A 144,179-nucleotide genomic window follows, 5' to 3' on the forward strand; every position below is an offset into this window, starting at 1 on the left:
GTAACAATTCTCTGGCACTCAGTAACAATTCTGTCTGTCCCTGAGTAAAAATTCTGTGGCCCTAATAACGTTTCTGTGGCCCTAAGTAACAATTCTCTGGCACTGAGTGAAAATTCTGTCTGTCCCTGAGTATGAATTCTGTGGCCCTAACTAGCGTTTCTTTGTCCCTAAATAACGATTCTGTGGCCCTCATTAACAAGACTGTGTCCCTGAGTAATGGTTCTCTGTCCCTAAGTAACTTCTCTCTGTCCCCAATTCTCGTTTCTGTGGCCCTAACTCTGTCCCTGTCCCTAGTACAGAGCGGTCTGCCTCTGTTCAATGACTGCAGGCAAATGAAGATTTCCAAAATGGCCGCTATATATACCTCGACCATTACACAGTGCTGGCTGGCTGGCTGCTGATTGGCTGATGCGATCACATGTCGTTGAGGAATGCATTATGGGGCCTTGTCTGCGCGCCTTGTCTGCGCGCCTTCCCCGACATCCCCGCTCCGTCGCCGCACATGTCAGCCGCCATTTTCGGAAAAATTTCGATTCGCGCGTCCGAATTAGGCTGTTTTTCGGATTCGGCACGAATCGAAATTTTTCCGATATTCGACTCGAATTCCACTTCGGATACTTCGATTCGCTCATCTCTATTCACTACCAAAATTATGCTCTTTGTTGTTCACCTCCATTTCCCTATATGACTGTTGGAGGGCAGGACTTCTCAGTAGTCTCAGTACAGTTTCCTGATTCAGGTCCTGCTGTGTAGAATTACACTTCATTTGCCTTCCCAGCTGCTTCACAGACAGACATGCAGGTAACTTCCCTTATCTTTCCTTTTCTCACAACAATGTTAACTATTTCTAAAGACCTATTTAATCAGATGATCATTTTCACAATTGCTAGATATTGTACTGATTGCATGTCAGCAATTGTTTTTTATCCAGCTTTGTAGAGATGAGTTTATTACTTAAAAAAAAAACTTAACATGCTGAGATTCTTAAAGGTGATGATACATTGTACAATCTGACTGTACTAACCCTTTTAAATCCCCCCCATCAACTACGTAGTACAAGAGCCTGCTTGATTGGATACACATTGAAAGTATTGTTTAGGTTTGTCGTCATAGTATAAAGTTTAGGTAAATCTTAAGAAGGTTGTATACAGATTGTATAGTGTATAGCCGGCCTTAGATTGCAGTTTATCCATCAGTGACACATTTTCCCTAACGGAACTTTGTTTTATACCTTCTTGTTAGCATTTTTCTGTATGGAAACCTTTCTGAATGTAATACGCTATATTTTATAATACATATTTATTACAAATGTAGAGACGATAAACACAAAGAGAGGGAGGAGTAAAAGAACAGCAATAAAACAAAATGATAAAATGCAGCAGCTAAAGGAATTTATTTAATAAACTCTTTCCTCTTTATTTGACAGGAAATGAAAAGGCAATATGTCACCTTCTCACTGTTAATTTTAAAACCAAAAAATGCTGAACTGCTGCCATTGTATACAGTTGCAGGGTGGTTGTAACACGGCCCCCTACATTTAAATGGGTTGCGTTCGGCAGAATTACTGCCCACAATTTGTGGTTTAATTTTTGCCATGGCCACTAACCAAATTATCATGACCGTGGCTTGTGTACAGCTCTGAGCGACTGCATACCCTTCTATAGTTGGAAGGTCAGGGAAAGCCACTGATGTGAATGAGCCGTTACTGCCTGCTTGTTCCAATTATTATATAGGATTTGTATAGCCCCAACAGTTTACACAATACAGTTACAATACAATCAAATACAGGAGGGCCAGGATGGATTTGACTTAAATTAAGTTGATTTAAATCACTAGTGAAAAGGTTCGATTTAAATCATAATTTTTAAAGAGCAACTGTCATCTCTGTTCCGCAGCGGCGCCTCCTCTGACCCACTGTTGACTCACCGACAGTACCATTCACTTTAATGGGACGGCTGGTGATGTGGCAGTGACACAAGGCGAGGGTCGTGGCGGCAGTAGGTGAGTGGATGCCCGCTAACAGGCGCTGCCAGGATGGATCTAAAATGACAGGGTGTCCTTTAAATGTAAGGAATCCGACTCATTCTTACTGGTAATCTTTAATATTTGAAAACCAAATGAAGGTTTCCTTTTTAGAATAATAAGCTGTCATGTTAGTAAAACGGTGATATCACAACCAGGGGCGGACTGACCATTTGGAGACTCGGGCACTGCCCGAGGGCCCGGGGTAAGTAGGGGGCCCCATGAGATGTCCCTGGTACCTTTTTCATAGGCTTTTTTGAGTTTGGGCAAGGACACAGGGGCCCCATGATCCCCTATTGCCCGGGGGCCCCAGGAGTTGTCAGTCCGCCCCTGATTACAACCGATTTTAGGTTAGTAGGTTAATCACACATAGCTGGAGAACTACTCAAATTTTTTTTATTCCATGTTTTTTCTCATGGTTACTGTGAAATTGTGTGAATGTATCAATGCAGTGCATGTTATCTCCGCTTGCAGAACTTGGATTCAGCGAATGACTTTACCAAAAATGTAAATATTGCAGAATATACAGTCTCATGCTACGTAACTAAGCTCCATTTCATGCTGAATAAACTAAATTATTAATGTATCTTAAATAGAAAACTATATTTAGATAGATGTTTACTCCAAAAGCATTTTATTAAAATAATTTGGTAAAAATAAAAAGAATGAGATTTAAATTTAAAAAATCAGATTTAAATAAAAAAATCAGATTATTTTTTTTTTTTAAAAATTAATTGATTTTTATCCACCATGAGGAGTGCTTATAGAGAGCCCTGATCATGAGATCTTACAATCTAGAGCTCATTTACACCATATAACTTTTGCCATAACACCTGTTGTAACGTGCATTAAGATAACGCACAGCAACGCCCTTTAGATGTGCATTGTGGTGTGTTGCCATTTAAAGTAATTTCTCCCCAACACACATCTACAGCGTTCTGCAATGCATCCGTATTATTTCACAACGCAACCCACAGGCACATCTACAGTGAAAAAAATTGTACAGGATCTACTGTTTTTTGGGTGGGTTGAGGTAGACTGAGAGGCCAATCGAGATAAATTGACTGCCTAATTCAATTCGCCTGAAGTACAAAAAAGTGAGCTTTGCCAGGCATTGGATTATGATGGGAATTCAGAATAAACTGAAGTAGGTGATTCAAACATTTTGATTGTGGTCAGTAATGTTAACCGTTGAGCACTGAGTTGTAAGATAGCAACCGGTGTTTATGGAATTTCGTATAGCTATCTTGTAGTGTAGCAAACATAAGCTACTTTGTTGATTAATGATAACACCGTCTATTTGTTGAAGTTACGAGGAGAACTAGAATTTCCAGTGGAATTAGTTGTTTGGTCAGCGACCCATAGTTCAGTCCTGGGCTTTTTTTCAGTGGGAACATGGGGGAACACAGCACCTCCAACACTGGATGTATTTAATGGCAGGGGGTGCTGGGGGGTGCTGGAGGGTCTATTGATGCTTGCTGCTAGAGGATCTATTTTTGATGGAGGAGATCTGTTTTTTGAGTGGGTGTCTATTGTTGCTGGTGGAGGATCTGTTGTTGCTAGGGGGGGCCTTATCTTTCTGGGGGGTCATTTTATGCTGAAAGAAATCTACTGTTGTGGGAGGGGGTCTATTATTGCTGGCAGCTGGAGAGTTTAGAAATTTGATGTTGCTGCCAGGGTCCATTGTTGTTTGGGGTCCTATTGTTGCTGGGGTAATCTATTGTTACTGCTCTATCTTTAACAAATTCCAGATTACTTAGCACAACAGTATGATACTTGGCTCTGTATTCTCTAAAAGGGACAGTACTGGGAAGTGGGTAGATTGTACATTCCAAGGAGCAGGGCCCTCCTAACCCTCTTGTATTGAACTGTATTGTTGCTGTATTGTCTCCCTTTATATTGTAAAGCGCTGAGCAAACTGTTGCCGCTATATAAATCCTGTATATTAATAATAAAGGTGGAACCAAGGGACAATGCTCGGAGGTGGGTAGAGGTCTCCGCAGACAGTGGTGACTCAGAAGAACGAAGTTCCTGCACCTATTCTCAGAGAAAAAAAAGATCTGGTTGAATCTAAGTCTGTTGCAGGGGCGGACTGACAACTCCTGGGGCCCCCGGGCAATAGGGGATCATGGGGCCCCTGTGTCCTTGCCCACACTCAAAATAGCCTATGAAAAAGGTACCAGGGGCATCTCATGGGGCCCTCTACTGACCTCGGGCAGTGCCCGAGTTTTCAAATGGTCAGTCCGCCCCTGGTCTGTTGTCTCAAGCTATACCTGAAGTCTGGACATACATTTAATTTTTGGTATGGACATACATTTTTTTTTCTGACTGCAAATGTCATGTGGACTGAGGAACTGAATAAAGTCTTTAGAGTTAATAGGAGTCCTATGGAGTTAGGCAGTGATTGCATATGACTTGTAGGAGAATGTGGGGGCAGCCCTGCACAGAGGATGGGGCATAACACATGGCTGGACTGTGTATGAAGGCAAGCCCATAACCATGTATACACTGGCTGGAAATCCAGGACTTGGACCAGTAAATGAAAGATATCAGAAAAGTGGTACACATTCATATTTTTCAAGTCTATTTGTTTAATTTTCTGATCCCATCATACCTATTGTGGATGGGTTATGGTGTACTGTGGTGTTTATAGTGACTTAAATTGATGAAAATGTCATGCACACTGTTGGCTTTCTTGTGTTCTACCTTCTGGCTGAATGAAAGAAATCTAACAAATTCCTCCATTCACGCTAAACAGTGCGGATGTATGAACTCTCCTGCTGGGCTATTGTATTCTGACAGCCCCCGGTAGTTGCCATCAGAATACCTGAACAGCAGCTGCATCTGATTGGATGCAGCCACTTCTTCAGCCAAAAATGTTCCAGCAGGCCCCTTCAACAAAAACTGATTGAGCAGAGTGGGGCTGGCAGGGCCTCCCATTGAGCAAATGTCAGCTGGTTTGATATGACCTGAAGTAAATTTGTGCAGTGTGTGACCAATTTAAAGTATAGATAGATAAAGTATAAAATAGAATGGAGAGGGATTACAATCCCTGTCAAATTGTTATTGCTGTCTGTGCCTTCTCCCTTTCTATTTGTCCTGTCTACCATTATCATTGAAAGTGAAAGTAATAGAAAAGAAAACCCCAAGTTTTGGGTTGTCCCCAGAAAAGTAATAGAGGGGAAATCTTCCATTAGGGGCACTAGTTCTGGTGACCTGGGTGTCCCCATGGAATTTACTTAATTTGCAGGGATTTCCTCTTGCTTCCTGTTTGGCTATGGGACAGGAAGCGAAGGGAAATCTTTCCAATGGGACACACAAAAAAAAAACTCTATTCAAAATGAAACAACGTTTTGCCTATATGTAGCTCTCTCTAGATGTGCTACTAGATTAGTGTAGGCAAATCTATTGTGTATGACATGGTAACTGTGAGTCTGTAGTTAGGTCTGGCTACTGCAGGTCAAGCTGGGTGACTTAACAGGTTGGGACTCTATCGCCTCCACCTGGAGGACCATGGGAACCTTCCAGAAGCTAGTAGGTGGAAGAGGTGGAGACCTAATCTGCATGTTTGTGGGAGTCTACCAAGGCCTCCAAACCTGGAATTGGTTAGAGTGGTGGACCAGCCCATAAACATGGAATAGTCAGGCCAGTTGGATAGTCGAAGATGGAGGAGACTGACAGTGGCCTGGGAAGGGTCCCCTAGGTCTGGGGGGGCAGCCTCCAGGGTGGGCTCAAGCTGGCTCAAGAGGGTCCATTAAGCAGTACTGCATGAACAGAATCAAGGCCTGGGAGCAATGGGTACAAGGAGGACAGAGTGAGTACATCAGCACACCCAGGGATCTACAAGGGGAGAGACTGCCACATGTAGCAGGAGGGCTAATCCTTTGTCCTGGGAGATCTTCAGAGCAGCCAGGAGGGCTAGTTGTGTCTGCAGGCTGTGGAGCTGGGAGCAGTTCTACAGGGGAGAGGAGACATCTCTGCATGTAGTTTGCAAGAAGCGAAGTTGATTTCAGAGGGGCTGTGGGTCCCTCACCCGTAAGGGGCTGTTGCTACTGATCTGCAAAGACTGATGGCGTTCAAAGGAAAGACCAGTCCAGGATCTGTTTCTGTAATTAGTAAGGAAGTTGTCCCTGTGCATTGATTCAATTAAGTTGGGCATCCCATAATCCCTATCCAAGTTATTTCCCCTAATAAAATAAAAAAAACCAAGTTCATGCACTGTTCACTGACTGTGGATGCAAGTGTGGAAAATGCATGTTGCCTGGCTGTGGACAGTTTAGGGGTACCAAGAAACACAGCGACCCTCACAGGGGTAGCTCTACGTTTAGTTCTACTTTAAGTTAAAACAGTGTAGCTGTTTGGGAGTAAATAATAATTATATTAAACCCCAAAACAAGCATTTATTATATTACAGTTTACCAGTTCTACATCTAAGAACTGATAAGCTGCAACATAATAAATGCTTGTTTTTGGCTGCATTATTTTTTTTTCTTTATGGTGATCCGACCAGTAAGTCTGTTGTTTTTCAAAAGAACAAGCTCTCCTGCAGATGCAGCAGTTAGATGGTTGGCAAACTATTTACCACTGACAGCGATGCTTACAATTATAACATTTTATTTATTTATCCCAAAAGGAAAACATATGTTGCCGTAACTGCTTTGAGCCCTGGTTCACACTGATGCGGTGCGGAATTTGCAGCGTTTTCAGTGCAAATTCTGCACTGCATTAGAATCACACCCTGTTCATGCGAACCGCTGCGGGTGTGTATGTTAACCTCTTGCCGTCCGCCTGCTGTTTATAAACGGCAGGGCGGTGGCAGTCCAGGGGTGGGTTGCCGTTCCGTTGCTTTTCTAGCTGTGCGCGCTCCCTGGGAGTGTGCACCACCACGATCCGGTGCCCGCTGTGTCCTCCGGACACAGTGAAACACCGATCGTTGGACGGGACCTCTGTATGAGGTCCCGATCATGATCTTTGCACGAATCAGTGATCACATGCAAAGTAGTAAGCAAGATGTCACTTGTGACATCATTGCTTACTACGTGTGAAATCTGTGAATGATCACAGAGGTCACATGGTACAAGGCTATTCACAACAGCCTTGTACTATGTGACAGGCTGTGACCAATCCCAGCTCACTCAGTACTTCTCAATGACTGCAAGAATGCAGACAGAGAGAAAGAGAAATGATTGCTTCATGATCTTCATCACCCCCCACAAGTAGTACAGTGTCACCATGGTGACACTGTACTGCTAGGGTGACAGTATGTAAAAAATAAAAATAAAAAATAATAACATAAAAAAAAATAAAATAAAAATGTTAAAAAAAATGTTTAAAAATTATAATTTTTGGTTATAAACTAATTTGGATTTTTTCTTTTTACTAAAAAATAACAGAATAAATTTTGGCCAAGATTTATGATGAAATATTATTTATTTGCAAAATTGTATTAAAAAAACCCACTTTTTTTCAAAATTTTTGGACATTTTCATTTACATAGTAAAAAAAATAAAAATCCCAGCGGTGAATAAATACCACCAAAATAAAGCTTTATCTGTCTCAAAAAAATGGTAAAAAATTCATATGGGTACAGTATTGCATGACCGCGCAATTGTCATTCAAAGTGTGATAGCGCTGAAAGCTGAAAATTGCCCTGGACAGGAAGGGGGTAAAAGTGTCCGGACAGGAAGTTTACAACACCATGAAAGCAGTCCACACAACACAGTGCGATGTGCAGAATCAGAATGCATAGGTGTGAATACCCATGCAAACCGATTCTAGTGCGGACCAAAAAAAGGGTCCTGCCTGTTTTTAATGGGGGTGCTGTACGATTAGAGCTATAGAATATGTATGGTTCCAATCACACCGCACACAAATCACATGTGATTTATACAGGAATGTGGTGCGGTTCCTGTGCGAATCACATGCGATATACCGCATCGCATATATGTGAACCCGGGCTGGAGTCTGGCTTCCATTTGTTAATCTAAATATGCTAGCACATATAACACTCCCCTCCCCCCAGAGTGACAATGCTGCTGTCCAAAGGGGTCTCTCTTGCTCCGTGGTCCAGAGTGGAGGTACTCCAATACAGGAAGTGTATTTTTGGCCAGATCACCAAGTGAAAGGGGGGGGGGGGAGCCTAAAAAAGAAAACGAATGCAGCCACTACATCTAATGATCACAAGATGCAATATATTACATTTTTGGTTTTGGGTTTATTATTTAATAGCTGATGTTTTTGGAAAAACTTGAAACATTGGCGCACAGCCTGTGTACTAGGAGCTGTCTTGGATAACCAGTTTCAATACATCCCAAAAGACTGTTTATTGACAAAGAAAATACATCCCGATAGAGCTTACCATTAACACTCTCCACACTAGTCTTTGTTTAGGATTGCAACTATCCAGCAGTCATAAATGTAGTTTAGGTGTGTGCCTTGTATATGTGCTTGTCTCGGGCAACATTGCTCAGAATTTTTTAATTCAATGGTGATGGTTCATATAGGATGAATTTTTTCGATATTAAAATTATTTTAATGATTTGAGGTACATTTTAGATTTAATTTTTTTTTAATATATTTCTGTGTAAACCAGTCCTTTCTTTATTATTAATAAAATATGAAAAGGCTTTAGTATTGCTTTGGATTTTTGTAGAATTCCTTAGAAGTTTTTTTTTCTCGTATTTTAAATAGTAGAAAATGATTTTCCTCTTATTCCAATGCTGCTTTTATATAATTAGATAGACCATAGTTACTTACCTTTAATAGGTTTGGCTTTAAGACAAGGCCAAAGTACAATGATGCCACAGGATTGATAATTTTTATGATGCAGTGGAGCAGTAAACCCAAAGTCAAAGTCCACTCTTTAGTCTAAGAAAATTGTTAATGTCACACTAAGGTGGAAAGAACCCATTTGTTAATATACGTCTCTTAGCTTTAAAAAGGGTGTGTGCAGACAGGAATCCCCGCGATGATGCAGTTTGCACGAGTTTGGGATGATGAAAATCTTGACACTGTTGTGCATGCTTGCTAATTTACATTTTTTTAAAGTACATTTTTATTACGTTTTGATAATAAAAGGAAAAAGGAATTACTGTATAGTAGAGGTCAGCAACTTGTCGATCGCAGGCAGGTGACAGTTAGATCACATCCCTTGGTTGCCGACCCAGGACCCTGGAGAATAGAGGCAGTGGGGGCAGCATTTAGTGGAACCGATTGCTGGTGTTTTCTTCCCTTCAGCAGTTGAATGCTGGCAATGCCCGCTTCTCCTCCTCACCCTCCCACTCAGGGGTGGACTGACAACTCATGGGGCCCCCGGGCAATAGGGGATCATGGGGCCCCTGTGTCTGTGCCCAAACTCAAAAAAGCCTATGAAAAAGGTACCAGGGGCATCTCATGGGGCCCCCTACTGACCCCAGTCCCTCGGGCAGTGCCCGAGTTTCCAAATGGTCAATCCGCCCCTGCTCCCACCGATAATCAGCTGCAGCAGAAAAGAAAATACAACCCATGAATTCCACTCAACACCGCCCCCGCCACCCCTCCTCTTCAGGTTCTTCTTTTTGATGTTGCCTGGCCTCTGTGTTCTCCATTGGACCCCCTGCAGCGCTGCTGGGTTCCCCTCCTCACTCCTTCTGCCAGCTGCTGCAGTGGATGTGTCAGGATGGAGAGCTAGGAAGGAGCCGCTAAATGTGTCATGCGGCCACTTCTTTTTCTGAATGAATACAGACAGTGATCAGTACTGATCACAAACTGTGTCCATTCATAACTGAAGCACAGTAAACTATGTTTACTATGCTTCAGTTTGTGAATGAAGAGGAAGCCACTCAGCACAGAGCACTTCCATTTATTCACTGTACAGGCTGAATCTGTAGAGAAAGACACTTGTAGATCTGTTTAGACCCCTGATTTCACCACAGCCTAGCAACAGGGCTCCTAAAAAATTGTAAAGAAAGTAATAAATAAAAATTGCAAAAATAATAAAAATGAAAAAAATAATAAAGAAATATAATAATACAAATAAAAAACTACTGACACCAACCTTTACTCTACTGATACCATCCACACTACTCTACTGACACCATCCTCTGCCCTACTGAAACCATCCACACACCATCTACTGCCCTACTTATACTGTACACTGCCCCACTGACACCATCCACTGCCCTGCTGACACTATCCACATACCATGCACTGCACTACTGACATTGTCTACTGCTCTAACACCGCCCATTGCCCTGCTAACACTGTTCACTGCTCTACTGACACTGTCCACACACCATCCACTGCCCTACTGACGCTGTCCGCACACCATCCACTGCTCTACTGATGCCGTCCACACACCATCCACTGCTCTACTGACGCCGTCCACACACCGTCCACTGCTCTACTGACGCCGTCCACACACCATCCACTGCTCTACTGATGCCGTCCACACACCATCCACTGCTCTACTGACCCCGTCCACACACCATCCACTGCTCTACTGACGCCGTCCACACACCATCCACTGCTCTAAGGACTCCGTCCACACACCATCCACTGCTCTACTGACACTGTCCACACACCATCCACTGCTCTACTGACACTGTCCACACACCATCCACTGCTCTACTGACGCCGTCCACTGCTCTAAGGACGCTGTCCACACACCATCCACTGCTCTACTGACCCCGTCCACACACCATCCACTGCTCTACTGACGCCGTCCACACACCATCCACTGCTCTAAGGACGCCGTCCACACACCATCCACTGCTCTAAGGACGCCGTCCACACACCATCCACTGCTCTAAGGACGCCGTCCACACACCATCCACTGCTCTAAGGACGCCGTCCACACACCATCCACTGCTCTAAGGACGCCGTCCACACACCATCCACTGCTCTAAGGACGCCGTCCACACACCATCCACTGCTCTAAGGACGCCGTCCACACACCATCCACTGCTCTACTGACGCCGTCCACACACCATCCACTGCTCTACTGACACTGTCCACACACCATCCACTGCTCTACTGACGCCGTCCACACACCATCCACTGCTCTAAGGACGCCGTCCACACACCATCCACTGCTCTACTGACGCCGTCCACACACCGTCCACTGCTCTACTGACGCCGTCCACACACCATCCACTGCTCTACTGACCCCGTCCACACACCATCCACTGCTCTACTGACGCCGTCCACACACCATCCACTGCTCTAAGGACGCCGTCCACACACCATCCACTGCTCTACTGACACTGTCCACACACCATCCACTGCTCTACTGACGCCGTCCACACACCATCCACTGCTCTAAGGACGCCGTCCACACACCATCCACTGCTCTACTGACGCCGTCCACACACCATCCACTGCTCTACATTACACTGTCCACACACCATCCACTGCCCTACTGACACTGTCCACACACCATCCACTGCCCTACTGACACTGTCCACACACCATCCACTGCCCTACTGACACTATCCACACACCATCCACTGCCCTACTGACACTGTCCACACACCATCCACTGCCCTACTGACACTGTCTACACACCATCCACTGCCCTACTGACACTGTCTACACACCATCCACTGCCCTACTGACACTGTCTACACACCATCCACTGCCCTACTGATGCTGTCTATTGCTCTGCTGACTGACACTGTCCACTTTCAAGGTAGGCTAAGTTTATATCTTTACAGTGACATTTGTTTTATTCTATTTTTATAAGTTTCCTTGTTAGTTATGCCTTGCTAGTTAATTAAAAAAAATGGTGAACTTTGATCTCTTTCCTGTTGTTCAGGTAAATCTCTACAGCTGGAAAGTGCAGAGTAAATATACATCACACAGCAACGCACATACTTAGATAACAAAAGCAATAAAAAGTATCGAAAACAGAACTGTATGGCTCAAGCAGATATATGGTAGAAGAAATCCCTCTATGATTTAGTAGTGAATCACCAGCTAGTGAAAGAATTTTATAATATAGTGGATAAAACAGTAATGTCAAACCGTCAAATACCAAATCCTATGTAAATACGTAGGAATACTTAGGCTCCATGCACATTGGGTGTTTTAATAACGCTGGTAACGTTAGCTGTGCAAAGTCACGTTAAAAACATGAGTTTTTCAGCGGTTTTTAGTGTTTTTGTATTAGTGTTTAGCCGTGTTTGCATTTTTTAGAGTTTATTTTTATAAAAAAATTTTTTTTAGTAAAAAATGTCCAAAAAAGCTGGTTTGCCATGATTTACTGCGTTTTTCAGTGTCAGAGCATTGTTACAGCTAAAAAAGTCCTCTAGAAACCCACTAGTCCTGTTGATTACAGTCTATGTGTGCATGGACGCATATGATAACATGATGGGGGGTTTACTGGCTGTAGAAAAAAAGTCAAAAGCCAAAAACAGCAGCTGTAAAAGCGTCCAGTGTGCATGAGGACTTCGTAAAGGAACTTAAACACTTCAATACCGGATACTTTCACCCCCTTCCAGTCCAGGCCAGTCACACTTGGAATTACAATTATGCGGTCATGCAACACTGTATCCAAATTACATTTTTATTTTTGTATTCACACAAATAGAGCTTTCTTTTGGTTATATTTCATGTGTTTTTATTTTTTGCTACATAATTGAAACAATACCGAAAATTTTGACAAATAAAACAACTTTTTGCTTAGTTTTTGTTATAAAATTTTGCATGTAAATAATCTTTCTTCATAAATTTAGGCCAAAGTGTATTCTACTACATTTTTTCAGTAAAAATAACCCCAAACAATGATTTGGGACACGGGCTGGTTGGCACTGCAGTCTGTGACTGTACAAGCAGCCTCACACACCTGTCAGAGTGAGAGCAGAGAGAACGGATCTTTACATTCACTTGGTATTGATTACTCTGTGACACAAATCGCTAGGCTCCCAGGTGAGGCGAGCAGGAGCCTCCGATGCGGGCTGATGTCCAGGTATGTTAGCTCACATCAGCGCTACTCCCCGCCCGCCGTCTATAGACAATGGGTGGATGAGAAGCAGTTAAAGTATAACTAAACCCAAAACCTTTTCTTTTTACATTTTGGATAGAGGGGAGAAGAATTAGAACATCTGTCAATGTTTATTGCTGTCGGTGTCCATTATGGAGATTCTCCCTCTCTATATGTCCTGTTTACCATTATCATTAAAAGTTAAGTAAAAGAAATCCTAAATTTTGGGTTGCCTCCAAATAAGTAATAGAGGGGAAATCTTCCAATAGGGACACTAGTTCTGGTGACCTTGGGGGGGGGGGGGGGGGGGCAAGAGATTCCCTTCATTTGCAGGGATTTGCTCTCACTTCCTGTTTTGGCTATTGGACAGGAAGTGAAAGTAAATCTCCCCAATGGGACACATATGGCAAAAGTAAACATTACAGGGGTTATACTCCTCCCTTACTCTCCCCACAATGAAAGTATGTTGCAGCTTACCAGTCAGTGTTACTGGCCAGATCACCTGGTGATCTGGCCAGTAACACTGCTAGTGAGACACCACTTTGGAAGAATGAGCACAGGACACAGCAGCAGCATTGCCAGTCTTGGGTGGGAAGGGGTGGTAAATGTATTAGCAGATTTGAATACATTAACAACTTGAAAGCTAAACTCCAGCTAACACTTTATAACCAGTTACAGCAGTTTTTTTCCCTTTTGGGATAAAGGTTCTACAAAAATAATTAAAAGCTGATCATTGTAAGCACCTCTGTCAGTGATAAATGGTTTGTTTCATCTCTGTAACTGAAACATTCTGGTGGGGAGCTTGTTCTTTTGAAAAACAACAGAATTACTGGCCAGATCACCAGATGAAAATAGGATAAAGAAAACTAATGCAGCCATCATATCTCAGAATTAGTAAGCTGCAATACAATAAATGTTTACTTTTGGGTTTATTAATGCTTTAAGAATAAAAAAAGAAAACGGGGATAGCATAAGGTAGAAAAAGAAGAAATGAAAAAAGAAAACAAAATGCCAGAGAGGGATTTGGGGATGATAATTTACATTCAAGCAATATTTTTCCATATAGAGAAGTGGTCTCCAAACTGTGGCCTGTTGTGGCCCTTTGCTTGCCTTTATCCGGCTCTTAGAGCACTATTCCTCCCACTGACACTAACACTATTCCTCCCACTTCCCCTAATACCAATGATGGGCCACTTTTCCTCACACTAATACCTATGATGGGGGCACTTTTTCTTCCACTAATACCAATGATGGGGCACTTTTCCTCCCACTAATGCCAATGATGGGGGAATAATCCTCCCACTAATATCAGTGATGGGGCACTTGTAATCCCACTAATAACAATAATGGGGCACTTTTCCTTCCCCTAATAACAATAATGGGGCACTTTTCCTTCCCCTAATACCAATGATGGGGCACTGTTCCTCCCACTGATACCAATGATGGGGCACTTTTCCTCCCACTGATACCAGTGATGGGCATTTTTCCTTCCACTAATACCAATGATGGAGCACTAATCCTCTCACTAATACCAATGATGGGGCACTAATCCTCCCACTAATGCCAGTGATGGGACACTTTTCCTCCCACTATTACCAATAATGGGGAACGTTTCCTCCCTCTGATACCTATGATAGGGGCACTTTTCCTCACACTAATACCAATGATGGTGGCACTTTTCCCCCCACTAATACCAATGATGGGGTAATAATCCTCCCACTAATACCAATAATGGGGCATTAATTCTCTCACTAATACCAATGACGGGGCACTGATTCTCCCACTAATACCAACAATGAGACACTATTCCTCCCACTGACACCAATGATAGAGATGATTCTTTCCACGAATACCAATACCTCCTACTGACCACATGCGTTGTTATTATTATACCCCCACTGACCACCAAGTCTTAAGCATTTTCTACTAGCACTGGCCTCAATCCAGCCCTCCAAAAGTCTATAAAAAAGTAAACTGGCCCTTTGCTTAGAAAGTTTGGAGACCCCTGATCTAGAACATCAAATGTTAAGTTTTTTTTAAGCTTTAACATATTTGTCCAAGATTCCCATCAGAGCTTACAGTGAGTAATGCAGATGTTTTTTAATATTAGATGTGTACAGAGGTGCACTAGGTACAAAAGTTCATCAAATTTGAGGGTATATTTAAGAAGTTTATAGAAGTTCACAGTTTACAGATATAAGGTAAAGCTAAGATATTAACTTCAGTAAAAAAATACACCCTTGAGTGTGGTGAACATTTGTCCTGAGCATGCCTCTATACCCATCTACAAATATCTTGTCCTTTTATTATTATTACTATTATTATTATTAGACAGGATGTATATAGCGCCAACAGTTTGCTCAGCACTTTACAATATAAAGGGAGACAATACAGCAACAATACAGTTCAATACAAGAGGGTTAGGAGGGCCCTGCTCCTTGGAGCTTACAATCTAAATCCTTTTTGTTGTATACAGATTGGCAGCAGCCTGAGAGCCCAACAGGGTCCACCAAAGTCACACATTGGGGAAAACCATCTGGAAGCATTACCTACTCTACAGCCCTTCCATCAATATCAAACCATCCACCGGTCCAGCACTGTCAAACACATCAAATGTTATGCAGTAGGATCAGCTTTAGGGTTACTTGCTGAACCCCTGTTGTCACGGACATCCAGTGATTTTCATTTCCAAATAATGCCGGACCTGAGGGCAGCTACTGGAAGCAGTACAGTTGTAACATGGAGCTGGGACAGAAACTTTAATATACTTTCATTATAAGCAGCTTATAATGAAATACACTAGTAATTGTAACATATGCTACTGTCAGTGTCATCCGTTGGTATAAACCCCAAACCTTTCAAGACCTGCATAGAGCTTCTGCAGACCAGAGCTGTTTTATCATGAAGCCAAAAGAAAAGTGCTGAAAGTGTATAGTATGTCAAGCCAAAAATGTTTCAGTTTTGAAAAGAGTGGGGAAAGCAAAGAACCCATGTTGGCTTTTTACTGCTGTCTGGACTCCATTAGTGAGATAGTATGTGTATGTACGAAAGCAAGTTAGGGACCTTAGATTGTACGCTCCTTGAGGGTTAGGGACTGATGTGAATGTATAATATATATACATATACAGTATTTTCTGGCGTATAAGACTACTTTTTATACTTAAAAATATATCTCAAAAATTGGGGGTCGTCTTATACGCAGGGTATAAAATGTGAACCTTGAGTTTGTTTGGGTCAAGCTGGCTGGATGTGTGGTAATACTGTACATACAGTATACCATGCTGAGCCAAGCTCGCTCAAAACAAATGTCCCTATGACAGACTAATCTGTCAGCCCGCTGGATGTGCGGTATATACAGTATACCGTGCTGAGCCAAGCTGGCTCAAAACAAATGTTCCTATGACAGATTAATCTGTCAGCCCGCTGGATGTGCGGTATATACAGTATACTGCGCTGAGCCAAGCGGTTTCAGAATGTACCGGTACGTCCCTACTATAATCAGCCTGCTGGATGCGTGTATGTACGGTAGCTGCGGCTACATACAGTATACACTGGGGCAATCACGGCGAGTGATGTATTCTACTAATGAATACAAAGCCTGCTCAGATTGGCTGAGTCAGAGAGGTGGGCTGATGATGTCACAACCTCAGCCAATCCGAGCAGGCATTGTATTCATTAGTAGAATACATCGCTTGCTGTGATTGGCCCAGCGTATACTATATGTGACGGGAGCGACTTTTGGGGGTGGGGGGACCCCTGTATCATCTCCCCAAATCATTATGTTTAACCCACCCTGTGCCTGTTTAAGGGTACAGGGTGTACATGTGAATGTCCCAGTATTGTGCATTTGTGTGTTGTCCTTTGTCTAGTCCACATGGCTGTCCATTGTTTGTTTGCCATGTGCTCCCCCCCATGGTGCTGTGTCTTCCTGTCCAGCAAACTATTATGGGATGTACTGTTTGTGTATTGGTGTGGGGGTTGGTCAATGTCCTTTGCCGCATGGCTGCATCCCATTGTTCTGTGTCTTGGTGGGATGGGGAGGGGTGATGAGGTGTTTCCTGCCTATACTGTAGCCCTTCCCACTGATAGGGTGGGCTGATGATGTGTTTCCTGTCCCTGGTTGTCTTTCCCCGCCCTCTGTATAAAACATGTTGTTTGTGTAAAATAAAGTTGAGTTGGCTTTCTGTCTTAAGAAGAGCTGGGTGTTGTCTTTTTCCTGAGGGATTTCAAGGGTGTGGTCCGTGGATGGTGTTCGGACAGGGGAAGCTGCAGTATAACGGAATATACCCAAGTGCGGTCGGGTACCGGTTCCGTTACACTGTATGTATCCGCAGCTACCGTACATACACACATCCAGCGGTCTGATTACCGTAGGGACGTACCGGTACGTTTTGAAACAGCTTGGCTCAGTATACTGTATATACCGCACATCCAGCGGGATGACAGATTAATCTGTCATAGGGACATTTGTTTTGAGCCAGCTTGGCTCAGCATGGTATACTGTATGTACATTACTGCACATCCAGCGGGCTGTATATATACTGTATACTGTATGTAGCCGAAGCTACCGTATTACCGCACATCCAGCGGGCTGTATATATACTGTATACTGTATGTAGCCGAAGCTACCGTATTACTGCACATCCAGCGGTAACCATCTGATTTGGAATTTGATCCATATGATGACTGTCTTACAAATGTATCACAAGATGTCATTCATGAACTTATGATGTCAGAGGATGAACATGAGGATTTTGAAGGATTTTAAGTACCGGTAAGTCATAACCATTTCAATTAAAAAATCTGATGTTTTTAAATGGTGTTGCCTTGGAAGGGGGGTAGTCTTATACGGCGAGTATAGCCCAAAACCTATGTTTTAACTGGAAAATTAGGGGGTTGTCTTATACACCCAGTCGCCTTATATGCCGGAAAATACGGTGTATATATATATATATATATATATATATATACTCACCGGCCATTTTATTAGATACACCTGTTCAATTGTTTGATAAAACAAATTGCTAATCAACCAATCACATGGCAGCAACTCAATGCGTTTAGGCATCTAGACATGGTGAAGACGACTTGCTGAAGTTCAAACTGAGCATGAGAATGGGGAAAAAAGGGGATTTAAGTGACTTTGAACGTGGCATGGTTTTTGGTGCCAGATGGGCTGGTCTGAGTATTTAAAAAACTGGTGATATACATGAATTTTCAGTCACAACCATCTCTAGGGTTTACAGAGAATGGTCCAAAAAATAGAAAATATCCAGTGAGCGGCAGTTGTGTGGATAAAAATGACTTGATGATGTCAGAGGTCAGAGGAGAATGGGCAGACTGGTTTGAGATGATAGAAAGGCAAAAGTAACTCATGTCAATATGGACTCAAATCCTGAGGAATGTTTCCAACACCTTGTTGAATCTATGCCACAAAGAATTAAAGGGTTGCTAAACCCACAACAGTAAAATCAGTCTGTATATTCAGTAAAGCATGCTTGTTATACTCACTGTGGAACCTAAGGGGTTAATCCCCTGCATTGTGTAAAAAAACCTGTTTGATGCTGACTTCTCTGATCCTCCCCTTCTTCCAGTGTCCCTCTCATCTACTGATAAGCTACATGGCGTGGACACACTCTGCACATGCTCAGGTTGGTGTGTATTGCTAGAGAGGTTTTTTTTTTTTCCTTGTGGGAGTGCCTGTGATCAGCACAGGGCCAATCAGAGGGTCGGAGTTATGCACTCTGCTCTGCTGGACACTGATGGAAGTCACAAGACTTCTCTAACTGTTGATGAGAAAAGGTATTTAGCAGTTTATATTTACTAAAATAATTGCACTTCCATGTTCTATGTAATGTGAGAGAGCAGATAGAGTAAATGCAGGGTCCAGGGTTTAGTAATACTTTAAAGCAGATCTGAAGGCAAAAGGAGGTCCAACCCAGTACTAGCAAGGTGTACCTAATAAAGTGGCTGGTGAGTGTATGTGTAAAGCGATGCATAAATTGATGGCGCTATATAAGAACCTGTAATAATTAAAAAAAAAAAATATTCCCACATTTCTGTGAACTGTTTACAAGGGATGAAGGAAGGGCACATATGCTACAGAAACAAAGACAGTAATAAATACCGTATTTGCCGGCGTATAAGACGACTGGGCGTATAAGACGACCCCCTACTTTTCCTGCTAAAATGTAGTGTTTGGGCTATACTCGCCGTATAAGACTACCCCTCTTCCAATGCACACCAGTGGGAGGAATAGTGCCCCATCATCGGTGTCAGTGGGAGGAATAGTGTCCCATCATTGGTATTAGTGGCAGGAATAGTGCCCCATCATTGGTATCAGTGGCAGGAATAGTGCTCCATCATTAGTATCAGTGGGGGGAATAGGTGCCCCATCATTGGTATCAGTGGCAGGAATAGTGCCCCATCATTAGTATCAGTGGGGGGAATAGGTGCCCCATCATTGGTATCAGTGGCAGGAATAGTGCCCCATCATTGGTATCAGTGGCAGGAATAGTGCCCCATCATTAGTATCAGTGGGGGGAATAGGTGCCCCATCATTAGTATCAGTGGGAGTAATAGTGCCCCATCATTGGTGTCAGTGGGAGGAATAGTGCCCCATCATTGGTATCAGTGGGAGGAATAGTGCCCCATCATTGGTATCAGTGGCAGGAATAGTGCCCCATCATTAGTATCAGTGGGGGAATAGTGCCCCATCATTGGTGTCAGTGGGAGGAATAGTGTCCCAACATTGGTGTCAGTGGGAGGAATGGTGTCCCATCATTGGTGTCAGTGGGGGGTGGAATAGTGCCCCATCATTGGTGTCAGTGGGGGGTGGAATAGTGCCCCATCATTGGTGTCAGTGGGGGGGGGAATAGTGCCCCATCGTTGGTGTCAGTGGGGGGGAGGAATAGTGCCCCATCGTTGGTGTCAGTGGGAGGAATAGTGCCCCATCATTGGTGTCAGTGGGAGGAATAGTGCTCCATCATTGGTATCAGTGACACCAATGATGGGGCACTATTCCTCCCACTGACACCAATTACACTTGCTGACCCTGTTCTAGTATGGTGCTGCTGCAGCCAGCATATGTGCTTGCAGCAGCACCTCTACACTGAACACTTACCTGCTGCTCCTGCACTCGATTTTCGCGGGGCCGCTCGGCTCCGCCCCCTCGCCGGTGATTGGCCGCCTGTGTGCCTTTCCTGAGCTACAGTTCTGGCGGCCAATCACCGGTGAGGACGCGGAGCCGAGCAGCCGCGCGAACATCCAGTGTCCGAACTGAAGGAGCAGCTGCGCTTCCTGGACCGGATCGTCGTGGGACCGGATCCAGGTAAGAAACAGCCCCTGCCCACCCCTGTACTTAGTGTCCCTTCCGTTGGAAGGGGGGGGGGCGGCGGCGGCACCGCGCCGCCCCCCTAAAAAGTGTCAGTATGCCGTATACCGGCATATAAGACGACCCCCAACTTTTGAGAAGATTTTCAAGGGGTAAAAAGTCGTCCTATACGCCGGCAAATATGGTACATATCCTACAGACAGAGTTTCTAGTCTGCTTCATAAGGATCTTGAGTGGTGGTGGAGGAGAAACAGAATTACAATCAACTTCGTAGTGAGTAGTTGTGTGTGTGTGCGTGGTGCACGGGGTTCATGTCAGGACAAGTCTGATCATTGGAGGAAAGGAGCAGGCAAAGCTAGTTAGTTTTAAAAAGGAAAGCAGATAGACTGGTAGGAACACCAGGGATTTCACACAAAGAAAGCAATACAAAGAGTACAAGGTACATTTTTCATACAAGTACACGGTACAACAGGCACATATCAGGAATATGAAATGTTGGGTTTACTGTTCTTTAATAGCTGCAAAAACTTGCGGCAGATTTTCAAAACTAAAACAAAGTTTTAGGACATACATTTTACTAGCATCAGCTAATGATGAAATAAACCACTTCCCTAAAACACACACACAGCAAAAACCATGACTGATAATCGACAGTTGTAGATCTGGTGAAATACTATTAATGCAACACTAATATAAAACCACCTCCAGATAATTAAAGCGTACAGTGAAGGAAATAAGTATTTGATCCCCTGCTGTTTTTGAATGTTTGCCCACTCACAAAGAAATGATCAGTCTAAAAATCGAATGGTAGATGTATTGTAACACTGAGACAGAATAGCAACACAAAATTAAAAAGAAATGCATGTTTAACAAATTATGCACTGATCTGCATGTTCATGAGGGAAATAAGTATTTGATCCCCTTCACAAAACATGACTTAGTACTTGGTGGCAAATCCCTTGTTGGCAATCACAGAGGTCAGACGTTTCCTGTAGTTGGCCACCAGGTTTGCACACATCTCAGGAGGGATTTTGGCCCACTCCTCTTGGCAGACCCTCTCCAAGTCATTAAGGTTTGGTGCTAACGTTTGGCAACTCGAACTTTCAGCTCCCTCCACAGATTTTCAATCGTATTAAGGTCTGTAGACTGGCTAGGCCACTCCAGGACCTTAATGTGCTTCTTCTTGAGCCACTCCTTTGTTGCCTTGGCCGTGTGTTTTGGGTCATTGTCATGCTGGAACACCCATCCACGACCCATTTTCAATGCCCTGGCTGAGGGAAGAAGGTTCTCACCCAAGATTTGACGGCACATTGCCCCGTCCATTGTCCCTTTGATGCTGTGAAGTTGTCCTGTCCCCTTAGCAGAAAAACACCCCCAAAGCAGAATGTTTCCACCACCATGTTTGACAGTCGGGATGGTGTTCTTGGGGTCATAGGCAGCATTCCTCTTCCAAACACGGCGAGTTGAGAAGATGCCAAAGAACTCGATTTTGGTCTCATCTGACCACAACACTTTCAATCAGTCCTCCTCTGCATCATTCAGATGTTCAGTGGCAAACTTCAGACGGGCCTCCACATGTGCTTTCTTGAGCAGAGGGACCTTGCGGGCACTGCAGGATTTCAATCCTTGTCGGCGTAGTGTGTTACCAATTGTTTTCTTGGTGACTGTGGTCCCAGCTGCCTGGAGATCATTGACAAGATCCTCACGTATCGTTTTGGGATGATTCCTCACTGTTCTCATGATCATTGACACTCCACGAGGTGTTATCTTGCATGGTGCACCAGACCTAGGGAGACTGACAGTTGTTTTGTGTTTCTTCCATTTGCGAATGATTGCACCAACTGTTGTCACCTTCTCACCAAGATGCTTTGCGATAGTTTGGTAGCCGAGTCCAGCCTTGTGTAGGTCTACAATCTTGTCCCTGACATCCTTGGACAGCTCTTTGGTCTTTGCTATGGTGGAGAGTTTGGAATCTGATTGTTTGATTGCTCCTGTGGACAGGTGTCTTTTATACAGGTAACAAATTGAGATTAGCAGCACTCCCTTTAAGAGACTGCTTCTAATCTCAGCTTGTTACCTGTATGAAAGACACCTGGTAGCCAGAAATCCTGCTGAATGATAGGGGATCAAATACTTATTTCCCTCACAAACATGCAAATCAGTGCATAATTTGTTAGACATGCATTTCTTTTCAATTTGTTGTTGCTATTCTGTCTCTCAGTGTTGCAATTCACCTACCATTAGACTGATCATTTCTTTGTGAGTGGGCAAACATTTAAAATCAGCAGGGGATCAAATACTTATTTCCTTTACTGTATCTATGGTTAAAATGTAAAACCATATATTCATTTCCACATTGTATTTCAATTATTTCTAGTCTACTCCTATTAATCTGAACAATCTGGACATTTTTAAACTTACTTTGTAAAGATCTCCATACATTTACTTCCTTGAATTCTGTGACACCTATTCACTATGCCTGTGAGTAGGTACTGATGTGTCACACATATCACAGAGCCTGCCTTATGAACTACAGAGGTGCTGAGAGGAGGAGTTTCATGGAGGCGGAGTCAGTACAAAAATCATTAATTGCAGGTAGCAAGGTACCATCGGATATGTAGTCCTGTGATGCAGAAGTTTATTACAGGTTTGTGAATTTCTACTGCAAAGTATTTTCATACTGCAAAAATCTTAAGTACTTGTAAAGGCATTCTATGAATGAGGGTAAGAAACCTTCTGCGTGCTGTTCCTTCCACATCCCCCCTAATATTTATCTGAGCCTGATCTCTACCCAGCACTGTGCATGGGAGCCTCAGCTCTCCCAGGTCTCTCTCTCCTCATTGGCTGAAACACAACAGCGAGAGTAATTGGCTCCCACTGCTGTCAATCATAGGCAGTGAGGAGTGAGTGGGGGGTGGGGCTGAGCCATTATAGACACACAGAGCGGGGCTCAGGAGTGAGCATGCAGGGGGATCCAAGAAGAAGAGGAACCATTGCACAGAGCAGGTGAGTATGATATGTTTGTTATTTAAAAACACCCAAAGGAGCCTTTATTATCAATTTAACTGTGCCCATCAGTAGTAGTAGTATCTGTGACTTACCAGACAGCAGTGCAATGTCTACTCTGGGTGCACTGAATGGTCAACAAGCATGGGCATTTAACTTGTTCATGTTGGATCCCGGATGAATGTGTGACTACTGTATGTGACATAAATTGTTGATTGTACCTGTAATCCTACGTATGTCTTGCCACAAAATATGACAGAACCTTCCAAAAAAGAAATACAATAGGTCTCTTTTCACCAGTATTTTGTAATAAAATCTTTGAAAAAACATTCTTATCATAGCACAGCTTTATAGCTACACTCAGAGTTAATCATTGACACATGTAGATAAAAGCAAGACAACACAAACTGATTAAACAAAATTGATAAGACAATTCTTTATAATTCATAAATTTGAGCCACCCTGGATGAACTTCTGATGTGCAGTGTCTCCTTGCAGTATGGGAATAGGAGCTGCTCAGCTAACAAATAACTAAATATACTTAGATGATCCTCCAGATGAAAGAATTAAAGTGGTTATAAAGGCTAAAGTTTTTCTATCTTAATGCATTCTCTGCATTACGGTCCTCCCTCTGGTGCTCCTGGCTCCTCCCCTCCTTCATGTCCCCCAATAGCAAGCCACTTGTGGGCTTGACCTCGAGCTGTGCTCTGTGTGTCCAATGGCACGCACAGAGCAGCTCAGTCCCACCCCCTGTCCTCTCTTCACAGGCTTTGAGGAGCCAATGGCTCCTACTGCTGCCTTCTTTTCCAGTGAAGAGAGAGAGAGGAAGAGAGCAGCTGCTCTCTGGAACAGCGCTGGGTATAGATCGGGTTCAGGTAAGTATTTGGGGGGGGGGTGGAACATAACACAGAAGGTTTTTTACCTTATTGCAGAGAATACATTACGGTAAAAACCTTCAGCCTTTACAAGCACTTTAACACTGTGACCGCTAAAGAATCGCAGAGGTGTAAATGGACCCTAAGGCTTCCTCCATTTGAGCCCTGCCCTACAATAAGAAGCTGACACCTCATCCAATTTAGGTTGTTACAAAACTTAATTTTCATGAAAATATTGATGTGTTCCAAAGTATAATTAAAGACAAAACCTTTTTCATTTTTGGATAGAGTAGAGCGGGATTAGAACACCTTTTGGGTTTTTATTGCTGTTTGTGCCTTCATTAGGGAGATTCGCCTTCTCTAATAGTCCTGTTCATCATTATCACTGAGAGAGAAAGTGAAAGAAAATCCCACATTTTGGGATGTCACCAGAACCGGAATAAAGGGGAAATCTTCCAATGAGGACACTAGTTCTGGTTACCCTGGTGACAGGGTATTTCCCTTAACTTCCCATTTTTGCTATGGGACAGGGAATGAAGTGAAATCTCCCCAATGGGACTTAGATCCAACAGGGGTTATAATTCTCGCTTACTTTCTTTAAAAAAAAAAAAATCACCTCTAGTTCTACTTTAATGAACAAAGAGCTGAAATAATTCACACTTTTTATATCTATCTGAAGGTCAACTTTATTTATCAATGACTTAGTGAAATCACAAAGCCATGACTCTGCTCTGGGTATTTTTCCTATTTAGTTTCCTCTATACACTAGATGTATCTTACTGGGTTCTGCTGATTTTTTGCAGGTATCAGCACTGTATTGAGCTTTGCTAATACATAGCCACATAGTACATCTGGCTTCCATGCCATGGACTGTGAACCATGACATCATGCCTTGCTGTTATCTGTTTTATTATAATGTATTTTTGATTAACCCCTTAATACCAGTGCCTCCCGGCCCTTTAAGGGGTTTCTGATGCTGGGAGTCAGCATTTATGATCTAAAGACCATCGTGGATGGCTGTCACAGTGGTCACATGATTAGGCGCCGGTAACTGATTTGGCAGCATGCAGGGCATGCGCTCTGGACACAGGTTTGTTTACATTTTGGTACGCATATACAGTATCTCCCAGAAGTGAGTACACCCCTCACAGTTTTGTAAATATTTTATTATATCTTTTCATATGACAACACTGAAGAAATTACACTTTGCTACAATGTAAAGTAGTGAGTGTACAGCTTGTATAACAGTGTAAATTTGCTGTCCCCTCAAAATAACTCCACACATAGCCATTAATGTCTAAACCACTAGCAACAAAAGTGAGTACACCCCTAAGTGAAAATGTCCAAATTGGGCTCAAAGTGTCAATATTGTGTGTGGCCACCATTATTTTGCAGCACTGCCTTAACCCTCTTGGGCATGGAGTTCACCGGAGCTTCACAGGTTGCCACTGGCGTCCTCTTCCACTCCTCCATGACAACATCACAGAGCTGGTGGATGTTAGAGACCTTGCGCTCCTCCACCTTCCGTTTAAGGATGCCCCACAGATGCTCAATAAGGTTTTGGTCCAGAGACATGCTTAGCCAGTCCATCACCTTTACCCTCAGTCTCTTTAGCAAGGCAGTGGTCGTCTTGGAGGAATGTTTGGGGTCGTTATCATGTTGGAATACTGCCCTGTGGCCTAGTCTCCAAAGGGAGGGGATCATGCTCTGCTTCAGTATGTCACAGTACATGTTGGCATTCATGGTTCCCTCGATGAACTGTAGCTCCCCAGTGCCGGCAGCACTCATGCAGCCCCAGACCATGACACTCCCACCACCATGCTTGACTGTAGGCAAGACACACTTGTCTTTGTACTCCTCACCTGGTTGCCACCACACACACTTGACACCATCTGAACCAAATAAGTTTATCTTGGTCTTATCAGACCGCAGGACATGGTTCCAGTAATCCATGTCCTTAGTCTGCTTGTCTTCAGCAAACTGTTTGCGGGCTTTCTTGTACATCATCTTTAGAAGAGGCTTCCTTCTGGGAAGACAGCCGTGCAGACCAATTTGATACAGTGTGTGGCATATGGTCTGAGCACTGACAGGCTGACCCCCCACCCCTTCAACCTCTGCAGCAATGCTGGCAGCACTCATATGTCTATTTCCCAAAGACAACCTCTGGATATGACGCTGAGCATGTGCACTCAACTTCTTTGATCGACCATGGCGAGGTCTGTTCTGAGTGGAACCTGTCCTGTTAAACCGCTGTATGGTCTTGGCCACCGTGCTGCAGCTCAGTTTCAGGGTCTTGGCAATCTTCTTATAGCCTAGGCCATCTTTATGTGGAGCAACAATTCTTTTTTTCAGATCCTTAGAGAGTTCTTTGCCATGAGGTGCCATGTTGAACTTCCAGTGACCAGTATGAGAGAGTGAGAGCGATGACACCAAATTTAACACACCTGCTCCCCATTCACACTTGAGACCTTGTAATACTAATGAGGTACATGACACCGGGGAGGGAAAATGGCTAATTGGGGCCAATTTGTACATTTTCACTTAGGGGTGTACTCACTTTTGTTCCCAGCGGTTTAGACATTAATGGCTGTGTGTTGAGTAATTTTGAGGGGACAGAAAATTTACACTGTTATACAAGCTGTACACTCACTACTTTACATTGTAGCAAAGTGTCATTTCTTCAGTGTTGTCACATGGAAAGATGTAATAAAATATTTACAACAATGTGAGGGGGGTATTCACTTCTGTGAGATACTGTATTTGCGTGAGGTCGGTGCTAAAAAAGTTCATCATTAGCCTCATAGTTTACCTTTTTTTTTATTTAGCTGCTCCAGATTAAAAAATATAGAGCTGCTTTGTGAACATAGACACATAGATGTTGGGTGAAATAGGATAGAACAGTAAGGCGCTTCTAAGTGCAGTATATCCAGAAGAATCTTCAATAATGATGGTTAGAAACACTTACAAACTTGTAGTTAAAACAGGCTCAATAAAATCGTCAGAGTTCAGAGGCTCAATCCACCATGTGAGAACCCGCTGTGACGGCCAGCAGTTGCAGAGGGAGCTGAGGATCAGTTGTCCAAGATGGCTGCTGCAAGTTCCGGGATCACTGGAACGCACACTGTCCAGAAGACCGCAACCGGAAGTGACGTGGGTTAGGAATGGGCAAGGAACGGTGACGCGTTTTGGAGCTTGCTCAGAGCTCCTTCTTCAAGACTGATGCCAACAAGTGATAGGAGCTGAATATATAGGAAGAAGAGGAGGGGAGGGGGTGGCCTGAGGAGATAGAAGTGCACGCCCCCCCCCGAAGACCAAACAATGGAGGCCAAGGGAGAAACAAACTATTAAAAGATGAAGAGGAGGACAAAAAATAAAAGATGTATTAAAAAATTTAATTATAAAAGATGGAAAATAAAAACAATGATTAGAAAAAAAACAGGGGAACGGCATGGATCTGTGCTAGGGGGAAAAGAATGTTATGAAAAATTTGCAAAGTGTGTAGGGCATGGAAGGAAAAAAAGAGAGGGGGAGAGGGGGGGGGGGGAGTCCGCAAGCAGATTGTCGCAGGGCAGCATTGAGGGTATCCCAGTGGGCTAAATAACAATAAGTAAAAAGAGTACAAGTATAGAATAAGATCCATGAGATTACATGGTATTCAATATACAGAATAAACTGGGAAAATTAATAAATATATCCATAACAAATAGATGACTAGACAAATGAATGAATAAACAGGTGAATAACTTACTGATTATTTGCACCATTATAAAAGTCATGGTGTACAACAATAAAGTATAGTCTTAAAAAAAAGGGGGGGTTGTATCTGGAGAAAACAAGAATAACAGATACAAGTAGCATTCGGGAAGGGGATAGAACCAGGAAAAAAGGGGGGTATAATTCTATAGAATAGTGTGAATCTCAAGGTCCTCGTTCAGACCGCCAGGTGATAATACGTTCAGAGTATAAATTCAATATCTCTCAGCTCTGGGGAGGTTGGTGGACATGGCCTCAATGACCCAAACTTTTAGTCCCATAGTGGATTTACCATGCTGTTCAAGAAAATGTTGATGGATGCTATGTTTATCAATACTGTCTTCAATGAGGTGGCTATGCTCCCCGAAGCGTTTGTGGATGGTCCTACCTACATAATATAGGCCACAGGGGTATGCCAGACAGTAGACTACAAATTCTGAAGAGCATGTGTTGAATGCAGCAATCTTGTATATTTTACCTTTTAAATGAAATTCTTTTTGGCCATGTTGGACAAATGGGCATGTTAGACAGAGAGGTTTATTACATCGATACATTACATCGGGGGCGGTGTCTGACTTAATAGGCTTAAGTTTATTGGGCTCCAATTTGCTTTTGATGTTACGAGCTTACCGATAGGAAAACCTGGGTTTAGTAGGTATGCTATTGAGCAGATGTGTGTCTTTTCTTACTATCTTTTCTGTATGTGTGTGACGGCTGTGGAATTGGGTATTGAACCTGATGGTGGGGTTACTCTCTCCTGAATGACGACGGGTGGTGTTGGAACCTGTAGTGTAAAGTGATTGGGCTGCATCAATAAGAGCGGATGGATAGCCTTTTTCTAAGAATTTGTCTCTAAGGGTAATACTTTGTAGTTTATAATCCTGAAGTTTAGTACAATTATGGCGAAGTTTACAAAACTGACTTTTGGGAATGTTATTCAACCACCTGGGGTGGTGAAAGCTTTTCTAATGTAAAAAGGAATTGCCGGCGGTTGGTTTGGAATTTTTGGCAAAGATTCGGTCATCTTCATGACACATGAGCAGGTCAAGGAAAGCTAGAGTATTTTGGTCTATCACAGAGGTGAATATTAAACCTATGTTGTTGACGTTACAGTAGGTAACAAATTGTTGGACACTGTCAATATCACCATCCCAAATGATGATGACATCATCAATGTACCTGCCATAATAAACAATATGAGAGGAATGTGGATTGTTGTTCCAGATGTGTAAAAACTTCCAGTATCCCATGGTTAGGTTTGCATATGTAGGGGCGAAGTTAGTACCCATAGCTGTGCCCTAAATTTGAAGATAATAGTCACCATCAAACTGGAAGTAATTATGACTTAGACAGAATAATGTGGCATCCAAGATAAACTGGGCTAGTTTGGGATTGATTGTGGAATCCTGGGATAAAAAGAATTGGAGAGCTCTTATGCCAACTTCATGTGGTATGGAGGTGTATAATGATTGGACGTCTAGTGAAACCCATAGGTAGGTATGTTCCCAGGAATACAGACTGATATGTTCCAGTAAATGTATACCATCCCTGATGTAGGACTGTACGTTTTGTGCTATGGGTTGAAAGAAAGTGTCTATGTAAAGGGAGAATCCACTGGTGACACTATTCATAGCTGCCACTATGGGTCTACCAGGTGGATGTGTGACACTCTTATGGATCTTAGGTAGGTAATAAAAATACGGAGTGTGGTTATAGTCTCTGATTATAAAGGAGGCCTCAGTTTTGGAAATGACTTTATCGAGGCAGGCCTGACTGACTAGATTTTTTGCCTCTATTTGGAATGTAGATAATGGGTCACTTTTGAGTCTGATATATATATATGTGTGTCAGATAATAGTTGGGACGCTTCAGTGATGTAATCAGTTCTATTGAGGATGACTATACTCCCTCCTTTGTCAGCAGATTTTATAACTAAGTTGGTAGTGAGAGTTTGCAAGGCTGCTCACTCAGGGGCAGTAAGGTTTTGTTCTTTGAATGTGGATTTTTTTGGAGGGATTACACATTTTTAAAAATTCTGCATAAACAATTTTATAGAAAGCTTCTATATGTGTGATGGGGGGGATTGTAGAAGGTGTTGAGTGAATATGGATAGCTCATTCAGCTCCTATCACTCGTTGGCATCAGTCTTGAAGAAGAAGCTCTGCACATGCTCTGAAATGCGTCACTATTTCACGCCCGTTCCTAACCTACGTCACTTCCGGTTGCGGTCTCCTGGACAGCGTGCGCTCCAGTGTGCGTTCCAGCGATTCCGGAACTTGCCGTGGCCATCTTGGAAAACAGATCCTCAGGTCCCCCTACAGCTGCTCGCCGTCACAGCGGGTTCTCACATGGTGGATTGAGCCTCTGCACTCTGACGATTTTATTGAGCCTGTTTGAACTACAAGTTTGTAAGTGTTTCTAACTGTCATTATTAAAGATTCTTCTGGATATACTTCACTTAGAGGCGCCTTCCTGTTCTATCCTCTTCCATATACAGAATTTTCTTCAGCTCCTAGAAGTGCTGCCTGGTGCCTGTTGTCCAGTGTCTCCTCCATCCCTGGCTAACAGCTCTCGGTCTACAGCCTCCTCCATTGATGAGGCTATACATATCCTCTATGTTGGGTGAAATGACTTCTTCACTTCTGGTGGACCATGTGACAGTACCCATATTCTGCCTGGTTCTGTCCATGGCCGATACTTCCAGACCCAACAATATATTTACACAGTATATGCCTAACTTTCATACATGGCCAGAAAAAAATGTTTCTGCTTTTCCTTTGGTAAATGCTGTTCAGGGACTTTAATGTTATTAAAGCGGTAGTAAATGCAAAAAACCCCCTAAAAAACGCATGAAAACTGCATCCTTATACATCAGTTTTTTACATCCGTCTTCAGTTTAGATCAGTATACGTCCATTTTTTACATCAGTCTTTTTCTTTGTGAAAGGAAATAGTCATAGGTGGACAAAAGTATAAACAAAAAATATGTTTCTTGCCTTAAAATGGATGTAGATGGAATGGAAGTAAATGCATGACGTCTGTTTACATATATTAATATCCGCAAAAATGGAAAGAATGCAATCCTTTTCTGGTTTTTTTTTCTGCAGACAGAAAGACTCAAATGAAAGGGGTATAAACTGACATACATCTGCTTTCGTCAGCCTGTCCATAGACATACATTGTGGTTCAGTCTGGATCCATCTGAAAAATCAAACAGATGAATGCAGACTGAATGCGTGTGGGAAAGGGCCCATAGGAAAATTCCCTCAAATCTCCCTGTGGTCTATAGGACATTTAGGCTGGCTTCACAACTGTACTTTGTGCAGTGCCAACTTTACTCTGTGTTAGCATGATTGCTTCTGTGGTGCCATTTATTTTGACTTTGAAAAAAACAAGCCAAGTTTCATCATACTACAACATGGTGAAGCACCACAATGCACAGGGACAGTACTTTGCATTGTGGTGCTTTATGAAAAAAAAAAAAGGCCCCTGTCCGATTGGTTTATACACTGTGGTGCATTTGCAGGCTATTTAAAATTATTGGGCTGCCTTAAAGTGGTTGTAAATGTCTGATATTAAAAATGAACAAAGCAAATCCTTCTATGGTGTGTACTTGCCTCAATCCAAAGCACATAGTGTGATATCTGGCTGCTCTGTCCTCCCCCAGCTATCTACATGGGTCACTTCTGACCATCTATTCCGACACCACAGAATCCTATTCAACAACATCTGTCGTGGGGGGGGGGATACATCCATTGCCTCCACTCAGGTCTCCATACTCTATGCTGTGCAGTGTGTTACACCAGATCCCTGCCTCCAGAAGCTCAGAAATGCTGTGTAAAATGTGTGCTTTAGGAGGCTGTAGAGAAGAGAGAATGCAGATAAACAGGTACAACTTATGTAGGAGGATTTTTTTTCATCTCTGTGTATCACGTGAGGCTAGTTAGTTCATTGGGTATCTGTAGGGGTTTACAACAACTTTAATGCAAGGCACATTAATACACAAAATAACATGCATGTGTTAAAGCAACGCAACACACCAGAGAGGTGTGAAAGAGGTCTTACACTATATGAAAGGTGTTCACCCAAAAGTGACATTTTAATTTTTGGTAGATGCTGATAGAGACAGTTGCTGTCACTTCAAGATCTCTGTCATTGGGGGCTTTCATGTTTCCTTTTAATGTTTTATTTTGTATTATAGAAAAAAACAGAAGGAAACACTCATGGTTTCTTTACAAGGCGGGCCCATTGTGGTGTGTTTAAAAAATCCCAATACGTGTAAGTTATTGGTTTACATGAAAGTTATAGCGTTTACAAATGGCGGTATATATACTGGAATTTTTTTTTCTTTTACTAGTAATGGCGGTGATCAGCGAATTATAGCGGGACTGTGGCGGGCATTCTGACACTGGGAGGAACTGACTTGGTGTCACTAACATCCCCAGTGACACCAATACAGGGGCTGCTATGTCGTACCTGTCTCTGCAACTCCGTGTCCCACTTCGATCCGGTCCATGAGGCACTGCTGGCGGAGGGGTAGAGAGGTTGTCCGGTTCGGTGTCTTCATCTCCCTGGATCTTGGATCACGATGTGGGTGGGATGACATGCCACCCCTCTCATCTGGCCACACCCCCAGGATCACTGGGCAGCCTGTCCTTCCCTCTCCAAGCTCCACCTCCTCGATGGTGATTGGCCGCCGGAGCTGTAACTCAGGGAAAGCACATAGGCGGCCAATCATCGGCAAGGAAGCAGAGCTTGGAGAGGAGGAGCCGAACAGCAGCGCGAAGATCCAAGAAGCTGATTGGAGTAAGGGACCAGCCGGAGCCGGTGAAGAGAAGGAGAGCGGCTGAAGAAGGAAGACAGCTGATCGGTAAGGTAAGTGTCTGTGCGGCCAGGATCTGGGCAGAGCAGATGGTGCTGCTGCAGCCAGGTATGCTGGCTGTGGATGAGAGAGGGAGGAAGCCCGGGCTGTAGCAGGGGTCAGCAATGTAAGCATCATTGGTGTCAGCGGGAGGAATAGTGCCTAACCATTAGTGTCAGTGTGGGAGGAATAGTGCCCCATAAATGGCCCCATTCATCCTCTCCTTAATACAGTGCAGTTGTCCTGTCCCCTTCGCAGAAAAGCACCCGCAAAGCATGATGTTACCACCCCCATGCTTCACAGTAGGGATGGTGTTCTTGGGATGCAACTCATCCTTCTTTTTCCTCCAAACACAACGAGTGAAGTTAAGATCTGGATCATCCAGATGGTCATTGGCAAATTTCAAACGGGCCTGAACATGTGATGACTTGAGCAGGGAAACCTTCCGTGCAATGCATGATTTGAAACCATGACGGCGTAGTGACCTTTGAAACTGTGGTCCCAGCTGTCTTCATGTCATTGACCAGCTCCTTCCGTGTAGTTCTGGGCTGATTCTTTACCTTTCTTATCATCAGTGATACCCCACGAGGTGAGATCTTGCATGGAGCCCCAGTCCGAGGGAGACTGACAGTCATCTTTAGCCTCTTCCATTTTCTCACAATTGCTCCAACAGTTGATCTATTTTCACCAAGCTGCTTGGCAATTGCCCCGTAGCCCTTTCCAGACTTGTGGAGGTCCACAATTTTGTCTCTGGTGTCTTTTGACAGCTCTTTGGTCTTGCCCATGGTAGTAGTTGGCGTCTGACTGACTGTGGGGTGGACAGGTGTCTTTAAAGAGCTCAGACAGGTGCTACTAAGTTAGATTAATGAGTGGAGTAGAGGTGGACTTTTTAAAGGCACAGTAACAGGTCTTTGAGAGCCAGAATTCTTGCTGTTTCTTAGGTGTTCAAATACTTATGTTCAGCAGTGCAAGACAAATAAATTCTTTAAAAATCATACAATGTGATTTCCTGAATTTGTTTTTAATTCTGTCTCTCAGAGTGGGAATGCACCTACAATGTGAATTTCAGACCCCTCCATGATTTCTAAGTGGGAGAACTTGCAAAATCACCGGGTGTTCAAATACTTCTGTTCCTCACTGTATATGTGATTTTGAGCACCCGTGCTGCCCTGTAGCAGTATTTCGGTTAATTTAAAAAAAATTGCGAACAGGCAATTTTTTTTATTGTTAGATCTGTTCTCTATGGAAATTTCTGCATAAGCAACTCCGTGTACAATATTGGCATCTGCCGGCATGAATGAGAGGGAGAGATGTCATTCCAGCCAAGTCAATCAAAATGTGCAAAGATCAGAGCCCATAAGAAGACTGGCCAAAGATGTATCAGATGTATCTTTCTTTGGAAAGTGAACAATCTATTGTATATCCCTTTAGTAAATCACCCTACTGTTTACATTATCCTACCTCTCGCAAAGCAGATGTCTAGATGGAGTGCAGAAGTTAAGAATCGCATATAATCTACCAGTCTAATGAGTAAAAATGTGTGCAGTAAGTACACAGAGAATCTGCTGAAACTCATGTAGTTTGCCGTGGTACAAAGCACATCTCCATTTAAATTGTATTTATGGTCAAAATGTAAAACCATATATTCATTTTCACATTGTATTTCAAATATTTCTAGCCTACTCCACTTAACCACTTGAGCTCAGGAAGATTTTACCCTCTTCATGACCAGGCAATTTTTTGCTACACTGCACTGCACTTCTTTAACTGGTTGCTAATTTAACTTAACCACTTCCCGTCCGGTCGTAGTATATAAATGGCCAGACGGTGGCATTGCAGGGTCGGGTGGCCATTTATAAACGGCCTCCCTGCACCCTGCTTGTGCGCACTCCCTGGGAGCACGCACCACCGCGATCCTAAGGACACATTGGAACACCGATTGTCGGACGGGACCTCTGTGCGAGGTCCCGATCATGTGATCACTGATTGGCCAATCAGTGATCACATGCAGAGTAGTAAGCAAGATGTCACTTCTGACATAATTGCTTACTACGTGTGAAATCTGTGAATGATCACAGAAGTCACATGGTACAAGGCTATTTACAACAGCCTTGTACCATGTGACAAGCTGTGACCAATCACAGCTCACACTGTAGTTCTCAATGGCTGCAAGAATGCAGATAGAGAGAAGGAGAAATGATTGCTTTTACAGCCTTTATGCGTGTAAAAGCAATCAGTGTAAAAAAAATAAATAAATCTTCATCACCCCCCACAAGTAGTACAGTGTCACCATGGTGACACTGTACTGCTAGGGTGACAGTATGTAAAAAAAAAAAAAAACCATAAATAATAATATAAAAAAATTAAACAAATGTAAAAAAAAAAGTTTCAAAATTATAATTTTTGGTTATAAACTAATTTGGGTTTTTTTTTTTTACTGAAAAGATAACTGAATAAACTTTAGCCAAGATTTATAATGAAATACTATTTATTTGCAAAATTTTATAAGAAAAACACTTTTTTTCAAACACAGCAAAAAAAATAAAAACCCAGTGGTGAATAAATACCACCAAAATAAAGCTTTATCTGTCTCAAAAAAATGCTAAACAATTCATATGGGTACAGTGTTGCAGGACCGCGCAATTGTCATTCAAAGTGTGATAGCACTGAAAGCTGAAAATTGGCCTGGACAGGAAGGGGGTAAAAGTGTCTGGACTGGAAGTGGTTAATTACGTGGTCATGCAACTCTGTACCCAAACAAAATTTATATCATTTATTTCACACAAATAGAGCTTTCTTTTGGTGGTATTTGATCACCGCTATTTTTTTTATTTTTCGTGATATAAATTAAAAATGAAAATTTTGAACCCCCCCCCCCCAATAATTTATATGTTCTGCTATAAAACATATCCATTAAGCACATTTAAAAAAACAAACGTCTTCATATATTTTGGCCAAAATGTGTTCTGCTATATGTTTTTGATAAAAAAAATCCCAATAAGTGTATGTTGATTGGTTTGTGTGAAAGTTATAGCATCCACAAACTATGGTATAGATAATGGAGTTTATTTTCAATTCTACTAATGGTGGTGATTAGAGATGAGCGAAGAAATGAAAAATTCGATTCGACTGATTCGGCGAATTCGTGGACAATATTCGATTCGAGTCGAATAAATTCGCTGTGAATTTAACTTAAAAAAGGGTGTTTCTAGGCTTCAGAGAGACTTAATATTAGTGCAGAACACTGTACCTTTAATTTAAATGCCCTTGGAGTCTGCTGGGGAAGAGAAATAATACTGTCTGTCAGTATGACATGCAGATGAGTGCCGTCGATCTTAGAATCACTGCACACTTCACTCCTTTGGCCAGTCACGGGGCCAAAACCAGTGTTTGGAGCCACAGTGTGGCGGTGGAGGCAGCAGCAATGGGAGGCCATACAGCAACCTATGACAAAATGGAAACCAGCAGGAGCGTGAGGAGACCTGAAAGTGGCACATGGCAGAGTGGGAGCAATGGGAGGCGGTACAGGGACCCAGGTCACACTGTGGGCCCAGCAGCAGCGTGACCAGGCGGTACGGGGGCCCATGGCCGATATGGGGCTTGGTGGCACCTATGGAAGGCCTGTAATCTGCCAGCAACCTATGAAAAAATGGAACCCTGGGCTGGGGCAGGCAGAACCGCCGTATCTTTATCACGTTTTTCACAGGCCACCGAATGGCGACGCTGCATATGCTGACGCAACGCTGTAGTCCCAACATGGGCCCCCTGGCCACGCTTGACTTTCTGGCCACATAGTCGACATACGGCTACGTTTACTTCCTCGGGCGGCTTGACGAAAACTTGCCACACCGCCGAGTGGGAAACTTTGCACCCGCTACTCCTCACTGGCTGACTGCTACTTCCTCCGTGCACACCGGCACCACTACTGGCTGTGGTGGTAGGCTGCAGTGGAGCTGCTGCTCTACTCCGTGGCCGTTTGCCTCCACTGACACAGCTGCGACCCTGCTGCCTCCTGGCAGCAGCAATGGGAGGCCGTACAGGGACCCATGAGAGACTCTGGACCTAGCAGCAGCATGAGGAGGCGGTATATAGGGGCCTATGGCAGATTAGGGGCCTGGCAGCAGCTATGGGAGGTCCGTAATCTGCCTGCACCCTATGTCAAAAAATTTAACACACCAGCAGTGTGAAGAGACCTGAAAGTGGCACATGGCAGCAGAGTGTGGCGATGGAGACAGCAGCAATGGGAGGCCGTACAGGGACCCATGAGAGACTCTGGACTTGGCAGCAGCATGAGGAGGCGGTATATAGGGGCCTATGGCAGATTAGGGGCCTGGCAGCAGCTATGTGAGGCCCGTAATCTGCCTGCACCCTATGTCAAAAAATTTAACACACCAGCAGTGTGAAGAGACCTGAAAGTGGCACATGGCAGCAGAGTGTGGCGATGGAGACAGCAGCAATGGGAGGCCGTACAGGGACCCATGAGAGACTCTAGACTTGGCAGCAGCATGAGGAGGCGGTATATAGGGGCCCATGGCAGATTAGGGGCCTGGCAGCAGCTATGTGAGGCCCGTTATCTTGCAGCACCCTATGTCAAAAAATTAAACACACCAGCAGTGTGAAGAGACCTGAAAGTGGCACATGGCAGCAGAGTGTGGCGATGGAGACAGCAGCAATGGGAGGCCGTACAGGGACCCATGAGAGACTCTGGACTTGGCAGCAGCATGAGGAGGCGGTATATAGGGGCCCATGGCAGATTAGGGGCCTGGCAGCAGCTATGTGAGGCCCGTAATCTGCCTGCACCCTATGTCAAAAAATTTAACACACCAGCAGTGTGAAGAGACCTGAAAGTGGCACATGGCAGCAGAGTGTGGCGATGGAGACAGCAGCAATGGGAGGCCGTACAGGGACCCATGAGAGACTCTAGACTTGGCAGCAGCATGAGGAGGCGGTATATAGGGGCCCATGGCAGATTAGGGGCCTGGCAGCAGCTATGTGAGGCCCGTAATCTGCCTGCACCCTATGTCAAAAAATTAAACACACCAGCAGTGTGAAGAGACCTGAAAGTGGCACATGGCAGCAGAGTGTGGCGATGGAGACAGCAGCAATGGGAGGCCGTACAGGGACCCATGAGAGACTCTGGACTTGGCAGCAGCATGAGGAGGCGGTATATAGGGGCCCATGGCAGATTAGGGGCCTGGCAGCAGCTATGTGAGGCCCGTAATCTGCCTGCACCCTATGTCAAAAAATTAAACACACCAGCAGTGTGAAGAGACCTGAAAGTGGCACATGGCAGCAGAGTGTGGCGATGGAGACAGCAGCAATGGGAGGCCGTACAGGGACCCATGAGAGACTCTGGACTTGGCAGCAGCATGAGGAGGCGGTATATAGGGGCCCATGGCAGATTAGGGGCCTGGCAGCAGCTATGTGAGGCCCGTAATCTGCCTGCACCCTATGTCAAAAAATTTAACACACCAGCAGTGTGAAGAGACCTGAAAGTGGCACATGGCAGCAGAGTGTGGCGATGGAGACAGCAGCAATGGGAGGCCGTACAGGGACCCATGAGAGACTCTGGACCTGGCAGCAGCATGAGGAGGCGGTATATAGGGGCCTATGGCAGATTAGGGGCCTGGCAGCAGCTATAGGAGGCCCGTAATCTGCCAGCACCCTATGTCAAAAAATTAAACACACCAGCAGTGTGAGGAGACCTGAAAGTGGCACATGTTTGAGGCATGATTCATGGCGGATTTAGTCAGTTGTGTCAGGAACTGGTGGTTTGAAATCCAGACTAATCCACGCCTGATTCATTTTCACAAACGTGAGTCTCTCCACACTTTGGGTGGACAGTCGTGTCCTCCGCGGAGTTACAATACCTCCTGCCGCACTAAACACGCGCTCCGATGCCACGCTACTGGCCGGGCATGACAGCCTTTCAAGGGCAAATTCAGCTAGTTGGGGCCAAAGGTCAAGTTTCGTTGCCCAGTAGTCAAGGGGATTGTCTACCTCGGTTGGCAGGGTGCTGTCCAAGTAGGCCCAAGCCTGTTGTTTGAGCTCCTGCTCCAGGTCCACCTGATGCTGCTGCTGCTGCTGCGGCTGGTTAGTAGTTTCCTCACTGCGCTGGTGAAGAAAGCTACTCATCATCGACTGCAGACTGAGGCAGCCGCTGCTGGTGGAGCTGCCACTGCTCCTACCACCCCACCCCTCCCCTGCTGCCATGCCAGCGGAACGCGAGCGCACAGGGCCCACAGTGTCTGAGGATGGACGTTGGCGCACAAAGGCAGAGACCAACTGACTACATAGGTGGTTTTTATAGTACGTAATTTTGGCCTCCCTCTCAGCAGGTGTGAAAAAGGCCACCATTTTGGACCGGTAGCGAGGGTCCAACAAGGTGGACAGCCAAAAGTCATCCCTCTGTCTGATGGTTATTATTCGGCTGTCGCTACGCAAGCAACCGAGCATGCTATGGGCCATTTGTGCCAAGGAATGCGAGGGACTCCCTGCCTCCATCTCCACAGCATACTGCCACGGTGCGTCTGGGTCCTCTGTCTCCTCCTCCTCCTCCTCTACCAGATGCTCCTGCTCCTCCACTCCTGTCCGCTGAGTGGAAAAACCACCCATTTCACTCAATAATTCCTGAGCACAAATGTCCTCCTCTACCTCCTCCTCTTCTTCCTGTCCTGCCCCCACAGGGGTCATGTGGCGTTGAGATCTGTGCGCCACGTCTACCGCACCCTGACCAGCCATTGTTAACAGCATTTGTTCCAGGACGTGCAACAGAGGAATGACGTCGTTCATCCCATAGTCCTGCCGACTCACGAATAGCGTGGCCTCCTCAAAGGGCCTGAGCAAGCGGCAGGTGTCACGCATGAGCTGCCAATGGCTGACATCTAAGTTACACAGGGGAGTACCTTTATCCGCTTGTAACATCAGGAAATCGGTGATGGCCTTTCGCTGCTCGTAAAGGCGGTCTAACATGTGTAGGGTTGAATTCCACCTTGTTGCAACGTCGCAGATCAGGCGATGCTGTGGAATTCCGTTCTGCCGCTGCAGCTCAATGAGGGTGTTCTTTGCGGTGTAGGAATGGCTGAAATGCATGCACAGTTTACGTGACATTTTAAGGATGTCTTGCAGTGGGATGGTGGATTTTAGGAACCGCTTGACAACCAGATTGAACACGTGAGCCATGCATGGCGCATGGCACAACCTTCCTTGACGCAGAGCAGACACCATGTTCTTTCCGTTGGTAGTCAACATGGTTCCGATTTTTAGTTTGCGCGGAGACAGCCATCTGTCGATTTCTCTGTTCATTACACTCAGCAGTTCCTCCCCTGTGTGACTACGTTCGCCAAGGCATACCAGGTGCAGCACAGCGTGACACCGTTGCGCCCTGCACATGTGATATGCCGGTCGGGTAATGGGACTTGGCACGGGGGTGGCGGCTGAGGACACGGCGGAAAAAGAGGTGGTAGAGGCGGACATGCTTGCTGGACCAAGGACGTGCAAACGTGGAGGCAAAAGCGTCGTGACCTGTCCAAGTTGCTGGTGCGGCTGTGCCGGCACCACGTTCACCCAGTGGGCCGTAAATGACATGTACTGTCCCTGACCGTAGTTACAGCTCCACACGTCGGCGCTGCCGTGCACTTTGGCAGAGACCGACATGCTCAAAGACTGGCCCACCATCTCTTCTACATGTGAATGCAGGGCTGGCACTGCCTTTTGGGCAAAGAAATGACGGCTTGGCACTCTCCACCGCGGCGCGGCACAAGCCATCATTTCTCGGAAAGGTGCTGAGTCCACCAGTTGGAAAGGGAGGGACTGCAGCACCAGCAACTTGGACAGGAGGACGTTCAGCTTTTGCATCGTCGGGTGCGTGCTCGCAAACTGTTGTCTCTTGGATACGGATTCCAAGAAAGACTGTTGACGGAATCCGAGAAGAGGAGTAGCAGGAGAAGGAGCATCTGAACGAGTGGAAGATGCCAACGAGCGACAACTCCCCTCAGCAGAGGTGTTGGAGCCTTGACTGGCTGATAGAGGGCGATTGACGACGTCGGGTGACGGAGCAAGTAACGGAGCGGGTGATGGAGCGGGGGCTGGGGCAGGCAGAACCGCCGTATGTTTATCACGGTTTTCCCAGGCCACCGAATGGTGACGCTGCATATGCTGACGCAACGCTGTAGTCCCAACATGGGCCCCCTGGCCACGCTTGCATTTCTGGCCACATAGTCGACATACGGCTACGTTTACTTCCTCGGGCGGCTTGAGGAAAAATTGCCACACCACCGAGTAGGAAACTTTGCCCCCGCTACTCTTCACTGGCTGACTGCTACTTCCTCCGTGCGCACCGGCACCACTACTGGCCGTGGTGGTAGGCTGCAGTGGAGCTGGTGCTCTACTCCGTGGACGTTTGGCTCCACTGACACTGATGCGACCCTGCTCCTGTCTCCTGGGCAACCCACCGACTGTTTTGCTCGCTGCCAAGCTGCCACCCTCTTCTCCTGATGATGCGGAAGAAATTGCCTGATGACGACGAGGCTGCCAAGTGCGATCAACCTCCTCATCATCAAGTAGGGTCTCCGCCTCACTACTAGCCCCCTCGGCTGCGTCTGGGTCAGGAGACAGACCTGTCTCTAGACCGGCTACCGAGCCACTCTCCTCGCCAGTACTTGTTCGCTTGGCTGCTGAAAAGGCCGATGTCTCCCCCCGTTCCTGACCGCCCTCTGTTAGCTCTTCCTCACTGTACAGTGGGGCTGAGCCCACAGCATGCGATACTTCGCTTGGTGAGGGAACAGCAAAGGACAGGGGCAGGTAGAGGACACGTGATTTCAGTGGGCTTGCTCCCGGGCCATGCCAACTAACGGTTGTGTCTGACGTACCCACCGACCGTTGGCTGTAGGTGTCAGAGGTGACCTGGGAAGAGGAAGACGACCGAGCCAACCAATCAATGACGGCAGGGTTGTCGGTGGAGACACGACCGCTGGATGACACCGGGAGCACTGGCCTCTGGCTGCGAATACTGCTGCCTCGACCCCTTCCTCTGCTGCCACGTCTGCTCGCTCCTAAAACATTGCCTCCTCTGCCACTCCTCTGCATGTTGTCTGACATACTATTTAATTCAACGATTAGGTGTCCCTGAGTAACAATTCTCTGGCACTCAGTAACAATTCTGTCTGTCCCTGAGTATGAATTCTGTGGCCCTGAGTAACAATTCTGTGTCTGTGCGAGTAACAATTCTGTGTCTGTGCGAGTAACAATTCTGTGTCTGTGCAAGTAACAATTTTGTGTCTGTGCGAGTAACAATTCTCTGGCACTCAGTAACAATTCTGTCTGTCCCTGAGTAACAATTCTCTGGCACTCAGTAACAATTCTGTCTGTCCCTGAGTAACAATTCTCTGGCACTCAGTAACAATTCTGTCTGTCCCTGAGTATGAATTCTGTGGCCCTGAGTAACAATTCTGTGTCTGTGCGAGTAACAATTCTGTGTCTGTGCAAGTAACAATTTTGTGTCTGTGCGAGTAACAATTCTCTGGCACTCAGTAACAATTCTGTCTGTCCCTGAGTAACAATTCTCTGGCACTCAGTAACAATTCTGTCTGTCCCTGAGTATGAATTCTGTGGCCCTGAGTAACAATTCTGTGTCTGTGCGAGTAACAATTCTGTGTCTGTGCAAGTAACAATTTTGTGTCTGTGCGAGTAACAATTCTCTGGCACTCAGTAACAATTCTGTCTGTCCCTGAGTAACAATTCTCTGGCACTCAGTAACAATTCTGTCTGTCCCTGAGTAACAATTCTCTGGCACTCAGTAACAATTCTGTCTGTCCCTGAGTAACAATTCTCTGGCACTCAGTAACAATTCTGTGTCTGTGCGAGTAACAATTCTGTGTCTGTGCAAGTAACAATTTTGTGTCTGTGCGAGTAACAATTCTCTGGCACTCAGTAACAATTCTGTCTGTCCCTGAGTAACAATTCTCTGGCACTCAGTAACAATTCTGTCTGTCCCTGAGTAACAATTCTCTGGCACTCAGTAACAATTCTGTCTGTCCCTGAGTATGAATTCTGTGGCCCTGAGTAACAATTCTGTGTCTGTGCGAGTAACAATTCTGTGTCTGTGCAAGTAACAATTTTGTGTCTGTGCGAGTAACAATTCTCTGGCACTCAGTAACAATTCTGTCTGTCCCTGAGTAACAATTCTCTGGCACTCAGTAACAATTCTGTCTGTCCCTGAGTAACAATTCTCTGGCACTCAGTAACAATTCTGTCTGTCCCTGAGTATGAATTCTGTGGCCCTGAGTAACAATTCTGTGTCTGTGCGAGTAACAATTCTGTGTCTGTGCAAGTAACAATTTTGTGTCTGTGCGAGTAACAATTCTCTGGCACTCAGTAACAATTCTGTCTGTCCCTGAGTAACAATTCTCTGGCACTCAGTAACAATTCTGTCTGTCCCTGAGTAACAATTCTCTGGCACTCAGTAACAATTCTGTCTGTCCCTGAGTATGAATTCTGTGGCCCTGAGTAACAATTCTGTGTCTGTGCGAGTAACAATTCTGTGTCTGTGCAAGTAACAATTTTGTGTCTGTGCGAGTAACAATTCTCTGGCACTCAGTAACAATTCTGTCTGTCCCTGAGTAACAATTCTCTGGCACTCAGTAACAATTCTGTCTGTCCCTGAGTAACAATTCTCTGGCACTCAGTAACAATTCTGTGTCTGTGCGAGTAACAATTCTGTGTCTGTGCAAGTAACAATTTTGTGTCTGTGCGAGTAACAATTCTCTGGCACTCAGTAACAATTCTGTCTGTCCCTGAGTAACAATTCTCTGGCACTCAGTAACAATTCTGTCTGTCCCTGAGTAACAATTCTCTGGCACTCAGTAACAATTCTGTCTGTCCCTGAGTATGAATTCTGTGGCCCTGAGTAACAATTCTGTGTCTGTGCGAGTAACAATTCTGTGTCTGTGCAAGTAACAATTTTGTGTCTGTGCAAGTAACAATTCTCTGGCACTCAGTAACAATTCTGTCTGTCCCTGAGTAACAATTCTCTGGCACTCAGTAACAATTCTGTCTGTCCCTGAGTAACAATTCTCTGGCACTCAGTAACAATTCTGTCTGTCCCTGAGTATGAATTCTGTGGCCCTGAGTAACAATTCTGTGTCTGTGCGAGTAACAATTCTGTGTCTGTGCAAGTAACAATTTTGTGTCTGTGCGAGTAACAATTCTCTGGCACTCAGTAACAATTCTGTCTGTCCCTGAGTAACAATTCTCTGGCACTCAGTAACAATTCTGTCTGTCCCTGAGTAACAATTCTCTGGCACTCAGTAACAATTCTGTGTCTGTGCGAGTAACAATTCTGTGTCTGTGCAAGTAACAATTTTGTGTCTGTGCGAGTAACAATTCTCTGGCACTCAGTAACAATTCTGTCTGTCCCTGAGTAACAATTCTCTGGCACTCAGTAACAATTCTGTCTGTCCCTGAGTAACAATTCTCTGGCACTCAGTAACAATTCTGTCTGTCCCTGAGTATGAATTCTGTGGCCCTGAGTAACAATTCTGTGTCTGTGCGAGTAACAATTCTGTGTCTGTGCAAGTAACAATTTTGTGTCTGTGCGAGTAACAATTCTCTGGCACTCAGTAACAATTCTGTCTGTCCCTGAGTAACAATTCTCTGGCACTCAGTAACAATTCTGTCTGTCCCTGAGTAACAATTCTCTGGCACTCAGTAACAATTCTGTCTGTCCCTGAGTATGAATTCTGTGGCCCTGAGTAACAATTCTGTGTCTGTGCGAGTAACAATTTTGTGTCTGTGCGAGTAACAATTCTCTGGCACTCAGTAACAATTCTGTCTGTCCCTGAGTAACAATTCTCTGGCACTCAGTAACAATTCTGTCTGTCCCTGAGTAACAATTCTCTGGCACTCAGTAACAATTCTGTCTGTCCCTGAGTAACAATTCTCTGGCACTCAGTAACAATTCTGTCTGTCCCTGAGTAACAATTCTGTCTGTCCCTGAGTATGAATTCTGTGGCCCTGAGTAAGAATTCTCTGGCACTCAGTAACAATTCTGTCTGTCCCTGAGTAACAATTCTCTGGCACTCAGTAACAATTCTGTCTGTCCCTGAGTAAAAATTCTGTGGCCCTAATAACGTTTCTGTGGCCCTAAGTAACAATTCTCTGGCACTGAGTGAAAATTCTGTCTGTCCCTGAGTATGAATTCTGTGGCCCTAACTAGCGTTTCTTTGTCCCTAAATAACGATTCTGTGGCCCTCATTAACAAGTCTGTGTCCCTGAGTAATGGTTCTCTGTCCCTAAGTAACTTCTCTCTGTCCCCAATTCTCGTTTCTGTGGCCCTAACTCTGTCCCTGTCCCTAGTACAGAGCGGTCTGCCTCTGTTCAATGACTGCAGGCAAATGAAGATTTCCAAAATGGCCGCTATATATACCTCGACCATTACACAGTGCTGGCTGGCTGGCTGCTGATTGGCTGATGCGATCACATGTCGTTGAGGAATGCATTATGGGGCAGCGCGCCTTGTCTGCGCGCCTTCCCCGACATCCCCGCTCCGTCGCCGCACATGTCAGCCGCCATTTTCGGAAAAATTTCGATTCGCGCGTCCGAATTAGGCTGTTTTTCGGATTCGGCACGAATCGAAATTTTTCCGATATTCGACTCGAATTCCACTTCGGATACTTCGATTCGCTCATCTCTAGTGGTGATCAGTGACTTATAACGAGACTGCGATAGTGCAGCGGGCAATCTGACACTAATGCTGGGGGGAACTGACTAACTGCCACTGACATCACCAGTGACATTAATACAGTGATCAGTGATAATAACATACACTGTTACTGTACTAATGACACTGGCTGGGAAGGGATTAACATCTAGGGCGATCAAAGGGATTAAATGTGTGCCTAACTATATATATAATGTGTGAAAAGTGTGCTGCTTTTACTACTAGATCTCTAAGTTTCTAATCTGTGCTTTGCAGAGATCGTTCCCTGTGTACAGAGCTCTGTATTGATTGTCAACACAGAGCTCTGGGCTGCGATTGTACACAACTGATCAACTGATCAGCAGGACCTGGCCATGAAACATTGGGCGGGAATTGCTGACAGGCTCCCGCTGTGTATAATCACTGCGGGTGTCGGCCGGGAGGCGTGCATGCATGCGCCCAATACCAAGAATTAGGCAGAATTATATAAGTATGCCGCTTTGCCTATAGCGTTCACCCATCCGCAGTACATTCCTGGTGGGCAGTTGTTAAGTGGTAATCTATATGACCCTAAAATTTGTAGACTTACTTTGTGAAGATCTCCTCACATTTCTATTCTTGAATTTTGTGACACATATTTTGTCACACATTTCAAAGAGCCTGGGGCATGTCTGCGAATTGGTGAAACTTACCTATCTTTCACTGTGAATTCAATTTTGATAGATTCAAGTAGTGTATAAAAGTGAAATAACTATTTTGGCATCAATTTTGCAAGCTGTCATTCCTTGTCATGGAAACAGAAAATGGAATACACCCAATAATTTATAACAATAACAGCAGCATAAAAGACTATAAAGTGCTGGTGACAAAGGTGAATATATCAATAATGACGATGTGTACTGTATAATAAAAGTGACTCAGTCCCAAAAAATCAATAAGTGACTCAATCCCAAAAAATCAATAAACCAATAAATGACTCAGTCCCCCAAAAAAAAAAAAAAAATATATATATATATATATATACAATATATATATATATGGCAGTCCCAAAAACTTAGGAAAAAACACAATAAATCTTCAGTGCACGACGTGAAATATCCAGTGCTGCAAACATATACGAAAATATCCTCCACCGGCTAGCACTGCCATCTTGGTACTCCCGATCCCATACACCTTCCCTGCTGTGTTTTACTGCAAGAATTTTGCCTGTTTTGGTTTGCGGTCCTATTTTAAATGTGATTAGTGATTTCTGGATGTTATTCAAAATAAAGTTTGTGACATATTACACTATGGGAGTCTTGCATCTTCTATGTGAGGCACTGGAGATGACCATTTCTGCAGCCATTTCTGGAGCATGCCTATGAGTGTTTTTCAGCACCATTCGAGATGACCTTTTGCCCTTTGATTGCTATCGAAGACCAATTGCTTGGAATCATCATTTGAGGTTCTCTGCTTTGTGACTCCTTGTGGGTCGCATTTTAAAGGTGAGCGCACCCTCTAGCTGGTGGAGGATATTTTCATATATGTTTGCAGCACTGGATGTTTCACGGCGTGCACTAAAGATTTATTGTGTTTTTTCCTGAATTTTTGGGACTGCCATATATATATTTTTGGGACTTAGTCACTTATTGATTTTTTGGGACTGCATCCCTTTTATTATACAATACACATCATCATTATTGATATATTCACCTTTGTCACCAGCACTTTATAGTCTTTTGTGCTGCTGTTATTGTCTTTTGTCATTTTTTTGCACGTTTTTTTGGATATGTTCTCTTTACACTTGGATAAGGGGCATATTTGTATTCAGTTTATTGTATTTATGTTTCTACTGTTCATTCACTAAGTAGCTCAGCACCCTTTTACTCCTTTATTTGTTTTCACTATTTTTGGAATATAGTTAGGTGTTTGCCGCCACTTTGCTTTTGGGAGTCATTGTGAGTTGGGAGGTAGTGCAAAAGGACCATCTCTATATTATACACAACTTAATTTACTGTAAATCTCAGTTCATTATATTATATATTATCTTGTTTTCTACGTATAATCTTGAATTTTAGGTTTTGTTATTTTTTAACACAGTAGACTAAACAGAAGAGAGAATTTCTGGAGAATAAATGTATTTATCATTTCTTGAATAAAAATCTATTAGAAAAGAAAGCAGAAAAATGGACAAGCATAAGGAATTCAGCGACTCTGACATGGGCAATTGTATTGGCTAGACAACTGGGTCAGAGCATCTCCAAAACTGTAGCTCTTCTGGGATGTCCCCAGGCTGCAGTGGTCAGGACCTGGCACAAGCGGTCCAAGGAAGGAAAACCGGCGAACTGGCCACAGGGTGAAGGACAGCCAAGGCTCACTGATACACTTGTAGAGTAAAGAGCACTATAACTCAATCTGTTGATACTGTTAATGCTGGTTCCATCAGAAATGTGTCAGAACATACAGAGCATCATAGTTTGCAGTGTATGGGGCTTCATAGTCTTGGATCAGAGTGCCCATGCTGACCCCTGACCACAGCCAAAAGCACCTACAATGGGCATGTGAGCCTCAGAACTGGACCAGAAGGTGGACTGGTCTGATGAATCACATTTTCTTTAACATCTTGTGGTTGATTGGTTGGGGGTGTGTGTGCATAGCTTATCTGGGGAAGAGATGGCACCGGGATGCAGTATAGGAAGACAGGAAGATGGCAATCCTGCAGACTGATGCTTTGATTAATGTTCTGCTGGGAAACCTTTGGTCCTGCCATTCATATAGATGTTACTTGACATGTACCACCTACCTAAACATTGTTGCTGCCAATTTCACCCCATCATGGAAATGGTATTCCCTGATGGCAGCGGACTATTACAGCAGGATAATGCATCCTACCACACTGCAAAAATGGTTCAAGAATGTCTTTAGCAGAAAAAAATGCCTGACATACGTAAAAGTGTCTAACACTTTTACAAGAGTTTACATGCATCAAGCACTTGAGTGTTGTTTCATTTAATTGGCCAGAATAATCATTTTAAACAAATTAAAGCTCAAGCACTAAATGTGTCTAGCGTTAACAAATGTTTAGATGCATTTACACGCGTCAAGCATTTTTTTCTGCCAAAATGCTGCTGCTCCTGGGTTTTTATCTAGCTGGTAAACACCCCTGCCACTAAAAGCTTCTAAAAGTCTATGTGTGCATTAGATAAAATGGAGGGGTGTTTGGCAGAAGTAAAAAAAAACACCTGATGCCCTTTATAGTGGCTGCAAAATGCCCTGTGTGCATGAGGCCTAAAGATTTAGATTTAAAAAAAAAAATAACAATCATGCTATACTTACCTGCTCTATGCAATTATTTTGGACAGAGCAGCCCCAATTCTCCTCCTCAGGTTCCCTGACTGGCTCCTCCCTCCTGCTGAGTGCCCCCAGAGCAAGCGTGCTCATTACCGAACTGCCTCTGTGTGTCCATAAGACATACAGAGCATGGCTTGGCCCTGCCCCTCCTCCCTGCTCACTGGCAGTGATTAACAGCAGCAGCAGCCAGTGGCTCCCACTGCTGTGTCTCAGCCAATAAGGAGGGAGAGACCCAGGAGGGCCACTGCTTTCATGCACATCTCTCGATCGAGATTGGACTAAGGTAAGTATTAGGGGGGCTGGGGGGGGGAGCTGCACACTGAAGGTTCTTTATGATAATGCATAGAATGCATGAAGGTAAAAAACCTTCAGCCTTTAGAATCACTTTAAGCTGATAACACACAAACAATTCTAATTTATCATTCCTTTATTGAACATACCCATTAAACATTCACAGTTCTAAGTAAAAAAGTAAGTGAATCCATAGACTAATTACTTCAACTAAAGCTAATTGGAGTCTGTAGTTTGCACACCTGGAGTCCATTTAACTGCTTTCCTGCCACCCTATAGGTGATATACTGCTACAGGGGTTCGCAAAATAATGTAAATATACGTGATTTTGCATTTTTCGAGTAGCTATTCGCTGCCTCAACTGCCAATCACCAGGTCCCGGCTGGTGATTACTTGCCAGCACCCGTGATCACGGAGCATTTTCTACAGAGGGAGAGAACTGTATGTAAACGATACAGTTCTCTCCCCTGTCAGCTCCTGCACACTGCTTTGTATGGCTCTGCATAACAGAGCCATGCAAAGCAGTGTGCTTACAGTTGAAAGCACTAACACAGCCCACAGTAAAACAGCACACAGGTAACCCTTTGATAGCCCCACATGTTAACCCCTTCCTGGCCAGTGCCATTAGTACAGTGTCAGTGCTTTTTATTAGCACTGATCACTGTATTGGTGTCACTGGGGATGTCAGTGACACCAATTCAGTTCCTCCCAGTGTCAGAATGCCTGCCGCAGTCCCGCTATAAGTCGCTGATTGCTACCATTACTAGTAAAAATAAAATAAAAAATCCCAGTCTATACACCGCCATTTGTAAACACTATAACTTTCACATAAACCAATTAATTTACACATATTGGGATTTTTTTTTTAGCAAAGACATGGAGCAGAATACATTTTGGCCTAATTTATGACAAAATTTTATTTTTTTAGATTTTTTTTACTGGGCATGTTTATGTTTAGCAAAAAGTCAAAAATATTGTTTTTTTCACAAATTTTTTTTTACATTAAAAACACACAGGTGAACAAATGCCACCGAAAGAAAGCTCTTATTCGTGGGAAAAACGGACCTGAATTTCATTTGGGTACAGCGTTGCATAACCGTGCAATTGTCAGTTAAATTAATACAAACAATTGCCTGGTCGGGAAGGGGGGTAAATCCTCAGGAGGGCAAGTGGTTAATGAAACTAGCTTAGAGGTGTGGTTTAGAGCTACTTTGATAAAAGACACTCAAACATTTTAAGATTGCTGTTCATAATAAGCATCAGTTGAACCAAAAAAAGAGCTCTTTAAGGACATACGATCAAGAGTGGTTGATCTTCATAAAGCTGGAAAGGGATACAAAGAAATCTCAAAGTGTTCAGGCATCCATCAGTCGGCAAATTGTCTGTAAATGAAGACTGTAAGAACTGGGTCACACATGTTCGGTGCAGATTGAAGCTCAGGTTTCACAGCTAATTGATACAGTAGTTGTTCACAGGTTCATGTCAGATATACATCAGGCTCTTGGCAGGATTGGCTTAGGATCTTATCCTGTTCACATGTGGTTTAGGAATGGTTCCCATAGAAGTCAATAGCCTGTAATTCGCACGTGAACCTAAAGGCACTGCTCAGAAATTGTACATGACTCTTTTTAAAACCGCACTAATCTGCACCGGCTGTACACCAGACGTATGTGAACAGGCACCATAGAAATATATATCACAAGATGCAGCGCTAATGACTATAACATATATGCATAAATCAAGAAATCTGTCATAAATGACTAAACAGTTGAAAGTTCATAAAATGGGTGACTTTAGTGCTCTCTTCTCCTATATATCCTCCTGATGGTCAGGCGTTTGTGCAGAATAGTGCTGAAGGGGTGCACACTCACCAGAACGCACAGATAAATGAGCGTTTATTATAGATTCCCCTTTAGGATCATCAACTGGACATGCTGTGGTATTACGACAAAACACCTTCCAGACCTCCTAGATGTTCCTGTATATTCCCTGGTTTAGATGACCTGCGTACTTCTCCTTAGGATCAGCATACGATTCGTACCCCACAGAGAGATGAGTGGCTAGAATGGGTACTCCCCAAGGGAGTCAGAACAAAACGCATCCATAGTGTAGTAGGTCATATAAGGATTTATTTAAAATTCAGCAACCCGTGTACACGGTATAAGGTAAACAAAATGGACTAACCGTCCAGTATTAAAGATGACCGCCGGAGCGCCACGATGCTCCGGCGGTATGACGTCACGGCGTTCTTGGCTCCTCCTACGCGTTTCGTGCACACGCACGTCGTCTGGGGGGATGTGCCACTGAACGCCGGGCCGTGCGACGTTCATTTATATGCTAGGCGCATGCGCTTTGGAAAGGCGCCATCATCCTGAAGTCTGACCACGAACGATCGGATCTTCATACCAGCGCCATTTTTCATTAGTTTTGCATACTAATAAGTGTACTCGGCTGGTTATCATTTTCAAGCATTATGCTTTTATCCTTCAAAGCCTTCCAATCAATATTACTGACCACCAAGCCGATTAGTACACATTTTACTTTATATGGTGATAGGATAATTATATTTCCAATTAGCCAGAGATAGATTCCGAATCAAAAATGGTCTATTGTGTGTGGCACTAGCATATAAACTATATGCCAAAATATATTATACATTAAAATACAATTTTAATATGAGTCAAACATACCCAATGTAGTGCAATTAAAATAAAGGACTACCATAAGTCCTTACTAAAATATAGATTATAAATTATAAAATAGTATATAAAATACAGTATCTATCAATCAATACAAATGGATTTAAATAGATGGTCCAAAGGTTTACTAAAAGGGGACATAGATGTATTGAGCCAACAGCATCTTATCCTATTTTCTGAATATATAGTTTTAACTGTTATTGATGAAACAGTTAAGATCTATATCTATATTGTGACCTTTGGGCTGCAGCGTTTGGAGTTCATATATCCAGCGCGTTTCGAGCTGAGAGACTTTCCGTATTTTGTTTATCCCCCTCCAATGGGGTTGTACAGTATCTATCCCAACAAATTTCAGGGTTGATGGATCATTATTATGTTTACATTTGAAGTGATAAGACAATGAATGATCTTTATATCCCTTTTTAATATTACTGATATGTTCTCTCAGTCTATCACGTAGACGTCTGGTAGTACGCCCCACATACTGGAGTTTGCAAGAGCATTCAAGGAGATATACTACGTTCTTACTGTAGCAGGTTATACAATTGTCTATTTTATATGATCTTCCTGTAGTGCATGAAGAGAAGGTAAATAGTTTCTGTCTCCTTACGTTATTAATCTTACAAATAACGCACTTATTACACGGAAAGAAACCTTTTATATTTGGTGCAAAAGTAATCTTCTCTGGAGGATCAATGACGTTTGGTGCTAATCGATGTCTTAATGAAGTGGCTTTCTTGTAAATAACTTCAGGTTTTACTGGAAGAATTTTAGAAAGAATAGGGTCCGCCATCAACACATTCCAGTTTTTATTTATAATGTGTTTAATGGCTCTATGCTGTGTAGAATATGTGGTTAAAAACGGACAAGACAAAGACCTATTGGTTATGCTTTTTTCCTCCAACAGTGTATTTCTATTTAGATTAGCCACTTGTTGTATGGTGTCATCCATATTCTGTTGGGAATAACCTTTTTCCACAAATTTCATTTTTAAGGTTTCAGCCTGTGTGTGATACATATCTAATTTGGTACAATTCCTACGTATTCTAGTGAATTGACCTTTGGGGATATTAGCTAACCATACGGGATGATGGCAACTGTCTAACGGGATGAAACTATTCCTGTCCGTTTTTTTAAAAAAGGATTTGGTAGTAATCATCCCATTGTCATTTGATAATGTCAAATCCAAAAAGTTTATCTCTGTGTTACTAAATACATAGCTAAATTCAATATTGCATGTATTGTCATTTAATGTTTTAAAAAAGTTATGTAGAGATTCCTCTTTCCCATTCCATAATAAGAACACGTCATCTATAAATCTTTTGTAAAATAATAGCTCTGGCCATTCTCTTGCGTAAATTAAAAACTCCTCCCAATACGCCATAAAAAGATTTGCTAGACTGGGGGCAAACTTTGCCCCCATTGCTACTCCTTTGGTTTGCAAAAAATATTTGTGGTCAAACCAGAAATAGTTGTTCTGCATTGCAAACTGCAGTAATGTTAAAATATACTCAATATGTAGGGGAGATAAAGTGCTTAGAGTGTCTAAAAAATATTTTGCAGCATCCAACCCATCTTCATGTGCAATGTTGCTGTATAAGGATGTGACATCCGCTGTAACTAAAAAAGTCTGAGATGAAACTTCAATATCTTTAATCTCATTTAAAATATGCTTCGTATCTTTTAAAAATGATGGAGTTTGCGTGACCAGCGGCTGCAGGAAGTAATCTATATATTCTCCTGCTTTAGAGAATAGTGAACCTATTCCACTTATGATAGGTCGCCCTGGTGGTTTCGTCAAGCTTTTATGCACCTTTGGAAGTATATAGAACACCGGAAGTCTCGGAGCTGATGGACATAGGAATTCCTTTTCCTTCTTATTTAGTATACCACTCTCAAATCCCTTTGTTATAATACTTTTCAAACCTTTTTTAAGAGATAATAAAGGATTCCCAGGGAGGCGGGTATAAGTAGTGGTATCATTAAGAATATTGTAGGATTCCTCTAGGTAGTCATGTTTATTAAGTATAACTACCCCTCCTCCCTTGTCCGCAGGTCTGATGACCAAATCCTTCCTTTCTAATAGGAGATCAATCGCTTTCTTGGTGTCTATATCAGGGATCTTTTTAATATTTAACTCCTCCAAATCATTCAACATTAATTCTTTAAAAATATTAATATAGGATCTAGATTGGTGTTGGAAGGTGTTTTGTCGTAATACCACAGCATGTCCAGTTGATGATCCTAAAGGGGAATCTATAATAAACGCTCATTTATCTGTGCGTTCTGGTGAGTGTGCACCCCTTCAGCACTATTCTGCACAAACGCCTGACCATCAGGAGGATATATAGGAGAAGAGAGCACTAAAGTCACCCATTTTATGAACTTTCAACTGTTTAGTCATTTATGACAGATTTCTTGATTTATGCATATATGTTATAGTCATTAGCGCTGCATCTTGTGATATATATTGTTTTGAGGGTGTTTGGTACCTTATGTTCAGCTGCTATATAGATGCGCTCGTATTTATTCTTTTTGATTTGCATATTTAACCATCCTGTTTACTGAGCGGCATCTTTTATCTTGTTGTCACATTACATTAGAGACCATATTGGCACCCATTCTTCTTGTTAGTACATAAAGAACACCTAAGATGGCAGATGTCTTTGAGATGAGATCGTCTAGATCTATTATCTCTGAAGACATATATACAATTGATGATATAAATGATGACCTTAAGGGCCTTTTTCTGCATTTACAGAATCTTACCTCCGCTGAAGTGAGAACCCTTTGGGATATTTCATTTTTAGACAAATATCTCAAAGAAGGTATGGTGCCTCGATCACTTAGGTGGGATGTATCCCCTGAATATATGGATGATACTAGCTTGTTGGAATGGTTTCAATTTTTTAACAAAGCTGGGATTGATTTAATTAAGTTTCTTATTACTAGAAAAAAGAAAAAATTAACCTATTTAGACTCTGAGATTAACATCATTAGAGAGAAACTCACTCCGTTTAAAGGTACGGATGAGTATAATAAAGAATCTGATAAAGTCAAGAAATATCTTGAAAATATAGAAAAAGAACAAAAAATAAAGAAAAAGAAAAAATATGCCAGAGATTTTAAAGATTATCAAGATAATGTAGTATTTAGATGGCAATCAGAGGAGGATAATATACAAGCAGTCACTAATCCCCCTGATATGATTAAGAAGAAATCTAAAAAGATACAATCAAATAAGAGACATGAACCCATATATTCACAATACCAATCTCCTAATCATAACAGACAATTTAATCAGTATAATGTATCAACATCTAATAGATATGAACCCCTATTTGATCAAAATGTGGGTACACGGAATATGCAATGGCATCCAACTTATGACCAGCAATATCATCCCAATAATGGGCAAACCTCTCATAATAGGAACCAGAAACAATATCAACAAAGGGGAGGAGCATCCCCTAAGCAATACTACCAGAATTATTATCCCGGGTCTAATAACTACTCGCATCACCAGGGAGTAGCAACACCTCCTAGGCAGCATAATCAGAAGCCTGCGTATTTCAATAAATCACCTAATCCACAATACAATAGAGATCAATATGACAATCGGAATTACCAGCAAACACCGCCGAGAGCACCACATAATTATGATTATAACAGAACACCCCAGGTTCATTTTTTAGGGGAGGGAGGATCCCGGAAAAGAAATGGCTCCGAAGAGGGAAAAGGGGTGGCAAAAGGGTCAACAGAAACAGGCAAAAGAAGGAAAATGTAGCTGGTCAAGGTATTTTCAATCTAAGCAACACAGCATTAACACAACCTGAATTAAAACTTCTTGATAAGGGGTTAAAATTTGCCCCTAAACAAAAGTTAAACAAGTTTCAAACTTATATTGATATTCATAGATTTTCACGACAGCTTGCATTAAAACGGCATTTTTATTCTAATCCATACCATTATGACCAGAATAGTACTACTAATCATTCTACATTAAGGAACGCCTCAACTTTTAATCCCCCTCCCCAATCTAGATCCTATATTAATATTTTTAAAGAATTAATGTTGAATGATTTGGAGGAGTTAAATATTAAAAAGATCCCTGATATAGACACCAAGAAAGCGATTGATCTCCTATTAGAAAGGAAGGATTTGGTCATCAGACCTGCGGACAAGGGAGGAGGGGTAGTTATACTTAATAAACATGACTACCTAGAGGAATCCTACAATATTCTTAATGATACCACTACTTATACCCGCCTCCCTGGGAATCCTTTATTATCTCTTAAAAAAGGTTTGAAAAGTATTATAACAAAGGGATTTGAGAGTGGTATACTAAATAAGAAGGAAAAGGAATTCCTATGTCCATCAGCTCCGAGACTTCCGGTGTTCTATATACTTCCAAAGGTGCATAAAAGCTTGACGAAACCACCAGGGCGACCTATCATAAGTGGAATAGGTTCACTATTCTCTAAAGCAGGAGAATATATAGATTACTTCCTGCAGCCGCTGGTCACGCAAACTCCATCATTTTTAAAAGATACGAAGCATATTTTAAATGAGATTAAAGATATTGAAGTTTCATCTCAGACTTTTTTAGTTACAGCGGATGTCACATCCTTATACAGCAACATTGCACATGAAGATGGGTTGGATGCTGCAAAATATTTTTTAGACACTCTAAGCACTTTATCTCCCCTACATATTGAGTATATTTTAACATTACTGCAGTTTGCAATGCAGAACAACTATTTCTGGTTTGACCACAAATATTTTTTGCAAACCAAAGGAGTAGCAATGGGGGCAAAGTTTGCCCCCAGTCTAGCAAATCTTTTTATGGCGTATTGGGAGGAGTTTTTAATTTACGCAAGAGAATGGCCGGAGCTATTATTTTACAAAAGATTTATAGATGACGTGTTCTTATTATGGAATGGGAAAGAGGAATCTCTACATAACTTTTTTAAAACATTAAATGACAATACATGCAATATTGAATTTAGCTATGTATTTAGTAACACAGAGATAAACTTTTTGGATTTGACATTATCAAATGACAATGGGATGATTACTACCAAATCCTTTTTTAAAAAAACGGACAGGAATAGTTTCATCCCGTTAGACAGTTGCCATCATCCCGTATGGTTAGCTAATATCCCCAAAGGTCAATTCACTAGAATACGTAGGAATTGTACCAAATTAGATATGTATCACACACAGGCTGAAACCTTAAAAATGAAATTTGTGGAAAAAGGTTATTCCCAACAGAATATGGATGACACCATACAACAAGTGGCTAATCTAAATAGAAATACACTGTTGGAGGAAAAAAGCATAACCAATAGGTCTTTGTCTTGTCCGTTTTTAACCACATATTCTACACAGCATAGAGCCATTAAACACATTATAAATAAAAACTGGAATGTGTTGATGGCGGACCCTATTCTTTCTAAAATTCTTCCAGTAAAACCTGAAGTTATTTACAAGAAAGCCACTTCATTAAGACATCGATTAGCACCAAACGTCATTGATCCTCCAGAGAAGATTACTTTTGCACCAAATATAAAAGGTTTCTTTCCGTGTAATAAGTGCGTTATTTGTAAGATTAATAACGTAAGGAGACAGAAACTATTTACCTTCTCTTCATGCACTACAGGAAGATCATATAAAATAGACAATTGTATAACCTGCTACAGTAAGAACGTAGTATATCTCCTTGAATGCTCTTGCAAACTCCAGTATGTGGGGCGTACTACCAGACGTCTACGTGATAGACTGAGAGAACATATCAGTAATATTAAAAAGGGATATAAAGATCATTCATTGTCTTATCACTTCAAATGTAAACATAATAATGATCCATCAACCCTGAAATTTGTTGGGATAGATACTGTACAACCCCATTGGAGGGGGATAAACAAAATACGGAAAGTCTCTCAGCTCGAAACGCGCTGGATATATGAACTCCAAACGCTGCAGCCCAAAGGTCACAATATAGATATAGATCTTAACTGTTTCATCAATAACAGTTAAAACTATATATTCAGAAAATAGGATAAGATGCTGTTGGCTCAATACATCTATGTCCCCTTTTAGTAAACCTTTGGACCATCTATTTAAATCCATTTGTATTGATTGATAGATACTGTATTTTATATACTATTTTATAATTTATAATCTATATTTTAGTAAGGACTTATGGTAGTCCTTTATTTTAATTGCACTACATTGGGTATGTTTGACTCATATTAAAATTGTATTTTAATGTATAATATATTTTGGCATATAGTTTATATGCTAGTGCCACACACAATAGACCATTTTTGATTCGGAATCTATCTCTGGCTAATTGGAAATATAATTATCCTATCACCATATAAAGTAAAATGTGTACTAATCGGCTTGGTGGTCAGTAATATTGATTGGAAGGCTTTGAAGGATAAAAGCATAATGCTTGAAAATGATAACCAGCCGAGTACACTTATTAGTATGCAAAACTAATGAAAAATGGCGCTGGTATGAAGATCCGATCGTTCGTGGTCAGACTTCAGGATGATGGCGCCTTTCCAAAGCGCATGCGCCTAGCATATAAATGAACGTCGCACGGCCCGGCGTTCAGTGGCACATCCCCCCAGACGACGTGCGTGTGCACGAAACGCGTAGGAGGAGCCAAGAACGCCGTGACGTCATACCGCCGGAGCATCGTGGCGCTCCGGCGGTCATCTTTAATACTGGACGGTTAGTCCATTTTGTTTACCTTATACCGTGTACACGGGTTGCTGAATTTTAAATAAATCCTTATATGACCTACTACACTATGGATGCGTTTTGTTCTGACTCCCTTGGGGAGTACCCATTCTAGCCACTCATCTCTCTGTGGGGTACGAATCGTATGCTGATCCTAAGGAGAAGTACGCAGGTCATCTAAACCAGGGAATATACAGGAACATCTAGGAGGTCTGGAAGGTGTTTTGTCGTAATACCACAGCATGTCCAGTTGATGATCCTAAAGGGGAATCTATAATAAACGCTCATTTATCTGTGCGTTCTGGTGAGTGTGCACCCCTTCAGCACTATTCTGCACAAACGCCTGACCATCAGGAGGATATATAGGAGAAGAGAGCACTAAAGTCACCCATTTTATGAACTTTCAACTGTTTAGTCATTTATGACAGATTTCTTGATTTATGCATATATGTTATAGTCATTAGCGCTGCATCTTGTGATATATATTGTTTTGAGGGTGTTTGGTACCTTATGTTCAGCTGCTATATAGATGCGCTCGTATTTATTCTTTTTGATTTGCATATTTAGGCACCATAGAAAGCATGGGTATTTCACATGTCATGCGGATTGGATGCGGTTCAAACCACTGAAGCTGTGTTTTAAAGAGAAATGGTCAAAAATTCCTCTTGAATGTTGTGCAGGTCTGATCCAGAGCTACTGAAAGTGCTTGCTTGAAGTCATTGGTGTCAAACGAGGTTCAACTATTAACTCTAAGGGTTCATTTACTTTTTCTTCCAGCCCTGTGAATGTTTAATGGGTGTGTTCAAGAAAAACACAATAAATTAGAATTGTTTGTTTTCAGCTTAAGTGCATTGTATTTGTTTAATGGCATTGACACATCCAGTAACCGGTGTCACTTGGCATTACTTTGCCAATCACACATAGGGTGGATATATTGTAGTAGTTATTATATGAAAGCAGCACATTATACAGCACTCTTAGGCCCCTTTCACACTAATGGTCCGATTGGGTCCGCTTGTCATTTTTTTAGGAGGACCCGATAGGACCATCCTTAGCTCTCTATGGTGCAGCGGGTATTAGGGGACATGTGTCTGCTGACACCAGCCAGCATCCAATCTGATCCTGTACGCTAAAAACAGATGGATGGGACCCGTTCCCCATCCGTCTGGCGGATCAGATTGCATGACAGTTGGATGGAAATAGAAAGGCAGTCCCTTAGAGAACAGCAGGCTGTGTATGTGTGACACAGACCTGTAATTTGCTTGCTCAGCGGGGGTCAGCGGTAGGATCCCCCACTGAGCAGATGGATCTGCTTGATGGAGTCCACCCCATCTGATAGGGGCCTTAAAGTGTTACTAAACCCAGGACCCTGCATTCACTATATCTGGTCTCCCGCAGTACACAGAACATGGAACTGCCATTATTTTAGTAAATATAAACTGCTAAATACCTTTTCTCATCAGTAGTTAGAGCAGTCTTGTGACTTCAGCAGAGCACTGGTTAAAGCTTGTAGGAGGAGTTTTCTTTCTGCTCTAAGAGGATGTAGAACCCCTGACCTCTGTCTGGACAGTGCCGATTGGCCCTGTGCTGATCACATGCACTCTTCCAAGAAAAAAAAACCTCTCTAGCAATAAACACTAAACTGAGCATGTGCAGAAGGGCTATGGGTTCAGTCTGTCTTATCAGCGTGGACATTTGAACAAGAGGAGGAGCACTTTCTGCAGGCCATATCACATCAGTGCTCCCTCAACCATTGGTTTACTCTCTTAAAGGAACATCTACTACCGCGCCATTGGTTACTGCAGCCCAGAGTGTTTGACTTTTTATTTGCCTAAAGCTGCCGTTCTTTCCTGAGTGCATAAAAGGGTACAACACCCAAGCCAAGTGCCACTTAACCATCTCCCGTCCGGCCGTTGCATATAAACGGCCGGACGGTGTCAGTGCAGGGTCAGGTGGCCATTTATGAACGGCCTCCCCACCCCCTGCTTGTGCGCGCTCCCTGGGAGCAAAGTAGTAAGCAAGATGTCACTTCTGATATCATTGCTTACTACGTGTGAAATCTGTGAATGATCACAGAGGTCACATGGTACAAGGCTATTCACAATAGCCTTGTACCATGTGACAAGCTGTGACCAATCACAGCTCACACAGTAGTTCTCAATGGCTGCAAGAATGCCGCCAGAGAGAAGGAGAAATGATTGCTTTTACAGCCTTTATGGGTGTAAAAGCAATCCGTGTAAAAAAAAAAAATCTTCATCAACCCCCACAAGTTATACTGCTAGGGTGACAGTATGTAAAAAAACCCCATAAATAATAACATAAAAAAATAAAATAAAAATGCAAAAAAAAAGTTTAAAAATTATAATTTTTGGTTATAAACTAATTTGGGTTATTTTCTTTTTACTAAAAAGATAACGTAATAAATTTTGGCCAAGATTTATGAAGAAAGATTATTTATTTGCAAAATTTTATAAGAAAAACACTTTTTTTCAAAATGTTTGGACTTTTTCATTTACATAGCAAAAAAAATAAAAATCCCAGAGGTGAATAAATACCACCAAAATAAAGCTTTATCTGTCTCAAAAATGCTAAAAAATTCATATGAGTACAGTGTTGCATGACTGCGCAATTTTCATTCAAAGTGTGATAGCATTGAAAGCTGAAAATTGGCCTGGGCAGGCAGGGTGTGAAAGTGTCCAAACTGGAAGCTGTTAAAGGGAGAGTACTTGTCCTTTCTTTTTCCTCTCCTAGTGTTAATCCTTTAAAGTGTTACTAAACCCAGGCCCCTGCATTCACTCTATCTGGTCTCCCACAGTACACAACATGAAAATGCAATTATTTTAGTAAATGCAATATTGCTAAATACCTTTTCTCATCAGCATTATATACCAGTCTTGTGACTTGTATCCATATCCGGCTGAGCACTGGTCAAAGCATGTAGGAGGAGATTTCCTTCTGCTCTGACTGTCCTATGAGGCTGCATGACCACTGACCCTCTGTCTGAATAGTGCTGATTGGCTCTGTGCTGATCAAATGCACCCTCCCAAAGAAAAAAAAAACCTCTAGCCATACAAACTGAGCATGTGCAGAGTGACTCCTAGAGTTCTGTCCATCAGCAGATGGATTGGGGACAGTAGATGAAGGGGATAATCAGAGAAGTTAGGATCAAAATATCCTTTTTACACAATGGAGGATTAACCCCTATGGTTACACAGTGAGTATAACGAGCATGATTTACTGCATACACAGACTGATTTTACTGTTGTGGGTTTAGTAACACTTTAGGCCATATTCCCTTTTGCATAGTCTCTCTCGCCTTGGGAGCACCACAATGTTGCAACCAATCTCCCTGTATACTAGATATGTTGCATTCTATTCTATTCAAACCGAGATTCTCAAGGTGAAGCACCCTGCTCTGTTAGTAGAGATTAACAAGGCGCCTTCTATAGTATCTCATTTTAAGTCCCTCTCCATAGCTCTACCAAGTTGGGTACGCTCCCTGAAGTTACTCTTTTGTTCCTAGAGTCATTAGTACTCTCTGATTTTTCCTTTAGGCTTAGTGAATCCACCTTGCGAATTTTCTCTAATTGTTCCAGAGACAGGGTTGCTGCAGCTTCTCCAATTGAATTCTGTACACTTCACCTGGGACATCTGCCCCGAGCAGGGCCTTGGCTGTGCTGACTACATCTACATAGGTGTGGAGTAATTGGCTTCCATGGCCTGACTACAACTAGGCTCCTCCCAGCCTAGATTTTATATGGGCACAGGCTACACCCATTATATCACTAAGGAGGAGCTCCTCTAAAAGGGGAGCTATCACTTACTTCTACCATGCTATAATGTGAACAGAGCCATCTAGTGGCCAGTGGGTGTAGTCTGTTGGGTCCCTCCCACAGCTCTACTGTCTGCACAGGCTATGTCCATCACAGCAGTGATGTCACGGCTAGTTTTACAAGGATATAACTGGCTTTGCAAAGGCATTTAGTGCACACTAAATGGATTTATACCCTTTGTGGCTTGTGAGGAAATATATTAAAATGACAGTTTTTGTGCCTGGAGTTTAGCTTTAAGACTTAGCAATCTCCAAAGGGGAGCTATCATGTGTTTATAATTTTCCCCTTTTCCATGCTATATTAAGAACAGAGTCATTTAGTAGCCAACCAGCTACCTGCACCTGCGTAAGGACTGCACTTCCCCTAGTTAGTAGTTTATATCATTTCCTGTTACATTCACACATAGCGGTGAGCCACAGATTTTCACAGCTTCTTAATATGCATTTATTGACAGGAAATCTGTTCTAAACGTCCACTGCTATTATCTTCCTACGCAGCCACAATGAGTTCAGACTGCACATAATCTTTTTAGACATGTGAGTGTTTCATAAGTGTAACACCCTTGCTGTAATGTCAGCTGCAGGATGTTAAAACCAACACAAGATGGCAGTGTCCTGCATTTCAGTGGCACTCACACTCTACAGAGCAGCCCCATGGACCTTGTATGCTGAAGCACAGGACTTTACTGGGGAACAGTGTACCAGAGGACTATGTTTCCCAGAAGAGCTGGTGTGTGGGTGGGGGCAGATATATACAAAGCCTGGGTGACTGGACAGGAAGTAAGAGAGCTGGAGAGCAGAAGTAGAGAGAAAGTTGTGCTGTCTGCCAGATAACCGGACAAGGCCACAGATCCAGAGAGAGGAGAAGCAAGGGGAGTCGCTGACCACTGACCTTGCCACCCTGTTTAGCGAGGCAGTCTGCCGGCAGGTGACCTGGAGCTCAGTGACTGGATGGAATGCTGCAAGTGAGGCCAGAGCACCTGTGGAGGCCCCCATCCTCTGACAAAGAAGCCAGGACCTGCTGGAAGCCACCAATCGGGTGAGAGAGTCCCATACACCAGTTGAACAAGAGAACACTGACAATATCTCCATACCTGCTACTTTACCTGCACACAGGTGCAGCCATTGCATTCAGTTAGCACGTGTTGCGGCCTAGTTCCCACAGCCACTACTGTTGAATGCATTAGCAGCACAGTCCAAACATTAGGGCTGCAGTGTACACTTTCTGCAGGCCATATCACATCAGTGCTCCCTCGACCAGGGGCGGACTGACCATTTGGAAACTCAGGCACTGCCCGTGGGCCCGGGGTCAGTAGGGGGCCCCATGAGATGCCCCTGGTAACTTTTTTCATAGGCTTTTTTGAATTTGGGCAAGGACACAGGGGCCCCATGATCCCCTATTGCCCGGGGGCCCCATGAGTTGTCAGTCCACCCCTGCCCTCGACCATTAGGTAACTCTCTTAAAGAAGCATCTACTACCTCGCCATTGGTTACTGCAGCCCAGAGTGTTTGACTCTTTATTCGCCTAAAACTGCCTTTCATTCTTGAGTGCATAAAAGGGTACAACACCCAAGTCAAGTGCCACCTAAAGGGAGAGTACTTGTCCTTTCTTCTTCCTCTCCTAGTGTTAATCCTTTAAAGTGTTCCTAAACCCAGGACCCGGCATTCACTATATCTAGTCTCCCACAGTACACACAACATGAAAATGCAATTATTCTAGTAAATACAATATTGCTACATACCTTTTCTCATCAGCATTATATAGCGGTCTTGTGACTTCTATCAGTGTCTGGTGTATGGAACTGTCACCTACATCACTTTCTACTTGTACACCAACTGGGCCCCAGCAAGCACGCAGAAGAATCTTCACTTTAAATGGACAATGATTACCTGACCAAAGAGATCTTTCTATCTCAGATTTAAGCCTTGCAATCAAACTCTGAAGGCCCAAAGTAAACTAGTTCTACTGTTGGCTAGTTTTCATTGCTCACTGGGGTTTTCAACACCTCAGGTTGAAGGTACTGGGTAGAGATGAGCGAATCGAAGTAGGCGAAGTGGAATTCGTTTCGAATATTGGAAAAATCCGAAAATTAGCATACTTCGGATGCGCGAATCGAAATTTTTCCTAAAATGGCGGCGACATGTGCGGCGACGGAGCGGGGATGTCTGGGAAGGCGCGCAGACAAGGCGCGCTGACCCATAATGCATTCATTAATGACATGTGATCGCATTAGCCAATCAGCAGCCAGCCAGCCAGCACTGTGTAATGGTCGAGCTATAAATGGCGGCCATTTTAGAATTCTCCATTTGCCTCCAGTCATTCAAGAGAGGCAGACCTCTCTGTATTAGGGACAGAGTTAGGGCCACAGAAACGTTACTTAGGGACAGAGAAACGTTACTTAGGGACAGAGAAACGTTACTTAGGGCCACAGAAACGTTACTTAGGGACAGAGAAACGTTACTTAGGGCCACAGAAACGTTACTTAGGGCCACAGAATCGTTACTTAGGGCCACAGAAACGTTACTTAGGGCCACAGAAACGTTACTTAGGGCCACAGAATCGTTACTTAGGGCCACAGAAACGTTACTTAGGGCCACAGAAACGTTACTTAGGGCCACAAAAACGTTACTTAGGGCCACAGAAACGTTACTTAGGGCCACAGAATCGTTACTTAGGGCCACAGAAACGTTACTCAGGGACAGACAAAGAATTGTTACTCAGGGACAGACACAGAATTGTTACTGAGGGACACAGAATTGTTACTCAGGGACAGACACAGAATTGTTACTCAGGGACAGACAGAATTGTTACTGAGGGACACAGAATTGTTACTGAGGGACACAGAACTGTTACTCAGGGACACAGAACTGTTACTCAGGGACACAGAACTGTTACTCAGGGACAGACACAGAATTGTTACTGAGGGACACAGAATTGTTACTGAGGGACACAGAATTGTTACTCAGGGACACAGATTTGTTACTGAGGGACAGACACAGAATTGTTACTGAGGGACACAGAACTGTTACTCAGGGACACAGAATTGTTACTCAGGGACACAGAATTGTTACTGAGGGACACAGAATTGTTACTCGGGGACACAGAATTGTTACTGAGGGACAGACACAGAATTGTTACTGAGGGACACTGAATTGTTACTGAGGGACACTGAATTGTTACTGAGGGACACTGAATTGTTACTGAGGGACACAGAATTGTTACTCGGGGACAGACACAGAATTGTTACTGAGGGACACAGAATTGTTACTCAGGGACACAGAATTGTTACTCAGGGACACAGATTTGTTACTGAGGGACAGACACAGAATTGTTACTGAGGGACACAGATTTGTTACTCAGGGACACAGAACTGTTACTCAGGGACACAGAATTGTTACTGAGGGACACAGAATTGTTACTCGGGGACACAGAATTGTTACTCAGGGACAGACACAGAATTGTTACTGAGGGACACAGAATTGTTACTGAGGGACACAGAATTGTTACTGAGGGACACTGAATTGTTACTCAGGGACGCAGAATTGTTACTCGGGGACAGACACAGAATTGTTACTGAGGGACACAGAATTGTTACTCAGGGACACAGAACTGTTACTCAGGGACAGACACAGAATTGTTACTGAGGGACACAGAACTGTTACTCAGGGACACAGAACTGTTACTCAGGGACAGATACAGAATTGTTACTGAGGGACACAGAATTGTTACTGAGGGACACAGAATTGTTACTCAGGGCCACAGAATTGTTACTCAGGGACAGACACAGATTTGTTACTCAGGGACACAGAATTGTTACTCAGGGACACAGAATCGTTGAATTAAAGAGTATGTCAGACAACATGCAGAGGAGTGGCAGAGGAGGCAATGTTTTAGGAGCGAGCAGACGTGGCAGCAGAGGAAGGGGTCGAGGCAGCACTAGTCACAGCCAGAGGCCAGTGCTCCCGGTGTCATCCAGCGGTCGTGTCTCCACCGACAACCCTGCCGTCATCGATTGGTTGGCTCGGTCGTCTTCCTCTTCCCAGGTCACCTCTGACACCTACAGCCAACGGTCGGTGTGTACGTCAGACACAACCGTTAGTTGGCATGGCCCGGGAGCAAGCCCACTGAAATCACGTGTCCTCTACCTGCCCCTGTCCTTTGCTGTTCCCTCACCAAGCGAAGTATCGCATGCTGTGGGCTCAGCCCCACTGTACAGTGAGGAAGAGCTAACAGAGGGCGGTCAGGAACGGGGGGAGACATCCGCCTCTTCAGCAGCCAGGCGAAGAAGTACTGGCGAGGAGAGTGGCTCGGTAGCCGGTCTAGAGACAGGTCTGTCTCCTGACCCAGACGCAGCCGAGGGGGCTAGTAGTGAGGCAGAGACCCTACTTGATGATGAGGAGGTTGATCGCACTTGGCAGCCTCGTCGTCATCAGGCAATTTCTTCCGCATCATCAGGAGAAGAGGGTGGCAGCTTGGCAGCGAGCAAAACAGTCGGTGGGTTGCCCAGGAGGCAGCAGGGTCGCAGCAGTGTCAGTGGAGGCAAACGGCCACGGAGTAGAGCACCAGCTCCACTGCAGCCTACCACCACGGCCAGTAGTGGTGCCGGTGTGCACGGAGGAAGTAGCAGTCAGCCAGTGAGGAGTAGCGGGGGCAAAGTTTCCTACTCGGCGGTGTGGCAATTTTTCGTCAAGCCGCCCGAGGAAGTAAACGTAGCCGTATGTCGACTATGTGGCCAGAAAGTCAAGCGTGGCCAGGGGGCCCATGTTGGGACTACAGCGTTGCGTCAGCATATGCAGCGTCGCCATTTGGTGGCCTGGGAAAACCGTGATAAAGATACGGCGGTTCTGCCTGCCCCAGCCCCCGCTCCATCACCCGCTCCGTTACTTGCTCCGTCACCCGACGTCAATCGCCCTCTATCAGCCAGTCAAGGCTCCAACACCTCTGCTGAGGGGAGTTGTCGCTCGTTGGCATCTTCCGCTCGTTCAGATGCTCCTTCTCCAGCTACTCCTCTTCACGGATTCCGTCAGCAGTCTTTTTTGGAATCCGTTTCCAAGAGACAACAGTTTGCGAGCACGCACCCGACGGTGCAAAAGCTGAACGTCCTCCTGTCCAAGTTGCTGGTGCTGCAGTCCCTCCCTTTCCAAGTGGTGGACTCAGCACCTTTCCGAGAAATGATGGCTTGTGCCGCGCCGCGGTGGAGAGTGCCAAGCCGGCATTTCTTCGCCAAAAAGGCAGTGCCAGCCCTGCATTCACATGTAGAAGAGATGGTGGGCCAGTCTTTGAGCATGTCGGTCTCTGCCAAAGTGCACGGCAGCGCCGACGTGTGGAGCTGTAACTACGGTCAGGGACAGTACATGTCATTTACGGCACACTGGGTGAACGTGGTGCCGGCACAGCCGCACCAGCAACTTGGACAGGTCACGACGCTTTTGCCTCCACGTTTGCACGTCCTTGGTCCAGCAAACATGTCCGCCTCTACCACCTCTTCTTCCGCCGTGTCCTCAGCCGCCACCCCCGTGCCAAGTCCCATTACCCGACCGGCATATCACATGTGCAGGGCGCAACGGTGTCACGCTGTGCTGCACCTGGTATGCCTTGGCGAACGTAGTCACACAGGGGAGGAACTTCTGAGTGTAATGAACAGAGAAATCGACAGATGGCTGTCTCCACGCAAACTGAAAATCGGAACCATGTTGACCGACAACGGAAAGAACATGGTGTCTGCTCTGCGTCAAGGAAGGTTGTGCCATGCGCCATGCATGGCTCACGTGTTCAATCTGGTTGTCAAGCTGTTCCTAAAATCCACCATCCCACTGCAAGACATCCTTAAAATGTCACGTAAACTTTGCATGCATTTCAGCCATTCCTACACCGCAAAGCACACCCTCCTTGAGCTGCAGCGGCAGAACGGAATTCCACAGCATCGCCTGATCTGCGACGTTGCAACAAGGTGGAATTCAACACTACACATGTTAGACCGCCTTTACGAACAGCGAAAGGCCATCACCGATTTCCTGATGTTACAAGCGGATAAAGGTACTCCCCTGTGTAACTTCGATGTCAGCCATTGGCAGCTCATGCGTGACACCTGCCGCTTGCTCAGGCCCTTTGAGGAGGCCACGCTATTCGTGAGTCGGCAGGACTATGGGATGAACGACGTCATTCCTCTGTTGCACGTCCTGGAACAAATGCTGTTAACAATGGCTGGTCAGGGTGCGGTAGACGTGGCGCACAGATCTCAACGCCACATGACCCCTGTGGGGGCAGGACAGGAAGAAGAGGAGGAGGTAGAGGAGGACATTTGTGCTCAGGAATTATTGAGTGAAATGGGTGGTTTTTCCACTCAGCGGACAGGAGTGGAGGAGCAGGAGCATCTGGTAGAGGAGGAGGAGGAGGAGACAGAGGACCCAGACGCACCGTGGCAGTATGCTGTGGAGATGGAGGCAGGGAGTCCCTCGCATTCCTTGGCACAAATGGCCCATAGCATGCTCGGTTGCTTGCGTAGCGACAGCCGAATAATAACCATCAGACAGAGGGATGACTTTTGGCTGTCCACCTTGTTGGACCCTCGCTACCGTTCCAAAATGGTGGCCTTTTTCACACCTGCTGAGAGGGAGGCCAAAATTACGTACTATAAAAACCACCTATGTAGTAAGTTGGTCTCTGCCTTTCTGCGCCAACGTCCATCCTCAGACACTGTGGGCCCTGTGCGCTCGCGTTCCGCTGCCATGGCAGCAGGGGAGGGGTGGGGTGGTAGGAGCAGTGGCAGCTCCACCAGCAGTGGCTGCCTCAGTCTGCAGTCGATGATGAGTAGCTTTCTTCACCAGCGCAGTGAGGAAACTACTAACCAGCAGCAGCAGCAGCATCAGGTGGACCTGGAGCAGGAGCTCAAACAACAGGCTTGGGCCTACTTGGACAGCACCCTGCCAACCGAGGTAGACAATCCCCTTGACTACTGGGCAACGAAACTTGACCTTTGGCCCCAACTAGCTGAATTTGCCCTTGAAAGGCTGTCATGCCCGGCCAGTAGCGTGGCATCGGAGCGCGTGTTTAGTGCGGCAGGAGGTATTGTAACTCCGCGGAGGACACGACTGTCCACCCAAAGTGTGGAGAGACTCACGTTTGTGAAAATGAATCAGGCGTGGATTAGTCTGGATTTCAAACCACCAGTTCCTGACACAACTGACTAAATCCGCCAGGAATCATGCCCCTGCCATGTGCCACTTTCAGGTCTCCTCACACTGCTGCTGTGTTCCATTTTGTCATAGGGTGCTGGCAGATTACGGGCCTCCCATTGCTGCTGCCAGGCCCCTAATCTGCCATGGGCCCCCGTACCGCCTCCTCATGCTGCTGCCAGGTCCACAGTGTGTCATGCCATGTGCCACTTTCAGGTCTCCTCACACTGCTGCTGGGTTCCATTTTGTCATAGGATGCTGGCAGATTACGGGCCTCACATTGCTGCGGCCAGGCCCCTAATCTGCCATGGGCCCCTGTACCGCCTCCTCACGCTGCTGCAAGGTCCACAGTGTCTCATGGGTCCCTGTACGGCCTCCCATTGCTGCTGTCTCCAACGCCACACTCTGCCATGTGCCACTTTCAGGTCTCCTCACACTGCTGCTTGGTTCCATTTTGTCATAGGATGCTGGCAGATTACGGGCGTCTCCCATTGCTGCGGCCAGGCCCCTAATCTGCCATGGGCCCCTGTACCGCCTCCTCATGCTGCTGCAAGGTCCACAGTGTCTCATGGGTCCCTGTACGGCCTCCCATTGCTGCTGTCTCCAACGCCACACTCTGCCATGTGCCCCTTTCAGGTCTCCTCACACTGCTGCTCGGTTCCATTTTGTCATAGGATGCTGGCAGATTACGGGCCTCACATTGCTGCGGCCAGGCCCCTAATCTGCCATGGGCCCCTGTACCGCCTCCTCACGCTGCTGCAAGGTCCACAGTGTCTCATGGGTCCCTGTACGGCCTCCCATTGCTTGTCTCCAACGCCACACTCTGCCATGTGCCACTTTCAGGTCTCCTCACACTGCTGCTTGGTTCCATTTTGTCATAGGATGCTGGCAGATTACGGGCCTCACATTGCTGCGGCCAGGCCCCTAATCTGCCATGGGCCCCTGTACCGCCTTCTTACGCTGCTACCAGGTCCACAGTGTCTCATGGGTCCCTGTACGGCCTCCCATTGCAGCTGTCTCCAACGCCACACTCTGCCATGTGCCACTTTCAGGTCTCCTCACACTGCTGCTGGGTTCCATTTTGTCATAGGATGCTGGCAGATTACGGGCCTCACATTGCTGCGGCCAGGCCCCTAATCTGCCATGGGCCCCTGTACCGCCTCCTCACGCTGCTGCAAGGTCCACAGTGTCTCATGGGTCCCTGTACGGCCTCCCATTGCTGCTGTCTCCAACGCCACACTCTGCCATGTGCCACTTTCAGGTCTCCTCACACTGCTGCTTGGTTCCATTTTGTCATAGGATGCTGGCAGATTACGGGCCTCACATTGCTGCGGCCAGGCCCCTAATCTGCCATGGGCCCCTGTACCGCCTCCTCACGCTGCTGCCAGGTCCACAGTGTCTCATGGGTCCCTGTACGGTCTCCCATTGCTGCTGTCTCCAACGCCACACTCTGCCATGTGCCACTTTCAGGTCTCCTCACACTGCTGCTGGGTTCCATTTTGTCATAGGATGCTGGCAGATTACGGGTCTCACATTGCTGCGGCCAGGCCCCTAATCTGCCATGGGCCCCTGTACCGCCTCCTCACGCTGCTGCAAGGTCCACAGTGTGTCATGGGTCCCTGTACGGCCTCCCACTGCTGCTGTCTCCAACGCCACACACTGCCATGTGCCACTTTCAGGTCTCCTCACACTGCTGCTTGGTTCCATTTTGTCATAGGATGCTGGCAGATTACGGGCCTCACATTGCTGCGGCCAGGCCCCTAATCTGCCATGGGCCCCTGTACCGCCTCCTCACGCTGCTGCAAGGTCCACAGTGTCTCATGGGTCCCTGTACGGCCTCCCATTGCTGCTGTCTCCAACGCCACACTCTGCCATGTGCCACTTTCAGGTCTCCTCACACTGCTGCTTGGTTCCATTTTGTCATAGGATGCTGGCAGATTACGGGCCTCACATTGCTGCGGCCAGGCCCCAAATCTGCCATGGGCCCCCGTACCGCCTCCTCACGCTGCTGCTAGGTCCACAGTGTCTCATGGGTCCCTGTACCGCCTCCCATTGCTGCTGTCTCCATCGCCACACTCTGCCATGTGCCACTTTCAGCTCTCCTCACACTCCTGCTGGGTTCCATTTTGTCATAGGTTGCTGGCAGATTACAGGCCTCCCATAGCTGCTGCCAGGCCCAAAATCTGCCATGGGCCCCCGTACCGCCTCCTCATGCTGCTGCTAGGTCCACAGTGTGTCATGGTTCCCTGTACCGCCTCCCATTGCTGCTGTCTCCATCGCCACACTCTGCCATGTGCCACTTTCAGGTCTCCTCACACTCCTGCTGGGTTCCATTTTGTCATAGGATGCTGGCAGATTACAGGCCTCCCATAGCTGCTGCCAGGCCCCAAATCTGCCATGGGCCCCCGTACCGCCTCCTCACGCTGCTGCTAGGTCCACAGTGTGTCATGGGTCCCTGTACCGCCTCCCATTGCTGCTGTCTCCATCGCCACACTCTGCCATGTGCCACTTTCAGGTCTCCTCACACTCCTGCTGGTTTCCATTTTGTCATAGGTTGCTGGCAGATTACAGGCCTCCCATAGCTGCTGCCAGGCCCAAAATCTGCCATGGGCCCCCGTACCGCCTCCTCACGCTGCTGCTAGGTCCACAGTGTGTCATAAGTCCCTGTACCGCCTCCCATTGCTGCTGTCTCCATCGCCACACTCTGCCATGTGCCTGTTTCAGGTCTCCTCACACTCCTGCTGGTTTCCATTTTGTCATAGGTTGCTGGCAGATTACAGGCCTCCCATAGCTGCTGCCAGGCCCCAAATCTGCCATGGGCCCCCGTACCGCCTCCTCACGCTGCTGCTAGGTCCACAGTGTGTCATGGGTCCCTGTACCGCCTCCCATTGCTGCTGTCTCCATCGCCACACTCTGCCATGTGCCACTTTCAGCTCTCCTCACACTCCTGCTGGGTTCCATTTTGTCATAGGATGCTGGCAGATTACAGGCCTCCCATAGCTGCTGCCAGGCCCCAAATCTGCCATGGGCCCCCGTACCGCCTCCTCACGCTGCTGCTAGGTCCACAGTGTGTCATGGTTCCCTGTACCGCCTCCCATTGCTGCTGTCTCCATCGCCACACTCTGCCATGTGCCACTTTCAGGTCTCCTCACACTCCTGCTGGTTTCCATTTTGTCATAGGTTGCTGGCAGATTACAGGCTTCCCATAGCTGCTGCCAGGCCCAAAATCTGCCATGGGCCCCCGTACCGCCTCCTCACGCTGCTGCTAGGTCCACAGTGTGTCATGGTTCCCTTTACCGCCTCCCATTGCTGCTGTCTCCATCGCCACACTCTGCCATGTGCCACTTTCAGGTCTCCTCACACTCCTGCTGGGTTCCATTTTGTCATAGGATGCTGGCAGATTACAGGCCTCCCATAGCTGCTGCCAGGCCCCAAATCTGCCATGGGCCCCCGTACCGCCTCCTCACGCTGCTGCTAGGTCCACAGTGTGTCATGGTTCCCTGTACCGCCTCCCATTGCTGCTGTCTCCATCGCCACACTCTGCCATGTGCCACTTTCAGGTCTCCTCACACTCCTGCTGGTTTCCATTTTGTCATAGGTTGCTGGCAGATTACAGGCCTCCCATAGGTGCTGCCAGGCCCCAAATCTGCCATGGGCCCCCGTACCGCCTCCTCACGCTGCTGCTAGGTCCACACTGTGTCATGGGTCCCTGTACCGCCTCCCATTGCTGCTGTCTCCATCGCCACACTCTGCCATGTGCCACTTTCAGGTCTCCTCACACTCCTGCTGGTTTCCATTTTGTCATAGGTTGCTGGCAGATTACAGGCCTCCCATAGCTGCTGCCAGGCCCCAAATCTGCCATGGGCCCCCGTACCGCCTCCTCACGCTGCTGCTAGGTCCACAGTGTCTCATGGGTCCCTGTACCGCCTCCCATTGCTGCTGTCTCCATCGCCACACTCTGCCATGTGCCACTTTCAGGTCTCCTCACACTCCTGCTGGTTTCCATTTTGTCATAGGTTGCTGGCAGATTACAGGCCTCCCATAGGTGCTGCCAGGCCCCAAATCTGCCATGGGCCCCCGTACCGCCTCCTCACGCTGCTGCTAGGTCCACAGTGTGTCATGGGTCCCTGTACCGCCTCCCATTCCTGCTGTCTCCATCGCCACACTCTGCCATGTGCCACTTTCAGGTCTCCTCACACTCCTGCTGGGTTCCATTTTGTCATAGGATGCTGGCAGATTACAGGCCTCCCATAGGTGCTGCCAGGCCCCAAATCTGCCATGGGCCCCCGTACCGCCTCCTCACACTGCTGCTAGGTCCACAGTGTGTCATGGTTCCCTGTACCGCCTCCCATTGCTGCTCTCTCCATCGCCACACTCTGCCATGTGCCACTTTCAGGTCTCCTCACACTCCTGCTGGTTTCCATTTTGTCATAGGTTGCTGGCAGATTACAGGCCTCCCATAGGTGCTGCCAGGCCCCAAATCTGCCATGGGCCCCCGTACCGCCTCCTCACGCTGCTGCTAGGTCCACAGTGTGTCATGGGTCCCTGTACCGCCTCCCATTGCTGCTGTCTCCATCGCCACACTCTGCCATGTGCCACTTTCAGGCCTCCTCACACTCCTGCTGGGTTCCATTTTGTCATAGGATGCTGGCAGATTACAGGCCTCCCATAGCTGCTGCCAGGCCCCAAATCTGCCATGGGCCCCCGTACCGCCTCCTCACGCTGCTGCTAGGTCCACAGTGTGTCATGGGTCCCTGTACCGCCTCCTATTGCTGCTGTCTCCATCGCCACACTCTGCCATGTGCCACTTTCAGGTCTCCTCACACTCCTGCTGGTTTCCATTTTGTCATAGGTTGCTGGCAGATTACAGGCCTCCCATAGCTGCTGCCAGGCCCAAAATCTGCCATGGGCCCCCGTACCGCCTCCTCACGCTGCTGCTAGGTCCACAGTGTGTCATGGGTCCCTGTACCGCCTCCCATTGCTGCTGTCTCCATCGCCACACTCTGCCATGTGCCACTTTCAGGTCTCCTCACACTCCTGCTGGTTTCCATTTTGTCATAGGTTGCTGGCAGATTACAGGCCTCCCATAGCTGCTGCCAGGCCCAAAATCTGCCATGGGCCCCCGTACCGCCTCCTCACGCTGCTGCTAGGTCCACAGTGTGTCATGGTTCCCTGTACCGCCTCCCATTGCTGCTGTCTCCATCGCCACACTCTGCCATGTGCCACTTTCAGGTCTCCTCACACTCCTGCTGGTTTCCATTTTGTCATAGGTTGCTGGCAGATTACAGGCCTCCCATAGCTGCCGCCAGGCCCCAAATCTGCCATGGGCCCCCGTACCGCCTCCTCACGCTGCTGCTAGGTCCACAGTGTGTCATGGGCCCCTGTACCGCCTCCCATTGCTGCTGTCTCCATCGCCACACTCTGCCATGTGCCACTTTCAGCTCTCCTCACACTCCTGCTGGGTTCCATTTTGTCATAGGTTGCTGGCAGATTACGGGCGTCTCCCATAGCTGCTGCCAGGCCCCTAATCTGCCATGGGCCCCCGTAACGCCTCCTCACGCTGCTGCTAGGTCCACAGTGTGTCATGGTTCCCTTTACTGCCTCCCATTGCTGCTGTCTCCATCGCCACACTCTGCCATGTGCCACTTTCAGGTCTCCTCACACTCCTGCTGGGTTCCATTTTGTCATAGGATGCTGGCAGATTACAGGCCTTCCATAGGTGCTGCCAGGCCCCTAATCTGCCATGGGCCCCCGTACCGCCTCCTCACGCTGCTGCTAGGTCCACAGTGTGTCATGGGTCCCTGTACGGCCTCCCATTGCTGCTGTCTCCATCGCCACACTCTGCCATGTGCCACTTTCAGGTCTCCTCACACTGCTGCTGGGTTCCATTTTGTCATAGGTTGCTGGCAGATTACGGGCGTCTCCCATAGCTGCTGCCAGGCCCCTAATCTGCCATGGGCCCCTGTACCGCCTCCTCACGCTGCTGCCAGGTCCACAGTGTGTCATGGGTCCCTGTACGGCCTCCCATTGCTGCTGTCTCCATTGCCACACTCTGCCATGTGCCACTTTCAGGTCTCCTCACACTGCTGCTGGGTTCCATTTTGTCATAGGGTGCTGTATGGCCTCCCATTGCTGCTGCCTCCACCGCCACACTGTGGCTCCAAACTCTGGTTTTGGCCCCGTGACTGCCCAAATGAGTGAAGTGTGCGGTGATTCTAAGATCGACGGCACTCATCTGCATGTCATACTGACTGACAGTATTATTTCTCTTCCCCAGCAGACTCCAAGGGCATTTAAATTAAAGGTACAGTGTTCTGCACTAATATAAAGGCTCTCTGAAGCCTAGAAACACCCTTTTATAAGTTAAATTCACAGCGAATATATTCGACTCGAATCAAATTTTTTCCACGAATTCGCCAAATCAGTCGAATCGAATTTTTGAATACTTCGCTCATCTCTAGTACTGGGTTAACTTCTGGAAAGCAGGTCTACTAACACTGATTGGGATTCTAATGTATGTATTGTTCCTTTGCTTAGAGTTGCTAAGAATAATAATTGCCGTTTCACATACTAATACCATTTTGTGCTGTCTCACCAAGCTTACATTGAAGTTCAATATAAATTTCACTCTGATTTGTGTGTGAGTCTACTTTCTGGTGTCAACAGGGGTTGGGCTTTCAGAAAGGGGTCCAGAATGACAGGGACCCCAAAAATAACTCAGCAACTCCTAAGGGGTTAGTGCTACATAGGCAAAAGTGTTTATAGAGAGTATGTGGAGTCTTTATGCTGAACACACATGTAAGGGCATCCAATGAGTTAATTTATGTGTTAATGCAACATGAGTAGTGTGAATGATTCCTTGCTGATATATAGAAGTTGAAAGCTGAACTCCAGGGTTAGTAAATATTGTTTACATACAGAGTAATTTGCATTTCTTTTTTTAATCAAGCAAACTTTTATTGAGAGGAACAGATATGTAGCCACATCTCACATTCAACAACAAAAAAACATAGGACAAATACACAAGCGAGTAAAGCAGTATGCAAATTATAGAGCCTTTGCTGCAGGCACGGAAAGGAGGACTAACATAAGAACAACCAACATAATAAATTTACAAAAAGTAATTATTCCACCTCCTCCTCGTCACAAGTAGATGTAGAATCAAGCCATCTATCTCAAACTTTGTGATACTTTGCAGGTCATCCTCTATGCATATACGTAAATGACCTTCTTATATGGTAAAGTTCTATTTACCGCAGCTATCCATTGTGAAAACGTAGACGTCAGCACCTGCAACCACATACGAGCAAGCAGAAGTCTAGCCACAAATAGCAGCTCAAGCAAAAAAAGAGTCTGAAATTTGTCAGTTTCTGAGCAAGGAAGAAGTCCAAGCAGACACTGTTAAGGGCACAGGGTAAGAGAACAACCCGTCCTGTCATGAAGGAACCAGACCACCTGGGACCAGTAACCCTGTATGAGGGGGAAGGACCATAATAAATGAAAGAAAGTACTATCAGGGTCTCCGCATTTAGAGCAAAGTGGGTATATTGCAGCCTGTATGTAGACAAACGAATTAGTGTCAAGTAGGTTCTATGTATAATATATAGCTGAGTAAGATGGCCCGACAACCTCGGGGAAACCATCTTAGTTGAGGACAACCTCTCCTTCCACATTTCATCATCCACCTCCCCCATGTCCACCTCCAGCGGGTTTTAGGGCGATAAGACAATAATGATGCGGAAGGTAGGAGCAAAGCAATATGGAATGTGGACATGAGTTTCTTAGGTTCCGTGCCCATAATCACATCTAAGAGACAATTAGAATTGAATTGTAAAACAGAGTTACCAAACTGAGCCCTCAGAGCATGATGGAGCTGGAGATAGAGAAAAAGCATAAAATTAGGGAGATCATATTCCCCGTTGAGGTCTTGAAAAGATTTGACTCCCGCACTGGTGAACACCTGGGAAACATACAAAATCCCCCTGCTGATCCATAGGCTATAATCAGAGTGTGTGCAATTTGGGAAGATCTGGGTTATCCCACAAAGGGCTATGGGAATGGATATGCGGAAGCTACAACCTTCCAGAGGCCAAGGACCAAATTTTACAGTGATGATACAACAATCCCCTCTGGCCCCCCACAGCCACGAGATCCCGCACCCCCCGCAGTAATAATTGAAAGGGATGAACAACCAAGGAGAAAGCCGAGGTGCACACCTGTGCAAGGTATCTAATCCTATCCCCCTTGTCCAAAGGAAAAAAATGAGATAATTGGGCTGCCAAATACCACAGATTTATGTCCGGGAGTGCAGTACCCCCCAGATGACCGTGATTTGTAAGAGCGCGCCAGGACACTTTGTGGCGGGTAGTACCCCAAACAAAAGAGTTAAGCAGAGAGTCAAGGGACTTAAATACCCGCAGTGGCAAATATATAGGTGTGTGCCAAATAATATAGAGAAGATTAGGAGAAGCAACATCTTAATCAAATTAACCTGTCCCATAACCCCAAGGGGAAGACGGGACAAGAACTGCAATCTAGACTTTAGCATAGGATAAAGGGGTTCTAAGTTAAGTCAGGAATAATCCGCAGCATCACGAGAGACCACAATCCCGAGATAAGTAATATTATTAACCCTAACCAAAGGAAGATTCGCCTGTTCCTTAGTAGGGGCACCTAAATCTAAAGGGAGAATCTGAGATTTCCTCCAATTTATACAAAGCCCTGAGAACTGGCCGATGTCCTCAATTAGTGTAAGAGCAGCCCCAAGCAAAGGGCCCGCATCCTCCAGATACAAAAGCATGTCGTCAGCATAGAGACTCATCGTATCGGTCAGTAGACCAGAACACAAACCGTGGATATCAGGATGTAGTTGAATGGCTATGGCCAAGGGTTCCACTGCCAATGCATACAATAGGGGAGATAGGGGGCAACCCTGACGCGTGCCCCGAGAAAGGGGAAAGGAGTCCGACAGGTGAACGCCCACCAGGATCCTAGCTGTAGGAGCGTGATAGAGTAGTCTAAGCCATTTAAGGAACTTGGGTCCAAAACCAAAGTTGCGTAAACATTCCCATAAATACCCCCCCTCCACAGAGTCAAAAGCCTTGGCTGCATCCAGGGAGACCACGACCCTAGAGCCCGTATTAGTATGGGTAGCTTGCAGGTTCATGAATAGCCTCCGGAGATTGAATGCCGTATTCTTAGCTGGCGTAAACCCGACTTGATCCGGATGAATTAAATCTAGCATGACTTTATTTAAACACAAGGCCAGAGTCTTAGCCAAAATCTTAACATCCAATTGCAGGAGAGAAATGGGACAATACGACTCAGAGAGTGAGGGGTCCTTCCTGGTCTTAGGGATAAGAAAAATTAAAGTTTCGCACATAGACTGGGGAAGAGAAGCAGATTAAAAAATATGTTGATATAAAGAATGTAGACGGGATTAACGAATCCTGAAAATAAGTGTAAAACTACAAAAGGGAGTCCATCAGAGCCCGGTGCCTTCGAGGGGGACAGGTGGGCCATAGCCTCAGCGATATTGTCCGTGGAAATAGGAGCCTCCAAAAGAGCAACCTGGGGGGGGGGGGTAAGAGAAGAAAATGGTATGGTTTGTAAAAATTGAGTGAGGTCATCTGGGGCATCATGAACCATGGAAGAGTAAAGATTAGAAAAAAAGTTACTAAACTCCGCCGCCACCAGATCTGGGTCAGTGATACTAGCACCCGAAGCACCCTTTAAAGAGATCACGATAGGGGGTTGAAGATCCAAATGGGCCAAGTATGCTAGAAGGCGACCAGCCCATTCTCCATGTTCGAATATTCTCTGCCTAGTAAAAAAAGTATGTTCCTTAGCCTTCTCAAAGAGAAGACGATTGACCAGACGAGCCTGCAACCTGACCAATGAGCAGGCCTCACTCGAGGGGTTCACTTGAAACGAATGTTCTAGGTCTAGTAAACGCTCTTGTGCCCGTTGAACAGCCAAGCTAGATGTAGATTTGTATCTGGAGATGTGGGATGCCAAAACACCATGAGCATATAATTTAAAGGAGTCCTAAACAGAACCAAAGTCAGCTGAACCCACATTATCCGCAAAATAGCTACTCCAAGCAGTCTGCACATCCTCCAGATCTGGAATAACAGTCAGCCAAAAAGGATTCAACCTCCACATATAAATAGGGGAGGAAGAAGGCTGACTGAGTGTCATCCAATAAGGAGCATGGTCCGATAATACCTGAGGGGCAAAACCCACCTCCCCCAACATAGATAGTAATGATTTTGACATAAATATCTAATCTATGCGAGACATCGTGGAGTAGGAGGCCGAAAAACAGGAGTAAGCCGTAGTCATGGGGTGCAAATGTCTCCAGGTGTCCACCAGTGCAAATTCCATCAAAACCCTACCAAATCGAGTAACATGGGATGGAGTAGGAGCAGAGGGGTCATAATCCAGTTTATCTAAACTAGGGTCTATAAGCATATTAAAAATCCCCAGCCACACTGTAGGGATACCAGGATGACATGCAATAAACGACAGAACCTCATTGAATACCACAAACTGAAAGGGGGAGGAATATAATAGGCCAATATCAACATTTCAAGATCATTAAGAGCAGCATGTAAAAAAAGGAACTTACCCTGAGGATCCGCCTGCAATGTCAATAAATGAAAATGGACCGTCTTAGCAATTACTATGGCGACGCCATGTGAACTGGAGCTATAGGTAACCTGATACAGCCAGCCAATCCAGGGTTTTTTAAGGGCCATCTGAAGTTGACCAGTGACGTGGGTCTCCACAAGAACCACCACATCAGCCCACAGAGATTTTAGTTGGGACATAATTGCAGTCCGCTTAGGCCTAGCCGCGGACGTTCGACGTCAGGAATTTAAGGGAAGCCATTGCACTATAAAAAATAAAAGATTGGGCAGGTGAATCCTCAAGTGCAGGACAAAGCATACAATAGAATCAGGAGACAGTACCAAATAAAGGTATTGTCAGGAATGGTCTTATCTCTGGTAGTGCTGTGGCTTACCTGCCTTGTGGACTGCAGTACCAGTGCTGGCCAGCGGGTGCTCTCAGCAGCCAGTGTTCCACTCCTGCAATCATGCCATCACCTGAGGCTGATTGCAGGTGTATTTAAGCAGGACCAGGCCTGCAGTCAGTGCCTTGGTGTATTGCTCCCTTGTGCCCTGTATCCTGCCTGCCTGACTCTCTGCTTTGATCCTGACTCCACATGCACTCTGCCTGTACCGACCTTGGCTACTCCTGACCACTCTTCTGCCTGCTCCCTGTACCTTGTCTGCCCATTAGCTACCGACCCGGCCTGCCCAACTACGTTTGGTGTTGTACATATTGTTATCTGTTGGAGGTTTGGTTTTGTTTGCACTGTGTTTATGTTTAGCCTTGCACTGCGTTTATGTATTGTTTAGCCTTTAATAAATTGTATTGTTTTATACTATACCTGAAGTCTACGTTTCCCTGTGTCGGTCCACACATCTCTGGTCATACCCGGATCTCTGACAGGTATACACCAATCTGGGATATAAGTAACCGAGCCCCAGTGATATCATGAAATCAACAATGGACAGCACAACTTTCCTCTCAAGTTTGCCAACACAATAAAAAACAAATAGGCACAATTGGAGCAAATAAGAAACTAAACTATAGACTCTGGACCAACATGGAGAAGGGAGCAAAACAAGGCATCTCACTCCAGTTGGCTAGGGAAACCACATATAAATGATGTTACAAAATAGAAAATAAAAAACACCAGCGCTCCGCCCATATCTGAGTTTTATGGACAAAAAACAACAGTCTCTCCCAGGGCATGCGAACAGAACTCCAGGTACTAGGGAAGCAAACAATTTGCTGAAAAGCAGTACACAATTCAGGCTGCAAGGTGTCCAGTTGAAAGAATAAAGAACCAAAAATAAACCCAGCAGAAACAAAAAATAATAAAAAAATAAAATAAAGGCGAGGGGAAAGAAAAACTAAAAAGGGGGAAGAAAAAAGAAAAAGGGAAAAAATAACAAAAAAGAAAACGCAAAATGAGAAAAATAAGGGAGAGAAAGAGGAAAATACTAATAAAAAATAAGAAAAAACGAAAAAAAGAAGAAAGAAAGAAAAATATAAATAAAAGAAGGGAAAAGAAAAAAGAGGAGAAAAAAGAAGAAAAAATAACACACATAGGAAAAACAGAGAAAGGAAACTAGAGGAAGAAGAGGAGAAGAGAGAAATAAGACCAAGTAAAAGGGGGAGACACCAAACATCTAGAGAGGAAGGGCCCAAGACTCACAAAAAAGGGATGTAGAAGACAAGGAGAGAGGAGCTGAAGCTGAAACACAAAACATAGAAAAGGAGAAATTAAAAAAGGAAAATGAGAGGAAGAGGAAGACACACCAGTAGAAAGAAAAGGAAAAATGGGATGGTGAAGGCAAGGAATATTAGGGGAGGCATAGACAGTAGGATATATTCTCATAGCATCAGGCTAGGGAGAGACAAGGCCTAATAGCAAAAGCCATCTCAGTAATAACAGGGGAAAAAAAGTGGGGGTACATCAGGCTAGAGCAGGTCCAGGTGCTGTCCGTTGATCCAACCAGGTCAGTACTGATTCTGTATCTTCAAAGAAGACAACCTTGTCATCCCCAACGACCTGAAGTCAAGCAGGAAAAAGCATAGCATAGGACACATGGTGGATCTGGAGTAGTCGTTTAGCTTCCAAAGATTGTGCACGTTTTTGGACCTCTGCTGAAAAGTCTGGAAAAACCATGACTCTGACATATCGGAACGCAGTAATTTGCATTTTAACATGAATCTTCGTAGACATTTTTTATTTCTTCCAGATCTGTGCAGTAATCCAAAGTGAAACTTTGCCTCTGTGCAGGAGCTTCCTGTTATAAAGACCAGTCACTGCTAATCTCTCTCCCTGTGCAAGGTGACTGGTCTTGTCTCTTCCTCCTCCTGTCCTTTTCTGCAGTCAGCCTATAGTGGGTGTGGCCTGCTGGGCCCCTCCCACAGCTCTACTGTCTGCACAGGCTAACACAGCATAGATGTTATGGCTACCTTTACAAGGATATCACTGGCTCTGCAAAGGCAATAAGTACACACAACACTGATTTATATCCTTTGAGGCTCTTGAGGAAATTATTATACAGTTTTTATAAAGCGCCAATAGTTCACTCAGACATTTAAATTAAATATATTTAAATGTCAGCTTTGGTGTTCAGCTTTAAAACATAGTAATCTTCAGCATCAAAACAGCAGCTGTTTGCAACCAGAGCTAGCAAAGGGGATGAAAGAGGCCAAATTTATCTGACCAAGCTGAAAATAACTGGCACTTTTAAAAAATAGTTAAATTGTTTTAAAAATGCTTTTCCTGATGCGTTAGCTTTTGAATTGATCCTACTGCCTTTAGTTTTCCATTCAGCCCATTTCCATTGGTGACCAGGAGTAGCTTTTGCAGCAACCCCCATTTATCTGAGGACTACAAGCTGGGAAATGAATTAGAGAATTGTCAGGACCATCTACAGTACCTTGAAAAAGTATTCATACCCCTTGAAATTTTCCACATTTTGTTGTGTTACAACCAAAAACATACATGTATTTTATTGGGATTTTCTGTGATAGACCAACACAAAGTGGCACATAATTGTGAAGTGGAAGATATTTATTTGTAAAAAATTGTGAAAACCATTTATCATTTTCCTTCCACTTCACAATTATGTTCTACTTTGTGTTGGTTTATCAGATAAAATCCCAATAAAATACATTTACGTTTTTGGATGTAACATGACAAAATGTGGAAAATTTCAAGGGGTATAAATACTTTTTAAAGGCACTGTGATAGAGACTCATTTCCTGTATGATCTTCATGCTTCAGTTGGGACACCCACTCTCTGGCCTGCTGAGCACTGCAGTCAGATGGCTGGTTGCTCACAAATGTGCCACAGGGGTCTCTCGGGACCCGAGCTTTGTAGCACATCTGTGCACATGCAAGTAGCAGGGAGAACCTTTGCCCCACAAAGCTTCTGCATTGAGCTAAATTAATAAAACAGTTCCTAATAATTCATAGACTTGAACCACCATGAATGAAATTCGTATTTGCAGTTTCTCCTTGCAGTATGTGAATAGGAGTAGCTCCAGAGCAGTGGTCTCCAAACCAGATGCAGCCCTATGCTAGTCTTTATCTGGCACTATTCCTCCCTGGGGCACTATTCCTCCCAATGCTATGAGGCACCGTTCCTCCCATTGACAGCAACACGGGGGCATAATTCCTTCCAGTAACACTAATGATGGGAAATTATTCCTCCCACTAGTATCAATGGTGGTGCAGTATTCCTCCCACTGACACCAATGATGGGGCACTATTCCTCCTGCTACTGACCACCAATGATGGGGAACTATTCCTCCCACTGACACCAATGATGGGGCACTATTCCTCCCACTGACACCAATGATGGGGCACTATTCCTCCCACTGACACCAATGATGGGGCACTATTCCTCCTGCTACTGACCACCAATGATGGGGCACTATTCCTCCTGCTACTGACCACCAATGATGGGGCACTATTCCTCCCACTGACAGCAATGATGGGGCACTATTCCTCCTGCTACTGACCACCAATGATGGGGCACTATTCCTCCCACTGACACCAATGATGGAGCACTATTCCTCCTGCTACCAATCCTGAGGCCACGTTTATTCTCATTGATGCTGACTCACAATCTGGCCCCCCTACAGTCTGAAGGACATTAAACTGGCCCTGTGTTTGAGAAGTTTGGCGACGCCTGCTCCAGATGAAAGAATTAAATACAAATAAATTGCTTTAATGCTGAACTAGATTGAAAACTGGCAGTCCTTGCACAGCAGAACTGATTGTGAAAGGGAGAAGCTGCTCGAAAAGTCAATCAATCCATGTGCTATATAATTCATGCTGATGGAAGGAGAGAGCAGAGAGAAACAGAGATGGGCTCATCACTGTGCTGCTTCTCAATAGTTCATTTATAGTGTTTTTGTTAAACAAATTCAAGTCTAGTTTAGCTATAGACTTTCAATGCTTATGGCTTCTTGACAGGAATCTTGTAAAAATCTACTATCATATTTTCCTACGCAGCCACAAGGAGTTGTGAATGTAGAGCACTTACTCTTTTCATAAATCCGAGAGTTTCACAGGCAAAAATGTTTGTAGTCAGTGTGTAGGGTTTTCATGCTAAACATCCAATGAGCTAAATTATGGTACATGGAGGGGCTTATTCAGCTTCCAGGTTTCATTGTGAAAGCTTAATTGAAGAAGCTGAAGTTAGAAGCTGATTGATTACTATGCAGAACTGCTCCAGATTCTGAGTGCTTCAGTTTTAGTAAATTTCTTCCTATGTGACAATTGAAAAGAGAACCCAAAAATGAGGTTCACACCAGTGCTGCTGCATTATCATGTGTTTTTTCAGTGTCTTTTTTTTGTAGCTTGTTATTGCATAATTTTACAGAAGTTTTTCTTTATGTGTGTTCAGGCTTCATGCATTTTTTTGGATACTGCTTGTTAAACACAAAACTCAGCCAAAAAAATATGTACACTTTTTTTAACCACCTGCCCTCCAGAGGATTTACCCCTCTTCCTAGCCAGGCCATTTTTTGCGTTACGGTGCCGCGGTCATACAACGCTTGACCCAAATGAAATTTACGTCTTTTTTCCCACAAATAGATCTTTCTTTTGGTGGTATTTGATTGCCTGTGCGATTTTTATTTTTTTGCACTATAGAAGAAAAAAGACCGACAATTTTGAGAAAAAAACAATTTTTTGACTTTTTGCTATTAAACATGTCCAGTAAAAAAATCTTTAAAACCAAATTTCATCATAATGTATTCTGCTCCATGTCTTTGCTAAAAGAAAATCCCAATACGAGTAAATTAATTGGTTTACGTGAAAGTTATAATGTTTACAAATGGCAATATATACAGTGGGGATGGAAAGTTTGGGCACCCCAGCTAAAAATTTGTATTAATGTGCATAAAGAAGCCAAGGAAAGATGGAAAAATCTCCAAAAGGCATCAAATTACAGATTAGACATTCTTATAATATGTCAACAAAAGTTAGATTTTATTTCCATCATTTACACTTTCAAAATAACAAAAAACAAAAAAATGGCGTCTGCAAAAGTTTGGGCACTCTGCAGAATTTATAGCATGCACTGCCCCCTTTGCCAAGCTGAGACCTGCCAGTGTCATGGATTGTTCTCAATCATCGTCTGGGAAGACCAGGTGATGTCAATCTCAAAGGTTTTAAATGCCCAGACTCATCTGACCTTGCCCCAACAATCAGCACCATGGGTTCTTCTAAGCAGTTGTCTAGAAAACTGAAACTGAAAATAGTTGACGCTTACAAAGCTGGAGAAGGCTATAAGAAGATAGCAAAGCGTTTTCAGATGTCAATATCCTCTGTTCGGAATGTAATTAAGAAATGGCAGTCATCGGGAACAGTGGAAGTTAAAGCAAGATCTAGAAGACCAAGAAAAATATCAGGCAGAACAGCTCGCAGGATTGTGAGAAAAACAATTGAAAACCCACGTTTGACTGCACGATCCCTCCAGAAAGATCTGGCAGACACTGGAGTTGTGGTACACTATTCCACTACAAAGAGATACTTGTACAAATATGGTCTTCATGGAAGAGTCATCAGAAGAAAACCTCTTCTACGTCCTCACCACAAAAATCATCGTTTGAACTTTGCAAATGAACATATAGACAAGCCTGATGCATTTTGGAAACAAGTTCTGTGGACCGATGAGGTTAAAATTGAACTTTTTGGCCGGAATGAGCAAAGGTACGTTTGGAGAAGAAGGGGCACAGAATTTAATGAAAAGAACCTCTGTCCAACTGTTAAGCATGGGGTTGGATCAATCATGCTTTGGGGTTGTGTTGCAGCCAGTGGCACAGGGAACATCTCACGAGTAGAAGGAAAAATGGATTCAATAAAATTTCAGCAAATTTTGGATGGTAACTTGATGCCATCTGTGAAAAAGCTGAAGTTAAAAAGAGGATGGCTTCTACAAATTGGTAATGATCCTAAACACACCTCAAAATCCATGGGGGATTACATCAAGAGGCATAAACTGAAGGTTTTGCCATGGCCTTCACAATCTCCTGACCTCAACATAATTGAAAATCTATGGATAGACCTTAAAAGAGCAGTGCGTGACAGACAGCCCAGAAATCTCAAAGAACTGGAAGACTTTTGTAAGGAAGAATAGGCAAAGATACCTCAAACAAGAATTGAAAGACTCTTGTCTGGCTACAAAAAGCGTTTACAAGCTGTGATACTTGGCAAAGGGGGCAGTACAAGATATTAACTCTGCAGGGTGCCCAAACTTTTGCAGACGCCATTTTTTTGTTTTCTGTTATTTTGAAAGTGTAAATGATGGAAATAAAATCTAACTTTTGTTGACATATTATAAGAATGTCTAATCTGACAATTTGATGCCTTTTGGAGATTTTTCCATCTTTCCTTGGCTTCTTTATGCACATTAATACAAATTTTTAGCTGGGGTGCCCAAACTTTCGATCCCCACTGTATACTGGGATTTTTTATTTTTTATTTTTACTAGTAATGGCGGAGATCAGTTACTTATAGCGGGACTCCGGCGGGCATTCTGACACTGGGGGGAACTGACTTGGTGTCACTGACATCCCCAGTGACACCAAATAAATGATCAGTGTTAGTAAAAAGCACTGACACTGTACTAATGGCACTGGGCAGGAAGGGGTTAACATGTGCAGCGATCAAAGGGTTAGCTGTGTGCTGTTTTGCATACTGGGCTGTGTTTGTGCTTCACTGTAAGCACACTACTTTGCATGGCTGTGTTGTGACCTGCAGCATGACAGCAGATGTAGGAGAAATCGCGCAAGTGTAAACAGGGTCTTAGTTCTGTTTGAAAGCCTGTGTACTTGGGTAAAGTGACATGTAGCGCTCACCCCTGAAGGAGCCGCTGAGTATTGGGTCCCCCTTTATTCTGCACAGCCAGGCAACAAGCGCTTTCCAACTTCCATTTAGAGTCAGTAACCAGTCCATGAGCTTGTTTTTGTTGCTTTATTTAGCGGAAACAAATTGGATTGGGTTTAGGGGTATATGGGATGCCCAACTTGACTTGCAGTAATAGCTCTGAGGACAAACTTCCTAATTCTCTCCAAAAATTGTAAATCCTGAACTTTCTAGTTCAGCCAGAGCAGTACAGTTTCTTGATAAATCAATAACACAGTCTTTGTGAGAAGCAGCTAGTCCCCCTCTCAGTGAAATCTTTTCAGAAATGTGCATCCACCTGGCTGTCTTTCGAAGAACATCTTGGAGCAAGAGATTCTAAGACAGGCATGCAGCACTGTCCCAGGGAGAACATAGCAGCCCTCTCTCTTGTAGGCTCCAGGGGTTTAGAGCTACTCACACTGTCCTTGTATTCTGTAGCTGTGGGTAAACTGTGTTCAGGTTTTTCATGGAGCCAGTTTCTGTCCTCGCTTGCAGGCTATCCTTCCCCGATGGACTGTAAGCCAGTGGAGGTCCCTGTGTCAGCTTCCTTTCCTTTCCTCCAGCCTGGAGGCAGAGCCCCCTTCTCCAGGGCCCCCTCCCAGACCACACAGCAGCACCTTCAGTAATCCATCTTCCACCTGACTCCCCTGCTGGCATGGCTCTTTCATATTTATGGGCCGTTCTTCCCACACTGCCAGGACCTCCTGCTTGGGATTGTTCAGACTCCCATAAATATGCAGATCCAGGTCTCCACCCCTCCACCCACTGGCTTCTGAAAGTTTCCATGGGCCCTCAGAACCAAGGGGAGGCGATAGAGGCCCAACCTGCTGAGTCATTCAGAACAGAGACAAGCCACAAGGACATATCACAAAATATGATAAACTTGCTTGATTTAAAGTTTCTGCCCCTCCGAACTGTGGATTTCTCTCTATGAAACTATAGGAGCAATGGTACACAGGAACTTCCTGTACTCCCATGCATCATTAGTTCCATTTTCCAAAATATAATGGAGCTGGTGCTGCTCTAAGGTGGTATTAAACCCCAAAACAAAGATGTAATATATGGCAGCTTACAAATGCTTCACTGTAGTGGCTAGTTTTCTATTCCCTATATTTTCACCTTGTGATCCAGTCAGTAACAGATGCCCTGTCTCAGGGGGTCTCCACTCTGGATGAAGGAGCAACGGAGTCATACTTTAACAGCAGCATTGTCAATTTGTGAAGAGGGTAGTGTTAGATGCGTTAACAGATTTAGATGGGCTTGGCTAACAGATTAAAGACAAAGTCCAGCTAACACATTTTCAGCAATAGCTTTATTTTCCTTTTTTGGATAAAAGTTTTATAAAAATAAATACAAGTTGACCATTGTAAGCACCTTTGCCAGTGTTAGTCACTTGCCAACCAGGTCCATTCTGACACTTCTCACATACATGTTAAAATCTACATTTTTTTGCTAGAAAATTACTTAGAACCCTCAAGCATTTTCTATATATATAAAATTTATTTTTTTTCAGCAGAGGTCCTATAGAATAAAATGGTAGGTTTTGCAATTTTTTAAGTCACACGGTATCTGCACAGCAGTTTTTCAAAGGCAATTTTTTGGGGGCAAAAGAAGGCACAGCCTGCAGAAGTGATCACTTCTGACTAAACGCCCATCACTGTTTGAACATTTTGATACCCGGATGATGCCTGTAGCTGCAGGCATCATCCTAGTATAACCACTGCAAGCTGAGGAGGCCGTATAACGTCCTACGGTCAGCAAGTGGTTAAATGGTTTGTCTCAACCCACTTCCACTTTTGCTGGACAGCTTGGAATGTTAAAGGAAGCTGGTAAAATAACAGACTTAATCATTGGGTGACAATAAAAGAAAAAAGCCTAAAAAAGAAAAAGGAATACATAAACCACATTTAGAAACTGCTAAGCTGCTATATAATACTTTTTTGTTTTTGGAATCAATGCCTCTTCAAATGTTTTCTGTGCTGCATTGATTGGGAGTACAAACAGCCTCCTTGGAGTTAGATCAAATGACAAGGCAAAGTAAAGAACATTTTTAACATATTTAAAAAAATAAGTGCACTTTCAGCACTTAGGCCTCATTCACACAGGGTGATTACACTTATGGTTGATGCAGGGCCATATTTTTCCACCATGGGGATGAACCCAGTGTCGGCAGTCCCATTACAGTCTATTGGGATGCAATGGCTGCAAAGGATGCAGCCGCTGCTCCCAATGTGACATCTGTGTGGGTGCAGATGAACAGCCCTGAGCACATCAGCAGCTTTGGAAGCAGTGACTGTGCCCGTGCAACAACTCTGTCCCAATAGACAACAATGGGACTGCTGGAACGGGATGTATGCAACACCTGTTCATCCCCATTCCGATAAAACACGGTTCTGCATGAGGCATGGATTAAAACACCCCGTGTAAATGAGTCCTTAGTCTTTATTCTTATATGTCCCTGAATCCTAAGAAACAAGGGGTTCCATTTTGAGGACCCATTCACATTGGAACCAAAACTGCTAGAGCATACTAATTTTCATGTGTTAAGGTTTGTTGCTATACACTGTTAGGCAGACCATTAGAAATGAATGGGCTGTAGCATATCACAATGCACAAAAATGTATGTTGTGCTGCATTTTATGTGCTGAGCAGCATACATCAATGTGCATTATGCATAGAGGTGCCCTGCGGTGCATTGTAATCCAGGTGCATTATGCATAGAGGTGCCCTGCAGCGCATTGTAATCCAGGTGCATTATGCATAGTGGTGCCCTGTGGCGCATTGTAATCCAGGTGCATTATGCATAGTGGTGCCCTGTGGTGCATTGTAATCCAGGTGCATTATGCATAGTGGTGCCTTGTGGTGCATTGTAATTCAGGTGGATTATGCATAGTGGTGCCCTGTGGTGCATTGTAATTCAGGTGGATTATGCATAGTGGTGCCCTGTGGTGCATTATGCATAGTGGTGCCCTGTGGTGCATTGTAATCCAGGTGCATTATGCACAGTGGTGCCCTGTAGTGCAATATGCATAGTGGTGCCCTGTGGTGCATTGTAATCCAGGTGCATTGTGCATAGTGGTGCCCTGTGGTGCATTGTGCATAGTGGTGCCCTGTGGTGCATTGTAATCCAGGTGCATTGTGCATAGTGGTGCCCTGTGGTGCATTGTAATCCAGGTGCATTATGCATAATGGTGCCCTGCAATGCATTGTAATCCAGGTGCATTATGCATAGTGGTGCCCTGCGGTGCATTGTAATCCAGGTGCATTATGCATAGTGTGCCCTGCGGTGCATTGTAATCCAGGTGCATTATGCATAGTGTGCCCTGTGGTGCATTGTAATCCAGGTGCATTATGCATAGTGTGCCCTGCGGTGCATTGTAATCCAGGTGCATTATGCATAGTGTGCCCTGCGGTGCATTGTAATCCAGGTGCATTTTGGACATGTATTGAGAGTGCTATACAAAATGCGTGGCACCATAATTTTCTAAAACATGCATGGTGTGCTACCATGTGTTAGAGACTTAGAAACAAAAGCGTTTGACTTCATGTTACTTTATTACCTTTAACGCAGATGTCCACACAGGTACACAGAAAACAATTGTTTTCCATGTCCCCTGTTTACACATTGGGACATATCTGCATTTTTCCATCCTGCAATGCAGCTCACCCACAGCTCTGCTTCTCTCTATGTTTCTACCCAACCAGTTTCGGAACTGTATGTAGGAGGGGCTGAGCTGAAAGACTATATGTTCTCAGAATATGTTCTCACTATATGAGTCTCAGAACATGTTACAGACCTGGCCCCTAAGTCAAGGGCTCATGGCTCCATGGTCTCACATTGTACTGCTAAAAGCATCCTCATATTTCATCCTGGCAGGCCTAGGTGTCTACTCACCTCCCAAGTTATGATTCATAGAAGGGCACACATGAAGAGACAATTCTGGATCTTTGTTTTCTTTTTGGTTTACTGGAAATGCATTGCTACACAACAGACCTTAACATGCGGTAACATCCATTATGAAACAGCAATGCTCAACTCTCACCCACTTGGAGCACTTCCTCAGTTCTTACTCTTCCCAGGCCTAACCTGCTAGGGAGAAGGGTTCCATGACCATCCCCAGCAGGGGAAGGCCGTTATCTTAAGATACTACATATTTCTGGCCCCAGGAACTCCCATAGGGACCACGACTGAAGCACTGCACTACACTGTTCTCTAGGACTCTCTCCCAGCTCTCAGCAACCAGCTCTATCCTGCAGGGCTCTATATACAGAATGCCTTCTATATACTGTACATCTTCTACTAACAGGGGAAAGGGAGGCCTCTTGTGGTCAAATAGGGAACTGTGCCTCTCTCCACTATAGTGGGAGAAGAAATAGAAAATGTTTCTTTCTAACACTCCTTGCATTTCGTGTAAAGAAATTAATGAAATGTTACATTTTGACATCTCAATGACATTAAAAAAAATGTTAAAGCGTGTACTGCACATTAGAAGCACAAGGACAGAACTGACACTTCCCAGTAAAATGTGGCTTTTTACCATGCAGGAAATGTGAACCAGTCATTACTGATATACAGAAGTTTAAATCTGAACTCCATATTTCCTTTCACTTTAAATAGTTAGTTTGGGCCAGCTCTGCCCAAACTATTTCCATAGCTTTCTCTAAGAACTTGAAGCCTTTTCTGAATTTTTTTGTAAAAATCAGTTTTTGCTAGAAAATTACTTAGAATCTGCAAACATTATATATATTTTTTTAGCAGAGAACTTAGAGAATAAAATGGTGGCCATTGCAGTTTTTTTACATCACATGGTATTTTCGCTGCAGTTTTCCAAATGCAATTGTTTTGGAAAAATACACTTTAATGAAATTTATGCAAGAAAACACAATATATAACCAATTTTCTTGGTATAATATAAAAGATGATGTTACGTGGAGTAAACAGATACCAAACATGTCACAATTTCAAATTGCCCACGCTCGTGAAATGGTGCCAAACTACGATACTTTTAAATCTCCATAGGCGACGCTTTAATATTTTTGCAGGTTACCTGTTTAGAGGAACAGAGAAGGTCTAGCGCTAGAATTGTTTTTTTTTTTTAAGTAATTTATTACATTTCTAACACAAAAACAAAACAAAAAAAGATATCCTACCCAGTTATCATAACAGCTTTAAAGCATAATAATATATTAAAGGAGAGCTACAGATAAGTTATAAGTTATAAGATAAACTCATCTATAACTAATCATTGAAACATAATGTCTATGGGAACAAAAATATTATATTTCCCCAAGCATAGACACCAGTATTTAAGACAAAAATTTTTAAAAAACCCATAATAAACCTAATCCCATACAGGAAACATAGATGTAATCTATTTTGACCAAATAGAATCAAATTTACTTATTATATTTCTTAAAAAATATGTATGTTTTTCAAAACAGAAAAGCTTGTTGAGATCAAAAATCCAGTCAGATAAAGTAGGCAGATATTGGGAGGTCCACCTAAGGGCAATTTGTCTGCCGGCCACAAAAAATGCCCGCAGAATAGTAGTCAGCATAGGGGCATGTATAACAATTAATCTAAAGAACCCAATAAATGGTTTGACAGGAATATTCACATCAAAAAGCCCATTACGTGTACTTACCACCTCCACCCAATATCTCTGGAGTTTAGGACAATGCCTCAAGAGATGTACAAGAGTACCAGAATTACCGCATCTAGCACAAGCTGGGTCAGTTTTCAGACCTATGGTGTGGAGAAATTCAGGGGTTCTATATGCCCTATGAAGAATAAAAATCTGCGTTAATCTCTGTGTTGGAGAAAAAGACATTGAAGGAAGAGACTGAATAATCTCCCCCCAGATCTCCTCTGAAATGGAAACAATATCCTGTTCCCATCCTTCCATGGACAGAACCGTGAACCTCCGTAAAAACGTCTTTAATAAATCTGAATAGATGTCTGAAATTAGTCCCTTAGTTGATGTTGCTTGAACTATTCTGCCCAGCATAAGGGTGGGGGAAAAAGCACTAATGAAGAAGAAAATTGTGCTAATAACGCATGACAGAGTTGAAGAAACTGATAGAAGCACCTTTGATGTATAGAAAACTCTATCCTCAGCTGCTCCAACGTTTGGAGAGTTTCATTAATGTAGAGTTGTACTAAGGTGGAAACCCCTGCTTTTTCCCATCTCTAAAAGCCCTGAAGAGCAAAAAGTTCAGAAAGTTTACAAGTTCAAAGCTGAACTTCTTGATTCCTTTCACTGTAAATATTTTGTTTGGGCAAAGCTGGCTCAAACTATTTCGATAACCAAGTTATTCTATCGTAAGTATCATACTGTAGTAATATCGGTTACATACAATATGCAGTATTGTGTTCTGGCAGCATCACCGGCTTCCCATTTGCTTGCAGAATAAAATCAAGTCAAGATGAGTACTTCTCAGCCATTTAGAGGAAGCTTTGTATTTTTAATCAATTAATACAAGGCTTCCTGTGATTGGCTGAAGTGGAGAGGTGGGTTGATGGTGTCAAGATTTGCACTTCAGCCAATCAAAACTGTGGCTGCAAGCTAGAAATGGAATTAATTGGAGCAGTGTTAGGACCATATGATAGTGGCATCTTGTTCTTGTATGATCTTTATGCTGCAATTGGTGCATTGATTAATAGGGCATCCATTCTCTGGCCTACTAAGCAGTACCTGTAATCCTACAATACATACAGTATGTTTTATCACAAATTGTCACAGAACCTTCAGAAAAAAATACATTGGGTCTCTTTTTTTAGGGGCTTATCTCCAGCATTTTGTGATCAAATCTTTAGATAAAAGCTTCTTTGTTCTTAGCGCAGCTTTTAGCTACAGCCAGAATAAATTATTGTAATACATAGTTTAAAAACAACTGAACACAGGGGCGGACTGACCATTTGGAAACTCGGGCACTGCCCGAGGGCCCGGGGTCAGTAGGGGGCCCCATGAGATGCCCCTGGTACCTTTTTCATAGGCTTTTTTGAGTTTGGGCAAGGACACAGGGGCCCCATGATCCCCTATTGCCCGGGGGCCCCATGAGTTGTCAGTCTGCCCCTGACTGAACATATACAAAAAAAATCATAAACATAGCTAGGATTAGAATCCTATTTGCAGATTCTCTGCTGTATGGGAATAGGAGCAGCTCAGCTAACAACAACTAAACATACTTTCTCCAGATGAAAAATAGACATTGAAAAAATAAACTGCAAAGAAACTATTCTACTTTCTACCTATATTTTCTATTCTATTCCCTATTCTATTCTTTTTTATTCTGTTCTATTCTTTTTTATTCTATTCTGTTCTGTAAAGCAGCCTAAGTAGGAATCATCTTTATTTCACTTTTATACCTTACTGTGTTTATTGCAATATATTTCCATTTTCAAACTTGAATTCGGATAATTTGTTTCATAATAATTTATTTCAAAATCTCTGAAATTCATTATTGTTGTTTTCCAGAAATTCAGATACATCTGAATCTCTGTATAGTGAAAATTTAGTCTGAAATTAAATTCGTAATTATATGAATCACACATGTCTAGCACATATTTGGTGTCCTGTATTTTTTAAAACTGCATAACAATATATGTATACTATGAAACCTTGATTCTCAGTGTAAGCTCAGAGACATCACAATACAGTAAACATAATGAAAAACATGGTCTGCTTGAAATCCGGTCGGGCTTAACAGTGAGGAGAGATTTGGCCCAAGGACCCCATATTTTTTCAAAGATTTTCGGAGACCCCTAGTGACATACTTGATTAGGTATAGCAAGAGGGCTGAATTATTCAGTTGTTTCCACTCTGAAAGGTTTGAGGAAAGGACCTCTTCCAGGTGATTAAGATAATCTTGCTGGCATAGAAGTACAGTATACATAACACCTTTTTGGTATGAGACCCAACTAGGCATTATCCATCTTTAGTCAAAGCTGCACAGTTTTTTTTCAATCTAAAGGCACTCCTTACCTGCCTAAGCAGTTTAGGATTAGCTTCCATGAGATGAGAAATTTAGGGGAACTAGTGGAGGAAGGCTATAAAATGATTTGTAAAGCAATCATGATAAGTGATCCCTGAGAAGTATACTTAAAACTTATTTTTACAGCTGTGTATTCAGAATGTAAGTGTGACAGTGGTTGTCAATGTTTAAATTGCAAGGACCTTTCCCTACATTTAAACTTTTGTTATTTAACTGTAGAAAGGTAAAGTCTCTAAAATGGGGGCTGGGTGAGTGGTCTAATAGGGAGACATATACATTTCTTATTAAAAATACTGTGTTCCTACTTAGTATCCAGGAGAGGAATAGCAATTTATTAATTTTTCATAATACTGATCATGCTAAAAGAATGATTAGGTTAATGGAAGGATACCCCGAATAAGTAATATGTTATAAACATAAAAGAACCCTCAAAGTGATTCAGTAGGTCAAATCACATGTTAATAAGTATAAAGGTAAAAAATCATTGTAAGTGAAAATAAAAGTCCCAAAAAAGTCTTCAAAAACAGTCACTGCGTGTAAAAGATATAGTGTCCCCCTTTCAGGTATGCACTCACCGGACAGCCATGCCCCTCATTCTCATGGTTGGCTAAAATCAATGTTAGTCATCTCCTCTTATCACCATGTCCTCCATTCTCCAGAGTAAACAGACAGCACTTCACAGATTGGTGGATGTCTAATTGGAGGTACTTATGATGGTATACAATGTCCTTCTTCTTAATATTCCTCTCTCAGGTGATTATGCAAAAATACAAAGCACAAAGTACCCCAATGGTGTAGTACAAAACAGCTCCTTTATTCACTAAAAATAGACAGCCACTTACAGACTACAAGCAAATCACAAGCCTAGAGATGTTGCAATCAGGTATACTCAAGTGTAAACACTAATGGAAGTCGATGCAGTGCTCTCACCACCGCCAAATCCCATAAAATGGTGCTCCCGTGTCACTTCCGGTTTCGTCACTTCCGGTTGCTGCAGTATTTTACTAAATATACTGTGTTCCTACTTAGAATCCAGGAGAGGAATAGCAATTTACTAATTTTTCATAATACTGATCATGCTAAAAGAATGATTGGGTTAATGGAAGAATACCCCAAATAAGTAATATGTTATATCTCCTGATTTAGAATTAGGTCTATAGGAGGTAGGACCCTGAAAAAAAAAAAAAATTTGTAGGTTTTTGGCTAAATATACAGATAAGTAGTGATGAGAATTTTTTTTCTCTTTTAATAAGTTTTGTCAGTTCATACTAACTTTAATACATAACCTGTTAATCTGTTTCTCCAATAGGGAAAAGAATAACAGTTGGCAGCAACATCTACAGGATCGTTTCAACACCGCAACGCTCCTAACAAACTTAACCAAATGGATTCCCCCAATAACAATATATCTGTGAAGAAATTTTTTGTGATAATGATTGCACAATTCTGTATAGCTTGCATTTTTTTTATGCTCTATAGCAAAATAAATCTTTCATCAATATTTTTTAAGGATAACTTTGTGGTGTCCGATAACTTTGTGGAGTCCTACTCTGAACTATCTAACCATTCACAAATCATCATCCTACTTTGGACTTGGCCATTTGGAGATAAATTTACCCTTAATCAGTGTCCACCGAGTTTAAATATTTTGGGATGTTTTTACACAGAGGACAGACGCTTATACTCTAATGCTGATGCAGTTGTTCTACACCACAGAGACACTTGCTGCTCTAGAAAAAACCTACCGAGCATGCCACGACCACCAAATCAGTACTGGGTATGGTTTAACTTAGAGTCTCCATCAAACACTCCAAGTTTAAACTTTATGGACAACCTCATCAACTTGACTATGAGTTACAGGTCAGACTCTGATGTTTTCGCTCCTTATGGTTGGCTGGAGCAGAATACTAAAGAAGAGAATTTCACTATCCCAACAAAAAATAAGTTGGTTGCCTGGGCAATCAGTAACTGGTCGCCCAGATCCAAAAGAGTGCTCTATTATGAGCAGCTAAAACAGTATGTTCCTATTGATGTATTTGGACGTCTTCATAGAAGTCTCTCCAGTAGTGAACAGCAACAAGTCATTTCTCAGTATAAATTTTATCTTGCCTTTGAAAACTCTGTGCATAAAGACTATATCACAGAGAAATTATGGAAGAATTCTCTCATATCTGGTTCTGTGCCTATTGTATTAGGTCCTCCTCGTGAAAATTATGAACGTTTTATTCCTAAAGATTCTTTTATACATGTGGAAGACTTCTCTTCGGCACAGGAACTGGCTGCATATATCCTAAAGTTAGACAAAGATGATAAAGCATATCAAAAATATTTCCATTGGAGGACAAAGCTCCATTCATTTCAAGATTTTGGTTGGGAGATTCATTACTGTAAAATATGCAAAGTACTTAAAAAAGCACCTAAGCATAAGAGGATTGCTAGGCTTGCAGACTGGTATAAATGATCAAAAATCTATGAAGAGACTGGATATGTATGATTTAAAGTGTAGGTATAGCCAAAACCTTTTGGGTAGGGTAAAAAAGGGTTAAAATCTATGCCTTTTTTTACTTTGTATACCATTGGGCAAATTCCCATTTGCCTTTTGCAAATGCAAACCATTTTCTATTTACCCACATGCAACATTTCCCAAATGGAGGGGAATTCTCCTCTTAGACAGTTGTCCCAGAACAGGTGTCCCTATTGGAAGATTTCCCCCTCTTGTTCTGGCGACAACTCTAAAATTTTGGATTTCCCCTGACTTCCTTTCTAAATGACTATAGTCACTAATATAAATAAAGGAGTGAATCTTCCCAAAGGAGACAAATACAGCAAACAAACTTAAGGATCTAGCCCTTCCATGCATTGTCCAAAACAAACAAAAAAAGATTTTGTGATTGGACCAACCCTGAGACACGTTATCAATGGCGCAAACCATCTGGAGGAACCAGATGATGATACTCCCAGTCACGACTGAGACTGGAAGTTAGGTACTGTGAAAACTTTGAATGAATTACTACGTGCAACTACACTCGTTTAATGAGTGTTCATGCTTTGTGTGTGCACATTTTCTTCTTGTAATAAATCGGTTTTATTAGTATTAAACTATGGTGACTTTTTATCTCCTGTATTGCTGCTGACTGAGGAGTATTAAAGGAAACCTTTAGCGAGTATTGTTCCCCTGGCATGGAATTGGAAGTGATCTGCTTTATAACACAGAGTGCTAATTGACCTGTATGAGTATAGGTCAAAAATTAAAGTGAGAGGTTAGTTTGCACGGTTGTGGCGCATGAATTGCATGGTGTAAATATTCACCAACATTATATTTTTATGTGTAGATTGCTGGATTGAAGATATCATAGGGGATTTAAATGGTGGACATTATCTTTGTACTTAGAAATATTGGTAAACTTTAGAATTGTGTTTTGTGATTGCAGCACTGGGCTTGCGGTCTCAATTTCTATATAAGCATATATAAAAAAAAAGTGGACAAGCATATGGTAAAATATTGATTCACTTTGGAACTTTGTTGTTGTGTTACAGCACTGGGAAACTGGTTCCAATTTCTTCACTCAAATCGTTGTATGATATATTTATCACAAAGAGTCTAACAGTAAAAAATTGAAGAGTAGGTATGCAGAGTTTTTGCATGATATAGCACTTTATATTTATTTTTATGATATTTTGATTTTTTTCTATATATTTAAGGTATGACGATATAAGAAATTATGCGCTGCCCTAATTCCATTTGAAATTTCTAAAGTTCTGGATGGTCCACTCCATCCCTTTTTCAAATATGTAACCCAAATGAAGACATGACACTAACTTTATGACATAAATTTGGGGATCTCAAGCTAAATGTGGGTAAGATTTCAAGCATTTGTCACTGTGGAGCCCTGTCGCAGATCATGGCCTTTCCTCTGCCATCCAATTACTGTGGAAGCTCTCATTTGGGAGCTCTCAGACACTGTAAAGGCCCGTGTGCATGTGGCTCCTTGTGAGTTCTCATAGCTTATCCCTGACCTTTTTGGGGTCCATCCTGTGCTTGAAGCCTTGGGTAATACCAACCGTTTCAAATGTGACATCCACCCCACTCCCTTTTTCCCTTTTTGTCTACAGTACTAAAGCTCTAACAGAGCTTGTTCCTACTAGCAGTCTAGAGAAGGTGCCAATCCTTAAAGGGGAGCGGGAGACAATGCATTAAAACAAACCTTCCCTTTTTGGGTGGAGCTCCACTTTAAGCAGGCATTTAGCATTGGAAAACATTGTCTTTTTTGAACACCGATGATGAAATAGCATATGGGTTTACACCACAGCTAGAAAGCCTTTTTGAAAAGACCACAATTTCTGAGAGATTGAGCAGGAATTTTTCTTCCGTAAAATAATAAATATTAGTGTCTTTTATGGACACAAGGTTGGGAATAGCACTACAGCTAAAAAGTCTGTTTGGACAGGCTTCAATATCTAGGAATTTGAGCAAGCATTTAGAAAATTGTGTCTTTGTGGATGGAAATAGCATAAAGGTTTGCACCACAGCTTTTTTTTGAACCACCCACAACTTCTGAGAGATTGAGCAGGAAATAAACAGGTATACTGTGGATAGAAAAAGCATACCAGTTAGCAACACAACTAACAAACCTGTGTAGTCAATGTGCAATTTTGGTAGTAGAGAGCAGGCAGGCATATTGTACTAGGAAGTTGTGCTGTGTATCAGTGCCTTTGTTTTGGACACTAAAAAGGAAACAGCATACATCTTTGCAACACATCACTGAAGACTACATTGTCAAGGATGCACATTATACCAGACTGGAATTTGTGTCAAGTGTGCAGATTTAACTTTAAATAATTAAAAATGGTCTGTATTTTTATGGAGATATGATATAAATATTGTACCAATTTCAGACAGAGAATCTCAGCCTTAAAAATGGGAAGCACACTCTTATTTTTCACAATCTTAAAATCATACCAATTTTCTGCACAGAACAAAAATAGTGCTCATCAGAGACAATTGGAAAGGGAGAAAGCAGGCAGGCTCCATCTGTAAACACAAAAAATACATTTTATTCTCCCTAAGACAAAGGAGAAAAAATGTTTTGAGGAATGATCTACACATAATTCAAAACACATTTCATAGGCCTTAATTAAGGGAGGTAAAGACTGAGACTGGATGGATTTCATGTAAGGTATCACTGTTAGGCCACATTACTTTAACAAGGGTGGATTTCAAATTTGACAGCTAGGTAGCAGCATGAGGAAACAGAATACCTGGAAATCATAAGGACTGGCACAGACAGATATTCTGAAACTGTCTTGCATGCAGGTGCGGACTGACCATTTGGGCCCGGGGTCAGTAGGGGGCCCCATGAGATGCCCCTGGTACTTTTTTCATAGGCTTTTTTGAGTATGGGCAAGGACACAGGGGCCCCATGATCCCCTATTGCCCGGGGGCCCCATGAGTTGTCAGTCCGCAACCTGCTTGCATGTGTTCTAAAAGTGGTGCAGCGTGCACCAAATTCATGTACCTTTCTGGAAATTGTAATTAAACTTGGAAAAATCTGTCTCTGTCTGCCAAAGGAAAGCTGGTCTTAATTAGCACCACTTTTGTAAGAAAAAACGGTTTGTATTTTATCATGAATTTTGACACATTCATTGTGCCACGATGCAGAAAATCAGCAAATTAAAACCGCCTGAATTTGGCACACAGATAGGTGTCAGGACCAAAACTGTTGCAGATGTTCTTGGTATTTTTTGTTTTTAATAATGATGAGCTGAAATTTTACCCAAAAATTAAAGTGTTACTAAACTTAGGACCCTGCGTTCACTATATCTGGTCTACACAGATCACGGAAATACAATTATTTTAGTAAATATAAACTGCTAAATACCTTTTCTCATTAGCAGTTGGAGCAGTCTTCTATCAGTGTCCAGCAGAGCATTGGTTAAAGCTTGTAGGAGAAATTTTCATTCTCCTCTAGGAGGATGCAGAACCCCTCACCTCTGTCTGGACAGTGCTGATTGGCCCTGTGCTGATCACATGTACTCTTAATAAAAAAAAAAAACCATCTCTAGCAATACACACCAAACTGCACATGGACAGAGTGACACCAAACCTGTGTTCTATCAGGAGATATTTAGGGGACAATGGAAGAAGGGGAGGATCAGAGAAGTCAGGATCAAACACAATGCGGAGAATTAACCCCTTAGTTTCCACAGTGAGTATAACAAGCATGCTTTACTGCATATACAGACTGATTTTACTGTTGTGGGTTTAGTAACACTTTAATGACCAATGCAGTATTTACACATTTCCAAAATTTTACCAATTTCTACCTCTGTAAAAGAAATTTTTCAAAATTAGGTTTTACATATTTTGCTTAGCAATATAACAGAACAAAAAAATTCTTGCAGAGTAGAGGACCGACCCTGTGCAAACATTGTATGTTTTGTGCTACCATCACACAGCGGCAAAAATATTAGTTGAAAGGTGTTGGTGGTGCCCAAACACTGTAAACCCAACAATATCCAGCAGAGCACAAGCTGGACCCTGCTTTAACAAACATTCACGGTGTCTGCAACTGTGGCACAACTGTGAAAAAATTGTGTTTTTGGTGTTGGTGGGGCCCAAACACTGTATGCCCACAAAAAAAATCCTACACAGCACAGGATGGACCTTGCTGTAGCAAACAATCACGTATGTGCAACTGTTACATAGTTGTGAAAAAATTGTTTTTTAGGTGTGGATGGTGCCCAACACTGTAATCCCACAGAAAAATGACTGTGCAACTATTACAAAGCTACAAAAAAAAAATAGGTTTTAGGTGTGGATGGTGCCCAAACACTGTATACCCATAGACAAAATCCTTCAGTGCACAGTATGGACCTTTTTAACCACTTGCCCTCCTGAGGATTTACCCCCCCCCCCCTTCCTGACTAGGCTATTTTTTGCATTACGGCGCTGCATTACTTTAACTGACAATTGCACGGTCATGCAATGCTTCACCCAAATGAAATTTAGAGCTTTCTTTCGGTGGTATTTGATCGCCTGTGCATTTTTTATTTTTTTGCGCTATAGAATAAAAATGACCGACAAATTTGAGAACAAAAAACAATATTTTTTACTTTTTGCTAATAAAATGTCCAGTAAAAAAATCTTTAAAATCAAATTTATTTTACAATGAATTTTATTATAGATTTCACAACAACATAGAAACAGTCAGAGACAAGCTCATTGATACAAAAAAAAAGGGTAAGGTGTACAGTTCTGTTGATGAAAGACACAACAAATGCACTGAAACATTGACACGGAGAGAAACGGAGTATAAAAAAACACAATCTCAAAGGGGATGAGACCCTATAAAACTGTGTTAACAGCAAACAGTAACCAATGAGCTGGTGGGCAAAGACCAAGGATAGTCACCAAAGTCGCATTCAAATGATAGGAAAAGCTGAGCATAAAATCTTACTAGGCACATATCGGAACTCTACACCTAGGACTTCCAAGAAAGTCCAACCGGTGCATTAGACTTTACAGGCACAGTTCTCTAGGGGTGTCTCAATCAGTGCATGTAACATAAAAACTGACAGAAACAAAAAAATAAATGAGAAGAAAAGGAAAGAAGAGAGAAAAGCGAAGAAAAAAGAAACAAGAATAGTAAAGACAAAGAAAGGGCTCCAAGGGATCGCACCAGGAGAATCTTATATCGACAGGAGGGTCTGATCAAATCTAGACGGTTGAGCCACATCAATCCAAGGATGCCAGATCTGCAAAAACTTAGTGTGGGTGTCTAACAGCATAGCCGTTAGCTTCTCATTAACCATTAAAAAATTCATCCGATTCTTAACGGCTTCAAAACTAAGAAGAGGGGTTTTCCAAGCTCTCGCGATCGTCAATTTGGTAGCCATAAATAGATGCAATGATTACTGCCGCTCAGGACGGAGTAGGCCCACTAGTGGTTTAAATAATAGTGCCTCATATGGGTTACGCTTAATATTCATGTGTAGCATAGTGCAGAGAAGGGTATAGACACTAATCCACAGTCTGCATATCTTGGGGCAAGTCCACTAAATATGGGCCATGGTACCTATTTGTTGACAAACCCGAAAACAAGTCGGAGAATATGAGGGAATAAAGCGAGCCAGTAAGGCAGGCGTATAATACCATCTATAAAAGGACCTTATATTCATTTTCTAGTATGATAATGTTCCTCGAGCATTTAGACAAGGCTTGAGTCATGATCTGCCAGTCTTGCTGATCTATACAACCCCCGAGTTCCAATTGCCACTGTTGATGATAAGAGCGAATTGGGGGAGTCCTATAAGAAATGATAGCGGAGTAGACAAGGATGATCAAGCTTGGCGCATGAGGCCTGTGCCTGCAAAGACTTTTGAAGGGAGTCAGCCTATAGGGACCCGAATGGGCTCGTCATAATGTAGTAAGAAAGTGATGGAGTTGTTTAAAATCAAATTTTATCATAAATTTAGGCCAAAATATATTCTGCTACATGTCTTTGCTAAAAAAAAAATACCAATACATGTAAATTAATTGGTGTATGTGAAAGTTGTAGCGTTTACAAATGGCGGTATATACTGTATACTGGAATTTTTTTTTTAATTTTTACTATGGCAGTGATTAGCAACTTATAGAAGGACTACGGCGGACATTCTGACACTGGGGGGAACTGACTTGGTGTCAGTGACATCTCTAGTGATACCAGTACAGTGAAAAAAAAAGCACTGTACTAATGGCACTGGGCAGGAAGAGGTTAACATGAGGGGTGATCAAAGAGTTGACTGTGTGCTGGGTGTGTTTTATTAGGGGGCGGTGTTTGTGTGCTTCACTGTAAACACACTGCTGTGGATGGCTGTGTTGTGGACAGCCATCCAAAGCAGTGTGCCCAAGCTTACAGGGAGGAGGAGTAAAAAACACAATTCTCCTCCCTGTCTGCGAGTAATCACCGGGACGCGATGATAGACAGCCGCGGCTGCGAATGGTGGCGTGGGTAGGGCGCACACGTGCCCCCTACCCCTAAAAAAGGCAAAATCATGTATTTTTGCACGTGATTTTGCCCCCCAGTACCGCCCTGTAGCAATATTTCTGCTATAGGACGACTGGGAAGCCGTTAAACAAAATTCACAGCAGTAGCAACTGTGAAACAGCTGCAAAAATTGTAGGCGCTGCAATTGTGGGTGCAAAGAACAGCAGCTAATGCCCCATTTGTACACTATAACAATAGCAGACCTACAACATTGGCAGATAGTGGGATGTACTATTGGTGGCTGTGTGCGCTCATAAAGACCAGACATGGAAATGGTGGCAGCATGTGAAATATTTTTTGTGGCCTGCAATGGGGAAAGAAGCAGCTTTAGATGAAGCAAAAAAAATAAAAAAGTTGGAGGGTAACAGGATCTCCCAAATATTTAATCAGGAGCATCTGCGCAGAAGCTCGGTAGCTGCTGCTGTTCCAATACTGGTTAATTTTCACAAATGTCAGCCAGACAACAGTGTCCTTGAACAGACACATTCTTTTGTCTGTCACAACCCCCCCACCTTTCTGAATTGTCACTCATTGCCAGTTTCCTTCATGAGTAAAGCTGGGTATACACTTTGAACTTTGTCTAACATTTTTTTTAAACAGTTATGATGCAAGGTAGATAGATAGAAACATTGTTACTTTTGTATCTACTGTGTTTCATTCATCTGCAAATTAAATATATGTGCTCTGATCTATTTATTTCTTACACACACACACACACACACACACACACACTTTTTTATTTTTTTTATAGTCACATCAGTCCCTAACCCTCAAGGAGCATACAGTCTAGATCTGCACATGAAATCAGTTAAAGAAAAGTGACAAGTAAAATTAAAAATGAATAAAATGTTCTTTTTTTAACCCCTTAACCCTTTGAGGACCATAAGATTTTGGAACGCCAAAAGAATAAATTTTTTTGTTTTTAAAGTTCGTACACTTCAGTTGCTGTAACTAAGCCATTTCATGAAATAATTGGCAAAAAGCTAGATCCATTTGTTGTTTGTTGATAAGAACTAAAATTTTGACTCAAACCAAAAAAAAAAAAGAGTTTTAAGTTCTTAATCAGATGACACGCAATTAAAAACATGGGACAAATACGTCCCTTGGTCCTCAAAGGGTTAATAACAATTCGTCCACCCTAGTGAGCCCTAATGAATTCTTTCTTCCCCTTCTCCCATTAACTAATATTTTTTCAGATGATTTTTCTGTTTATTTCTATTTTTCTAACAACTAATATTTAAACTTTTTATTTAGTGTCACATGATTTTATTTGTAAATACATTTTAAGTATTTTGATTGAGTCATAATGTTAGCGTCACCAACACTGATCAACATAGGAAAAAAGGAGGGTTATTTGTTACTTTTGGATTGCGTAAAAGTATTTTTTTTTTTACAAACAATATCACAAAAAAGCAAGCATTGTTTATTTTGAATAATATATATTACATTGTTATCTTAAGTAATGACAAAGTCAATGCCGAATAAACAGGCTCATAGAAGAGCTGTAAACAGAAACGTGTACAGGTGTTAAAGCTGAAGTAGTTAAAGGAGAAAAGGAGATTATGCAATGGACAAGCATTAGAGATACAATGAATGAACATCACAAAAAAAGATACATAAATTTCAATTAAAAAACAAGGGACTAATATAATGTTTAACTCATTGTTTCCACTGGACGTATACAATAAACCATATCATATTAGACACACATAAAGATGTACATTAAAACACAGTTAATAACAGTTTAAGAGCGCTAGAAGGAAATTGTCAGCAGCACTGTTGCCCATGCCAACACCATCAATTTTTTTCTTCCCTACTCAACCCTAACAGAAACTGTATTTATATCTTCATCATGACTATTTTTCCCAAAGCATGTACAGTACGTATAGTACCATTTTGCTGAAGACCTTAAAAGAAAACAATTTCTAAATATGTCTTTCTTGGAGTATTATGATGTTTACATGTTATCAGAACATGTTAATACTATGAAATTTTATTTGCTAGAAAGTGATGTTGTAAACCATTTTTCCAGGTTGGATATGATTCTATAAGATGGAGCACCTTTGAATGCCTTACACATTTTGCAGTAGAACGTACTCCAGTCGTTGGGTATTTTAGGGTTAAAAACATTTCTCCATCGGAAATAGGATTGATACTTTTCATTGTTTTTGTCAAGTTCTAAAATGTAAGCAGCTAACTGCTGGGCATCAGAGAAGTCATCGACATGAATAAAGGAATCTTGAGGAATGAAACGTTCATAGTTTTCACGAGAAGGCCCCATTACAATTGGCACTGATGCTGAAAGAAAAGCATTGTTCCAAAGCTTTTCTGTAATATAATCAGTGTCTCTAGAGTTTTCAAAAGCCAAGTAAAACTTGTATTTGGACAGAATGAAAGACTGGTTGGCTTTTGGTAATGGCATATGCTGTCTTCCATAGACGTCAATGTCTATATGATGTTTTAGATCTTCATAGTACTTAGACCTTTCATAATTTGGGTTCCAGTTGCTCACAACCCAAGCTACAAGCTTAGATTTTGCTGGTATGCTGAAGAGTTTAGTCCCATCATGTCTCTCTATCCAGCCATAAGGAGTAAAGATGTCAGAATCAGCTCGGTAAGTCATTGTGAGGTTAATTATTCTATTCATCATGTTCAAATTTGGACAATTGCTTGGGGACTCCAAATTAAACCAAACCCAGTATTGCTTTTCAGGTCTTGGACTTGGTGGCAACAGTAACTTTGAGGAGCTCACTTCTCTGTGATGGATGACCACTGCATCTGCCAAATGATAAAAACTTCTGTTGTCAGTAAATATGCATGGATCTCCATAGGAAGATACTGGACACTGGTTGAGTGGAAACTCTTCCCCAAAAGGTCGGGACCACAAAAGAATGAGATGTTCTTTTTGTTTTTCTGTTTTTGAAGGCGTTTGATTAATCCTGAGCTGCGGCTGAATATTATATCTGCAGTTCATGTTAAACAGCAGAGTACAGAAAAAAAACACAATAGTCTGTGTTCCAATTAAAAAAAGACATTGAAGAAAACATGATCGATTCATTTTGAAATATACATACAAGCAGGATCTAGGAAAAAAGGAAAATATGTTATATAGCAAAGTAGGGTTTTCTGTATTTTTGCTGAAAATTTGAATATCTAAAGCATCAAACAGAGGTCTTACTTGTTTGGAACTTTAATTGAATTGAATAAATATGTTGTAGTTTACCTTTGCAAATAGCTTAGCTACAGAGCAGAGGCATATAGTATTCAATGTATCTTAAGGCAAATGGATCACTGAGGTTTAAAGTCCTCATGTTTTTTATGCTGATACAATCAACTTATTTTTTCATTTTTATTGAACATTGAACTTTTTATTCAATAAAAAAAAAGTACAATTTAAACCACTCTACCATTTGTTAAAGAAACCCGATTATCAACCTAAAAAAGCAGGTAAATCATAGAAGAATTAAAGTGGTTGTAAACCTCAGACATGAAATATAAACAAAGCACATCCTTCTATAGTGTGTACTTGTCTCAGTCCAGAGCATTGAGTATTATTTCTGTCTGCTATCTTGTTCCTCTGTTGTCTGTATTAGTCAGTTCTGACAAGTTTTCCTGACACCAGAGATAAAAAGGTGACAGGGGAGGGACATTCAGTACACAGTCTGTGATTGACAGCCTCAGCTCTGTTCCTGTGTTCTGTGTGAAGGGGTGCGTGTCCCTTCCCTCCAGTCAGCTCTCGGCTCTCCTCACTGAGCTATGCAGAGTATACCTTCAGCTCACTGCCTCCTACTTTTCTGAAAGCTCACACAAGTTTTATAAATTCTGTAATTTGAATGGCTGTAGAGGAGAAAAGACTGCAGATACACAGGTAAAACATTTCTAGGAGGATTTGTTTATCTCTGTGTATCCCCTGAGGCTATCCACTTCACTAGGTATATGTATGGGTTTACACCCACTTTAAGTATTTTAAATGCTTAGTTGCAGTGTTTTTCCTGTCCATAAATTATGTTTTATCCACTTGCAATGTGCCTAGGAACTTTCTTGAACTTGTCCAGGAAAAAAATGGAACTTGTCCAGGAAGAGTCAGTTCCCTAGAACAGCCCCCACCCTTCTTGCATATCATGGGCTTCTAATTTTTTGAGAGTGTCTAATTGCTTTCTGTGCTGACCCAGCTCATCTGCCCCTCCACCTTCACCTCTTTATATATACACGTTTATGTAGATGCTGGTTGAAGAAGAAAGGGAAATACTGAAGAGCAGATGCAGGAACTCATAAAATAACTTTTAGATCTCAGTGAACTTCTGTCATTATTATATCTACAGCTCACAATACATTAATTTGGTGTTCAGTGGGAATAATGCATCTTATATTGGTGATAAGTGGAAAGAATGCTCCCCTTATAGACTGCTAAAATGATCATTGGTGTCACTGGTTACATATCTGAGACGGAAATTTGCCTATTGATGAAGGCACCCCTAGCAACCTCTGGATGGGAAAGGCAACTAGAGTGTCACCTGAGTGAGAGCTCCAAGCCTGTTGGGGCTACTGACATCACATACAATATCACATCCAACTGCGGTGCCCAGCATTGGTCTTAGGCCTTTTAGATGTCTACAAAAGAGAGGCTTTTACAGGTCAATAACAAACATCTGATGAGCTAAATGCACATTCAATCCTATAGGAAGATTTTTGCGGCAAAACATGGTCTGGTGACAGGGTCGCTTTAAAACAAAACTTCAAGCAAATATCAAAATACATATATAAATATTTTGGGGGACTTTTATAAATACAATTTCTCCAGTTGCACCCTTTAACTGAAGTGAAACTGTCTTAAATAGATTTGTCATATTGTCACATTTCAAACGTGTTGTATTGATTTGTGTTTGTTGCTTTTTGCATGATAAACTGATGTGTAGGCAGGTTGCCTACAGGTGTGGGTTCGCAGAGGTGGGTGTGGGTGTTAGCAGAACTAGCTAGTCTGTCCAGGTTAAGGAAGGGTTAATGTTGGCTCTGCAGTTCCCACTCTTTCTGGGCTCAGCCCCTATCCTCTGTGTGGTTATAAAAAGGAGAAGGCTAAGCTCACAGAGCTACTGCCATATGGGAATAAAAGAAAGAGGCCCACAGAAGAAGATGTAACCGTTTACGGCAAGCAGCCACCCAGGAGCTTCCTCGGGCTCTCCTGCCACATCATGGACTTTTACCAAGTAATGGACCTTGAAAGGTATGCTTGGGCAGCCGCTAAACAGTCAGTCAGTTAGGATGTGTCAGAACTGTGTTCCACTTTATCATGTTTGATCATTGAACTAAAGTTGTTAACCTTATTCTAAGCCTGGTCTGAGCTTACCAAAGGGGTGCATGAGAGTCACATGGCAGATATGCTTCATTACTTTGGATCAGTTAAAGCACACACGAGATATGAAGCAAGTCGCAAGAGGTTAACTAAGCATTAGAGTGAAAAAGGTGGATGGTTGGAACAGGCACCGGTTCAGCAGTGTCCCTCCAAAATGCAGCAGTTCACAGTCAAGGTGTGTGTTAGGAATGGACTGGCCAGCAATGGTGGGACTCACCTGCCTTTTGATCTGCAGTACCAGGGCTGGCCAGCGGGTGCTCCCAGCAATCAGAGACTCAACCTTTCAGCCAGCTAACACCTGGAACAGATGATACTGGTGTATTTAAGGGATGGCCAGACTTGCAGACTCTGCCTTGGTGTTGTGTTTGTCCTGGGCCCTGTATCTGTCCTGCATCCTGTTTCTGTTCCTTTGCTGACTTCTCCTGCTCTGATCCTGGCTTGTGACCCTGACCATCCCTCCGTCTGACCCTCTGTACTACGCTGCTTGCTACCTGTTCTGATCCCTGGCTTGTGACCCGGACCATCCCTCTGCCTGACCCTCTGTACTATGCTGCTTGCTACCTGCTGAACCTGGCCTGTGACCCCGACCATTCTCCGCTTGCTCCCCCTGTACCTACCTGCCCAATTGATATTGACCCGGCCTGCCTGACGACGCTTGCTTGTATATACTGTTATCTGTGGGTGGTTTGGTTTGGTTTGTTTGCACCGTATTATGTTTTAGTATTGCACTGCGTTTATGTTTGTACTGTTAGTGTTAATAAATTATATTGTTTATAACATATCTGAGGTCTGCATTTCCCTGCTTCAGTCACACACCTCTGGTCATACCTGGGAGCCCTGATATTGTGCAGTGATTTGGGACTTCATGTTTTACTGGAACTCCGTATGTGCATTCATTGCACACAGTGTACAGCTCATCTCTACGTCTGGGCCTGCCTTAAGGCTGATTTCACCTGAATGCTGCAGACGCCTCGTCCCAGGGCATTGATCAGCATGCACATGGGAAAGGTACCCCATGTGCAGGGCAAGCAACACCGCCCACAGTGCCTGGTGTAGCCCAAGAACCTGGTGGGTGCACATTAATGAATGTGGTAAGCATGCATCACTTGCCTCCCAGCCCACTCATGGAAAATTCGGTACAGTGTAACATAAATGTAGGATGCGGATAGCTGAGATGTAATCTGTGCAAATATGTAATTGTAGATCTCGTCTCATGTTATTACAGATATTTTTATTATTATTATTATACAGGATTTATGTAGCGCCAACAGTTTGCGCAGCGCTTTACAATATAATAAGATAAGTGTTCAATATTCAATCAGAGACAAATATTCACCAATTCGCATCTGAATAGACAGAGCAGTTTCTAGGCTAGAGGTGACACCTAGATGCCAATAAAACGTTGTCACCTATGTAGCCAAAGTTTGTCAAATTCTTGAAATCTAAAAGAAGAGCTCTAGCCATTTCGGCTTTGGAAAGCAGCAAGAGACCAGGAGTGGCTCCAAAATGTCTTCCAGCTCTGATTTACTGTATATCCACAGATCAGAGGAATCTGTTTCATTTCTCATAAAAGCTAAAATATTAGTTGCAGAGAGATGAAAATACTTCCTTCTGATTGGACACACTGTAGGCTCCATCTATATGTAAAAGTGTATTTGTAGCCTATGTAGAATCCTAGAGAAATGCAGAAAACAGTTATATGTTGCCTGATTGCGACAGCTGAACAGTGATTGGTACTTTCACGATTGGACTGATGCGCTGGTGTTGGAAATTCTATCCCTGACTTGGTGATTCAAACTGTTCCTGGTCCAATCGACTTTGGGCACGTCAGAACCCAGAATGTCCTGTGGGCTGGTACAGACACCCCCCCCAGGGTTGATTGGCCAAGGGCTAATGTCCAGCCCACATTCATATTTCAATAAATTGAGAACCCTGAGATATGGACGGGGTGATTCGTATGGAGCAGGTTCTATTTGACTGGCGAATCGCAGACTTTCTTTGACTTGCTCCAGTCGCAGGATAACTCTTGGTAAAAGTTTTATTTCTGTTTTTATTCCCTTTTATTTTATAGTGAATAGCCAATTGTGTGTCTTTTTGTATTTTCTGTAACTGTTTTATTTGTACATATTTTATGCACTACCCACTTTCAGGATAATAAATCATAAAATTAATGTGACTTCTGGGTACTTAAGCTTGGGCTTATATCTCCGGAGAGATTGTTTTTATTGCATTGCCTATATGTGCTCGGTCGAGTTAATTGCCAATCTGTATGCAATTGCACTGCATATTGGCAGATTGCATGCAGATTGTAAAGTAGCAGATCTTCCAGACTGAGATCTGTGTGTGCTTGGTGGCCCAGCAGACCAGTCTGCAGACAAACTGTTGGGTGGTGACAAGCTACCGTTTGTTGCGTTTCTGGTGTGGGGGTGTGTGGACAGTGGAAGAATGATTAACACCGGGGTTCTAGCTTGTAGGATAGCTGGAAATATTTTATTTAAGATAAAACTTGCAACCAGCATCTTTTTATACAAAAATACAAAATAATAAATACATTAACCATACTTCTGGCAAAATAATATACAGAACAGAACAAGATATTTCTCCTCAAAACAACTTATCGTCAATAAGAAACACTTCATCTTGTATACCCTCACACAAAGGGAAAATCATACACAGACACTTGCCTGTGTTATATTAAGGCCTTTATGGCCACCACTAGAGATGAGCGAAGAAATGAAAAATTCGATTCGACTGATTCGGCGAATTCGTGGACAATATTCGATTCGAGTCGAATAAATTCGCTGTGAATTTAACTTAAAAAAGGGTGTTTCTAGGCTTCAGAGAGACTTAATATTAGTGCAGAACACTGTACCTTTAATTTAAATGCCCTTGGAGTCTGCTGGGGAAGAGAAATAATACTGTCTGTCAGTATGACATGCAGATGAGTGCCGTCGATCTTAGAATCACTGCACACTTCACTCCTTTGGCCAGTCACGGGGCCAAAACCAGTGTTTGGAGCCACAGTGTGGCGGTGGAGGCAGCAGCAATGGGAGGCCATACAGCAACCTATGACAAAATGGAAACCAGCAGGAGCGTGAGGAGACCTGAAAGTGGCACATGGCAGAGTGGGAGCAATGGGAGGCGGTACAGGGACCCAGGTCACACTATGGGCCCAGCAGCAGCGTGACCAGGCGGTACGGGGGCCCATGGCCGATATGGGGCTTGGTGGCACCTATGGAAGGCCTGTAATCTGCCAGCAACCTATGACAAAATGGACAACCGCAGGAGTGTGAGGAGATTTCAAAGTGGCACATGGCAGAGTGGAAGCAATGGAAGGCCGTACAGGGACCCAGGTCACACTGTGGGACCAGCATCAGCGTGAACAGGCGGTACGGGGGCCCATGGCCGATTTGACCTCATTCATCCCATAGTCCTGCCGACTCACGAATAGCGTGGCCTCCTCAAAGGGCCTGAGCAAGCGCAGGTGTCACACATGAGCTGCCAATGGCTGACATCTAAGTTACACAGGGAGTGCCTTTATCCGCTTTTAACATCAGGAAATCTGTGATGGCCTTTAGCTGTTCGTAAAGGCGGTCTAACATATGTAGGGTTGAATTCCACCTTGTTGCAACGTCACAGCATGAGGAGTCGGTACGGGGGCCCATGGCAGATTACATGTCTGGCAGCAGCTATGTGAGGCCCGTAATCTGCCTGCACCCTATGTCAAAAAATTTAACACACCAGCAGTGTGAAGAGACCTGAAAGTGGCACATGGCAGCAGAGTGTGGCGATGGAGACAGCAGCAATGGGAGGCCGTACAGGGACCCATGAGAGACTCTAGACTTGGCAGCAGCATGAGGAGGCGGTATATAGGGGCCCATGGCAGATTAGGGGCCTGGCAGCAGCTATGTGAGGCCCGTAATCTGCCTGCACCCTATGTCAAAAAATTTAACACACCAGCAGTGTGAAGAGACCTGAAAGTGGCACATGGCAGCAGAGTGTGGCGATGGAGACAGCAGCAATGGGAGGCCATACAGGGACCCATGACAGACTCTGGACTTGGCAGCAGCATGAGGAGGCGGTATATAGGGGCCCATGGCAGATTAGGGGCCTGGCAGCAGCTATGTGAGGCCCGTAATCTGCCTGCACCCTATGTCAAAAAATTTAACACACCAGCAGTGTGAAGAGACCTGAAAGTGGCACATGGCAGCAGAGTGTGGCGATGGAGACAGCAGCAATGGGAGGCCGTACAGGGACCCATGAGAGACTCTAGACTTGGCAGCAGCATGAGGAGGCGGTATATAGGGGCCCATGGCAGATTAGGGGCCTGGCAGCAGCTATGTGAGGCCCGTAATCTGCCTGCACCCTATGTCAAAAAATTTAACACACCAGCAGTGTGTGAGGAGACCTGAAAGTGGCACATGGCAGAGTGTGGCGATGGAGACAGCAGCAATGGGAGGCCGTACAGGGACCCATGAGAGACTCTGGACCTGGCAGCAGCATGAGGAAGCGGTATATAGGGGCCTATGGCAGATTAGGGGCCTGGCAGCAGCTATAGGAGGCCCATAATCTGCCAGCACCCTATGTCAAAAAATTCTACACACCAGCAGTGTGTGAGGAGACCTGAAAGTGGCACATGGCAGAGTGTGGCGATGGAGACAGCAGCAATGGGAGGCCGTACAGGGACCCATGAGAGACTCTGGACCTGGCAGCAGCATGAGGAGGCGGTATATAGGGGCCTATGGCAGATTAGGGGCCTGGCAGCAGCTATAGGAGGCCCATAATCTGCCAGCACCCTATGTCAAAAAATTCTACACACCAGCAGTGTGAGGAGACCTGAAAGTGGCACATGGCAGCAGAGTGTGGCGATGGAGACAGCAGCAATGGGAGGCCGTACAGGGACCCATGACAGACTCTAGACTTGGCAGCAGCATGAGGAGGCGGTATATAGGGGCCCATGGCAGATTAGGGGCCTGGCAGCAGCTATGTGAGGCCCGTAATCTGCCTGCACCCTATGTCAAAAAATTTAACACACCAGCAGTGTGAAGAGACCTGAAAGTGGCACATGGCAGCAGAGTGTGGCGATGGAGACAGCAGCAATGGGAGGCCATACAGGGACCCATGACAGACTCTGGACTTGGCAGCAGCATGAGGAGGCGGTATATAGGGGCCCATGGCAGATTAGGGGCCTGGCAGCAGCTATGTGAGGCCCGTAATCTGCCTGCACCCTATGTCAAAAAATTTAACACACCAGCAGTGTGAAGAGACCTGAAAGTGGCACATGGCAGCAGAGTGTGGCGATGGAGACAGCAGCAATGGGAGGCCGTACAGGGACCCATGAGAGACTCTAGACTTGGCAGCAGCATGAGGAGGCGGTATATAGGGGCCCATGGCAGATTAGGGGCCTGGCAGCAGCTATGTGAGGCCCGTAATCTGCCTGCACCCTATGTCAAAAAATTTAACACACCAGCAGTGTGAAGAGACCTGAAAGTGGCACATGGCAGCAGAGTGTGGCGATGGAGACAGCAGCAATGGGAGGCCGTACAGGGACCCATGAGAGACTCTAGACTTGGCAGCAGCATGAGGAGGCGGTATATAGGGGCCCATGGCAGATTAGGGGCCTGGCAGCAGCTATGTGAGGCCCGTAATCTGCCTGCACCCTATGTCAAAAAATTTAACACACCAGCAGTGTGAAGAGACCTGAAAGTGGCACATGGCAGCAGAGTGTGGCGATGGAGACAGCAGCAATGGGAGGCCATACAGGGACCCATGACAGACTCTGGACTTGGCAGCAGCATGAGGAGGCGGTATATAGGGGCCCATGGCAGATTAGGGGCCTGGCAGCAGCTATGTGAGGCCCGTAATCTGCCTGCACCCTATGTCAAAAAATTTAACACACCAGCAGTGTGTGAGGAGACCTGAAAGTGGCACATGGCAGAGTGTGGCGATGGAGACAGCAGCAATGGGAGGCCGTACAGGGACCCATGAGAGACTCTGGACCTGGCAGCAGCATGAGGAAGCGGTATATAGGGGCCTATGGCAGATTAGGGGCCTGGCAGCAGCTATAGGAGGCCCATAATCTGCCAGCACCCTATGTCAAAAAATTCTACACACCAGCAGTGTGTGAGGAGACCTGAAAGTGGCACATGGCAGAGTGTGGCGATGGAGACAGCAGCAATGGGAGGCCGTACAGGGACCCATGAGAGACTCTGGACCTGGCAGCAGCATGAGGAAGCGGTATATAGGGGCCTATGGCAGATTAGGGGCCTGGCAGCAGCTATAGGAGGCCCATAATCTGCCAGCACCCTATGTCAAAAAATTCTACACACCAGCAGTGTGTGAGGAGACCTGAAAGTGGCACATGGCAGAGTGTGGCGATGGAGACAGCAGCAATGGGAGGCCGTACAGGGACCCATGAGAGACTCTGGACCTGGCAGCAGCATGAGGAGGCGGTATATAGGGGCCTATGGCAGATTAGGGGCCTGGCAGCAGCTATAGGAGGCCCATAATCTGCCAGCACCCTATGTCAAAAAATTCTACACACCAGCAGTGTGAGGAGACCTGAAAGTGGCACATGGCAGCAGAGTGTGGCGATGGAGACAGCAGCAATGGGAGGCCGTACAGGGACCCATGACAGACTCTAGACTTGGCAGCAGCATGAGGAGGCGGTATATAGGGGCCCATGGCAGATTAGGGGCCTGGCAGCAGCTATGTGAGGCCCGTAATCTGCCTGCACCCTATGTCAAAAAATTTAACACACCAGCAGTGTGAAGAGACCTGAAAGTGGCACATGGCAGCAGAGTGTGGCGATGGAGACAGCAGCAATGGGAGGCCGTACAGGGACCCATGACAGACTCTAGACTTGGCAGCAGCATGAGGAGGCGGTATATAGGGGCCCATGGCAGATTAGGGGCCTGGCAGCAGCTATGTGAGGCCCGTAATCTGCCTGCACCCTATGTCAAAAAATTTAACACACCAGCAGTGTGAAGAGACCTGAAAGTGGCACATGGCAGCAGAGTGTGGCGATGGAGACAGCAGCAATGGGAGGCCGTACAGGGACCCATGACAGACTCTAGACTTGGCAGCAGCATGAGGAGGCGGTATATAGGGGCCCATGGCAGATTAGGGGCCTGGCAGCAGCTATGTGAGGCCCGTAATCTGCCTGCACCCTATGTCAAAAAATTTAACACACCAGCAGTGTGAAGAGACCTGAAAGTGGCACATGGCAGCAGAGTGTGGCGATGGAGACAGCAGCAATGGGAGGCCGTACAGGGACCCATGAGAGACTCTAGACTTGGCAGCAGCATGAGGAGGCGGTATATAGGGGCCCATGGCAGATTAGGGGCCTGGCAGCAGCTATAGGAGGCACATAATCTGCCAGCACCCTATGTCAAAAAATTCTACACACCAGCAGTGTGAGGAGACCTGAAAGTGGCACATGGCAGCAGAGTGTGGCGATGGAGACAGCAGCAATGGGAGGCCGTACAGGGACCCATGAGAGACTCTAGACTTGGCAGCAGCATGAGGAGGCGGTATATAGGGGCCCATGGCAGATTAGGGGCCTGGCAGCAGCTATGTGAGGCCCGTAATCTGCCTGCACCCTATGTCAAAAAATTTAACACACCAGCAGTGTGAAGAGACCTGAAAGTGGCACATGGCAGCAGAGTGTGGCGATGGAGACAGCAGCAATGGGAGGCCGTACAGGGACCCATGAGAGACTCTGGACTTGGCAGCAGCATGAGGAGGCGGTATATAGGGGCCCATGGCAGATTAGGGGCCTGGCAGCAGCTATGTGAGGCCCGTAATCTGCCTGCACCCTATGTCAAAAAATTTAACACACCAGCAGTGTGAAGAGACCTGAAAGTGGCACATGGCAGCAGAGTGTGGCGATGGAGACAGCAGCAATGGGAGGCCGTACAGGGACCCATGAGAGACTCTGGACTTGGCAGCAGCATGAGGAGGCGGTATATAGGGGCCCATGGCAGATTAGGGGCCTGGCAGCAGCTATGTGAGGCCCGTTATCTTGCAGCACCCTATGTCAAAAAATTAAACACACCAGCAGTGTGAAGAGACCTGAAAGTGGCACATGGCAGCAGAGTGTGGCGATGGAGACAGCAGCAATGGGAGGCCGTACAGGGACCCATGAGAGACTCTAGACTTGGCAGCAGCATGAGGAGGCGGTATATAGGGGCCCATGGCAGATTAGGGGCCTGGCAGCAGCTATGTGAGGCCCGTAATCTGCCTGCACCCTATGTCAAAAAATTTAACACACCAGCAGTGTGAAGAGACCTGAAAGTGGCACATGGCAGCAGAGTGTGGCGATGGAGACAGCAGCAATGGGAGGCCGTACAGGGACCCATGAGAGACTCTAGACTTGGCAGCAGCATGAGGAGGCGGTATATAGGGGCCCATGGCAGATTAGGGGCCTGGCAGCAGCTATGTGAGGCCCGTAATCTGCCTGCACCCTATGTCAAAAAATTTAACACACCAGCAGTGTGAAGAGACCTGAAAGTGGCACATGGCAGCAGAGTGTGGCGATGGAGACAGCAGCAATGGGAGGCCGTACAGGGACCCATGAGAGACTCTGGACTTGGCAGCAGCATGAGGAGGCGGTATATAGGGGCCCATGGCAGATTAGGGGCCTGGCAGCAGCTATGTGAGGCCCGTAATCTGCCTGCACCCTATGTCAAAAAATTTAACACACCAGCAGTGTGAAGAGACCTGAAAGTGGCACATGGCAGCAGAGTGTGGCGATGGAGACAGCAGCAATGGGAGGCCGTACAGGGACCCATGAGAGACTCTGGACTTGGCAGCAGCATGAGGAGGCGGTATATAGGGGCCCATGGCAGATTAGGGGCCTGGCAGCAGCTATGTGAGGCCCGTTATCTTGCAGCACCCTATGTCAAAAAATTAAACACACCAGCAGTGTGAAGAGACCTGAAAGTGGCACATGGCAGCAGAGTGTGGCGATGGAGACAGCAGCAATGGGAGGCCGTACAGGGACCCATGAGAGACTCTAGACTTGGCAGCAGCATGAGGAGGCGGTATATAGGGGCCCATGGCAGATTAGGGGCCTGGCAGCAGCTATGTGAGGCCCGTAATCTGCCTGCACCCTATGTCAAAAAATTTAACACACCAGCAGTGTGAAGAGACCTGAAAGTGGCACATGGCAGCAGAGTGTGGCGATGGAGACAGCAGCAATGGGAGGCCGTACAGGGACCCATGAGAGACTCTAGACTTGGCAGCAGCATGAGGAGGCGGTATATAGGGGCCCATGGCAGATTAGGGGCCTGGCAGCAGCTATGTGAGGCCCGTAATCTGCCTGCACCCTATGTCAAAAAATTTAACACACCAGCAGTGTGAAGAGACCTGAAAGTGGCACATGGCAGCAGAGTGTGGCGATGGAGACAGCAGCAATGGGAGGCCGTACAGGGACCCATGAGAGACTCTAGACTTGGCAGCAGCATGAGGAGGCGGTATATAGGGGCCCATGGCAGATTAGGGGCCTGGCAGCAGCTATGTGAGGCCCGTAATCTGCCTGCACCCTATGTCAAAAAATTTAACACACCAGCAGTGTGAAGAGACCTGAAAGTGGCACATGGCAGCAGAGTGTGGCGATGGAGACAGCAGCAATGGGAGGCCGTACAGGGACCCATGAGAGACTCTAGACTTGGCAGCAGCATGAGGAGGCGGTATATAGGGGCCCATGGCAGATTAGGGGCCTGGCAGCAGCTATGTGAGGCCCGTAATCTGCCTGCACCCTATGTCAAAAAATTTAATACACCAGCAGTGTGAAGAGACCTGAAAGTGGCACATGGCAGCAGAGTGTGGCGATGGAGACAGCAGCAATGGGAGGCCGTACAGGGACCCATGACAGACTCTAGACTTGGCAGCAGCATGAGGAGGCGGTATATAGGGGCCCATGGCAGATTAGGGGCCTGGCAGCAGCTATGTGAGGCCCGTAATCTGCCTGCACCCTATGTCAAAAAATTTAACACACCAGCAGTGTGAAGAGACCTGAAAGTGGCACATGGCAGCAGAGTGTGGCGATGGAGACAGCAGCAATGGGAGGCCGTACAGGGACCCATGAGAGACTCTAGACTTGGCAGCAGCATGAGGAGGCGGTATATAGGGGCCCATGGCAGATTAGGGGCCTGGCAGCAGCTATAGGAGGCACATAATCTGCCAGCACCCTATGTCAAAAAATTCTACACACCAGCAGTGTGAGGAGACCTGAAAGTGGCACATGGCAGCAGAGTGTGGCGATGGAGACAGCAGCAATGGGAGGCCGTACAGGGACCCATGAGAGACTCTAGACTTGGCAGCAGCATGAGGAGGCGGTTTATAGGGGCCCATGGCAGATTAGGGGCCTGGCAGCAGCTATGTGAGGCCCGTAATCTGCCTGCACCCTATGTCAAAAAATTAAACACACCAGCAGTGTGAAGAGACCTGAAAGTGGCACATGGCAGCAGAGTGTGGCGATGGAGACAGCAGCAATGGGAGGCCGTACAGGGACCCATGAGAGACTCTAGACTTGGCAGCAGCATGAGGAGGCGGTTTATAGGGGCCCATGGCAGATTAGGGGCCTGGCAGCAGCTATGTGAGGCCCGTAATCTGCCTGCACCCTATGTCAAAAAATTAAACACACCAGCAGTGTGAAGAGACCTGAAAGTGGCACATGGCAGCAGAGTGTGGCGATGGAGACAGCAGCAATGGGAGGCCGTACAGGGACCCATGAGAGACTCTGGACCTAGCAGCAGCATGAGGAGGCGGTATATAGGGGCCTATGGCAGATTAGGGGCCTGGCAGCAGCTATGTGAGGCCCGTAATCTGCCAGCACCCTATGTCAAAAAATTAAACACACCAGCAGTGTGAGGAGACCTGAAAGTGGCACATGTTTGAGGCATGATTCATGGCGGATTTAGTCAGTTGTGTCAGGAACTGGTGGTTTGAAATCCAGACTAATCCACGCCTGATTCATTTTCACAAACGTGAGTCTCTCCACACTTTGGGTGGACAGTCGTGTCCTCCGCGGAGTTACAATACCTCCTGCCGCACTAAACACGCGCTCCGATGCCACGCTACTGGCCGGGCATGACAGCCTTTCAAGGGCAAATTCAGCTAGTTGGGGCCAAAGGTCAAGTTTCGTTGCCCAGTAGTCAAGGGGATTGTCTACCTCGGTTGGCAGGGTGCTGTCCAAGTAGGCCCAAGCCTGTTGTTTGAGCTCCTGCTCCAGGTCCACCTGATGCTGCTGCTGCTGCTGCGGCTGGTTAGTAGTTTCCTCACTGCGCTGGTGAAGAAAGCTACTCATCATCGACTGCAGACTGAGGCAGCCACTGCTGGTGGAGCTGCCACTGCTCCTACCACCCCACCCCTCCCCTGCTGCCATGCCAGCGGAACGCGAGCGCACAGGGCCCACAGTGTCTGAGGATGGACGTTGGCGCACAAAGGCAGAGACCAACTGACTACATAGGTGGTTTTTATAGTACGTAATTTTGGCCTCCCTCTCAGCAGGTGTGAAAAAGGCCACCATTTTGGACCGGTAGCGAGGGTCCAACAAGGTGGACAGCCAAAAGTCATCCCTCTGTCTGATGGTTATTATTCGGCTGTCGCTACGCAAGCAACCGAGCATGCTATGGGCCATTTGTGCCAAGGAATGCGAGGGACTCCCTGCCTCCATCTCCACAGCATACTGCCACGGTGCGTCTGGGTCCTCTGTCTCCTCCTCCTCCTCCTCTACCAGATGCTCCTGCTCCTCCACTCCTGTCCGCTGAGTGGAAAAACCACCCATTTCACTCAATAATTCCTGAGCACAAATGTCCTCCTCTACCTCCTCCTCTTCTTCCTGTCCTGCCCCCACAGGGGTCATGTGGCGTTGAGATCTGTGCGCCACGTCTACCGCACCCTGACCAGCCATTGTTAACAGCATTTGTTCCAGGACGTGCAACAGAGGAATGACGTCGTTCATCCCATAGTCCTGCCGACTCACGAATAGCGTGGCCTCCTCAAAGGGCCTGAGCAAGCGGCAGGTGTCACGCATGAGCTGCCAATGGCTGACATCTAAGTTACACAGGGGAGTACCTTTATCCGCTTGTAACATCAGGAAATCGGTGATGGCCTTTCGCTGCTCGTAAAGGCGGTCTAACATGTGTAGGGTTGAATTCCACCTTGTTGCAACGTCGCAGATCAGGCGATGCTGTGGAATTCCGTTCTGCCGCTGCAGCTCAATGAGGGTGTTCTTTGCGGTGTAGGAATGGCTGAAATGCATGCACAGTTTACGTGACATTTTAAGGATGTCTTGCAGTGGGATGGTGGATTTTAGGAACCGCTTGACAACCAGATTGAACACGTGAGCCATGCATGGCGCATGGCACAACCTTCCTTGACGCAGAGCAGACACCATGTTCTTTCCGTTGTCAGTCAACATGGTTCCGATTTTTAGTTTGCGCGGAGACAGCCATCTGTCGATTTCTCTGTTCATTACACTCAGCAGTTCCTCCCCTGTGTGACTACGTTCGCCAAGGCATACCAGGTGCAGCACAGCGTGACACCGTTGCGCCCTGCACATGTGATATGCCGGTCGGGTAATGGGACTTGGCACGGGGGTGGCGGCTGAGGACACGGCGGAAAAAGAGGTGGTAGAGGCGGACATGCTTGCTGGACCAAGGACGTGCAAACGTGGAGGCAAAAGCGTCGTGACCTGTCCAAGTTGCTGGTGCGGCTGTGTCGGCACCACGTTCACCCAGTGGGCCGTAAATGACATGTACTGTCCCTGACCGTAGTTACAGCTCCACACGTCGGCGCTGCCGTGCACTTTGGCAGAGACCGACATGCTCAAAGACTGGCCCACCATCTCTTCTACATGTGAATGCAGGGCTGGCACTGCCTTTTGGGCAAAGAAATGACGGCTTGGCACTCTCCACCGCGGCGCGGCACAAGCCATCATTTCTCGGAAAGGTGCTGAGTCCACCAGTTGGAAAGGGAGGGACTGCAGCACCAGCAACTTGGACAGGAGGACGTTCAGCTTTTGCACCGTCGGGTGCGTGCTCGCAAACTGTTGTCTCTTGGATACGGATTCCAAGAAAGACTGTTGACGGAATCCGAGAAGAGGAGTAGCAGGAGAAGGAGCATCTGAACGAGCGGAAGATGCCAATGAGCGACAACTCCCCTCAGCAGAGGTGTTGGAGCCTTGACTGGCTGATAGAGGGCGATTGACGACGTCGGGTGACGGAGCAAGTAACGGAGCGGGTGATGGAGCGGGGGCTGGGGCAGGCAGAACCGCCGTATGTTTATCACGGTTTTCCCAGGCCACCGAATGGTGACGCTGCATATGCTGACGCAACGCTGTAGTCCCAACATGGGCCCCCTGGCCACGCTTGCATTTCTGGCCACATAGTCGACATACGGCTACGTTTACTTCCTCGGGCGGCTTGAGGAAAAATTGCCACACCACCGAGTAGGAAACTTTGCCCCCGCTACTCTTCACTGGCTGACTGCTACTTCCTCCGTGCGCAACGGCACCACTACTGGCCGTGGTGGTAGGCTGCAGTGGAGCTGGTGCTCTACTCCGTGGACGTTTGGCTCCACTGACACTGATGCGACCCTGCTGCTGTCTCCTGGGCAACCCACCGACTGTTTTGCTCGCTGCCAAGCTGCCACCCTCTTCTCCTGATGATGCGGAAGAAATTGCCTGATGACGACGAGGCTGCCAAGTGCGATCAACCTCCTCATCATCAAGTAGGGTCTCCGCCTCACTACTAGCCCCCTCGGCTGCGTCTGGGTCAGGAGACAGACCTGTCTCTAGACCGGCTACCGAGCCACTCTCCTCGCCAGTACTTGTTCGCTTGGCTGCTGAAAAGGCCGATGTCTCCCCCCGTTCCTGACCGCCCTCTGTTAGCTCTTCCTCACTGTACAGTGGGGCTGAGCCCACAGCATGCGATACTTCGCTTGGTGAGGGAACAGCAAAGGACAGGGGCAGGTAGAGGACACGTGATTTCAGTGGGCTTGCTCCCGGGCCATGCCAACTAACGGTTGTGTCTGACGTACCCACCGACCGTTGGCTGTAGGTGTCAGAGGTGACCTGGGAAGAGGAAGACGACCGAGCCAACCAATCAATGACGGCAGGGTTGTCGGTGGAGACACGACCGCTGGATGACACCGGGAGCACTGGCCTCTGGCTGCGAATACTGCTGCCTCGACCCCTTCCTCTGCTGCCACGTCTGCTCGCTCCTAAAACATTGCCTCCTCTGCCACTCCTCTGCATGTTGTCTGACATACTATTTAATTCAACGATTAGGTGTCCCTGAGTAACAATTCTCTGGCACTCAGTAACAATTCTGTCTGTCCCTGAGTATGAATTCTGTGGCCCTGAGTAACAATTATGTGTCTGTGCGAGTAACAATTCTGTGTCTGTGCGAGTAACAATTCTGTGTCTGTGCAAGTAACAATTTTGTGTCTGTGCGAGTAACAATTCTCTGGCACTCAGTAACAATTCTGTCTGTCCCTGAGTAACAATTCTCTGGCACTCAGTAACAATTCTGTCTGTCCCTGAGTATGAATTCTGTGGCCCTGAGTAACAATTCTGTGTCTGTGCGAGTAACAATTCTGTGTCTGTGCAAGTAACAATTTTGTGTCTGTGCGAGTAACAATTCTCTGGCACTCAGTAACAATTCTGTCTGTCCCTGAGTAACAATTCTCTGGCACTCAGTAACAATTCTGTCTGTCCCTGAGTATGAATTCTGTGGCCCTGAGTAACAATTCTGTGTCTGTGCGAGTAACAATTCTGTGTCTGTGCAAGTAACAATTTTGTGTCTGTGCGAGTAACAATTCTCTGGCACTCAGTAACAATTCTGTCTGTCCCTGAGTAACAATTCTCTGGCACTCAGTAACAATTCTGTCTGTCCCTGAGTAACAATTCTCTGGCACTCAGTAACAATTCTGTCTATCCCTGAGTATGAATTCTGTGGCCCTGAGTAACAATTCTGTGTCTGTGCGAGTAACAATTCTGTGTCTGTGCAAGTAACAATTTTGTGTCTGTGCGAGTAACAATTCTCTGGCACTCAGTAACAATTCTGTCTGTCCCTGAGTAACAATTCTCTGGCACTCAGTAACAATTCTGTCTGTCCCTGAGTAACAATTCTCTGGCACTCAGTAACAATTCTGTCTGTCCCTGAGTATGAATTCTGTGGCCCTGAGTAACAATTCTGTGTCTGTGCGAGTAACAATTCTGTGTCTGTGCAAGTAACAATTTTGTGTCTGTGCGAGTAACAATTCTCTGGCACTCAGTAACAATTCTGTCTGTCCCTGAGTAACAATTCTCTGGCACTCAGTAACAATTCTGTCTGTCCCTGAGTAACAATTCTCTGGCACTCAGTAACAATTCTGTCTATCCCTGAGTATGAATTCTGTGGCCCTGAGTAACAATTCTGTGTCTGTGCGAGTAACAATTCTGTGTCTGTGCAAGTAACAATTTTGTGTCTGTGCAAGTAACAATTCTCTGGCACTCAGTAACAATTCTGTCTGTCCCTGAGTAACAATTCTCTGGCACTCAGTAACAATTCTGTCTGTCCCTGAGTAACAATTCTCTGGCACTCAGTAACAATTCTGTCTGTCCCTGAGTAACAATTCTCTGGCACTCAGTAACAATTCTGTCTGTCCCTGAGTAACAATTCTCTGGCACTCAGTAACAATTCTGTCTGTCCCTGAGTAACAATTCTCTGGCACTCAGTAACAATTCTGTCTGTCCCTGAGTATGAATTCTGTGGCCCTGAGTAACAATTCTGTGTCTGTGCGAGTAACAATTCTGTGTCTGTGCGAGTAACAATTTTGTGTCTGTGCGAGTAACAAATCTCTGGCACTCAGTAACAATTCTGTCTGTCCCTGAGTAACAATTCTCTGGCACTCAGTAACAATTCTGTCTGTCCCTGAGTAACAATTCTCTGGCACTCAGTAACAATTCTGTCTGTCCCTGAGTATGAATTCTGTGGCCCTGAGTAACAATTCTGTGTCTGTGCGAGTAACAATTCTGTGTCTGTGCAAGTAACAATTTTGTGTCTGTGCGAGTAACAATTCTCTGGCACTCAGTAACAATTCTGTCTGTCCCTGAGTAACAATTCTCTGGCACTCAGTAACAATTCTGTCTGTCCCTGAGTAACAATTCTCTGGCACTCAGTAACAATTCTGTCTATCCCTGAGTATGAATTCTGTGGCCCTGAGTAACAATTCTGTGTCTGTGCGAGTAACAATTCTGTGTCTGTGCAAGTAACAATTTTGTGTCTGTGCGAGTAACAATTCTCTGGCACTCAGTAACAATTCTGTCTGTCCCTGAGTAACAATTCTCTGGCACTCAGTAACAATTCTGTCTGTCCCTGAGTAACAATTCTCTGGCACTCAGTAACAATTCTGTCTATCCCTGAGTATGAATTCTGTGGCCCTGAGTAACAATTCTGTGTCTGTGCGAGTAACAATTCTGTGTCTGTGCAAGTAACAATTTTGTGTCTGTGCGAGTAACAATTCTCTGGCACTCAGTAACAATTCTGTCTGTCCCTGAGTAACAATTCTCTGGCACTCAGTAACAATTCTGTCTGTCCCTGAGTAACAATTCTCTGGCACTCAGTAACAATTCTGTCTGTCCCTGAGTAACAATTCTCTGGCACTCAGTAACAATTCTGTCTGTCCCTGAGTAACAATTCTCTGGCACTCAGTAACAATTCTGTCTGTCCCTGAGTATGAATTCTGTGGCCCTGAGTAACAATTCTGTGTCTGTGCGAGTAACAATTCTGTGTCTGTGCAAGTAACAATTTTGTGTCTGTGCGAGTAACAATTCTCTGGCACTCAGTAACAATTCTGTCTGTCCCTGAGTAACAATTCTCTGGCACTCAGTAACAATTCTGTCTGTCCCTGAGTAACAATTCTCTGGCACTCAGTAACAATTCTGTCTGTCCCTGAGTAACAATTCTCTGGCACTCAGTAACAATTCTGTCTGTCCCTGAGTAACAATTCTCTGGCACTCAGTAACAATTCTGTCTGTCCCTGAGTATGAATTCTGTGGCCCTGAGTAACAATTCTGTGTCTGTGCGAGTAACAATTCTGTGTCTGTGCAAGTAACAATTTTGTGTCTGTGCGAGTAACAATTCTCTGGCACTCAGTAACAATTCTGTCTGTCCCTGAGTAACAATTCTCTGGCACTCAGTAACAATTCTGTCTGTCCCTGAGTAACAATTCTCTGGCACTCAGTAACAATTCTGTCTATCCCTGAGTATGAATTCTGTGGCCCTGAGTAACAATTCTGTGTCTGTGCGAGTAACAATTCTGTGTCTGTGCAAGTAACAATTTTGTGTCTGTGCGAGTAACAATTCTCTGGCACTCAGTAACAATTCTGTCTGTCCCTGAGTAACAATTCTCTGGCACTCAGTAACAATTCTGTCTGTCCCTGAGTAACAATTCTCTGGCACTCAGTAACAATTCTGTCTGTCCCTGAGTAACAATTCTCTGGCACTCAGTAACAATTCTGTCTGTCCCTGAGTAACAATTCTCTGGCACTCAGTAACAATTCTGTCTGTCCCTGAGTAACAATTCTCTGGCACTCAGTAACAATTCTGTCTGTCCCTGAGTAACAATTCTCTGGCACTCAGTAACAATTCTGTCTGTCCCTGAGTAACAATTCTCTGGCACTCAGTAACAATTCTGTCTGTCCCTGAGTAACAATTCTGTCTGTCCCTGAGAATGAATTCTGTGGCCCTAAGAATTCTCTGGCACTCAGTAACAATTCTGTCTGTCCCTGAGTAACAATTCTCTGGCACTCAGTAACAATTCTGTCTGTCCCTGAGTAAAAATTCTGTGGCCCTAATAACGTTTCTGTGGCCCTAAGTAACAATTCTCTGGCACTGAGTAACAATTCTGTCTGTCCCTGAGTATGAATTCTGTGGCCCTAACTAGCGTTTCTTTGTCCCTAAATAACGATTCTGTGGCCCTCATTAACAAGTCTGTGTCCCTGAGTAATGGTTCTCTGTCCCTAAGTAACTTCTCTCTGTCCCCAATTCTCGTTTCTGTGGCCCTAACTCTGTCCCTGTCCCTAGTACAGAGCGGTCTGCCTCTGTTCAATGACTGCAGGCAAATGAAGATTTCCAAAATGGCCGCTATATATACCTCGACCATTACACAGTGCTGGCTGGCTGGCTGCTGATTGGCTGATGCGATCACATGTCGTTGAGGAATGCATTATGGGGCAGCGCGCCTTGTCTGCGCGCCTTCCCCGACATCCCCGCTCCGTCGCCGCACATGTCAGCCGCCATTTTCGGAAAAATTTCGATTCGCGCGTCCGAATTAGGCTGTTTTTCGGATTCGGCACGAATCGAAATTTTTCCGATATTCGACTCGAATTCCACTTCGGATACTTCGATTCGCTCATCTCTAGCCACCACCATAAGTCATCAAAAGGCATAAGTAAATATTACAGAGAAGCAAAGGACAAACCAAGCCTTTATGGCCTGCTATCCTGAATTACACTCATGTCCCTTATAGGGACTACAATTTTGAACATCAAGATCATATAGACCTTTATGGTCTTAACAACAAACTATACTTACTAACTTACCCAACAAAGACGAAGAAACCCAGACCTTCAGGTACCTGTAGCCTTTCTTCAAAAAAACCTACCACCCAAAATCTAGGGGGGTGAAAAAAGAAGAGAAATCAGGAGAGTAACCACACCAAGAGATCAACAAACCGCAGCTACAGGCCCGATATTCCTCCACGCCTCTATCCAGGCCCTTCGCCGCAGTCGGTCTTTCTCAAGACCCTGAATTTTCCCTACCTCACCAAAAATGTCACACACCACCACCTGAACAGGAAGGACCTTCTGCCGCAAGGAGACCTGACACCGTGCATTCCAGGTGTAGTAACAGACCACTAGACAAACTAGAAACAGTGTTCAAATCAAAACCAGAGCGACTTTCCAATGCCCCATACACCCACTCTGCATAAGACATGCAGTGCAGGAAAGGGATGTCCAGAGCCCTCCCCACCTCTTTATACACTTCTACATTGAAGGGACATTGAAGCAAGAAGTGGTCCATACTTTCCACCTTGCCCCCACACTCCGTCCTTGGACACCCACGGTTATCCAGAGAACGGCACTTCAAATTTCCCCTCACGTAGAGCCTGCCGTGAAACGCAAGCCAGGCCTGGTCCCTAAACTTTAAGGGAATCCTTTCCATATTTAACAATCTCAGACCCTCCAGCAAAATATGGCCTGGGCAATCCTTCAAGGCCAGAGGTGCATGGAATGCCGAGGCCACGGCCCTCTCCCTCAGGAGCCTCCCAGGGAGTGACCGGACCTCCTCCGCAATCACACACCACTGCCTAAGTATCTTCAAACACGGGGCAACATAACCCGGGAGCTTACCGTGCTTAACCCTCAGGCTTCTCACTGGCCCGCCTCTCTCCCAACAGTTCAGAAAAGGCCTTAACCAGACTTGGAAAAAACCTACCCATGCAGGCGGTCTCTCTTTCAGCATGCTACCAATATTATGTTTAATAAACATCAGAGAGAAGAAAACAACTGGGTTGACCATACCTAGGACATCCTCCCGCCTGGATCGGTACGTCACATCCCACCTCACAAGGTTCAGCCTGTTTCCCCACAATAGCTGGAAAAAACAGCTGTAGACTCTCATATAGAGAGATTCTGGCAAGAGACAGACGAAACTGACGTACAAGAAAATGGGGACCAAGTAAGTTTTAATTAGGTCGACCCTTTCCCTTAGGGACAAACGCCACCCCTTCCAGCATCTCACTTTAACATCAGCATCTGACAGCCTAGATTCCCAATTTGCTTTGTTATAATCCTCCGGGCCAAATTCGATGCCTAGCACTTTGATCTTCTGCTGGGGCTCTGGGAAGACTTCCGGAAGCTCGAAGCCCTCACCTTCCCTCCCCATCCAGAAAACTTCACATTTATCCTGATTGATCTTGAAGCCTGATGCTTCTGCATACTGTTCTATCACCGAGACCACCTCCTGCGCCTCACTGGCCCTGGAGATGAATACAAACACATCATCAGCATAAGCCACGACCCTCAAAGACGGCTCACCAGTTGCACCCACCAGCATACTAAGCAATATGAAGCAATTTTTGGTGGCCTGTTTTTGCTTTATTGTTGTGGCACCCACCAGCACCCCGCCCAACACCCCGCCATCGAGCCTCCTAATAAAAAGGGTCGATGGCAAAGGCATAGAGCAGAGGGCTCAGCGGACATCCCTGGCGCACCCCCGAACCGACCTCAAAGGGCCGCCCAACCCAACCATTGACCAACATGAAGCTCTCAGTCCCTTTGTACAAAGTCTGCAACCAACCAATGAACCTCCCCTCCAGACCATACCTGTAAAGGAGATGCCAGAGGTACTTGTGATCAACCCGATTAAAGGCCTTAGCTTGATCCAACGCCAACAAGTACTTCCCACAGCCATCAGCCCTGCACTGCTCCAGAGCCTCCCGGACAGCTAACACCGCTGAGAAGGTGCTCCTGCCCTGGACCGAGCAGTGCTGCTGCCGTAAAAGTAGACCGTCTGCCACTGACGACAAGCGCCAGAAAAGGATCTTGGCCAGGATCTTTCTATCGACATTGAGCAGGCTAATGGGATGCCAATTCTCAATCATTGTAGAATCCTTACCCTATGACAGCAAAATCACAGCTGACTTCCTCATGGAGGGAGGGAGTGAGCCCTCTTCAAGACAGCAATTAAAAACCTCCGCCAGGAGAGGTGCCAAGCGAGATTTAAAGGTCTTAAAAAACTCTGCTGTCAAGCCGTCTGACCCCGGTGTCTTTTTAATGGCCAAACTGTCTATCGCTTTGGCAACCTCTTCAACTGTGATCTCACCTGTCAAACTTGTAGGCAGAGTGTTATTCTCCAACCCTGGTGTAGAATCCAGAAGGCTTGACATCCCTGCCCGGTCAAGGTGCTTCTCCTTCAGAAGATCTTCAAAAAAAGCCCTTGAGACCTCCAAGATCCCTGACCTAGATTTTGTCACAGATTCCGTACTATCTTTCAGACCACTGATCGTTTTGGCTGCTATGCTCTGTTTGCAGTTCTGGTAAGGGTCAGGCAAGAGGTATATCCCATAATCACTTTCCAGAACCAAAGAGGCATGCCGATCATACTGATGTTTCCTTAAGAGAAGCTTAACCTCTGAGATTACCCCAGAATCTCCACCCTCTGAGATAAGGCATTCAAACTTCCTCCGCAACTGCTGATAGGCAATGTATTACTCAAGTTGTTTCTTCTTACCTAGGGCCTTGAAAAACCTGCCGATCTGCACTTTGGTAAGCTCCCACCACTCTGACGTACTGCCGCAGAAATCCAGGATGGTCTCCTGTGCTTAAAGAAAATCCTCAAAGGATCTCCTCACTTCTTTGTCCTCCAGCAGATCCAAATTCAACCTCCAGACACCCCTTCCCTTCAGCGGCGCATCTGATGCATTCAAAGCCACAGTCAATAAAAGGTGGTCGGAAAACTCCACTGCCCGACACTCAGGTGCCGAGAAAGCAGAGACCCCTTTAAAAAGAAAAAACCTATCTATCCTACTCTCACATCTACCTCTTCTAAAAGTGAACCCCGTGCTGTCCGAGCTGCACTTAATCAAGGCATCCACCAGACCTGCTTCCCTGACTATCGAATTTAAAAAAACGCTGTCATATCCCAGCCTGTCAGTGGAGCCTTTCCTGTCTTTGAGCCTAGTGATGGTGTTAAAATCACCTCCAAAGACAACCTGCCAGGACGTAAAAAGGAAAGGCTTAATCTTTGTGAAAAGGCATTTCCTATCCCACGTAGACTGGGGACCGTATATATTAATAAGATGTAATTACAGCCCCTTCACAAGGACGTCTAGGACCATACACCTTCCAATCTCCACCTCAAGGACCCGCGGACACGTTACCATGCCGAAAAAAAAAGTACCGCAACTCCGCTGTAAGGCTCCGCCGCAAGAGACCAAAAAGAGGGGCCACTCCTCCACTCTCTTTTTGCCAGATGTAAATCGGCCAGGCAATTCAGCCAGGTCTCTTGCAAAAACAAAACATCAGCTCCAATCTTGCTGAGCAAAAATAAGGCTGTACTACGAGCACTTACAGATTTAATGCTGGCAACATTAATGGTTGCCACCTTTATCGGAGCAGGAACTACCATTAGGATACTTTAGATGGCCGTTTCTTAACCTTTGCTTTCTCACCTTTTCCCGGAGGCCTAGACCTCTTTAGGGAACCCCCAGCATCCTCATCCTCCATCGGGAATAGGAACTCACCTATATCCCCATCCTCCCCCCACAGAGTCCCAAACCTGTTGGTCAGATGTACCTCCTCTATGTCTAACGAGTAGAGGGAAGATGCAGGGGAAATGAAAGGCCTATTCCTATTTCCCTTACCCACTACAGATCACCCATCCCCCTTATTCTCTGTCCCAGACCCCTCAACCCCAGGACCTGAGCCTGAACACTCCTGTTTACCTCCCGACACCCCATCCCCCTTCACCTGACCCCTCCGTCGACGAGGGAGCAAAACTGGAGAAGAAGACCCTGAGGGCCCCGCAACTCCTGCTCCCTTAGCAGCCTCCTTGATTTTTGATTGGCCGGAGGAGGGAGACACACGAAGAGGGGCAGATGACAACTGGGAAGAGACAGAAACAGGGGGAATACTAACAACAGGGGGAATGACAGACACATTAGGGGACACACTAGGTGCCCCTGAGGCTGGCCCAGCATCAACTGTTGGTTCAACCGAAATCCGACCTGCCTCTACTTCCTTAGCCTCCTCAGCCTTCATTCTAGCTAGCTCTTCCATTACCCCTGGCAGGTTATGCAGAGCCTCTGGGCAATTACTGTAAGAGTGGCCCAACTCCTGACACAGATTACATCTGAATTGATTGCAGTCTTTAGCTACATGACCAACCTCTTGGAACAATGAGCATTTCAGTACACTGCACCCAGAGGCAAAGTGCCCTTTGCTCCCGCATCTGTGGCACACTTTAGACTGACTGGCATAAAAAACTACCAGACTATCTTTGCCAATGAAGGCTGACGATGGGATATGACTCATTATGTTACCCAGCACTCGCAGCTTCACCACCGCTGTCCATCCCCCCATCCATATACCCGTCATCAAGCTGTTTTCTCAGTGGACTCAGCACTTCCCTGAAGCGACTCAACCATACTACCAGGTTTGCCGCTGGTATGGACTCGTTCCTGATGAGTATTGTGACGTTTTTGACTACCTGCTGCCTGGAGACCACCTTTGGCCTCAGTCCCTCCCACCTGGGGGTATCCCTCCACCCCTCTTCATACCTCTGCCAGAACAGATCAAGGCTCTCTGGCCTCACAAAGGAAACATCATACTTGCCTGTGCCAATCGGTGCAATGAAGGTGAATATGTCCCTGGCAGAGAAGCCCATGTCCAATATACGATCAATAACCTCCCTTCTAGTGGGGGGGGGGGGGGGACTCCCACCCTCCCACTTTATTTGTACCACATTTCTTCTTTTTATCACTGAGCCTGCCTCCCCAATCCATACTTCTGAGGTCCTCACTGCACTCTGCCCACCTCTCACGTCTGCAGAGTAACTTAACACTGGCTTGGGAGCTGTGACAGATGCAGGGACAGAAGGATCAGCTGAGCCATGAGCTGGGAAGGGTGCAGAGGCGGGACCACAGGCAGGTGCAGAAGCCTGGATGGGGATAGAGGCAGAAAGAGGGGCGGGACCTTGGACGGGTACAGATGCAGGAGCCTGGATGAGGGAAGGGGCGGGACTAGCAGCAGGAGCCGGGACCAGAGTAGAGGCGGGGCCAGGAGCGGGTACACTGACTGCAGCCCGGACCGTAGCGGGAGCATGGGTGGAAGCACTGACAGGGGCCACAACCAAAGCTGTGGCAAGGACATGGGCGGGTACAGAGACGGGAGCTGCCGCAGTAGGGGCGGGAACATGGGCGGGGACCTCAAACTGAGCCATGACCGCAGCAGGGGCGGTAACAGCGGCGTGAGCCAGGATGGGAACAGAGGAAAGACCCGGAGCAGACACAGCCTTGGACTCAGCTGCTGCCGAGTCAGGCACATACAAGGGTTCTGGGACATCTAGTACCACAATAGGCACAGCATTACCAGCAGACATGACAGAACCATCCATAGCTTTACTCACAGTCCCTGGTGCTTCATACAGCTTCAATGCTGCACTGCTCACCTCCCTCAAGCCGGCTGCCTTCTCTATCTCACTGGGCAAATGCTCCAGTAGAACAAAGGCAGCTCTCTCCTTTCTCCTGGGCCTCATCGCTTTGGGAACCACATCATCTTCCGGGTCAGTGTCTGCTGAGGAAAAAGTGAACTGTCTCCCCTGCAGGGGGGACTCCAGTTTCCCAATAAACTCCATCACCCCCTCTGTAGCTTCATCCAGCACCTCTGAAGCCCAATCCCGCTGCTGGGGAGGGATAGATCCCTGCTCCTCTTCCACCGTCACGGCATTCATGGCTTCCTCTGCACACTGACACTCTGCTGCTGGGGCTGCAGCCACATGGTCGGAGGAATCCTCTGATGACAGGTTCTCCACCCGGCCTTTCCCAGATGCAAAGGACTTTTCCTGAGCAGCTTTAAAATGCTCCTCATTGACATACCGCTCTTTGAGGGCGCCGCTCGCTGCCTTGAGCCTGGCTACGAGGTCTTCCTGCACCCGGACGGCCCGCACCATTTCCTCCAGCTTTGGCCGCATGGCCTGACATTTTGTACTCCATACACGATCATAGGCAGCCTTAAAATGCTTCAACTCCATCTTCATTTGCTTCAGCTTCTCTTCTTCTCTGCCAAAGTTTCTGATATGAGATGTTACTCTCCCCCTGAAAGCAGCATAATTTTCGCCTGCTTTAGGGCCTTTTCCCAGGTCCTCCACTGGCATGGCATCAGGACCGGTACTAAGTGTCCCTACGGGGTCACCTCCACCCGGATCACGGCCAGGCTCCACCATCCTCTCCTGGATAGTGCCAGAAATCTAGTCCCTGGCTCAGATTGAGGCCTAGCAGGACCTCACACAGCACACACTGTCTGGACAGCAGTCACACCCATTTCCTTCTAACGAGGTCCAGCTGTAGGATAGCTGGAGGAATCCTAGAAGGGTGTGCCAATTGCTAGACTGCTCCCCAACCCTTAGCGTACACCAGATTGTATATAAGATTCGTACCTGCCTGTGTGTGGTCAGCCAGCTGGATTGGAGTCTGATTCAGTAGTTTGTACTCTAACTCTTCAATGGACAGTGTCCAGAGTGTCCAGTGTCTAACTCCTCACTAGCCATTCTTAAGAGTTTATACACCAACTTTTCAATGGCAAGTCTGCAGAGTGTATAAGCTAACTCCTCACTGGCCAGTTTCCAAAGTTTGTCTCCAGTTTGTATGGTAACTTCTCACTGGCCAATCTTCAGAGTTTGTACACTGACTCCCCACTAGCCAGTCAGCCCAGTATATATGCCAACTCTTCAATGTCCATTCCCCAGAATATGTACACTAAATTCTCACTGCCCAGTCCCAAAAGTATGTAGTCTTGTATTCCAACTCCTCTCTGGCCAGCCTCCAGAGATTGTACATTGACTACTCAAAGTGAGTATACACTGACCAGTCTTTAGATCAGGGTTTCTTAACCTGGGCTGCAGTCTGGCATGGGGCCAAAGCCTTTTTTCTAGGCAGTCATCTTGGGAAGGCTGAAATCTTCCATTGGATGCTAAAATCTTGGGAGATTTGGGCAGCCATCTTGACACAGAAGTCCCTCAACAGCACTTTCTGAATAATTTGGCATTCCCATAGTGTGGGAGCAAGACAGAGACGGGGCAAAAGCAAGAGTAGTTTTAGAGTAAGGCACTTGGTGAGTAAGGAGAGCAAAGGTTTGCCCATACAGGGCCCTCTTGTCTACAGCCTATTAAGCTATCTCATACCATTAGCTTGACCATCTACTGCCACTCCTGAGGACTCACTGTTACAGCAGTGATACCCTATCTAAGGCATCACTCCTTATGCATGTAGCAGCCTGTGAGTCTACACTGCATTGCTTGCATGAAGAAGTCTCCTGCTGATGTCACTACCTCTATGTCTGAACAAGCAGAGTAAGATGGAACTCCACTGTGCCATTGTATTACAATCAATACCCTTTACGCACTCCAAAAATTACCAGTTCATAACCAGGCACATATTTGTTAGTTACCATAAAAAATATTTTGAAAAGTACTCATATAACTTATCGTATACATAGCATTCATAAACACAAACAAATCCTTACAGTTTGTGGATTAGGATTGCTATTTAATCCTAGTACTGACATTTTTGGGTAGAAGTCAGAGGTGGAACTGTGAAGTGGGAGTGAAGGTGGATTGTGTTGGACCCTTATTTACACCATTGAGGGATATTTCAAGCCCCACTCACATTGTTCCGCTCTGTAGAGGATACATTAAAACCATCCAACATTTCAGGGACCCATTGATATAGGACAACAATGAAATTATGGTGACATAACAACTGTAGGAAAGATGAAAGTAAATGTCAGTAAAAGTGGGATAATGATATGCTAATCTTATGCAAGTTTGATAATTTTTTGGCAATATGCAATATGTCTTACAAAAGCAGCCTACGGTATTTGAAATTCTGATGTCAGTCTCATGGAGCAACCTTTTTGCCCTACACAAGCAGCACAAGGGGCTAGGGAACATATAAAAAAAAAAAAAGTAAGAAAAAAGTAATAAGGTCAGATTTGTGTGCCTCTTCATTTTTTTTAACATATTGAAGAAATTGTAACTTTGTTGGAATACAATGTTCAGGTATTTTTGTACAACTACATCAGCTTCAGCATTAAGTAGAAATGTATTCTTCAACCAGTAGATGGCAGTGTTTATAAGTTTGTAGCTGCATCTATGGTTAAACTCTTTGTCTTTTCCCTATATAACAAAGTTCCTGTTTCCTGTTTGCAGAGAAGCATTAGCTAAACACATGTGTGCTGTCTGTACTGTAGGACTATATATAGAATCTATAACAAACTTAGGCAATAATAAGTTTCAGTGCACTCAAAAAATTATATTTTCCTTACGGGTGGAAACTGGTGGGCTGAATCAGCCCAGGGCTTCTTATGTCTTGGATATTGAAACAATGAGATCTCCCTACTAAAATTCCCACCTCTGTTCCTGTGCACATACGCATTTGGGTGTTCCTGACCACCTCTTCACGTACCGATATTTTCTGTAGCATTCTCTGTGCTAGAAAAGAAGTAAAAAATACAGCATGGCAAGTGAAAACCCATCATATAGTCCAAAGCAGGTGACCCAGGAACTCAAGCACAAAGACCTCCCAATAGAGTCCTTGTAAATAATAAATTGTCAGATGGTTTAACACCTACTAAACACAGAAAGATATGTTTTGGGAGCACTGAACCTTTAAATATGGCAAATGTTATTGAGCCCTGGATTTCCCAGAAGAATAGACAATTCAGATTTTAGGCAAACAACAACCTATGGGATTGTTATACTAAAGGAGCAGAGGCTATTTAGTAAAGTGATAAGTTGATTAATTAAAGTGAAACCTTGTTCGATATAAAAAAACAAACCATGCTCGAGAGAAATGAAAATAGGATTTTTTTCTACACAAAACTGAGCATTCAAAAAGAACAAAGCTCATCTTATTTACTAAAGTAAATGTTACAAAATGAACGTTGACTTTACAAAGGGCACAGCCGGTATGCTTTTACCAAATCAATCTCAATATTTCTTAGACACACTTTTGAAAAATTCACAATATATAAATAAATTATTAACGTTATATTACTTTTAAAATTTAAAAAAATTCAGATTAAAAAATATAAAACAATATAGCTGAAAATTATTGAAAGAAAAAAAAAACATTCTTGGCAATCTATTTTGATCCATTTATAATTTCTGAGAATTTTCAAGATTTAGATTTTGCATGGCTGCCCTTCCAATTCTCATGGAATCAACTATTTGTTTCAGGTTTAAATCCTGTAAAGTGCTTGGGTAATAGAGAATGTTTCAGCACCAAGAGAAATATACTCACCTTGTGGAAGAAAAAAATTCCATCCAAATGATTTCTTCATGCGAGTTAAATGTTCCATATACCCCACTGAAGATCTGTTCTCCAAATAGAAATAAAGGCAAGTACTCTTTCACTACACAAAGCCAAACAAAAGGAAAATAAGAATAACTCTTATCTTTATTTATTCTCCCACTCCCTTTCCTAAGCCATTTGTATGTTAGCTCTAATCCTGTGCTTTAATTTATATGTAGCCCACCCCAAGGTGTGGCAGAAGATTGGCAGTCGGTTAACTCCTTCAAACACATAGTAAATATTGGGATGAGGTACGAATTCAGAACTTACACTGAATACTCTGTAACTAAGTTGTGATTTAAAAAGGTAGCTGCAGCACAACAGCGTATGCAGTTTATGCTGTCCTTGCGCTTTTTTATGTTAAATGTTTTTAGAGCAGAAAATAAATGTAAGGGAAACGGGTTTTTTTTCCCAAAACTTTTGGTCTTTTTTTTTTATGTAGTAAAAAATAAAAATCCCAGTGGTTATAAAATATCACCAACAAGTCCTATCTTTTGAGCTTAAAAATGATATAAAAATTTGGGTACAGTGTTGCATGACTGAGTAACTGTCAGTCAATGAAGGTTAATATACAGGCAAGCAGATACTTACACCCATCCACCCCAGGCTGAGTGCTGGCTCCCACGTGGTTTGTTCTCCACCTTAGAATTTAGTGCAAGGAAAACAGAAGGCAATCATACTCCAAACTGGAAGCTGTAGTTAAAGATTTAACCACTTCAATACCACTTTTACCCCTTCCTGCCCAGGCCAATTAGGTTTCAGAGCTCTCACACTTTGAATGACAATTGCGTGGTGCAATTTTGTTCACACAACTAGAGCTTTCTTTTGGTGGTAGCAGCATCAGCATGTAACTGTGTAACTGGTGTTGCGGTGATCAGAGACACTGACTGGTGACAGAACGAAAAAAAAAAATTGATGATTTTTTTATTACATTTTTTTTCTCTATTTTTAAGATTTTTTTTCATATTACACTATGACTATACCATGGTAACATTGTACTACTTTGAGAAAGTGCTCAATTTTTTTTTTACACAATTTGATTGCTTATAGCAAAGAATTTATTTGCTATAAGCAAGCATTTAACAAATTAAATTGATTCATTCAGGTTTTTTTGTTGTGATTAGCTGTGATTGGCCACAGATAATAAGATAATAAGATGGTCCTAGGAAGGGGAAGGTGGCATCCAAGGCGACTGTTTCTCATTGGATCCACCAATTGATCATTCAAGCCTATGGTTCGAAAGGTAAAGTCCCACCCTTTCAGGTGAAGGCACACTCCACCAGGAGTGTGGGGGCATCTTGGGCAATCTGCCATCAGGCGTCAGTGGCTCAGGGTTTGCAAGGCTGCTACATGGTCTTCGGTTCACAAATTCACAAGATTCTACCAGGTGGATGTTAGAGCCACAGAGGATTCTGCCTTTGACCGCAGTGTTTTACGAATGGTTGAGAAGGTCCTGAGGGATTATTGACAGTGGCTATCATAGTGTCATCCTCCCCTCAAATTTCTTATTACTTTGGGACATCCCACATAGTCATGAATAGCCTGCTCTGTGTCCCATGATGAACAATTAAGAAAACTGAATTTTTTTCTACATACTTATCTGTAAAATCCATTTCTTGGAATACATCAAGGGACACAGAGGTCCCACCCCTCGTTCTGGAAAGTCATTGCTTGCTACAAAAACTGAGGTACATCCTGTATAGGAGGGTTATATGGGGGAGGACCTCCTCTCTAATTGGTTGGCCAGTGTCCATTCACCTATAGGTGGCCTATAACCCACATAGTCATGAACAGTCTGCTCTGTGTCCTGTGATGTACTCCAAGAAATGGATTTTACAGGTAAGTCTGTAGAAAAAAATCCAATTTTTTACAGCCTAGCCACATAGAGGGGCCCAGCATTCAATAGGCACCATTTGGTGTTCTAGGGGCAAAAATTACACATCTAGTTTCTTTGACTACCTATCACATTTTTGGAGGTCCTGGAGCACCAGGACAGTGGAAGCACCCATAAAATGACTACATTTTGGAGAGCAAACGTCCCAAGGTATGGTTTAGGAAGCATGGGGAGTCTCCTGAAGGCTTCATTTTTTTACACAAGCTTTTGGAAAATGTGGAAAGAAGATAAAAATGTATTTTTGTACTCAAAGTTGTCAATTAATGAGATATTTCTAACACACAACATTAACATACCTAAAATTACACCTCAAAACACATTTTTCTACTCTACTACTATGGTGATAACACATGTGTGAGACTTTTTCACAACCTAACCACATAGAGGGGCCCCACATCCAATAAGCATCTTTAGGTGTCCTTGACTACCTACTGTTACGTGGCTGCCTACATAGCACTATGTTCACTGCCCAGACAGTACAGGAGGTTGAACAAAGGGTAAACTAAAGAGAACCTGTGGTTTCAGTAGTGTAATTATCTGCAGAGGATGGGTGACACTGGTGTTTTGCACATATGTAGCAGTGGGGTTTGCACATGGGTCAGTACTGGTGTCAGGTAGAGATATGGTCAAAGGATTGGTCCAGACAACCCCTGTGTTGTCTTAAATCCTATTAATAAAGTGGAAGGGCAAAAGATCAGTCCAGTGGTCAAGTAAAAACAAGGTAACTTAACAGGCTCGAAGTCAGTTCAGACCACAGGCAGAGGCATGGTTGATTAACAGGCCGAGGTCAGTTCAGGAAGAAGGCATAAACTTGGTGGATAAGCAGAGCAGGTGGCATGCAGAAGCATGGTTGATTAACATAATAAGTTAAAAACCGCGCAAATTTAATTGTGTACAAAGCAGGAAACACACCAAGAGGATATCGTCTCTAAAACAATCTCTAAATACAAATAAATCTCTAGTGTTGTGCTAAGTGAAAAACTAAAACAAAAACAAAATGATGCACAAATAATGTACAGTTAATACATATCCAATAACGAACAAAGAAGAAAAGTGCTCAATAGTGAATCGATGCCAGAAGTTGTAGTGCACATAGGAATAACATATGTGGAACAGTTCCTATAGGGTATATAGAACAGTCCCCTGGTTTTGTGATGAATAGCCAAAAATCTTAATTCCAATATAACCACCAATGTGAGTACTGCACTACCGTCATGACAAATTGGAGGCTTACCAGATCCTTTGACCCTTTAACTATAGGGGGTCATCAAACACCTGTTTTGAATACTTCCATCCAGACTCATATAGATCAAATTAGACCACATGTTTATCAAAGACTCCTCAGGCTGTCCCGATCTCATAGGGTTGACATACACTAATATAAAAATAAAAAGGTGCCTCTCATAGTGCAGATAGTTAAAAGACCATTTATTGAATAAAAAGAAACACTTTTTAGGGGAAAATGGGGGAAAGTAATACTAAGAAAGATAATACTAAAAAATTATATAAACAAGGACTGAATCTGGGCAGAGACTCCCTTGTGACATCATCACGTAAGAATCACCATTTTTACCATTCCTTGTTTTTTGAGGATTTATGAGCACTATATACTGTAGTTCATGATGCTTGTAAGTGCTTTTCTTTTTAAATTATATTTATATTTTTATTATATTTTTAGTTTTATTATCTTTTTATTTATAGAAAGGTAACGTTAAGTACAGCTGATGTGTAAAATACTTCTGTTTGCGGGTTTCTGTAAGTTTAACATTAGAATGGTTAAGTAATGAAATTAAGGTAAAAGCTCTGTAAAGTTATATATGAGAAAACTGAGAGCTTTTGAAATCATTTAAAGCAGAGATGGCTGCAGGTTTGGGATGTCTGTGTGCATATGACCCCTCCCTTTCTCCTTGATGGACAATGGACATATCGGGGTTTATTTACTAAAGCTGGAGAGTCCAAAATCAGACTCACTTCTGCATAGAAACCAATCAGCTTCCAGGTTTCATTGCCAAAGCTTCATTGAACAAGCTGAGGTTAGAAGCTGATTGGTTTCTAGGCAGAAGGGAGTCTGATTTTGGACTCTCCAGCTTTAGTAAATAAAACCCCATCTTGTCTGAGAAAACCTGCTTGTGTGAAAGAGAAAGTTTGCAATAGAAAGTCTGTGAAGCAAGACATTTTTGACAAGCTGTGCAATGACTAGTATAACATGTGATGCTAAAATGTGGGTGATATGCACGGCAAAGGGAAATGTTTAATTATGTTGCAAAAATACAGTGCATTCAGAAAGTATTCACAACGCTTAACTTTTCCCACATTTTATTATGTTACAGCCTTATTCCAAAATGGATTAAATTCATTTTTACTCTCAACATTCTGCAAACAATACCCCATAATGACAACGTGAAAGAAGTTTGTTTTGAAATCTTTGCAATTTATTAAAAATAAAAACAAAAAAAAACACATGTACACAAGTATTGGCAGCCTTTGCAATGACACTCAAAATTGAGCTCTGGTGTACCCTGTTCCCACTGATCATCTTTGTGATGTTTCCACAACTTGATTGGAGTCCACCTGTGGGAAATTCAGTTGATTGGACATGATTAGGAAAGGCATAAACCAGTCTATAGAGGGTCCCACAGTTAACAGTGCATGTCAGAGCACAAACCAAGCCATGAAGTCCAAGGAATTGTTCGTAGACCTCCGAGACAGTATTGTATCAAGGCACAGACCTGGGTAAGGGTACAGAAAAATGTCTGCAGCATTGAAGGTCCCAATGAGCACAGTGGCCTCCGTTATCCACAAATGGAAGAAGTTTGGAACCACCAGGAATCTTCCTAGAGCGGGCCGCCCATCCAAAGTGAGTGATCGAGGGAGAAGGGCCTTAGCCAGGGAGGTAACCAAGCACCCCATGGTCACTCTGAAAGAACTCCTACGTTTCTCTGTGGAGAGAGGAGAACCTTCCAGAAGAACAACCATCTCTGCAGCATTCCACCAATCAGGCCTGTATGGTAGAGTGGCCAGATGGAAACCACTCCTCTGTAAAAGGCAAATGGCAGCCGACCTGGAGTTTGCGAAAAGGCACCTGAGGGACTCTCAGACCATGAGAAACAACATGAAAACACTCTGGTCTGATGAAACAAAGATTGAACTCTTTGGCCTGAATGCCAAGTGTCATGTCTGGAGGAAACCAGGCACCGCTCACCACCTGGCCAATATCATCCCTACAGTGAAGCATGGTGTTGGCAGCGTCATGCTGTGGGGATGTTTTTGACTGGCAGGAACTGGGAGACTAGTCCGGATTGAAGGAAAGATGAATGCAGTAACGAACAGAGATATCCTTGATGAAAACCTGTTCCAGAGCTCTCTGGACTCTTTTAACAGGACAACAACACTAAGCACACAGCCCACATAACAAAGGAGTAGCTAAGGGCCACCTCTGTGAATGTCCTGGAGTGACCCAGCCAGAGCCCAGACTTGAACCTGATTGAACATCTCTAGAAAGATCTGAAAATGGCTGTGCACCTACGCTTCCCATCCAACCTGATGGGGTTTAAGAGGTACTGCAAAGAAGAATGGCCCAAAAATAGGTGTGCCAAGCTTGTAGCATCATACCCAAAATGACTTGAGGCTGTATTTGGTGCTAAAGGTGCTTCAACAATGTATTGAGCAAAGGCTGGGAATACTTATGTACATGTGGTTTTTTTTTTTCGTTTTTTATTTTTAATAAATTGCAAAGATTTCAAAACAAACTTCTTTCATATTGACATTATGGTGTATTGTTTGTAGAATGTTGAGGAAAAAAATTAATTTAATCCATTTTGGAATAAGGCTGTAACATAACAAAATGTAGCAAAAGTTAAGCGCTGTGAATACTTTCTGGATGCACTGTAAAATCCTAGTTGAAATTGTTACTTTTTACTATGTAACTCTAGGATTATTTGAAACAAAGAAAAGAAAATGGCTGATTGTGGTCAACACTCTTTAAATTCCTAAAAGTAGCAATGATTATTATAATTATTTAAGTATTTAGCTCTCTATTCCAGCCTACTAGGTGTGGAAAAGGAAGAAGGAATGAAATACAACTTAAGCACTACCCACAAATAAAACTGTGTGTCTGTTTCTTTAATAGAAGCCATTTGCATTAGTTGCTCAGCTAGTAAGGGTCTACATGACATGTTAAATGTATGACCAA

General features: G+C 44.5%; 2 protein-coding genes across 2 annotated transcripts; one reads left to right on the plus strand and one right to left on the minus strand.

The window, feature by feature from the left end:
• Positions 1-773: 773 nt before the first annotated feature.
• Positions 774-98,688, plus strand: LOC149445669 (4-galactosyl-N-acetylglucosaminide 3-alpha-L-fucosyltransferase FUT5-like). Its single transcript, XM_089653598.1, has 2 exons — positions 774-801; positions 96,899-98,688. Exon 2 carries the CDS (start codon positions 96,974-96,976, stop codon positions 98,048-98,050), a length of 1,077 nt encoding a protein of 358 aa, XP_089509724.1. The 5' UTR covers positions 774-801; positions 96,899-96,973; the 3' UTR covers positions 98,051-98,688.
• Positions 98,689-106,020: 7,332 nt separating this feature from the next.
• On the minus strand, positions 106,021-107,696 carry LOC149445670 (3-galactosyl-N-acetylglucosaminide 4-alpha-L-fucosyltransferase FUT3-like). Its single transcript, XM_089653493.1, has one exon. The coding sequence runs from the start codon at positions 107,674-107,676 to the stop codon at positions 106,612-106,614; it is 1,065 nt and encodes a 354-aa protein (XP_089509619.1). The 5' UTR covers positions 107,677-107,696; the 3' UTR covers positions 106,021-106,611.
• Between the last annotated feature and the right edge of the window lie 36,483 nt (positions 107,697-144,179).

Source organism: Staurois parvus, unplaced genomic scaffold (assembly GCF_062004578.1).
Source record: "Staurois parvus isolate SC_StPar_1 unplaced genomic scaffold, SC_StPar_1.0 ptg000715l, whole genome shotgun sequence".
NCBI lineage: Eukaryota > Metazoa > Chordata > Amphibia > Anura > Ranidae > Staurois > Staurois parvus.

What these genes read in the sequence shown, in the direction of transcription:
- LOC149445669 (XM_089653598.1), top strand. Translation starts at nt 96,974, where the DNA reads ATGGATTCCCCCAATAACAATATATCTGTGAAGAAATTTTTTGTGATA.
- LOC149445670 (XM_089653493.1), bottom strand. Translation starts at nt 107,676, where the DNA reads ATGAATCGATCATGTTTTCTTCAATGTCTTTTTTTAATTGGAACACAG.